This window comes from Neovison vison, chromosome 9, assembly GCF_020171115.1.
Source record: "Neovison vison isolate M4711 chromosome 9, ASM_NN_V1, whole genome shotgun sequence".
NCBI classification, from domain to species: Eukaryota; Metazoa; Chordata; class Mammalia; order Carnivora; family Mustelidae; genus Neogale; species Neogale vison.
In genome coordinates, this window is record NC_058099.1 from 99,744,337 (window position 1) to 99,866,232 (window position 121,896).

Sequence of the window (121,896 nt, forward strand, 5' to 3'; positions counted from 1 at the left end):
ACCCTGTACGAGCACTACAGCTACGTAGGCAAGCTGGAGGGCAGGCTGAAGGAGGCCCCCGAGGGCAGCACACTCACCACCGCGCTCTTCCTCGTCATCTGCAGCCTCATCGTGCTGGAGAACCTCATGGTGCTCATCGCCATCTGGAAAAACAACAAGTTCCACAATCGCATGTACTTCTTCATCGGCAACCTGGCACTCTGCGACCTGCTGGCCGGGGTCGCCTACAAGGTCAACATCCTGATGTCAGGCAGGAGGACGCTGAGCCTGTCTCCCACCGTCTGGTTCCTGCGGGAAGGCAGCATGTTCGTGGCCCTCGGCGCGTCCACGTGCAGCTTGCTGGCCATCGCCATCGAGCGGCACCTGACCATGATCAAGATGCGGCCGTATGACGCCAACAAGAAGCACCGCGTCTTCCTGCTGATCGGAATGTGCTGGCTCGTGGCCTTCTCGCTGGGCGCCTTGCCCATCCTGGGCTGGAACTGCCTGCACGACCTCGCCGACTGCTCCACCATCCTGCCCCTCTACTCCAAGAAGTACATCGCCTTCTGCATCAGTGTCTTCACGGCCATCCTGGCCACCATCGTGGTCCTGTATGCGCGCATCTACTTCCTGGTGAAGTCCAGCAGCCGCCGCGTGGCCAGCCCCCACAACTCGGAGCGCTCCATGGCACTGCTGCGGACCGTGGTCATTGTGGTGAGCGTGTTCATCGCCTGCTGGTCCCCACTCTTCATCCTCTTCCTCGTCGATGTGGCCTGCAGGGTGAGGGAGTGTGCTGTGCTCTTCAAGGCCCAGTGGTTCATCGTGCTGGCCGTGCTCAACTCGGCCATGAACCCTGTCATCTACACGCTGGCCAGCAAGGAGATGCGGCGGGCCTTCTTCCGGCTGGTGTGCACCTGCCTGGTCCGGGGCTGGGGCACCCGCTCCTCGCCTGCCCAGCCCGCCCTCGACCCCAGCAGGAGCAAATCCAGCGGCAGCAACAACAGCAACCCCTCGCCCAAGAGCAAGGAGGACCCTCCCCAGAGAGCTGCCTCACCCTGCATAACCGACAGGAACAAAACCCTGCAGAACGGGGTCCTCAGCAAGTGAGAGCAGCCGCCTCCAGGAGCGGGATCCTCGCACGCTCGTGGGACGGGGGCACTCTGCACGCAGCCACGGTCTTATTTATTGCATGCCTCACCCCGGGAGCTCCAGAGCAAGGACTCGGGAAATCTACTTGCCAATAGCCTGCGTAGCGTGGACGTCACTTAAGGGGGGGACCCGGCGACTTGCCAGCTTAGTCCACGGTAGACAGTGTGCCCTGTCTGCTTCGGCTCCAGAGTCTTCTGAATGTTCCTGGCTGCGGACGTGATCGGCTGCCTTCCCCTGAGTCCCAGTGGCCATTGTCTGCGGTGCCGGCAGAGGGAAGGTCGCGGGCCACACCGCGTATGGCGTGCCTCGCCGTACGTCACGGTGATGTTTGGGAACTTTACACTACATTGTGCACGGAGTAGATGCTGGTGTATCCGTCACATCCAGGTCACTGAGCACTGGTGTTTCAGACATCTGCCATCGGTATGTGTCACCAGCTCCCTTGGGTGAGAGCAGCGTGTGGCATGGTGTAAGGATGTGGCCGGGAACCAGGCGGAGTCCCGGTCTCCTCAACTGACCTGAGGGCTCATGTTCAGCAGGCTTGGCTTGAATTCCCAGAAATGGCTGCTCCCTGGAGGGTCTCGAGGGTGCGGGTTGGACGCAGAGAGACCGGAGAGCCAGAGAACTCCAGGGTCTGGGTCCCTGCTTCTCCTCTGTCTTCTGTCCCTGTGGAATCCTCCATCCAAAGTCTCACTAGCCAAATCATGTAGTTGTTGGGGTCCCTACAGATCCCAGAAAAGCCAGCCAGGGTTTCCCAGGAGGCTGTCCCCAGGCCCACCAGGAAGAGAACCCACATTGGAAGAGGGGACCAACAGCGTGGCCAGAAGCCAGAGGCCACGGTTTGTGTAACGTGATGGAACGTTTGTCCTGAGTGCGGAGAGCTTTACTTGCTCCTGTGTGGAGTCTGATTCTCTTTGACCGGAGAACCGAGTCCGTGGCCCCGGGTTGTCCCCGTGGAGCAGCTGGGACGGTCAGAAGCTCTCCCTGTTCCCCAGCTGAGCCCGACAGTGCCATGTCAGGAGCGCGTGTCTGGGATCCGGTGGTTTGCACGATCTTCAAGGAAATGGAGTGATGCCGTCACCCCCTCTTCAGTGTAGATTGGCCCTGCGCCCCGTTAGCAGGGAGTTGCTTCGAAGGCGTTTCTGAACGCAGCGCCTTAGACCGCTCGGCCATCCTGACACTTAGAAGGCGTTTCTGTGCATGCCTTCCCCATGGATTCCAGCAGCAGGACAAACGGACGAGGAGAACGTGCACTCGTCTGTAAAGATCTCATAACCACAGAGGTGACGTGCTCGGTTCTTGGTAGAAACAGCACAGAGCAACCTTCCAAAGGACTCCACTTGGGCAAGCCCACATCAGAGCCCCTGGGGTCTTCTGATTCGTGGGGCACTTCGACCGAGTCAAGACTCAGGAGATGTGTCGATACATTAGCTCTCGAGAAGCTGGCTCCTGCGTGCTGTCCAGTGTACGTTCCCCGATGGAGGAACATTTCCGTGGTACTGGGCAGTCTCCACGTACTGACCAGAGACTTCCCCATTTTTGTTATTGAGAGCGAAGTCCTGTCTGTCAGGAGACGCTCAGCGGCGGCCTTCGTGTTGGCTTCCTTCCGTGGTAGAGGAGGAGCTCACTGTCTCCTCCGTTCCACGTCTGGAACGCGAGCACGGGGAGAACGAGGCGGTGCTTTGGGGCACAGCCTGGGCGGTGCGTGTTCACGCAGCAGGCAAAGTGACTGCAGGGCCCCTCAGCTCTGGCTCAGAGGGCTGTGGGGGGCCCTGGGGCTCTGGTGCTAATGTTAGCGACCCTTGCTCCTTGACCCCAATTTCCCAGAGACAACACAAAACTTTGACGCAGTCTGAATGAAAAAATACGCCAAAAAGATGCAGGAAACGGTTACCTTTGATAGCGCTGCATGCGGTCTCCTGCATGCGTGTTTGTGCATGTTTGTGTGTGTTTGCATGTATGTATTATGTGTGTGCTGTTTGTGCACATGCATGTTTGTGTGTGCGAGTGTGCACTACGGTGTGAATATTCCTGTGTCCATGTGCTTGCGTGTGTGACTGTGTGTGCACATGTGTGTTTGTGTATGCATGTTTGTGTGTGTTTGCAGGTGTGTATTGTGTGTGCACAGTTTGTGTGTGCTTATGCATGTTTGTGTGTGAGTGTGCACCAGTGTGTGCATATTCCTGTGTCCGAGTGCTTCCGTGTGTTTGTATGTGTGTGCGCACCTGCGTGTTTGTGTGTGCATATTTCTGTGCGCATGTGCTTGCTCGCACGTGTGTACACATGCGTGTTTGTGTGCATGTTTGTGTGTGCATGTGTTTGCGTGTGTGTGTGTGTGTGTGTGCATGCTGTCCACCCTACGTTAGACCTGCACTCGGCATAACTCGCCTGAGGCTGATGTTCACGGAGAAATCTCGCGGCACAGCCGAGGACCACAGCCTGCAGCCGCCACCCTTGGCTCTGCCTGCCACGACCGGGCAGTGTGACCGCGAAGCCCGCCAGGAACACGGCAGCCAGGCCACCACGTGGACCCAGGCTGGGGCTGTCAGAGTGCCTGCTCTCCATGGGAAGGTTCCAAGCTCTGTTCTCGCCCCCGTGAGGCAACACAAGACCTGGAGACTTTTCACACAGCCCTTTATTGCTCAGAGTCCCAGCGACAGCCGTCTGCACGGGGAGCGGAGGAAGCGGCTATTTCTCTGCACCCCGGACCGGAGGATATAACGCGTTGGTGAAGAGCCTTCCACGGACATGTAACGAGGTGCATTTTATAGAAAATGTCTAATCGAGTGACCGAGTCCATGCTTTGAAATTGTGCCCACGAGGACAAAACCTCAACACCCAAATGTTTTTAGTATCTAAGTCAAGATATCAAACGGTCTGCTACATGGTCAGAAATGCACACAGCACTATCCCGAAATGAAGGCTCATTTTCTGATAACCAGTGAGAAGGAGACGGAGTGGCATGGCCCCCGCGGGGGTGACCCTGGGGGACACCACGTCCCTCCACTCAACCCAAAGCCACATCACGTCCTGAAGGAGTGAGGGGGGTGCGCCGAGTCAGGAGGGCCCGGAGGCTGCTGCCCTCCCCGCCGTGCTGGGGGCCTCTCCTGGGCCCCACACTGCTCAGGCAGTCCCAGCCTTCGCGGAACAGAGCTCCAAAAGCTTCAGATCGGCGCAGGAATTTACTCCCAGCATCCAGGTGCTGTCCCAGCGTCCAAACAGAAAGTGGTCAGTAGGCCACAAAACCCGGACAGAACCTTCCCAGCGACCCATGTTTGTCCCGCACATGCTAATGGGAAACAGAACACAAAATTCTCAAATAATATTTATCAATATATAGAATTTGTCATTCAAATGCTTTTTAAAAAGTAATAAATATCCTGTTATTACACATGAAGTTTACATGGAGTTCTCTCCTAGTCCTTGGATTTTAACAGACGTTTAATTCTGAATGCAAAGAAACACTCACGTACTTAATTTTTTTTACAATATTTATTCTGGAACAAGTTTTATTCAAAAGGCAAATGAACAGAGAACATTCCACTTGCAACCGACACACAGTCATTACAGAAAAAGGAAATTTGGTGTTCAGAGATGGATATGCCCCTTCTTTTCTGTGTTGATTGCTGCTTGATTCGGCTGGATAGAACATTTGGTTGTGGGAGAAAGGTCCCAGGTGAGCGTGAGCTCAGTCCGCTGTGACACACAGAACCACACATGCTCTCCCTGTGCACTGATAGAAATCAGCATGGGGGGGTGGGCGGCAACGTAATCTGGCCCTTTCTTCCATGAGAATGGTCCTCCTGGCCATCCGGGTCGGGGGGCGCTGCCAGCCTCCAGTGTCCCAACTGACAGCAGCCATTGTATGTGACGCTGCCCTGTCCCCTCTGGGGCCCCTACCCTGTCTGCCCGCTCTGACACTCCCACGCCAGCATCCCCCGGGAACCCCGGCCTCCACCGTCCTGTGGAACATGACTGCGTCGGCCATCAGGCTTGTCACATGCTCATGCCCCCTGCGTGCTTGTCCCCTACGAGGAGCCCAGCGCCGTGCCTGCCACACAGGAACCACTGCACAGAGCAGGCCAAGAGCAGGTTGGCTGGGAATGCCTAGAAGCCAGGCAGCCAGCTGTCCCCAGCACACCTGGTGGGGACAGCCTTGCCACGCCGACCCTCCTTGTCTTTCCTCTCTGGTCTCTGAGAGACGCCGCACGCTGCCGGGTAACACCCTTCTGTGTGCCTCCGTCCTCCTCCACTGTCTCCCTCCTGGCCTTGTCTTCCCTGCTGGCTTCCCTTGCCTCCCGACCCTCTGTGACTTCCTCCGGAGCCCTCCTGTCTGTTCCCATCCCTTTGCCCTCGGGCCGCACGCCCGGCAGCATCCAGGACCTCCTCCATGTGTCCGCAGATGCCAAACTCTGCACATCCGGTTCACTTTCTGCTGCCCCTGTTGGTTAAAATACCAGCACACGGGGGAGTCTCGAGGTGTGCACCGCCCAGGTGGCCCGCCTGCGCGCACACGCACACACGCACACACACACACAGGTGTGCGTCCGTCCTGACCAGTGGAGGTACATATGTGCATGCACAAGGGTGACATTCAAAGGCCTGGTAGGAAACTGCGGCTTTTCCAGCTACTACAAAATGGGCCAGTTTTTAAACTGTGCATTTGTTGCCTGCAAACTTATAAATATGTATAAACCCCATTATAAGTAAGTCGTGGCTGGCAGATGGCATTGTATGTGCCAGCGGCGAGTGCACGGAGTTCTAAACGCTTATTAATCCTCCATTTGGAAAGCCCAGAGCATGGACTCTGGGATCTGTGACATGAGGTGGTGCGAAAACAAAGTCCTAAATTAGAGGGGGGACAACCCTCAACAAGGGAGGGTCAGAGGCCAGCAGCTCACACCGCATGGCGGTCCTCAAAGTCCACACTCCCCACCAGCGTCGCTCAATTTACTAGAAATGCAAACTCTTGGTTCCTGTGCAGACCTCCTGGGGTGGGGCCCCGGGGGGCGCCTCGTTGTCCGTCCACTCCAGATCTGCTTAGCCTGGAGGCCAGTCGCCCTGCCTGGGGCCCCCCGCCCCGTGCTCAGGTGTGCATGGGGCCTGCTTTCTACGTGTGATGGGCTGCTGGGTGAACGCTGACGTGTGTCCAGCCCCATCTCCTGCTGTCCCTTGGCGCCGTTAATCTTCCACATCGCGGTGACCTGCCTGAGCGTGCCCTCGTCCTCAGCTTCCTTCCCTTCCCTGCCCCTGGGGCATCACCCAGAGAAACGACATACAGTTAGACCGCCTCAGGGTCTGCTTCTGAAGCACCCCAGAAGCACTTCCTTATCCGTGTAAGACTCCCATCTTTATGCCTTTTGTGAAAAGAATGAGCATGAAGGCAAACCCAAGGAGGAGGGAAGAGCTCTGCGCCATTTTCCACCAGGGGCTGAGCTTTATACCCAAACGGTAAAGGACCCTAATAAGTCCTGTGCTCTGCCTGAGATTCAGCCACTGACCGTCACTGCGCTCCAGCAAGTCTCCTGGGCCCAGCTCATGCACTTCTGCAGCGGCACGTCCTAGACGGCTCCCTTGCTTGCTACCCCTGCGTGGCCCTGGCATGCCCAGGTGGCAACACCTTCTCATAAAGTGGTTTTCCCAATTCATTTCTCTCAGGACAAATTTTTTGAGTTTGACTGCAGCGCCAGGTATTATCCTAAAACTCAGGACTGAGATCTGTCTGCGGCACACAATGACCTAAGCGCAGTATTTCCACAATTCCCGTCCCCTTCCTATCGGGCTGTGTCCACCCGCAGAAAGGCGCGGATGACCCGCCGGTGTGGGAACACAGCGAGGGAGCCCATTGCACCTGCGCGAGGAGCAACTGTCCTTCCTGTTTCCGTATATTCACGAGCACCCGCCTCCATGTCGCGGGAGGGGTGCGGGCGGGTGGCGCTCAGAGACACCCAGCAACAAACGTGAGGCTGTGCGGCTCTGGGGAGGCCTGTGATCTTGTGGGAATTGCTTTCACCAGGGGACTGACTCAGGGAAGGGAGGACTAGAACCTTCGTCTCTGAGGGTCACTTATGGGAAGGAACCACATATGGGAAGGAGGCATCGGACACAGCCTCCATCCCTGGACCTTGGTCTCTGTCTGCCCATCCACCCCAACACCTGAGACAGCGTCCAGCGGTGAAACGTGTGTCACAGTGACGCGGCTGCTGGGCCCCTTGGCCTCTCGAGCTGAGAACCCGGGAGTGGCAGAGTCCACACAGAGTTGGGACTGGAAATGTCTGAATGGTTGGCCGTCAGACAGTCCACGGGGCGGTTCGGCCCCAGCTGAGACCCAGCACCAGGGCTCACCAAAACCACCGATGAAAGTCCCACTCGTTCACACGTAGTGGTGTGGGTGGGAGGGGCAGTGGGTGGCATGGCTGTCGTGGGCCTGTGGGACCTGCCGTGCATGCCAGAGGCCTGGGCTGAGAAGCAGCATGTCCAGTGCCCCTGAGGCTCCAGGGGGCTGGGCACACTGAGCAGCAAATGTATCCGGGGACTTGGGGGTCCAGGAACACACAGCCTTGCCTGGCAGAGGTGTGGTCCGGGGCTGGACGAGGGGCCCCCAGGCTGGGCAGGGAGTGGCCGTCTTTGCCTGGGAATCCTGATCTCCAGGTGCAGCAGAGCCCAGAAATGTGGAGGGAGCACAGCTCTGCGCCTGCCCACTGCATGGCTTAGAGCAGCGTGAGGCGCCCCCCGTGCCTCAGTTTCTCCCCCGTGAGTGGGGCTCCCTATCATGCCTATTTCACGACCTTGAAGGCGAGCTGCGGTGACCTGTGGGGCCCCAACCCGCCTCACACAGGGGAGGGATGACCATGAGAGAATGGCAGCCATCTGCTGGCTCTCTGGCAGTACAGAGAAGCCCAGATTTCCACTGGCCTGTTGTGTTGTAAGCAATCCTGGAATCCGAACTTCAAAATACATATTTTGAATTAATATTGAAACAAAATTTGATCGCCCCCAATATTTCTAATTTTCTAAATTGATTCTCATGAAAAAAGACAGGATAGATGTTGCTTATCACCGCTGAGCGAATCACTGACTGCACAGCAGAGAGCTCTAAACCGTACTGATGATCATATCTCACATCCCCGGGAGCGTAAAGAACACAGGTCAGCTGTGCAGGGTCTCCGGGTCCCTAACCAGCCTTTCCTAGTTTGCCCTTAAATATTAGAATTTGGGGCCGGCCCTTAAGATTACTCAGCGGGCCCCGCAGGCCATCCAGAGAAGTCATTTCATCCGTTTATTACATGTGTGGACACTCGCACACAGGGCTGCGACCTCTGTGTATGTCTGCAGGGCTGCAGGCCTCCGGGGACGCCACACGAGGGGTTCCCACAGCTGCCCCCAACCAGCTGCTGCCCCAGTCCTGTTCAGCTCCCATTGCTTCTGGGTAACGTGGACTGGGTCTCCTCATGCGACTGAAACCAGAGCTGCTCCAGGAGGGGTGGGTGGCCCTACCTTAGTTCTAACCCACGGCAGAACATTCTAGATCGAAGCCACTGTCTTCTGGGACTCCTTGGACCCTCAAAGGACAAAAACTCCTAAGAAGCCTGCACACAAACCTTCGGACCTGCCCGATGTCACCCACTTGCTGCACCTCTCCTTCCATCCTGGACACACACCCACACCCTGAGAACAGAAATGGGGCTCCTTCAGAAATAGAACTTCGCAGAATTACTACTCGTCAGAATGTTTAAAATCCAGCCTTAACTCCTCATTCTTGAAGCATCAAATTTATTCCTGCCCCACTAGTAGTGTGCGGCAAGTCCCGGAGCCCTGACCCAGGGCCCCCGCGGGCTGTGGGACGGCAGGGGACGGGAGCTTGGGCCTGGCACCAGAGACAGGTGCCCACCGACAGGTGAGCCCTTCGGCTTTTAAGACGGCATCTGTTAAATCCCAAGTTAACCTCAACCAGGTGTTTTTTAAAACTAGAAACACTGTCCCCCCTGTTGGCCCCAAATGACCTGGGAAGGAATCATAGGCCCGTTCCAGGGAGCAACTGGAAAATCTGTGGCAGAGACAGCAAGCCGCACTACCAACAACCACTTGCGCAGCGAAACCTCAGTCCGACTCCCCGAACTCCCGAGTCCCCAGCCTGAGACGACGGTGAAGCGGGAGCAGCAGCCGTGCCGAGGTCTCAGGGCTGAGCACGCGCTGGCATCTGCCTCGGCCTCAGCGCGTGGCGGGGGTGACGTGCTGTCTCCCAGCGGCTACCCCGGCAGCGGCGGGCGGCGTGCGGGCTGCAAGGACGCGGAAACCAAGACGTTGCCCCCCCGCCCTCCGCACATGCTCGTTTGTCGTCACACAGATGACCATATGGGAAGCACGCGCCCGTCAAGATCTTGGTCGCGGAGGCTCGCTTTGTACCCCCATTTGGCCGTCAAACAGACCCCTGGACAACACTGGTCAAGACGGACAGCATTCCTGCGCCCAGCACCGCCCGGGAAAGCTGGGACACCCCCCACCCCTCCCCTTAGCACAGTGGCACCAGCCATCAGCACTGCGACCGCACAGGTGTGAGGCCGACGGCTGGGGGAGACGCACCACGGAGGAAGGGACGCCAGCGGCTCCAAGTGGCAGCAACCAGGACCGGCCGTTCACGGAGGGTTCTGTGCAGAGCTCAGCTGCTCTGGGGAGCCGCCTGCCTTCTTCCGCTACAGCTCCACATGGACTCCCAGCCCTCCTGCCTGCTTCTCTCCCCTATGTGGGGCTTATCAGATAAAGCTGCAGGCAACACCTTCCTAGTGGAATTTTTCAGTAGAATGGGTCAGTTGAATTAAATTTTTGCCCAGACAACTACAGTCAAACATTTTTTTCCCATTAAAAACATACAGCACAGAACGTTAGTCTTACATCTCTCTTGGTCTTAAAAAATATAAATATAGAGGGATAATTTGTACAGTGTATAGGTATGTACACCTTTAATATGCACATGAGAAAATCAGAACAAGTTTATGAAACTTGCACTTGACGGACACTTTCCTCCTGGGGCATTTGGATGAGGCTCTGAGCCCGCGGGCAGCGGCCTGAGTTTCCAGAGCCTTCATATCCATCTTCCGGGAAGAGCCAGGACTCCTGACCATCGGTGTGGGGTCAGGACAGGGTGGCTGGCCGGTCACGGAGCCTTCTCCACCGGCTGCTGGAGGCAGAGCTCGCTTCCTGCGGAGACAATGGGCAGGCTGTTCTCCAGGTGGTGGTTGATGAGGTGGCTGATGCTGTCGAAGACCTTGTCCTTTGTCCGGATCTGGGAGGGACACAGAGGGTAGGAAATCGTGACACACAGGCAGACGGGAGAGAATGCCTGTGCTCAGAACCAGCCAGACCAGGGGAACCTGAGTGGTGCCCTCCGGGGGTCCCCACACTCTCAGAGACATGTTTTTCAAGTCCCCAGTCATTGTCACTGGCCAGTCATCTGTCACCCACCTTCAGCACCTACCTAGCCCTCCGCTACCAGCCTTTTCTCTCCTGCTCCCTTGCTGTCCCTGAAGTATCTGTCTAGCGGCCCTGCACTCCCGACGGGAGGGATCCACACGGCTCTTCTGGCGCCCACCGGAGCATAAGCCTGTCTGGGTGCCGACACTGTTGACCGCATGGCTCTGGAGCCTTGGGATGCCTGCCCGCCAGGTTCTCCTGAACAATTGAACACCTGGGCTTAGGGGCATGTGTGTGGAGGGAGGTCCACCGCTTCCCTCTGCTCACTGGGCCTGAACCCTGGTTCCTGAGCTGCTACACTCCCAATGTAGACCTTGCTTGAAGAAGGTAGATACGGCCTGGCCTGGGCAGTCTCCCCGTCTTCTCTGGACAGGATCCCCCTGCAGCCGGCTCTTTTGGTGGGAGGTGGGAGACAGGGCAGAGAGCAGGTGCCTGGCTACACCTGCTGGCCCTCCAGGCCTCTGGATGGTCCTCACGATGGCACTGGGATGCCTTGGGTTCCTAGCCTCTCTCTCCAGCCTTATTGCTGGGGGCGATCAGCTTTCCCCTCCTTTCTCTCAGGGACTCTGAGGGCACTTCTATTCTCCTCCTCCTTTATCTGTCCCGGTATTCTCATTCCCACACCTAATGTGACTCTTGTCTCTCCCTCTCTACCAACCTACCGATGGGTTGTCAATCTCTGGGCCTTCAGCCCTGATCTCTTTCGCACCCCAAGTTTATACTCCAGGTGGGCCGATCAAAGCCCCCAGGCCATCAGCTCTGGGCTCTACCAACAAAGGCAAGAGCAGAAGCTTTGAAATGAGGATGTTTTCATCGCCTAGGGTCCCACTCTGAGGAGGCCTCTGTCCCCACCGGTCTCTGTAAGCACCTGAGAGGAAGGGACCCACTGGGCCACAGGGCTCCCAACTCCTGGGCATTGACCCTCACGTAGGAGGCAACCTGATGGGCACGTTCAGAAAGAAATCCTTTTGTTAGACTTTGGGGCATCTTTTCATTGAAATTCTTCAATCGTCCTAGGTTTCTTGGAATTCCCATCCCAGAAAGACCCTGGGGTGACCCAAGATGGGGGGGCTATCTTAGAGGTAAGGGGCACTAAGGACTTGAGACTTGAGCTTGAGACTACTATTGGGGTGTTGCTTTGATGTTGACTTCTTTTTCCCACTTCTTAGTGATTAATACTCATTTAAGTTCTGGGGCAACAGGGGTGAATGAGGAATTTTGACAGGAGGTGTCTGGGACAGTAGTGTCCACCTGGGCTCACATCCAAACCGCCTGAGTGCATCCAGTAAGCCCCATGCCCAGGTCAACTCCACCAGGAGCTCATGGCGGGGCTTGGCCACTAGGGCATTTCACAAAAACCCTGTGACTCCAACATGCCATCCAAGCTGAGAGCCCACTGATCAGCATCTTTGGCTGCCATAAACACACACACACACACACACATGCAAACAAAGGTACACAGAAGAGACAAGTCATATAAATTTACTGCCAAATTCTCCTAAATACTTACTGAAACTCCAGTCTGGCACCTAGCCAGAGAACTTGCAGCCTACAGAGTTGTCTGTATGGACCCCCCTGCTATGTGGTTCAGAAAGGAAGAAAGATCTGAAATCAGTAACCCAAGCTTTAATTAGGAAACTAGAGAATGAATAAAAAATTAGAGTAGAAACCAATGACATTAGGAACAAGAAATCAATAGAGACATCAATGATCTCAAAGCTGGTCCTTCAAAAAGATTAAAAAATTAATAAACCTCCAGCCATGCTAAGAAAAAAAAATGAGAGGACACAAATTACTAATATCAGAAATGAAAGAAGAGTCATTACTATGGATCTTGTGGACATTAAAAAGATAAGTATGGAATACCAGAAACAACGCTAGGCCCACATACTTGATAAACCAAATAAAAATGGACCATTTTCTTGAAAGACATCATCTCCTAAAACTCTTACAAGAAGAAATAGACTGTCTCAATAAGCCTATGTCTATTTAAAAAACAGAATCTGTCATTAATAATCTTCCAACACAGAAAGCACCAGGCCCAGATGGGTTCGCTGGTCAATTCTACCAAACACTTGAAGAATAAGTGGTACCAAGTCCTTCCAATCTCACTCAGAAGACAGAAGCACAAGGAGTACTACATAACTCACTCTTTGAGGCTGGTATTACCCTAATATCAAAAGCAGACAAAGACACTACTGGAAAAGAGAACTATAGACCAACATGTCTTATGAACACAGATGTAAGAATCCTCAACAAAACAGCAAACTGAATCTAACACTGTACAGAGAGAATTACACACCATGACAGAGCGGAATGTGTCCTAGGGGTGCAGGGCTTCTACATTCTGAAATCCATTAATGTGCTCCATCCCATCATTAAGCCTAAAGACAAAATACTGCATGATCATATCAATAGATCCAGAAAAGGCATTTTACAAAATTCAACCAATTCCTTTAAAATAAAAAACTCTCAGGAAACCAGGAATGCAGGGTGGGCTTCCTCCACTTGATAAGGACATCTACAAAAATCCTACCACTAACATCCTCCTCCATGATGAGAAACTTGAACAAGGCCAGGATGTCTGGTCTCACACTCCTTCCACCATAGTGGAAGTTCTAGATATGCAGTCAGACAAAAAAGGAAATATAAGGCCAAGATACCATTTTCAACAAATGGTGCTGGAATAGCTGGACATTCACATGCAAAAGAAAAAAAAAAGAAAGAAAAAGAGAGAGAGAGAAAAGAAAAGAAGAAGGGAAAAAAAAAAAAGGAGCCTAGACCAGACCTCACACCCTCACAGAAACTAAAAATGGATCACAGACCTAAATGTAAAAATGCAAAACTATAGAACTCCTACAAGATAACACAGGGGAAAGCCTGGATGACCAGGCATTTGGTAAAGACTTTTTAGATAGGGCATCAAAGGCCTGATTCATGAATGAAAGAAATAATCAGAGGAACTTTATTAAAATTAAAAACTTCTGCTCCACAAGTGACATAGTCAAGAGAGTGAGAAGAGAGGCCACAGACTGGGAGAAGATAATTCTCAGAATTACCTCAGAATGAGCTGGTATCCAATATATACAAAGAACTCCTCTAACACCAACAGTAAGAAAACAAACAACCAGATCTCACCAAAGAAGACGTTCAGATGGCAAATGAGCACATGGAAAGATGCTCTGCATCACGTGTCAACAGAGAAACACAAATTCAAACGAGCTACCACAAACATATCAGAATGGCCGAAATCCAGAACACCGACCACCCCACATGCTGGCGGGGATGTGCAGCAGCGGGAGCTCTCCTCACTGCTGGTGGGACTTGCCACTTTGGAAGATGATTTGGTGGCTTCTTATAAAACTAAACATGCATGAGGGGGAAGAGGCTGGTGGCTGAGGCTCGGGGGCGGGGCGAGGTGTGGGAAGGAATCCACAGGGCAGTGGGCAAGGCGGTGGGGCCTATACCTTCTGCGTTAGGCATGGTGGGTTTGAGTTGCCTGGGGAATATTTAAAGTAGGTGCCCAGCAGTTGGAAATACTGTTTAGAGATTGTACATTAACAAGTACACTCCACCAAAGATGGAATGATTATATATGTCCTCTTCCAAAAGGTCACACTGTCTCAGACAAAGCCATCTGGCAGAGATGTTTCCTGATTAAAATCTGGTTCTACTGGAAGAGCCTGCATCCTCAGACCTGCTGCCCTTTGTCTAATGTCTCAGCTTGGGCTAGATCCACCAGTAGACCCTCCACCCCCAGAGGGTCCAGCCCAAATACAACTAACTCAAGTGGGATATAGACCCATCCAGCCACACTGCCTGGCCTCCCTGAGATTTGAAATTAAGGGGAAGTTCAGGTCCTTCCTAGACCCAATGGACGCAGTGCCAAAGAGTGCCAGGCTCACATCAGCCCCCGGGGGCTGGTCACCCTTGTGGTCTTGTATGCAATTGCTTACATCCTTCCAACCAACACATTGTCCCACACAAGCACTCATTTTCCCCAACCGCAGGAGGAAAATTTAGAAACTCACAAATAACCCAACCTCCCACCTTAAGACACTAATAAAAGGAAGCACGTTAACCCTGAAGCAAGCAGGAGAAAGGACATCATAAAGATTAAAGCAGAGATAAACAGAATAAAAATATAGGAAATCAATGAAACCTAAAGCTGGTGCTTTGAAAAGACCAACAAATTTGAAAAAGTTGGAGGACTCACACCATACCTCCCGATTCCAAAACTAAGTACAAAGCTATGGTCATCAAAACAGTGCGGAATGGATATAAAGATTGGCATATAAACCAGTGGAAAAGAACAGAGGGTTTAGAAATGAACTCTGACGTATATGGTCAAGTGATTTTTGATAGCGGTGCCAGGACCATTCAATTGGAAAGGGACAATCTTTCCCACAAATGGCACTAGGAAGACTGAATGTCCATGTACGAAAGAATGAAGTACCCAGAGCTAAAGCCATATGCAAAACTTAACTCAAAATGGATCAAAGACCTAAACGTAAGACCTAATATTCTTAGAAGAAAACATGGGGGAGAAGCTTCAAGACATTGAATTTCCAATGGTTTCTTAGATTTGGTACCAAATACATAGGCAGCAAAAGAAAAGCCAGACAAATTGGGCGTCATGAAATTCATAAACTTTTGTGCATTTAAAGAACTATAGCAACAGACTAAAAAAGCAACCGACAGAATGGGAGGGATAAATTTGTGAACTGTACAACTCATCTAATAAGGGATTAATATCCAGAATATATAAAGTTCTAAAACTCAACAACAAAAACGAGCAATCTGATTAGAAAATGGGCAAAGAACCTGAACAGACATTTCTTCAAAGAAGATCTGGAAATGCTCAATAAGCACGTGACAAAATGTTCAACATCACTCATCACCAGTGAAATGCAAATCGAAACTACAGTGAGACACAACCTCACACCCGTTAGGATGGCTGCTCTCCCCAAACCAGAACAGCCAAGTGGTAGCGAGGATGAAGAGAAATTTGTACAGACTGTTGATAAAAATGGTGTGGCCACTGTAAACTGATGGCTTCTCAAAAAATATCTGTTCATGGATGATCATGTGACTCAAAACTCCACTTCTGGTTGGCTACCTGGAAAGTCGAAAGCAGAGTCTCAGAGAGATGCCTGTGTATTGTGTTAATAGCAGCGTGTTCCACAATAGTTAAACTGTGGAAGCAACACACGGGTCCATCGACGGATGAACGGGTAAGCAACATGGGGTCCGCGCACACGACGGAACCACAGGCAGGAAGGAGATCTGACACCTGTACAGCGAGGACGAGCCTGAGGACACCACGCCGAGTGAAATGGGCCAGTCACCAAAGGACCAATACTGTGTGATTCTACTCGTGAGGCCTTTAGAGGAGTCACATTCATAGAGACTGAAAGGAGAACAGTGGATGCCTTGTGCTGGGCTGGGAGGGGACAGGGAGTTACTTAATGGGGACAGAGTTTCAGTTTTGTCTGATGAGGAGCGTTCTGGAGACGGCTGGTGGGGACGGCACCATCACTACACGCACACATTCTGTCCCACTGGACTACACGCTGCCCCGGTTTTGGTGACAAATTCTATGTTATATGTATTTTCCCACAATATAAAAAAAATCTGAAAGGAAGGAAGCAAAAAAATTGACAAAGGGTTTGAATAGACATTTCTCCAAAAAGATGCATAAAAAGCCAAGAAGCACCTGAAAAGATGCTTGGCATTTTTAGTCATCAGGGAAACACAAGTCAAAGTCACGATGGTGTACCACTTCCCGCCCGCAGGGACGGCCAGACTCAAAACGCTGGTCGATGCCAAGGGCAGGAGCAGGTGCAGAGAAACGGGGGCCCTCGGGTACTGTAAGAGGGAACAGAAAATGGGGTGGCTGCTTTGAACAACCATCTGACAGTTCCTCAAGTGACAGATTATAGAGTTACACTATGACCCAAAAAACCCACTCCGAGCTAGAGATCCGAGAGAAATGGGCACATATGTCCACACAGAAGCGTGGACGTCAAGTTTGCGGCAGCATTGCTGGTACAGTCTAATGTCCGTCGGCAAACCCGTCACAAGTCAATGTGTTGTGTTCATAGGTGGAACCGTCCTCGGCCAGAGGGTGGAATGAGCGGTTGGCGCGGGCTACCTCCTGGACGAACCTGGAAAACACTACACTCAGGACAAGAGGTTAGTTGCAAAGTCTACATATTTATATGATTCTATCCAGAGGGACGTCCGTAAGGGAGAACCCGGGGAGGTAAAGGGACAGGGGCTGGGAGGCTGGCGAGGAGAGGCCAAATGCCCTCGCGTTCCTCTTGTGGGTGATAGACGTGTTCCAGGTTGCGGTGACGGGTGCACGCCGCTGTGAATAGACTGACAAGCACCGAATCGTGCACTTGAAATGGGCGTGTATGTGAACGAGGGCCCACCGAGGCTGTTTTTAACGCCTCTGTGTCTATCAGTTTATAGAAAAGCCGGGCGTCAGAGAAGCAGGGAAATGAGGCCACAGGGGGCACTACAGCCCACATCACGATGTGGGGTATTCTGTGGAAAATCTGTATCTAGTCGCTCAAACAAATCACTGGTGTCGGGGAAACAGAAGGAAAATTGGAATACGATGCACCACGTGCACCACGTTTGAATTCTGATTCCAACAAAGGTACCGTACGAAGCACGTCTTTCAGATAATCAGGGAAATCTGAACCTGTGGAGTAACCATCCTCACTTCTGTGGGCTGCAACAATGATGTTGTGTCGCTTGTGTTGGAGACGGGGACAGCAGGAAGCCTGGATCGCGATCGCTCCTCTTGCTTTCCACTGCCTCTTCTTCCCGAGTGAACGATCGGTCCAAACGCCCAGAAAGACAGGTGTCTGTGTTTCGGGTGGGGGCAGCCCCAGTGGCCCCCCACAGGAGAGCAGAGTCCAGGCCGAGTCAGGAGTGTGCCGCGAGACAGGTTTGGTGGGGCGGGGGGCGGGGTCAGAGGCAGCGGCACCCAGCGGGGCACGCTCGGGGCGGACAGGGAGCCCATGGGGAGTGGCTGGGCAGAGAAGTCGGCGTCCCCACAGGGTGAGGGCAGCGTCCGCAAGGGAAGTGGCAGCGGCTGTGGTCGGGGGACTGGGGGTTGTCGAACAGGGGAGTTAACCAGAGAGTTGAAAATACGAAGGCTGGGGGCCAGACTTCTCATTGCTGGAGAAAGGGTTGTTAAGTGTAGAAAAAGAAAAAAAGTAGGATGAGTTCTGTGATAATCAGAGTGGAATTGGAAGAATTATTGTGAATATAGGATTTCTAATGCACAGAGACACAGATATGGACCCAGATATGCACGTGTGTGTGCACCAGTCTGTCCCCCATGAACTGCAGAACCCCACACCCATGTGCAGCTCCTGGTCTCCCCGTGAAAACGAGCAGGCTGGGGTTCCTTCGGAGAAGTGGCTGAGCACGGGACCGCAGCGGGGGAAGACGGTGCCATGATACCCTTATGTATTGAGGGAAGAAGGGGCAAAAGAATGAGGCCGTGTCAGAGGGACACCGAAACCTGCTCGAAGCAGCAGGAAGCAAATAGGGCAGTCGGTATTAACCCACTAAACCACACAGGGAGCCGTGAATCCACACGGATGAAGACAAATTCATTAGCAGCATGAAGGTTTGGTTGGGAAGAAAGCATTTAGGTAGGTTCATGGTGCCTGCCCCCAAATATTTAGTAATTACAGGGAAAGGAGTGGGTCTGCTGGGGAGAAGCCGGCCCAGCGCCCCCTTCACCCAGCCTCCAGGTAAACGCTGGAGAACACCCCTTCCTGGGACAGCTGGGGGTTGGGGGGTGAAGGGGGTCTGCAGGCAGGTGGTGGCGGCGTATCGGGGTGGAGAGCTGAGGGGCAAGAGAGCCCCTCCCCCCCGGGTGAGTGGGGACTGCAGCTCAGACCAGCAAGAATCCCCATGTCATTGGTTAACTTAGCACCATCTAGTCTGCCTGAGACAAAGAGAACTTTAAAAGAACAAGGCTTTTAAAGGGGAGGGATGGCGGGGGGGATTTGTTTTCTTAATTACTCTCAGAATAAAATAAAATCCTAATAAGTGTGGGGCGTTGGACGGTTGCCGTCATTCTGTGATTTCCCGAACGCTGGCCTGTACTTTCAAATGTGCCAGTCCCCGAGGCCACGTTTGGGAAGCCCACGGCACACCAGCCACGGGGGGCAGGGGGCGCCGGTTACCCGTCCAAATGCAAGTAGGTGACCGCCCCAGTCTGCTGGCCCTTCTGGCCACAGGGACAGGGGCCTCGGGGAATATCTTAAACTCAGGAGGGCCTACTGAAGGATGGGGAGGGTGTTGTCAAGCAATGCCCGCGCCCCGGACTCCCTCTCCCAAGCTGCTCCTGCAGAGCCTGGGCCCCACCCTGCCCCGGGGGCTCAGGAGTTCCTCCCCTGCCCTCCTGGTCCCCCGAGACTCCCGCGACCCCAGGAGCCCCCGTCTTGTGCGATCAGTGTGCAGCGGGAAGGCGCGCAGGTTGGCGTACTCTGCAATAAATTTAGACTCAGAACCGTTTCGTATCCTTCTTTCTCAGAGGAATCTGTTCTGCCAAGTTTCCCCCTTTATAGTCAGGGACCAACCGATTCCCATGAAAATCAGATGAATAAATATTGAAGAGAATGTGCTCGTCATCTCTTTTGGCGTCCTAACGGCAAGGAAGCGACATTACATTTGGGATGAGGCCCTTCTCAGCTGAAGCCCTCCTCCACCGGATCAATTAAACTAGATGAGCCCACCCAGCAAAAAGCCTCCCAAAGGGACGGTTCTCAGGCAGCGTGACCTGCAGATTTCCTCAACGGCACTAGACATTTTTCCTCCAAAATTGGAGCCACGTGGACAGCACGGCCGGGTCCGTGGTGCGCTTACACACCGGCTGTCAGCTCGTGGCCACAGCCCGGCCGCTCCCTAACCTTCTCTCCCCCGTGCGCGTGTAGAGGAGAGGTCATACCTGTCTTTCCCTCATTGTCCTCTTGTCTGTAAGGACCAAGTAAATAAAGCATTAATTGTCTTCGCCCTCTGAGGCGATATAATTTAGATAAATTGTGAACCTCTCATCTTCAAAAAATACCTAAAAGTCTCAGCTACTCTCTTTATATTTTCACCGACTTGCTGGGGTATTTTTTTCAGAGAACACAGATGCCATAGCAGCCCTTGCGCAGGGAAATCGCTCTGCACAGGTTCTAAACACACACTCCCGTCAGTAGCACAGCCCCTTAGCACCATGTGGCCTCTGGGGCTGTCAGCTCTCGAGAAAGCCCCGCGCCCCTCTGTGCCTCAAACACGCACGAGGCGCCCAGCACGGTACCACGAGGATTAAGGCTGCTCCTTCACAGAGATGATGGTCCAGTGGGGAAAACCAATTAATAAGCATGTTAACAAATAAATGAGTGCCTGTTTGTGACAAGGGCTTCAGGGTCAAAATAAATCATGGCACGGAAATAGGGGCCCGCCCAGGGGTTCTGTGTGACGTGAGACGGGGAGGGAGGGTTCTCTGATCCGGAGTGAGCCTTGCTTGTTGTAAGAGGTGAACAGAACCCTCTAACGTTCACACCCCAACCAGATTAGCAGCACCAACAAAAGGCAGCAAAGACCACGAAGACTGACCTCACCTCGCAAGTGCAGCTGGAAATGTCCGAAAATTAGTGTTGGATGCCCCAACCCGGCCACGCCGTGAAGACCACGTCAGGACCAAGCAGAGCTCATGCCAGGGCGAAGCTTCAGAAAAACCTGCCTGAGCAGATCCCCACGTTCACGGACTCAAGAAAAGACCACACTATTATTCCATTATATCAGGCGATGCTGAAGAAGCATTCAATAAAATCCAGTATGACAAAAGTAATTAAGAGATGAATACGTGTGACTTACACACAAGCAGGAATAGTGTTTTGCACCTGGTTCTTGGCCGTAGCCCAAGTGACAAGCCAGTGCCTGGCCTCAGTAGCTATGCGGTCAGTGCACTTTGTGGAGTGAATGAACCAGGGAGTGCCAAGCTTTGGGCAGGTGAAGAAGAGCTACCAAAAGCTTACATCACCCTTAAGGGGACAAAGCCTCCAACAGCCCCTTTCAGTCTGGGAACAAGACAAGGGCGCCCTCTCCCGGTCACCGTCCATGGGCGCCCGGTCAGCACAGTGGGGCGGGACCATCCCGTGGGGTCGGGAGCTGGGAGGCAGGAGACGCAGCTGTTGTGCCTGCCACTGCATAACCAGTGTCCCAGAAAACCGCTGCCATCGGCAAGATTTCTGGGCACGAGATCACGCCACATTCCTCTCCTGGCAGCAGTCACTGTTGAGAAAACGTAACCAAAAACACCACGTTCAACAAGATTAAAACCAGACAATCTAGGAAGTAACCAAACAAAGGAGCACAAGAACCTCCTGGAGAGAATTTTTAAATTCTAACAGCGGGCATCTTAACGCTAAATAAGTAGACATCAGGCCATGTTCATGGACGTGATGACCGAACGCTGCACGCCGTTGGCGGTCCCCAAAACTCATCGGCAAATTCAGCGTCAGTCCTACCAGAATCCCGCGTTCTCAGTGCCTGGATAAACGGGCTCTAAAACCCGAACAAAGAGGAAAAAGGCCTGAGAACACCTACGCTAGAGAGCACAGAAAGGAGTTTCACGAGGAAGCCGTGAAACCAGGTGATAAGACTGTTTCAAAGCCACAATGACCGAGCGGCAGGGCACCGGTACCGGGGCAGGAGGTCAGCAGGACAGAGCAGGCGCGCACTCAGGACGCAACCCGACACGCCAGGCATGGGGTGTGAGCACAAGGACCGTCCGCGGGACCCATGTTGGCTCACTGCCTGCAGATCTAAACAGTGTGGGGTCCTCATCTTAGGTCATCTTCCAAGTACCTTCAGTGAGAATTAAAACATAAACGTGAAAAACAAAGCTTTCAAAGCCAAATGAAGAAAATATAGAAGAGCAGAGTATGTCTGTGACCAAAGGCGAGAAAATCCTCTAAAACTCAATACCGTGAGCCTCTTGCACAAGGGAAACTTCTATTTGGTGGAGAACATCACGGACAAAATGATCAGATGCGTGAGAACACGGGAGAGCTCTTGTGGCAGCTGCGTGGCTGAGAACCAGTGGGAGAGACCAGGGAGACGGTCAGAAGAGACGCGTGGGGGGAGGCGGGAACGTGATGTTTCCAGGAGGGACCCGGGGACATGCAGTCAAAGGACAACACAACCAGCACCGAGACGCGCTTTCCTCCCCGTCCCACCACTCAGATTCGCCACACTGGGAGGGCGACGCGGAGGAGGAGCAGGAGGAGGAGGAGGAGGAGGAGGGAATCTCGGTGCTCAGCTGCCACCCCAGTAGTCCAGCCATTCTGGAAGGAAAAGTGAGCCTCCGGTGCCACTAACTGTACCCATATCCTGTGAGCAAAAACCCCAGCCCTGGGACGTGCCCCAGAAGACCAGCGGGGCAAACACACAAGAGGATCCCTGGTGCCTTTAGCCCTTCCTGAGAGATTTCCACAAGTGACCGGCGGCCACAGAGTGGGGGACGCCCAGGAGACCAGCCAAGCAACGATTCCGCGTATGGAAAGCACCCCAGACAGATCTCGTGCCGAGGGAAAAGTGAACAAGATGAAATGGGATTTCGCTTCCCTGGGGGCAGTATCATGGTTCCAAATTTCTAAGACGCACACACAGTATGTATTTTCCCTGATGTACGTCTGTGGGGAAAATCCCCATGACCAAAGAAGGTGGGTTTGCACTACATTCCCGGGAAGGGCTGTCCAGGTGCAGGGGGGAGAGGAGGCTCAGAGCCAAGGTACAGACACCAAAAGCCATAAATTTGGTCAGGTCCCCCTCTACCAAATTAAATTAAATTGCGATCAAGGCTAGCCAAAGACTGAGGCTTCGTCCCGACCCATCAGTCAGGACAGGCAATGCCCTGAGCTACTATTTGATCATGCTACCTGCGTCTTTGTTTTCACTGGATAACAAGTTTTTAAAACAATCCTGGAATTTATTTAAAGGTTCATTTAATGTCATTACATTTATTAAACTTAACAGTTCTTGGACTGCGCCAAGATCAAGTCAATCTCTTTACTGACTGGAAGCTGGGAAGTGCAAGCAAATCCTCAGAGCTCTTCAGACTCAGCCGTGCCGCCAGGAGCGGCCACGCTCACCGTCAGGAGGCCTGACTTCCCCGAGCGGGAAAGCAAGAGGCCAGTTAATAGGGCTTTAGGTGCGGCCTCATCACGGCATGCACTCAAGGGACAGAAACTCGGTGACTCAGCTTGAGAGACATTTGAGGTAAATATTGAAAGCCCATGACCCCTGCACGTCTGTATCCACTAAGACTGTATCGGACAAGAAGACTTTCCTGGGATTTGTATTCATTTACTGTAAAGGACATCAGCGTTACAGCGTCTACCCCAGGCCCTCAGCCAACACGCGTGGGTAGTGGAGGGAAAGTGAGTCACCCAGCACAGAGAAGGGGAGTCCACTCTAAGGAGGCAGGTCGTGTCCCGCCCCGTGCTCACCGTGCCTTCCGGGTCCACGAGCAGCAGGTGCTTGGCCTGGCCATTGTGCATTCCTGTGAGGACGAAGGAGCCTGGGTTGGTGGCGCTTTTCCGGACCAGGAAGTCCCCATCGTTCTTCAGCAGCCCTTCGGCCTCCTTCCGGCTCATCTCCCCTTGGTACCAAGGCTCCCCTTCCAGCTCCTCCAGCATCTTGGCGTCTGGGGCTCTGGGGGTGACGGGGCTGATGCACTCCACGGAGGCCGCTTTGCTCAGCACAGGCCCCAAGGACTGGTTCCTGAGAGCATCTTCAAAAGGTTCTGTCAACAACAATCACCAGAAACAAGTGAACCCCCAAGAAGAGCAAATATTAAAACGCACAAAGTGATTGATGGAAATGCCAAGACAACTTCCATAAGAAACAAACCGACAAAAAATGACCGGTAATAGAAACCACAGCCCAAACTTTGGCACCTTTTTCTGACTAGTTGGGTTTCCCGAGACAGCTGGGTGCTGCGCCTTGTACCAGGGATTCAAACGCACCCTCTGTCTAACCAGTTAGAACGACTTCACTTTTGCACGCTGCCCCAGGCCACGCATTATACAGACCACCTACTGCTTCTGGAACATCGGCTAGCCTTTTAACAAATCTGCTTCCTGCTGAATGAAAACCTGCCAATGCTAACAGAAATACATGAAAAGGAAGATAATCTGCAAGGTTAGACTTAGTGCAAAACCTATACCCAGCTGTCCGATGTTTGTTTCAAAATTCTTACATCTGGCAAATTTTTAAAAGAGAAGAAAATGGACATTTTCCAGGTGCCCTTGTGTGACTTGGCCCAGGCTAGGAGCACCACCTCCCCGTGGCCTTCATTTGTGTCTGTGTGAGTGTCGGAGATGGAGCATGACCGCACGCCCTTCAGGACACACTGCCCACCGCAGGCAACAGACAACAGCAGCATGAAAAGTCCCCAAGGACATCGGATGAAACCTTGACTCTCCATTTTCAAAGGAGGTAATATGCACAAAAGCTCTCAAAAATGCCCACGGTGCCACACAGTGGCAGTGTAAGGCGTGATGACGACAACAGGACCATGCCGACACGCAGCACGAGAACGGGCACAGCTGCATCCCCAGAGTCCAACGTCATCCCTGGGATATAGTCCATCCCCACAGATGTTCAACAAATGCTCTAGGAGGAGACCAGTTGTTAGTAGAGAACGGGCAGGAGTCAGGTGAATAAATGAAACTCCCATCAGGGCATTTCGATACTTGTTACAGGGTTCACAAATCTGGGAATAAAATCAGGTTAAAACTGGTGCCAAAATTAGATTTTTTTTGTTTTTATCCTATTTTTCCTGATTACCTGGAGTAGTTGAAGGCTGTATTATAGCATTTCTACACCATCACCAACACCACCATCGCTATGAAGACCATCACCATTGTCACCATCATCACCCTCACTGTCACCATCACCATCATCATGACCATCATCAGCATCAATATCACCATCATCACTATCGCCACCATCACCACCATCACCATCACCATCACTATCACCATCACCACCATCACCACCTTCACTTGCCACCATCGTCAACATCACCACTACCATCACCACCATCATGACCACCATCATGACCATCACCACCATCACCATCACCATCGCCACCATCACCAGCACCACCATCACCATCGTCACCACGATTATCATCACCATCGCCCTCACCACCACTACCGTCAGCACCGGGAGCAGCTCCATCACCACCACCATCATTATTTAGCTCTTGTGGTTTAAGAGAACAACACAGAGTGCTGGCTTAATTCTTCCCCCAGACTTTGCGATAACAACCAGCCTCGCCAGGGCCCTTTCTTCTTCTAGTCTCCCCTTCTCTGCTTTGGGAGCAGGTGTAGAAATGGATTGACGACAAAGGATGGTTCTGGTTCTTGCTTTTCCCATCTCAAACCCTTGTCTTATCTACCTCTTCTCAGGCCTGGAGCCAGAAGTCACTGGTTAATTGACTAAAATAAACAGTGAACATTGACCATAAATACTCATACTAAACTGCCTTTGGGAGGCATCATTATAGCTGGAACAGAGGCTCAGAGAGCCTCCACTTTGCCCTGCGTCTTGGGAAAGTGGCTTCATACTTCTGAGGCTGTTCCCACATTTTTTAAGAGATGGGATTTGATTTGATGATCGTTAAGGTGCCTGCAAGCCCCAAGAGTCTCCGATTCCTCTGTCGGTGGTGATTGTTGCAAGTCAGAATGGGAATCCACTGTCTGGGAAACCAAAGTGGCTGAGAAGAAATAGACTTTTGCTGGCAGGAGGCCGCCAGACTGTGGCAGCACGCACGCACATCCTCCTGCCCACACAGCCCCCATAGAGTGCACGCCGCACCGGCAAGGCTGCCCTGACCAGCCACAGAGCCATAGTAACGGTGGCTACATGCAGGACCGTTGCAGAAATTAAATAAAGTAACGGGTGCCTAGCCTGTGGTAGACACTTGTTAAATTCTCAAGGAATTCCTCTGGCCCGTAAAAGTCTCAGGGAGCTGACAAAGCAGCATGAGGATGTAAAGCTCTTTGGGAACTCGGGAAGCTCCTTCGAAGTTCCTTAGCCACAATTCCCACTTTCATTACTGAGTTCCTGGCTGATTTATGCTCCCAGCCCGCATGATGCTGAGGGTCCACAGCATGTGTCCCCGCCCTGCTGAGGAGCTTCCTGTCACACTCCCCGTCCTGTCTGGGGGTTCACCAGGGTTGTCACCTGCGAACACAGCATGGTTACTCACGCTCCACGGGACCCTCTGTTTGGCTCCCTTGCAGACCCCAGTAAGCAGAACGGTACGTGGCCCACACGAGATGCTCAACGGAGAGGAATACGAGAGAGCAAGTGAGTGTGTGTGCGGGAGAGCGAGTGAGTGTGCGCAAGGGAAAGCGATCCAGCGTGCACGCGCCAGATGGCGGATCACTTCCTCGCGTTCGTGTTGGGCTTGGTCAACCGACTGGGGGCTCTGTGAAGCAGGGGCGTGCATGCCACACTGGCATCCTTAGCCACTGATACAGAATTTGTCCCCTTACAGCTGACCAACATTTAAGTGAAAAAACGAGTGCTTTTCGTGTGTGTATCATTTGCCTTGACACATGGGCGGCTCTTCAAGAGGAACGTCAGTTCAAAAAAGAGGGGCAATGCTCTGCCCCCGGAACTCAGGGTTGTCAGCCCCAAGCAGAGGTCAGCCAAGGTCAAAGCCTCGAAAAGCCCACTCACAACCCAGAAAAGTGCAGACAGCCATTGCTGCTCATCAGGACGCTGCTAGCAGAAAGAATGTTAATGGCACAGGTTTCAAAAAGAAGGCATCGCAGAAAGCGACCTCAGAAGACAGGACACACAGACGAATGGCAACCCACTCATGTCGAAGAGGTCCTTCCGCGGGCTGCTTTCTGCGCTGCTGCCCGACGCCGGCGTGGCCTGAGGCGGGAGGTGCTGGGCGTTCACGTACGTGGGGGCTTCTCCGGGGGCCGTGTGCGCTTTCCCCTCCGGCATGCCGTAGATATCCAGGGACCCTGCAACAAGGAAACGAGCCGTCTCTTTCTTACAACGGAAAGGGTGGTCATTGGCGAGTCTGCCTGTAAGCCGCCCCCTGCACTGCTCCCCCTAGACGAAGGCGATCCTACAGGCTGCTAGATAATTCCTCCCGTGGGTCCCCATCGGCTCAGTGCCCCTCTTTGGACCCTGTTCATCGCTGTGGTGTTCTGACCAGGACAATTTCCCAGCCTTCTTGTCAAAATGCGACGGGATGGCCTGTGAGGGTGGACACATGATCACTAGGTCCTGACCGAGACCCTAGCCCTGACCTGGGTAGGGAATTGGAGCGGGCCCAGTGGGGCCGAGGCTCCCGGGTCCCCGTATCCCCTTTACAAAGGCCGCTGACCAAGGAACAGAGCAGAAGAAACGGCCTCGTTTCAATTCCCCTGTTTTGCCTTTAAGTGTAAGTGAGTGCTTTGTACGTTGACTCCATTCTGGCAGCGCAGGAGGCCCAGGGTGGGCATGTGGCCGAGGACCCCCACCCACAGGCTGTGCCTCCAGGGGACCTCCTAGCCGGGCCAAGAGTGTGCCGAGCCCAGCCCGCCTCCCTTTGCCTCTCACCTTGCCTGACAGGTGTTTGCTGCCAGTCCTCGCCAAATGGGTCTCCTAAGTGTCTCCCCTGGTAGTAAGTTTGCTCTTTTCCTGCAAACTACAGACACATGTAAATACACAAAGAGAAGAGGCATCGTCTCCCCCTTCCCCACCTGTAAACGCCACAGTGCAGTATGAGGGACCCCAGCAGAGAGTAGGGCGCTTTCCCAGTTCCTCCCGCTTTTCCCTGCAGGCCTCACGGTGGGCGTTCGGTTTTGGGAAATAGGATTGCGTGGGTGTGAGGAAGAGGCTGCCTCGCATCAGAACTCCATGCGCGCATCCCGTTTTCATTTTCCGCCGCCATCCCTCCCTCCGCGTGGCCAAAGATGAGCCCTTAGTGCAGCGGCTTCACTCGTAAAGTAAACTTCGGGTGGCGCGCTTCTCCGCGTCGGATCACGCCGCCCACAGCCACGCACACCTGGCCAAACCCACCCCGCCCGTCTCCGTGTCACAGCTATTGACACTTGATGTCACTGTTATTTTGTCACTTTTTTAGCATCATTATTATTTGCACAAAGTAGGTGACATCAAAAAATTCTCTATAATGAAATAGAGATACTATAGCTCTAAAAAAGCAATTGCCTTACTGGCATACTGAGTTGGAGGAAAAGTCAAAGAAATGAATAAAAGAGAAGGCTCTTGAAATTCTCACTATTTTAAGGGCCCACATCCACTCTCTTTTCAGGGAACACAAAGCACCCCAGGCCTTTTAAAAGTCTTGACCTCTTTCTTCACTGAGCTCCCATAATGGGACTTGTCCCAAGATGGAGGAGACCTCAGACTCCTATCTCCAGAATCACAGTATAGTCCCAAGATACTGATTAAAACCGTAAGATGTTACAACAAATGCCTCCCCTTCTTCTCTACTTGGGGTCATCCCAGGGGAGAAAACTGGTAAATTATCCTGTCAAAGACCGGACAAAAGGCAGCCTGCCAGTTAAGTGGAGGAAGAGAAAAGGAAATAAAACTCAGGTGGCCACGACCCAGGTCGGGGTCCAGGACTTACCTGGGCTGTGTCGGGGGCATGGGGTCTGGCCTGCAGCCGCACATCCACGAAGCCCCCTGGAGGAGGTGTCTTGCTCGGGATGTTGTTGTAGTACGGGTGGTCTGAGCCGTCCCCCTCCTCTTCAGTCCACGGCTCATCCAGACTCTGCATTCTGTTAGAAGAGGATTTTCCAGAGCTTTAGCCAAAAGTTGAGCTTGTCTTCCAAATGAAATCTAATGTGAGGACCTGCTACCCCAGACAAGAGAGTTAGTGACTCTCTCCTCACTATCTAGATCTCAACCCTGAAAAGCAGATGAATGGTTTGGCCGGATACTTCAGCCTTATTTGCAGTTCAACCTTCTGGAAAATTTCAACCGTATTTGAAACAGGGAAGAACTCCTTTTTCAAAAGGACATTTAATTAGGAAAGAAAAGATTTGTAGCTAGAGATAACCAGATCCTCAAGAACATTCATTTCAATAAGTTAAAGCAAAATCAACTAAAAAGTGGAGATTTTAGTGACACAAGAAAAAATGACAGAGTGAAAATCTCTGAAAATTCTCTCTTCCATAAAACAAATAGGAAACTAGCAAAAAAATTTTTTTTCAGGGTCAACTTTTTCAGAACCCTGAAAATTAATCAGGAGTTTGCAGCAAACCTGTGTGTGTGTGTGTGTGTTTAAGCAAATAGCTATAACAACGAAATGCCACAAGAATTTTAACTTGCCCTATTCCTGTCTCCACGGTAGGCTTGAAAACCAACCGCCCACAATCAGAGTGATAACCAGCAGCCTGGCCATCATAGGAGGGGACCAAACATCACTGAGTCTCTTTCAAAGCACCCATTCCAGAGAACTTGACCTGTCTGGTCATTCCCTAAAAGACCCCATTCCAAGGCTGTCTTTATTTGACCTGATTCAGAACTTGTCCAGGGGAAAAAGTCTCTTCCCCAGTGGCTTTATAAAAAACAATTGGAGGCTAGTGTCCAACATCGTGGCTTCCTGAAACAGTGGAGAGCATTTGGTATTATAACAAACCAGTAGGTAACAAAGAGGGGGCTATTGAAAAGCTTAGAAGGAAAATCTGGGCAATAGGATGTCCATAGGGACTTTGATAAGCTTCAGTGTGTTTCTGGAAGTAAAGAAGACCACATGTTTGTGTAATACTGTATTCGAGATCTGGGTTGTGTGCCTGCTTAGGGAAAATGTGAAAAGGTCTTAGTTCTCACCTCTGGTTGAAGCCTGCATAAGCAGGAAGTAAAGGGTAAAGGAGAGTTGTCAACAGCTTGGCTGAATGTTGAAGGAGTGCCCCGATACACAAACAGCTCCTCAGCAAATATGGGGAGACTTAATGTTCCCAAGCATTGAAGGAAATCTCTCTCTAACCATTAGCTAACTAATAAGGAAAGCAAACAGAGTTGTCACTGTCATATATGACAAAGAATACAGATTTTTTACAGTGTTATCTTGGAAAAGTCATTAAAACAAACAGCCACGACAAATAGCAACAAGAAATCCTGAGGAGGTGAGCTTCTCAAAATTTGCTACTGTATTACTTAAAATTTCCAGTTTCAAAAAAATTAGAAAATACGCAAAGAAATAAGAAAGCATGACTGATGTGCAAGAAAAAAGACTATCAACAGAAACTTTTCCTGAGGAAACTAAAATTGGGGACTAATGAGACAAAGATTTTAAATTGGCTACTCTTAATATGGAATAAAAGAAATCATCAACAAAAAATAAACATGAGACTGTTGTTTCACCAAATAGGGAATATCAAAATAGAGGTAGAAGTAATTTTATAAAATAACCAAATAGAAAGGCTATAAATTAAAATGTTAATAACTGGAATAAAAAATTCAGGGGCGCCTGGGTGGCTCAGTGGGTTAAAGCCTCTGCCTTTGGCTCAGGTCATGATCCCAGGGTCCTGGGATTGAGCCCCGCATCAGGCTCTCTTTTCAGCAGGGAACCTGCTTCCTCCTCTCTCTCTGCCTGCCTCTCTGCCTACTTGTGATCTCTGTCTGCCAAATAAATAAATAAAATCTTCTAAAAAAATTCATAGAGGAGCTCAAAACAGGTGTGAACAGACTGAAGAAAGAATGACAGAACTTAAAGATAGGTCACTTGAGACTATCAAATCACAGAAACAGAAAGAAAAAAGAACTAAAGAAAATGAACAGAGCCTCAGAGACCTATGGACCCCATTAAGCAAACCAACATACACATGAGGGATTCCCAAAAGAGAAGGGATGGAAAGGGGCTGGAAGGAGACACATGAAGACTTCAGGGCCAGAAACTTGTCAAATTTAATTAAAATAATTGATTTACACATCCAAGGAGCTAAAAACAGAAAAAATACCCCAGAAAGGATAAACTTAAAAAGCTCCATACCTTAACACATCATAATCAAGCTGTTTAAAGCCAAAAAGAGTGAAACTTGAAAGCAGCGAGAGAGAGGCCACTCATCACATGCAAGAGATCCTTACTAATATTACAACTAATTTCTCTTCAGAAATAACTGAGGCCAGAAGACAATGGGATGGCATAGTCAAAATACGGAAAGAAATACTGTGTACCAAGAAATCTATATCCAGTAAAATTACCTTTTGAAAATGAAGCAAAAATTAAGACATTCCCAGATAAAAACCAAAGAAAATTCATTACAGCAGATCTTTCCTATAAGAGATACTAAAGGAGGTACTTCAGGCTGAAATCAAGCACTAAACAGAAACACATATCTATACGAGCAAACAGAGAACATCGGCAAAGTTAACTACACAGGCAAACTTAAAACACAAGATGCAAGAACTACAGGTAACTACACTAATTAGATGACCTAGACGAAATAGAAAAATTCCTACCAAGACTCAAACTACCAAAACTTACTAGGGAAGAAATAGAAAATCTAAATAGACCTGGAAAGAGACTGAATTAGTGACAATTAAAAAAAAACTCATACTCCCAAGAAAGCTCTGCATCATGGCTTCCTCGTGAATTCTATCAAACATGCAAAAAAGAGTTAACAGCAATTATTTATAACTCTTCTGAAAAATATAAAAGGAAGGAATATCTCCAAACTCAATCTATGAGACCAAAACCAGACAAAGTTATTACAAGAAAAGAAAGCTGTAGACCAATAACTGTTATGAAAATTGATGAAAAAAAATCCTTAACAAAATAAAAACTAAACCCAATAAAATATAGAAAGAACTATACACCATAACTAAGTGGGATTTATCCCAGTGATGCAAGGTTGGTTTAACATTTCAAAGTCAACTGTTGTAATATATCATATCAATAGAATAAAAAGAAATACCAAATACTTATCTCAATAGACACAGAAAAAGCATTTGACAAAATCCAACATCTTTGCATGACAAAGATACTCAATAAGAATAAAGGGACATTTTCACAATAAAGGGCATGTGAGAAGTCCATAGCTAACCAATGGTTAATGGTGACAGACTGGGTGTGGTGTTTTCTTCCTAAGGTCAGGACAGGATAAGAATGTCCCCTCTTCCTACTTCTAGTCACCCTTATACTGGAGATTCTAGCCAAGGAAATTATATAATAAGAAATTAAAAGGCACTGAAGTAAAACACAGAAGAAAACATGGGTAAAAATTTTTGTAACCTTGCATAAGGCAATTGTTTTTTTTTTTGTGCCAATTAACTTCACCATTTATTTTTTAATTTAAATATCTTATTTAATTAAATTTGTTTAACATATAGTGTATTATTAGTTTCAAAGGAAGAGTTCAGTGATACAATACCCAATGCTCATTGCATCACATGCCCGCCTTAATGCCCATCACCAAGTCATACCATCCCCCCACCTCCCCTCCATACCTTTACTTTATTTCCTAGAGTTCAGAGTCTCTTATGGTTTGTCTTCCTCTCTGTTTTTATCTTATTTTATTTCTCCTTCCCTTCCCCTATGTTCACCTGTTTTATTCTTAAATTTCACATATGAGTAAAATCATATAGCATTTTTCTTTCTCTGACATATTTCATTTAGCATAATCCTCTCTAGTTACATCCATATCACTGCAAATGACTAGATTTTATTCTTTTAGATGGCTGAGTAATATTCCTCTGTGTGCGTGCGTGTGTGTGTATCTTCTTTATCTGTCATCTGTCAATGGACATCTGGGCTCTTTTCATATTTTGGCTGTTGTGGACTAGGCAATGGTTTCTTACCCATGACACTAAAAACAAAAGCAACCGAAGAAAGAAAATAAGCAAACTGGAGTTCATCAAAATTAAAAACCTTGTACTTTAAAGGACACTCAAGAAAACAAAAGACAACACATGAAATGGGAGAAAATACTTGTTGATCATATATCTGGAAAGGGACTAGTATCCAGAATATATGAAGAACTCCTACATCAATAAATGGGCTACAGATCTGAGCAGGAATTTTTCCAAAGAAGATACAGAAATAGGGAATAAGCACATGAAAATGGCTTAATCATTGGTCATCAGGGAAATGCTAATGAAAATCACAGCCAGGGGGGCCTGGGTAGCTCAGTGGGTTGAGCCTCTGCCTTCGGCTCAGGTCATGATCCTGGGGTCCTGGGATCAAGCCCCGCATTGGGCTCTCTGCTCAGCAGGGTGCCTGCTCCCCCCTCCACCCCGCCCCGCCTGCCTCTCTGCCTACTTGTCATCTCTGTCTGTCAAATAAATAAATAAAATCTTTAAAAGTAAAAAAAAAAAAAAGAAAATCACAGTCAGGGTAAGGTAGGATAGCTGTAATCAAAATGACGTAGAGAAATTGGAGCCCTCACACTTGGCTGGGGAAAAAGTTGGCAGTTTCTCAAAGAGTTTAGCATGAAGTTACCAAGTGATCCAGCAACTGCAGCCCCTGGTGTTTACCTGGAGTGCTGAGCACTCTATCCACACGGGGACTGTCCACAGCGTCACAGCAGCATTACTCACCCGAGCTAAGGGGTGGGCCTGGACAAATGGGGACAAAATAAAGAAGGGCCATCCAAGAGGAGGTCGAGGTGTCCAGTGGAGGGTTATTTAGCCCTAAGAAGGGCTGTGCTAGTAAATTCTACAATGTGGACGGATCTGGAAAACATCCTCCTAAGTGAAGGAAGCCGCTCATGGAACTCTGTATGATTCCATTTATACAAAATGCCCCAAACTGGCAAATCCACGAAGACAGAAAGATTAGCGGTTGCCCGGGGAGAAGGGGGAGAAAGGGGAGAAAATGGAGGTGACTGGTCATGGGACTGAGATGATGGAAATGTGCTTGTATCATCTCTGAACACGTGAAGTATCACTAAATTAGATGCTTTCCAAGAGTTCTATCCAAGAGTTTTTTTTTTTTTTTAAAGATTTTATTTATTTGTCAGAGAGAGGGAGAGAGAGTGAGCACAGGCAGAAGAATGGCAGGCAGAGGCAGAGGAGGAAGCAGGCTCCCTGCGGCAAGGAGCCCGATGTGGGACTCGATCCAAGGACGCTGGGATCATGACCTGAGCCGAAGGCAGCTGCTTAACCAACTGAGCCACACAGGCGTCCCTATCCAAGAGTTTTATTTGTGTTTTATCACAAATTAATTATATATTAATTTTTAAAAGCAGAACAGGGAGCATTAGCTACATTTGAATTGTTTGTCATGGTCTTCTCTGGTTTTGTGTTGAAAATGACCTTGGATTTCCATAAGAAATATTACAGGGAAAAAAAAATCTCCCAAGGAAAATCAGACCACACCAAAAAAAATCCCCATTCATTTGAAAGAACTATTTTTGATTTCCAGCTGGAAATGGGTGCTGAATCCAAATGAGAGTCTCTCCCCCAATAATGAATACAATGAACAAGAAATAATTCACAAAAAAAGCCATCCACTCACCAGCCGCAAGAGAAGAAAGGCGAATCGTGTGCTGAAACATGTTACTGAGATATTCGGGGCAGCCTGGTGGGCCCTAACACTGGCCCACTCCCTCCACGCCCATCTGTCCATGTCTCCGCTCCAAGCCGTGTGGGCGACAGAGCTCGATGCACCAAATTCTCATACCTCTAGCTCTTACTAACCAAGTTGGAGAGACTTGGCTGGAGGGAGTGAGATGGAAACCAAGGAGCACTCCCCACCAGCAGAAGCCTCTGTGCTGCTGGTCCCTGGGATCTTGGCAGATCACGAATAAAACAAGCCAGGGGGCACCTGGGTGGCTCAGTGGGTTGGGCCTCTGCCTTCGGCTCAGGTCATGATTTCAGGGTCCTGGGATCGAGCCCCGCATCGGGCTCTCTGCTCAGCAGGGAGCCTGCTTCCCCCCTCTCTCTCTGCCTGCCTCTCTGCCTACTTGTGATCTCTCTCTCTCTCTCTGTCAAATAAATAAATAAACAAGCCAGTGCCCCCTAGAGTCAGGTCCCTGGATGGGACACAATGCCGGCTGTCCCCAGCTAGAACAAAAGTAGTGTCCCCACCTCTCCTGTGCTCTCAGACCTGTTCAGTGGATGTGACCAGTAGCTTGTCAGATGAGGTCACGTGGGTGTCAGTCGGGTCCCCTCGGTCCTGTCTGCTTTAGAAATGGTATGCCCGTACTTGTGTTTGGAGTCGAAGCCTTTCTCCACAGATAAGAGCGCATCTACTTCACTGTCTTTCCCCAAAACTTTTTCAAACTCAATATAAAAAAATTCTATAGAAAAATTCCTACCTTCGGTACCTTCCCAGAGAAGCAAGGCAACTCCCACAGGCATTTTTGTACCTATTTTTCATTTATTTATTTGACTTTGATGCAACATTTCCAAAGTACAGAAAAGCATAGTAATTAATATAAAAGATACATCTCCACCATGGAGATTAAACAAGTGTGAACATTTTGCTCTGTTTGCTTCCTTTTTTTTTTTAAAAGAAATAAAATGTGTTAAACTTACTTTGGAAGGATAGATATATCAAATTAACAGTAAAATGTGAATAGTGGAATCTGAGAGATGTTCATTGTAAAATTTTTTCTGGACGTTGGAATATTTTCACTGTGAAGTGTCAGGGAGGGACCCCGGCCAGAGTTCAGTCCCGCCCCATCACCCCATCCTGAGATGCTGTGTGATTGGTATGTAATAATCTTACACGCTTTTGTACTCTTCATACACACGCTTTTATCCATGAACTACATGCACAATTTTATTTATGGTTTTAAAACCTCCATAAATGTTTCCTTTTTCACTCCTTTTAAGATTTTTTAGGTTTATTCTGGTAATACACATATACCAATCTACTTTAATGACTACATCCCATTGTATGTAAAACTTAAAGTCGGCAGAAGAGTATGTGAACTACCAAATTTCTATTCAGCTTGTGCAGTTAATGGATAGATGGTGTGTGTAAGAACACAGTCGGCCCCGTTCGTCCGCACTCCCTGCACACAGGTGCGTCTGAATTCTGGGACGTGGAATTTACCACTTGGGAAAAATTGGGGTCTTACCAGGCATGTCCCCAACGGGTGTCTTAAAAGGCACTTCCCAGGAGATAAGAGGATGGTTTAAAATCGTCAGTCATAGGCATCTGAGTGGCTCAGTGGGTTAAGCTTCTGCCTTCGGCTCAGGTCATGGTCTCAGGGTCCTGGGATTGAGCCCCGCATCGGGCTCTCTGCTCGGCGGGGAGCCTGCTTTCCCCTCTCTCTGCCTACCTCTCTGCCTACTTGCAATCTCTCTCTCTCTCTGTCAAATAAATAAATAAAATCTTAAAAAAAAAAGTGTTAGGAAAGGGAGCAAGCTCAGAGGGAAGAGAGGAGCCTTCGTCATAACGAAGGTAAAAGTAGATGCTGCCTTCACGAGGAAGCCATAAAATAGGGCTGCAGACGTTGGAGCAAGAGTGGAAAACAAATTCAGGAGAAATAAAGTTTCATGGACGGTGAACACAGCATCAGAAGAGGCTGTCAGGAGGCAAGCCCAGTCAAGGACAGACCATCGCCATCACCCCGTCACTTTCTCTGGATGTTTTATGCTGCGCTGAACGCTCTTCTGTCCCCAGGAGCTCGGTGGTAGCTCTCCCAAGGAGAAGGTTTATTCCTCGTATTTAATCTTTCATCAGACATGAGCGTCAGGCTCTGCCATTCCCACAGAGAGAGCTGCCGAGGCTCATCCTGGCTACGGGTGTGTGTGCCCAGGGCACAGGAGGCTCTGAGTTCCCAAGCCGCCCCAGCTCAGGGCCTTGAGGTGGGGCTGCGCGTCATGGCCATGCTAACTACGACAGTGAGGACAAGGCATGTGTCACACCTGTGCCATGCAGACCCAAGGAGGAAACACACAGGACCCTCAGCTGGTTGCAGAGGAAATGGCACAAAACCTATTACAATGCATTCCTGTAACCTTGGCTACCGTCTCTATAGTTTCTAGAAAATGTTTTCCTCAACATTCATAGCATCGCCCATATGTCGGCATCCATCTGTGGGGCTCCTGAGCCGCAGCCTGGCCCCACCAGGTGCCTCCGAGCCTGGGGCCCTGTGACTCACCCTGTGTGTCCAGACCACACCCTGTGGAGGTCATTTTGTGATATTCTCCTCTCGAGTGATGTCGAGAGGAAAGTTTGTAAAATACAGAAAGGCCACTGCGAATGTGTCACAGAACTACTCACCGGTCGTGGAATGCGGGCACCTTGGAAGGACACTGCAAATATTGCTTAAAGCGGAGTTCGAAGGCCTGTCCGATGGAGCCAATGACATCCTGGGCCAGCCCGTCGCAGCACTCCAGAATGTGACATGCTGTGGACACAAGTGGCACAGGCTTTTCAGAGACACCGGGGCCACCAGGCTTGGCCACACGAGGGGTGCATGTCCCTCACGGACGGTCCCACAGCACACCTGGTCCCCATGCCACTGCTGTAAGGTACCAGCACGAGGATGCCTCTCTTAACGGCTCTGCTCCCTTAAACTAACGGTTCTATTTGTAAACACATTTTAACATTTTAAATTTCAGATGGATTGCTCTTAAGAATTTCGTAACAGTCTATAAAATACCAACTCAGAGCCCAGCAGAGAGAACCAGGGTTTGGAAGGAAACATTGATGGGTCAGAGAACCTGATCTAACAAGAAGTGAGGCCCGCCAGGGCCCCATGGCCCTGGGATTGGACCTAACCCAGCTCTAGAAGAGCGAGACCTAAGCATTGCATGGGGCAGCTGTCCCTGCACCTGCGACACCACCAAACTGTCCTCTGGCTGCACAAAGCCAGCCGGGCTCAGTGGAGCTCCACCAGACAGCTCCCGGACAGCCACTGCCAGTCCTGGGGGCCTCAGACTTCTCTTCCCCCCCTAGGCGGGAGGGGGTGCCCTGAGGACACAGGATAGCTTGAAAAGAGCGGCCTGACGGTGTAGTGGCTCCAGATCTCAGTGCAAGCCCCTGACAACGCCAGGGATGGCCAAGACGTGTGTCCCAAGGACACAGATGCTGGTTGTATTTTTATTGTTGATTATTGCGATTATTTTTTTTTATTGTTGATATTGGTTTTTATTAAACATCAACCTAGATACACAGAGCAAGGCCGTATTACGTTGCTATTGGAGGCACATGGTTGTGCCTGACGTGGTGCGAGCGCAGGTGCCCTCCCGCCCGTAAGGAGGCAGGGGCCCGGGAGGGAGGAGGGCACACCCTGGTCCCCACCTGCCCGTTTCCAGCCAAGCACGCCCACATCCGGTCTGCACCCGCTGCCAGGTCGGCACTTTGGAGATGGGTAGGCTGGGGAAGGGTCAAAACCCAGCCGCTTCCCCTCCTGAAAAGCAGAGCAGCAGCCACGGTGAAGGAAGGATGGGGTTTCTGCAGAGCCGCCGCCGGATCCACCCGAGGGTCCGTGAGTCTACACTAGTCTACCCGGCATGGAGCCGGAAGCCTGGGCGCGGCCCTCTTTAAGTTGGTTCTGGGGACATGTGCAAGGGGCAGAGCTGTGGGGGAAGATCCCTGTTGGCTAAGGGCCTGTCGGTCAGGTACGAGAGGGCGGCAGAGCCTGCTGATGCGGACCCAAGCCACGTCTCCGGGCTCCGCTCCCTCACCGCGCTCCCTGGGAGGAGCCCTGAACTAGTGAGCCCTTGCCAGGGAGCCACACCCCCCCCCCAGCCCTCCAGCCCCGTTTCCGGCCAATGCTGTTGTCTGGGGACTCTGCATCCTCCGCCTTGCTCAGTGCTCTAGATCGGGGCGCGTGCGGGCTCGAGGTCCAGCTCCCCCGCACAGATGGGGAGTGCGCTGCACCTCCTGGCCCCGGAGGCGGGCTCGCCACTCTCAGAAAGTCATCTCACACCGGTCTGACTGGCAGGCACTTCACTGCCGTGGAGCGGAGGTCAGGCTGGAAGATGGGGAGTGCCTAACCCAGGGTAACCAGAGACCTTAGAAGCAGATGGCCAGGTGCAGATGGAGACGCGCTCAGGGCAGAAGCCCCATGAAGACTGGGCGCTGGGGCCACCTGGCCACCAGCCTGGACATCCAGCCTGGCCGGGGCACCTCCAGGAGCTAGGCCAGGCCGGAAGAGTTCCCCTAGAGGCCTCGGAAGGGGCCCTTCCAGCACCTTGCTCTCGGGTCTCCTGGCCCGGGTTATGTCGTACTGAGCAGGAACCCCAGTGAACCAGTAAGGCAGCCTCTCTGGGGAGGAGCAGGCTAGTGTGGCGCCCTCCCCCAAGCACAGAGAAGCCGCGGCAAGGTCAAGAGGTGTGGGCCTCATGGCTCGGCGAGGGGTCTGGGGGGCAGTGCCCCTCGGGGGGCTCATCAGGACCACCCATACTTCCTCCTCGTCTGAACACAAAGCTTTGTGATTACCCGCCCTGTGGTTCAGAACTGAGAATCGCACTCACCTATGGGGCCCCCCAGACACCTACACTTGCAGGAGAGGAAGGCTAACTCCGTAAGATCCCGTCATCTCTGACTTGGAGGAAGGCAGGTAGCCCTGCCACACCTCTGCGGACTAACCCAGGGCCCAGGAGGCCTGATGGAAAACCACCCTCACGCACTTAGATGGGAATGCAGATTTTTACAGCCTGACTAGGTGGTGACTTGAAAGGTACCCTGTCCTATGCACCAGCAAACCTCCCTGCAAATGCCTCTAGAAGGGGCCGCCCTACATCGGGGATAAAAACGGGGAAGGAGTCTGTACGCGGATCCCCGCGGGTCGGTGCACCTGGCAGAAGCATCTCGTCCTAGGGCGCCCCGTCACGGACAGTAACCTGTTCCCTGTGGCTGTCGTGGAAACGCAAGACACGGCATGCGGGAGGGGCCGACCGGAATGCTAGGATTTCATTCACTTTGGAGTTTTAACACTAGAGAATGTATGTGTATGTGCGTAGATAAAAGTCCTGTAAAGCAAACTGGGAGCCATTAACAGGTGGTACCTGGGGTCGGGGGTGGGAGGAGAGGGGACCCCGGGCGCAGTGAGGAAGCCCCCTTTTGTACTGCTACAAACACCGGCTGTGACCTTCTTCGCGGGTTCTACGCCTGGGCTGTGGGATGACCCGTGCTCAGGGGTAGCACGGGTGCTCAGCCTGCCCCCAGGCCGCTCGCACCCATGGGTGGGGCTTGGCTTTTGCAGTTGATAGAAGGAGCGGGGTTGTGGGTGTGGAGGCAGGGTCTAGGAATAAAGGGTCTAGGAGGATGGAAAGTGCTCCCATGCCTCAGATCCCCAGTCCAGCCTGTGTCCGAGGCCCTGGCAGCCTTGCGGGCTGTGAGAGGACAGCAAGAGAGCTTCGCCCCTGAGCCCCAGGCCTGTGCAGGGCCATAGAAGCTTCGGGGATGGCGGAGTTGGCCACAGAGCTGGACCTGGAGCTGGGCAGGAGGTCAGGTGGGCTGTGGAGGGGCCCCGGGGTCACGGAGGCCGCCTGGTTCGAGGCCTGCGTGGGATCTGCGATGTGCGGTCCGGGTGCGCCACCCGCGAGCGGCTGTGTTTGAGCTCACGGTCGTCCAGGGCCTCCCAGCCCGGCCACTTAGCTGCCGCCCCGGGCTGCCCACAGACCTCCGCTGTCACTAGCAGCCCAGCGGGACGCACGGTCGCATCGGCGAAGGGTGTGGACGTGATGAGGAACACCTGGTGCCCTGCATCAGGCCGGGCCGCGTGTGAGCGGGAGACGGCGGGGCTCGGGCGCCGCTTACCTCTGCGATTAACGGGGTCCTTGGCCACGTACGCCACGTAGTCTGTTGTGTCCTGTCAAAGAGAAACGGGACACCCCGTCACTAGTCACAGCCAGACACACAAGGCACAGACCAGCTCGGGACGCAAACAGCCTGGTCAGGCGCCTTCCTCCAGCCTCGGTGGGCAAGAACCCCCGGACCTCCTGAGACCAGGAGTCTGACGCGGCACGTGCCGCCGGGGCCTGAGCTTCTCGCGCTGGTGCTGACGCTGCTGTCCGTGCCCGGCCTCCGGCAGCAGGGACTGGACGGGCACCCCGTTCTCCGTGTGCTGGACTCCCAAGGGGCTCTAACAACACTGACGTCCGAGGCCCAACTCCAGAGAAGCTGACCTAACTGCACTGGAGGACAAGAAGGTCTGAGGCTCCCTGGATTGTTCTGCTACGATGGGGGCTTGTCAGCCCTCAGCTCTGCCCAGCGGCCGTCCTCGGTCCGACCTGGCCGCGGCCTCTGTCCTGGGGCTCGTGGAAACAGACTGCGGGGCCCGCCTCAAGGTTTCTGATACTGTGGGTCTGAGGTGAGACCCCAAATGTGCATTTCTGACAAATTTCCAGCTGATGCTGGTGCTGCTGGGCCAGAGGCCACGGGGAAAGCAGGAGTTGGTGGCAAATGCCTTCGGGGGTGGATGAGATGTGACAGCTCTTTTCCTCCCAGACCAGAGCAGTAATTGAATCCTTTAAAGACGGTCCAGCACAAGAGCTCTGTGGAGTAGTCTGGCTGCTCCAGGGGACACTCAAGTCCGCGTGGCAGCACGGAGGACACTCTGGACTCAGAAGTGGGCTGGGGCCGCCACGGGGTTTTTTGGTTCTAAACCAGCTGAGGAAACATAATTCTCTTCATCCTTCAAAACAGAAAAGTCGTCCCTGCAAAAGTGACATTTGCACCATTCAAAGAAGTCTCAGGGGGGCAACTGGTAAAGGTTCACCCTTTCTGGCAGATACTTCCCAAATGTCACTGCTTCGAAGGTGCCAGCGTTAACCATGAGCTCCCGCTGAGTTCAGCATCTGACAGATTCTGTGTCGTGAGCTCTCTGTTATTTCTCTCTGTGGGCAGGACACCCCGCCTTCCCTCTCTCTGCCGTGCTCCAGGAAAATGCTCTGACGGGAGGGGTGAGGACAGAGCAAGTGAGGGCGTGCAGGGTGACGAGCCCCCACTGCAGGTGGCACCAGGTGCTGGGCCCTTGTCCGCACACCGTTTCCCAGAGTTCACAGTGAAGGCTCTCCCGGCAGCTTCTGACATGACGGGCTGCAGCCAGGGTCCCTGTGGCGTGCAGCCTACACTGTTCCATCCGCCTGCTCTGCCCACTGCCCACTGGTATATTCATAGACGGAGCTGGAAAGGATGTGGACATGGCTTCTGGTCATTTCTGTCCAGGAAGATCTGGTCAGGATCTGAATTCATCTGCAGCTCAGAGCCACAGATGCTCTTCATGGCTTCAGGGGCTAACTGTCGCAAAGGGTCCTAGGACAGCACTTGTGTTCTTAGTCTGAGATCCGTGGAACCCTGAAGCTGGGCAGGTACATTCCCCCTTGTTTGAGAAGGCATCAGAGTTTTTTTAAATTCGTGTTTTCATTTCCATGGTAATCTTAAAAATTAATACAAGAATATCCAGGACTGTCCGAATGACCACTGTGGTGTCAGTTCTGTGTGCGATGTCAGTGCCAGGGTTGTCTGTCGGGTTTCCGATATTACAGGTGCCAGGTTTGTAAAGAACTAGAGAAAAAAGAACACTCAGGCTAGATGCTTTTGCCCCAACTCGAGCAATGAATGTCACATTTACTCATAATGATGTATCACTGAAGGGCTTGCTTGAATAGAATATATTAGTGGAAGAACTGAGTCATCCAGGCGGCCGAGGTAGTGGAGAGCTGCTGACCTTGAAGGATCCTGCCCTGTGGTGGCCGGTTCCAGAGGCACGCTGAGAGCAGAGATCCAGCGTCAGCAAAACCACCCATCAGAGCAAATTAATGTAACTTTGAATGTTGTCGGCTTTATTGTGTTTATCAGTATTAAAAGTGAGCTGGATTGGGGTTTAGTGCTCAACAAGAAGTCGAAGCAGGAATCAATACTGGATTTATATTTGTGCATATTTGGGTAACAAAATCAATTTGAGTCAGCACTAGTGGCATTTGCAAGGAAATTCTTCTTTTGAAATCCTAACTCCAGTCCGAGAAACGCTGCTCTGGGGAAGGAAGGCCAGGAAAGAGCTATGACACGTGTCCCATCCCTCAGCTGGTTCGTGGTGAGCCCAGAGCAAAGCTCTCCTAATGTCAATATTGATCATTTTCTGGCACACTGTGGGGAGGGTGTGTACTGTTATTCAGAACATTTTTCTAGACATCACACAGCCACACACTGAACACCCCAGGTTCCGAGATGGGGTTTCCAGGTGCCTGTCCTGTGCCCATCCTGTCCCTGTTCCTGCTCCCCTAGACTTTCTGAGCCTGGCCGGCATTCTGACATGCCTCAGGGGCCTTGGAACACTGTTAATCACAGTAGATTAAATTATAGTGCACCTCTTGGGGCATTTGGATTAACAGCATTTTCACTATCTTATTTGATATTTCAAAATGGTGTCTCCTTACTGGGTAAACCAAAGCACAAAGTAGTAAACAGATACACACTTAGTGGCCAAACCAGGAATACAACTTGGAATTGTTAGTGTCATTCAAACGTCCACCAATTATAATGGCGACAAGCCGGTCTGGAGTGGGAACTCAAGCACAGCACGGACATGTATTTGATTGGTTACAGTGGAAAGTCACTGGGTTTCTCGTCCTCCTCGTGACATTTTCTGCATCAGAAAAAAATATTAAAATGTTATGAGTTTCTTTAAGCGTCACTGAATGCTTCCTTTTTTTTTTTTCTTTTAAATGATGAGATGATGAGGAAATACGAAAGCAGTTCACAGGCCTGTGTTCATCCTGGAGGGTAACACAGTGCTAACACAAGCCAGAGTATTTGGCTTCCAGAATTTTCCATCTCTTTGTGTCCACTTCTGATACCGGCATTAGATGAGGTTTAAGACAAGCTCTTGGAAGAATCTGTTGCCGTAGCTGTGTTCTCTTTCTTCCTCTTACTTTTCAAGCTGGGTGGCCTCCCAGATTTCAGAAACTGTGTCCTCAAGCATCATACTGGGCCAGCAGTTAGAGCACCAGTAAGTCGATCAGAGCCGATGCCGGCTCTGGGGGAGGAAGAGAGCGGGGACACCACCTCGTAGTGTTCCTGACCAAATGTAGGGAGCAAATTCCCTTGTGACCCCACCTTCTTAATGAGAGAAGCAGTACAAAAATAGAACATTCTCATCCTGCTCTCTTTCTCTCTCTGCCTCCTTCCCTGCTGGCAAAGCAAACCAGTAAGATGACAGCATTAAATTTGGGGAGAAAAATTCTAATTCCAAACATCTATGAATAAACCAGACTAAGTAAATTCACAGCCTTCCAGTTGACTTCAGATAGGAAATCAGAAGGCCCTCGAGGAGGCCCAACAGAAAAAAAGGAACGAGGCAGGACTCGCAGTCCGCAGACGGGAAACCCTGAGGACTTGGAGCCTGAGTCTGGTCCCATGAGCTCTTCAGAAAACCCTCACAAAGCCAACATTTGGAGGATTTTTGACAGCTTTGGGCTGATGAAATGAAAATTGGTGGTTGTCGAGAAAAGCTTATGGCATCAGGAGGGGGCAGCTGGCATCCCAGCTACCCTTCCCAGGCATGTGCTAAGAGGCACCCCTTGAAGCTAGGCCCCTTCTGGGGCATTCCCAGTGCGGGCACTTACCGGGTCTCCCCCTGACGCGAAGGAGATGGACTGCATGTGGTGGTTCGCAATGATCTGCCCAGAACAAGAAACGAGACACGTGGTCAGCACCTGGCCCACAGCTCTGGTCATCGGCTCCCCTGTAGTGGGCTTTTCCCAACACAGCTGCTGCTGGTCCAGCCACTCAGCCAGAACCAGGTCACGTGTGTCTGACGGCAGCCCTCAAGGGAGGAAGGAGGGATGCCCACTTCACCGATGGGGAGCCTGAGGCCCAGGGGTGACAGCGGACCGTGGGGTCTCTGACCCCCACACCGAGACACATGCACGGTGCAGTGTCTGTCTTCAGAGACCCGCTCGGCCTGCCGCCCAGACCCGCAGTAAGCAGAGGGGAACCTGTCACCTGCTTGAATCCCACATGTGTACAAATCAGACAGCCTGCGTCAAACGTGGGACCGTCTCGGGCATTCCAGGAATCAGTGGGATCAATTGAAAGGCCAGGGAGGATATTCCAAATAAATGTTAAACTGGGACATCCCCATTAGCATCGTCAATGGCAGCTCGCGGTGGGATTCAGGACACACTGAGTAAATTAGAAGCTGCCCTAAATTGAAAAAGCTACGTAAGTTTTCCCTGCTGTTCTTATCACTATTTTTATCATTTTGAAGACAATGTAATGACCCTGAAGTAAATTCCTGGGGTGGAAAGAGTGGCCCTGCCCCCACCCCGGCACTGCCAGCGTTCTCTCTGTATGGCTCCCCGCAGCACGCAGGGGGAAATTACAGAGGCGACACCCCACCATCCCGGGGGCCTCCCCGCCACACTCCTATAACTCTCGAACCAAGACGATGACTGCGCTGAGAGAAAATCAGACAGTTTAAAATGCCTCCGTGGGCTGTTGGCACTTGCAAAACCGCTTGGGATCTAGAAAGACCTGAGCAGATAACTGGATAGAAACAAGGAGGCTGGGCCCGGATCCCCGGCAGAGCCCCCTTGGTCTAACCCCCTGCAGCCGCGTGCAGCCTTCCGGAACCCTCATGCCTCTAGTCCCCCGCAGGAGCCCCCAGGACGGCAGCGACCAGCAGCAATCCCCAAGAGAGGATAAACTTCTAAAAGGTGTTGATTTTTGCGTATTTAGTTTTTGCTCACGAGGCAGCTCTCATACTGGGGTTTGGAATTGACATGGATGTTAGGACTCAGGAAGAAAGGGAAATCGTTTTTGGTCGCCACGATGCCTGACCGTTACTGTGTGGCTGTTCTCAGCCCTTGGGGTGAGACGCAAATTAAACGGAGAGCAACAGCTCTGGAGGTGTGAACCGCGAGCGGTTCTTCCATCCTCGTGGGGTTCTGGAGCTTCTCCTCTCTGAGCGCTCTGCAGAGGGGAGCGCTGGGCCCTTTCATGGCCGCTCTGCACGGGGCGGGGAGCACCCAGTGAGGCCAGCCCGCGTGTACTCGGCCACGGGAGAGCCAGGGGATGTGGCTGGGACACGCCAACCATCCTGGGCCACGGTCCTGTCGTCTGGGAGGGTGCCCCCCTCTTCTGAGCCCAGCCCCACACCATCCTCCACAGACAGTGACCCTGACCTAGCCAACCAGCCCCCATCCTTTCTGCTCTTCCTCAGTCTGCTTTTTTACGGGGAGGGCTGAGGGAGAAGAGGGGACTAGGAGGCATGTCCCACAGCACTGAGGGCATGGCCTGAGCATCCCTAGAAACTTGGGAGCAGCCATGCACCGTGGAAGCGTGAATAGGGACGCGTGGTTCAGGGCCGAGGGGACCCTCCTTCCTCTGCTGCTGTGCAGAGCAAGGGCCTCTGCAGCCTGGGTCGCAGGTGCTCAGCCCCGAGACAGCCCCAGAGAAAGGCAGAGCCTGTGGAACCCTCTTAGCCCACCACTAAATGACAGTCATCCCAGCGGTCGGTGGACCAGTGTGAAAGACGGTGATTATCTCTAGGGCGGGCGGGAGAGGCGTCAAAACAAAGCCCAGACGTTGCCTCTCGTTTCTATGCTGGATCTAGAATTTATCTCAACACCTCTGGTGCGGGGCAGACGAATAAATGAAGCTGGGGAGCTGGGGGCGGGGCGTCAAGCGCCCACACACCTGTTTGGAATCGGGCGTCCGCAGGTTCAGGCTGGCGGTCGATACAGTCAGCGAGATGCTCATCCCCGCAAACTGGAGGTTGGTCTTGCCCAGGATGCTGGACAGCATTTTACTGGGAGGCTGTGAAATCAAACAGTGGGGTTTTAGGTTTTGATTCCGGTCGTCGAGGCCTCTCTTGATTCCTGTGGGCCACACCTCCAAACCTCTACCCTCTGCCCCCTCGATGCTCAGAGGCTCGGGAAGGAGACGGTGCCATGCACGAGCTGGGGTGGGGAGGGGACCCACACCGATGCACGAGTTCTGCAGCGCGCAGCAGGCAGCAGTAACTGCTCCAGCGCACACACCAGGATGAAAACCCTCGTGGGATATCGGTGCAGGTGGACGCGTCTCCTGTCCCTCCCGAGCCTGGGGGATGTGCCACAGACCAGCGCCTGCAGCTGTGAGGCCCAGAAATCGATGTCGTCCACCGGGAGTTAAAGGACTTGGGCCAGAGCAGGAGGGCCCAGCGCAGGGGGTGAAGAGCGTCCTGGGGAGTCTCGAGATGGCTCCCTGCTGTGGGATGTGGGGCACAAGCCCACTGGCCGGAACTTCCTCCAGGCCAGAGCTCACAAGAGGCAGAATCTGCTGGGCCCACAGTCAGCACAAAGACGGGCCACCTGACTCAGCTTAAGTGACGGTCCTTTGCACGGGCCTGAGGGATGGCGTCTTCCCACCACGCCCCTTCCCCTAGGCACTGCCAACACTGGCCTCCCGTCCAGGGCCCACGGACCCTCCTTCCCTCTGATTAGCATGTGTCCTCTTCTGATACCCCAGTTAACGCTAGTCCTTCACCAGGCACACCCTGCTTTTTGATCTCCCGACAGAGCTGTTTGAAAATAGAGACACCCCCGCCCCCAATTCTGATTAAGTCACACCAGTGGTGCCTTACTTCCACCACCTTCGCGGGGCTCTGAGAGGGGAGCTTCCCCAGCCCGGCCCTCAGGCTCCCTCCCAGTGACTGTATGTGAGGTTCACGATCCAGAGTTCTCCGCCCAAAAGCCTGCTGCCCTGTGGCTTCACTGATGTCCCCAAGCCAGGAAGACAAAACCCATCCGCAGCCCGGGGAGTCGTGGGGGCAAACACGCCAACCGCCTGCAAACCTCAGCCTCAGGACAGGCTTGGAGACAGCAGAGAGGCTCCCCGGATGGAGTGTAGGTGTAGACGGGCCCGACGGTGGGTGCGTGGTTGGCACCTGCTAGACTGCTACCCGGGGGTTATTCTGAGCTTTCTCTTCACCCACTTCTTTCTCTGCTGGTCTAACCACCTCGGAGTGGAAGGGTCGAGTGACCTGGGCTTGAGCTCAGCCGACCACCTACGCACACTGTGTGCCTCTGTTTATGCCATCTGTAACACGGGGATATCCATGTGTTCTGGGCAATACCAGCTAACGAGAGACAACACTTACGTTTGCAGGAATTTTATAAGCTGGGCTTTAAAAGCAGCTGCTGTGAAAAACTAATTTCTGTAAACTTACAATGAAATAAGTTGCATATGAAAAACAAAAACCAGTACTCAAAACTCGTCACATTCTGGCTGTTTCTGCTACATTATCGGTCATCTATGCTGTTCTGGCCATTCGCGTCTACCGCCTGGGCTCCAGGTGGGACCCATGCGGTGCACTCTGACATTCGCGTCCACCGCGAATGCCGTGGACCCGTGCATCGTTGAGCTCTGGCATTCGTGTCTACGGCCCCTGGACACCAGGTGGGACCCGTGCATCCATGTGAGGCAGCACGTCTTCAGGGATGTCACGTTAGAGCTTGAAATTGGCCAGGCAGGGTACATATGCCATGGAAACTGGCAAACACTACTTCTGGTGCTTCTTACGCAGCGCCAAGAGCCGCTGGCTTCATCTACCAGCACAGCACAGGCATCTACCACAAAAGCCGCTCTAGTGAAGTGAATTCAGGTCCATAAACACTTAGAGCAGCTTGGGCCCTGTCTCACGCGACTGCTCTCCTCACTCTCTGCAGATCTAGGCCCACAGCGTGCAACTGGGGTGCTGACTTGGGTCGGCCAGTGACACCCAAGGGCATGGCAGGGGACCCCAAGTTCTTGTGTTTAGAAGTGCCAAGAGCCAGGCGGTGAAAGGGGGCCCTGCTGGGTGGAGTGTGACTAACGGTGTCGCGCAGGGAGAAGACACGGGGCACAGTACCTTTCTCTTCCTGAAGGCTCCTTTGGCGCCAGGGACAGCTTCACACACACGGCTGATGGCTTCCCTTAAGGAGGCAGAAGGAGAGCCATTTGTCACGTTAATCAGGATTCTGTGACCCAGAGACCACATGTGCACGTCCCCAGGGAAAACATCTGCTGTGCATCCGGCATAGACAGTAGCCCCCCGCCCTGCAGGGGTCGCCCAGTTCCCCTCGAATGAAAAGGTCATTTTGAACCTCTGACGGGGAGCACCCGTGCCCTTCCTGGTGCTGGGGACGCATCCTGACAGTGTAACAAGTACTGAGGCCACACCCCTCTGTTGTACGTTTGGTTAGGATTCCAGCTAATAAACCGGTACCCGGACATGCGGCCTCCTGGTGTTCCCTTCAAGGCCACGGTCCTGGCCCAGACCTGACCAAGCACTGCAATGGGTCAGCATCGTTCCAACGTGGCTGAGGGAGGGGAGGCGCTCCAGTGTGACACAGCTGGGTCAGACATGGGGTCTGTGCAGGGCAGCTCCCCCAAGCATGCGTTTATTGAGCAGCTACTACGTGCTGGGCACTCCCCTGAGGAATGGAGGCAAGGAGACTCTTCAGTATAGGGGCCATGATGGGAGGCCCGGGTGTCCCGGGGCAAGACACCCTGATAAGTGGGGAGCAGAGGAATGCGCCACCTGGAGACTGCTCCGGTCCAGATGCTGGAGGTGGGGGACGGGTGCCACAGTAGGGAGGACGAGGCTGGTGGCAGGTGCTTTCGTGAAAGCAAGCAGGTCTCTCTCTGAGCTGGCCTCAGTGGGGAGTGACAGAGACAGACCAGAGGTGGCTCTGAAGTCAGGAGCCCAGAAAGGAGCTGGGTTACTGTGAACCCCTCACCTTGCTCGTGGGAAAAGGACAAAATAGTAAGAGAACTCAGAAAGAAGTAAACAGGGATCTGAACACACCAAATGACAAGATAACGGGTCCTCAGAAACATTCTGCAAGCTTTCAACGCTACATACTTCTTGAAATTATTTTCTACCATCTAGAAAAAGAATTGCCACCACAAGACAATGGTTTTAAGAGAAATCTGCCCTTGTTAAATTAGGTAGGAGACTCAGGTAAGCCTCATCTTTGCCGCTAAATTCACTGCAGGGGTGGGGAAAGACTATTCTAGAAGTTCAGATGCCATAAAGACTGGAGAGTGAATCACCGAGACTCAGAAAAAGTTCATTTAAAAGGAATGAGTGTTTCTGATGCTTATGCTTAGTCATTTATTTTGTAATAACGTTCCAACTGTGGTTCTATCGAAATGATCACCCAAGTACCTTCTAAAAGTAAATTCCTGTTGAAGAAGGTCAAGCTGTCTCTTTAGAGGACTACATAAACCCCAGCATCTATATTTTATCTGTTTAATTAAAAAAAAAAAAGTTCACCGCATCTCTGCACTGTGCTTATTACATCAAGTGACAGACTTGGCTAAGCCAAGCAGCCAAGTCTCTGATGGTCTCAGCAGGCCAGAAAGACATCAGCGGCAGGAAGCTTCCCGTAAGTCTCTCCTTAAATATCCATAATAAGCTTCGGAGCTCTTTCCTGATCCGCCAACGTGGACAATGAGAGAAAGAAATCAGCCTTGGGTGGCAGTTTCCCAAGAGGATAACTGTCAAGCGTCTAACCTGTGTGACATCCGTGTCTGAGCTGGCGGGCCACGAAGCTTGGGCCACAGGCCTCCCTCCCGCCTGTGCACAGCTTCTGAGAGAGGTGGGAACCACCCGTGGACATAAGAATGGGCTGGGGAGAGACACAAATAATAAACCAATCTGTCGAGCAAATCCTCGCACAGAGTCAGCCAGCATTCCAGGGCATTCAGAGACTCAATCTTTTGTCCTTAAGATGTTCAAATTTCAGAAATTCCAGAAACTTCTCTGAGCTCTGAAGTCGAAAGGATTCCCTTGCGGGTTTTAGAAGCCTCCAACATGCTTGCAAATCAGGCTGCTCTTGAGAACAATGTCCTCCGTCCATCACCGACACACACTTGCTCCTAACGCTCGTGTGCGAAACTGCGCGCGTCGGAACGGTCTGAGCGCCCAGGCCGGTGGCGTCCGTTTCCGCTCGAGAAAGGGGCGTGATGTGATGGAGGAACTGCAGTCCTTCGGTGCCGGCCCCCTCAGAGGTCTGACCGCGGAGCCACGATTCTCCTCATCCCTCCTTGTGTGTCTGCGTGTGGTCCTGACTCAGCCTGTTCACTTAGCCATAGTCACTTGGCTCTGCGCAAGTCGCCGCATCCTGGCTCGATTCTCAGCTGGCAAGAACAGGCGCTCCCCGTCACTGATCACAGAGATTGCGCCCCGACCCCACCTCGGTGAGCCACGACCTCGAGCCACGACCTCAGAGCTCAGCTAGCAGGGACCTCTGGCAGCTGTGCGGTCTCCGGGAAGCAGCTGGCGCCTCGCTCCGTCGCGGCCCCACACCGGCCCCGTCAGCATGAAGCGCTCATCCCAGCCCGCCGCGTCCTCATGTCGCGACTGCTGGGATTTGAGAACTGGGTCCTTCGACTCACGAAGCACCGCTTCGTCCCCATTCATCCATCTCGTGCTGCCCACTTACCCCTCCCCTCACACACATTCTAGAATAAAATCATAAATATCGATCGATCGATGGATAGATGTCCCAAGTGGTGATTTTGCCGTAACAGGGTCATACTCCAGCCGGCGGAGGGGCAACAAACACACGTGATGGCAAAGTGCGTCCCTTCCACGAAGAAACGTGACGGGAGCAGAACGTGCCACCCCACGCAGGCCACACAGGCCACGCTGGCATCGGGGTTACTCTGCCCTGAACGCTGCCAAGAAGCAGCAGTGCAAGAAACAGCTCTGCTCTTCCCTGCATTTGCCTAAAAGCCGGACATAAATTTGTGGAGATAGCCCCTCTGTCCACAGACATAAATTTGTGGAGATCGCCCCCACTCTGTCCACGGGAAGGACGTGCTCGTGCCATGGGACGGCCTCTCTCCTTCCCTTCCTACCCCTCAGAGCCCAGGGGGTGGTCAGCGTGTCCGCCCCGAAGCCACGAGACACAGGTGGGCAATGTCACAGAGCCAGACACCAGCCACGTGGCGAGGACGGAGCCAGGAAGCTGCCCGCCAGGGTCAAGGGGCAGAAAGACTGGCTTCTGCTCGGTGCCATCTACAGGCAAAGGGAGCCCCATTCCCGGCGCCTGCTGCCCAGACGTCCAGGTATAACCAAACCATCCGGCACGCGCCGAGTCCCATGGTAATCTCAGCCATCAAAAATGCTTCAGACTCAACTCCTAAAAAGCAGTTTCACTGGAAAGGGTTGAAACCACCTAAGTCTTCCCAACGGTAAGTCTGTCGCAGGAGTAAGGACGCTGCGCGTTGGAAGAGCGTGCCGCTCTCGAGACGTCAGCGGGGTGCCAAAGCGACCTTGCCAATGGCTCGTGGCGGCGCGGACTCCCCGCCCTCAGGGCCCCGGCGTGCCCAGCGGCTGGGTCTGCCCCCGCGCGTGCGGACAGCAGTTGCAGACCAGTACTTGCTGGCGGTTACGCCGGGCAAGCTCAACAGGTCCTGTAAGTCCCCGTAGAACAGGGGTCCTTCATCAGGCTGCCCAGTACCCCCAGAATGAAAGATGAAGCCCTGAGAAGGACGGGACGGGCGGACCCGCGAGCAAAACCCGCCAGCGGCACGACCGAAGCCGGTATGCCCTTCAGTTAAAGGAACTAAGGTCTCAGGGAGCGGCTTTGACAGATGAAGGGCTTCCTGTAGTCTCACGAATGCCTTCCCCGAATCTTCTCACCGTGGGGTTACATGGGTCCCCCACGTCCAACCCAACTGCTTTGCGACGCCGGTGAACCAAGTCCAGTGACAGAAGGGCACGGCGGCTGTTCTTTTAGGCAGACGTGACTTTATAAAGGAGTCGTGTCCTCAGGTTGGGTCCGTGGCTACGCTGCCCTGCAGGCCCAAGGGCGCCCCTGCCCTCGGGCCGTCACCAGCCGCCTGACTGGAGAAAAATCCACAGACTTGGGGACACCCAGCCGTATCGACCCCTGCTGCCAGATTTCAGGAACCACTTGCCCGTTTGGAGAAATGTTTTTGGAGATCAAACCCCACAAGCGTATGGAGCCCAATTCCCTTGAAATCCGCTTCCGGCTAGCCTGGCAGGAATACTGGGGACACGAGCAAACCTGACCCCAAAGTCTCTGGCCCTTTGGATACACATACCGAACCAGCAGGGGCACCCTGCCATGCCCCGTCCCTGTGCTCTTGACCCATGGCCTCATTGAATCCACACACAACTGGAAGGTGGGGCCATTCACACTGGTGTTACAGTTGGGGAAATGGAGGCAGGCGAGCGAAGCCATACGCCCTAGAGCATGCAACCAGCAAGTGCCTCCCTCGGAGCCCTGACAGTGGGACCCGGAGACCACAAACCCACAGCTACAAAGTCCGGCCACGTGGAGTTCTTCTGAACGCCAGCCCGTGGACCTCCAGGTGCCTTTCGACCTGCTCCCCGGCAAGGCCACGCGTGATGGACTTAGAATCCCATGATCCTCGCAGAATCACGAGAGCTTCGATGCCCTAGATGCCGTTATAATCCACCGGGAGCTCAAGGGGTGAGGGCCAGAAATCAGAATCTGTCCCGGGGAATAAAGCAGCTACGTGAACCCATGCTCCATGGCCAAAGGAGAAGGCCACGGGTGCGCCTGATGATGTGCTGGACTCTAGCCTAGCCATGCGGCATGGGAGTTGGCGGACAACAGAGGGCGCTCCTGTTCATGTGTCAGGTGACCTGCAGGGACACAGCCATGGGGAGCAGCAGGAAGCAGGGCTGCACCTGCTTGCCTGCTCAGGGCAGGCCTCCCTCCTGGTCCCCCGAACCACCGCCTCCACCAAACACCGGCCTCCTCTTGGTCTCAAATGTTCCCGTGTCTGTACAAGGGTGGCTACATCATTACCTGGCGGTGCCTGTCCTGCCCTGCTTGCCAGAGCCCAGGAGACGGAAGGCCATCCCCGTGAAGTCTTCACCTTGAGCTCCTGCAGCTGGACGGGTGCAGGTCTGAGGGCTGCTGCGACCACCAGGCACAGGTCATAGGAGGACGCCAAATGCAGCCCTGGTCAGCAGTCACGTGCCAGCTGGACCTGGCCTCTGAGATTGTTTGCTATACATTATGAAGTTTGGCATCTTAAAAAAAAACAAAACCTTCCTGGCTGGGGGGAAAGGCCCCTCCTGGACTGGCCAATTCTCAGCCAAGGGCCAGCCCCGGGCATGCCTGCAATGTGCAAACCAATGCACCCAGAGCCAAACCTCCTCTCTAGCCCGTTTGCCCACCCAGGACACAGCATTCCTCTCCTTGATCTGCCCCAGGGCCAGAGGCCCGGCAGCTGGGGACACTGCGTCATTCGCTCAGAGCCTGGCTGAGATGATCTGTGCTGCCCTGCCCTTCCCACGAAACTGCATAAAGCTATGGCTTTGGCTCTCTCCTCTGCCTCCTGCCCATCCTGGCCCTTCCTGTGGCCCCATGTCAGGGTTGTCCCTCCTGTCTCAGGGACATGGGAAGATACTCGACTGTGTTTTCCTGGGCTTCTCCTGTGTCAGTGCTGGGGGTCGTACCTGACTGACCATCACGTAAAAACAAAGAACAAGGCCTCATGGGTTTCCATGGAGTTGTAGGAACAACAAAAAGTCTGATCCTTCCATGATTAACTATGTGGGGAACATTCCTGAAATATTTCCATTAAGTCTTAAGGGGGAAAAGTCTTTGTCACTTTCCCCAGGCTCCAGATCCTGGGTTTGCCGGGAATGGAAGCTCTCTTTCCCGGGAGCTGGGACAGAGGGGGACACGACTGGGGTTCATTTCTCCTTGTCTGTGGCCAACAAGGACCATGTCTTCAGACTCCATCTCCCAGCTGGGACGAGGGTGTTCCCAGGACAAGCAGGGCACAGTGGGATGGGGGTGCATCAAATCACTCGTGTCTGGACCTCTAAAGAGATGAGATCAGAAAAATGTCACTGAAGCAGGGACAAGGGGGATTCTGACCTACATCACACACTGTGACTTTTGGCATTAGAAGGTGATTTGGGGTTGTTGTTGTTGGTTTTTTTTTTTCTTTTGGTTTGTTAGGGTTTTTTTTTTTTTTTTTTTTTGCATGCCTCATGTATTACATTCCTGTGGACTCATTAAAATGCACCCCAGCCTTTAGGCTTTGGTTCTCACAGATCAAAGCTGGAAATGATAAATCCGGAACTTAGGTGACTATTTGCCTTACGAGTGACTATGCTCAGGGCATCAGACATTCAGCGCCTGCCCGGAGGTGTGGCACAAGTTCCAGGTTGTAAGGTTTGGCAAGTGTTGGAAAATCCCATCACTCGGACGTCTCATCAGGGCCCGTGTTTTCTTCCAACTTGCGAAGCTGAGAGGTCTTTGATCACAGCACCAAGTAGCTCTCTCCTTCTGACTCCCACTAAGAGAAGGTTTGAAGGACCAGGTGCGAGAGGCCGCCAGGCAGCAGGCTGGGGTGGAGGGGATCTGGGGGCCGATGCTCTCTGCTCTGATCAGCTTCCCATGAAGCTTTCCCAGGAACACAAGCCTGAGGAAGGAAGGGAACGCAGAACCTACTGGCCGAAGACACACACTTTCCAAAACAGGGATGCACGGCTCTGTCAGCCCTCAAGGTTGTTAGTGACAGAAATGCGTGAGTCCCGGCACCATCTGGGCCAGCGAGGGACAGACACAGGTTTCTTTGCCGATAGGACCCTGTGGATCCCTGCGCTGAAGGAGATTGACAGGTGGAGGTTAGGGTGCACGGGTGAATTCTGCCCCCCGCCACCCCGGCTGCGTGAGGCACGCTTCCATGGGCTGAGGGCCAGGCGAGGTCATCCAGGAGCCCGTGGAGTCTCACATTCACGGTGCCTGGCAGGGGCCAAAGGAGCATGCCTGTCCCTGTCGCTGTCATCAGTATTCACGACAAAGCTCCAAGAACACATCGTCCTTCAGGACCGAGAGGAGCTTGGACCGATGGACGCGCGCGAACTGGTCCTAAAACTAATTATACGATTGGCCCCGAACGTGGGGGAGTGGCATGGGTCCACTTGTATGTGGATTTTCAAAAATAAATGCGGTACAGTCCCGTGAGTGTATCCTCTCTTCTTCATGATCGTTCCAATGACATTTTCCCTTCTCTAGCTTACTCTAGTCTAAGAATATGGCATATGATATATATAACATATGAAATATGTGTTAATTGACTGTTGATGTTTTTGGTAAGGCTTCCAGTCAACAGGCTATTAGCAGTTATGTTTCTGAGAAATCAAATGTTGTACGTGGGTTTTTAACCGAGTGGAGGGTCAGTGCCCCAAGCCCTGTGTTGTTCGAGGTCAGCTGTCTGTACGTAATCACATACATGTGCCCATGTGCACATATAGACAGAGAGCGTCAGAGACACAGAGAAGGACATATGTAAAGTCCCGGCAGCCTGTTCTGGCTCCAAACACGACGCACGTTCACAGTGACCATAATCGGATTCGTTTGCAGACATATGGTCCCTAGAAACATATGGTCTCTAGAAAACCACGGGAAAATAAGTAGACCCGTGTGTAAGCATGAGCTACTGAGGAGTCCACTCTCAGATCGTACGGACATCTTAGTCTTAGTCTCCCGCGCCGAGATGACGCGAAGGGCGGCTGGGGTGGCCGGTCCCCTCCGGCACGTGGGTCTTCTGTGCACACGCCCCTCCACGCACGCAGACACACGTGCACGCATCCAGTGGGCCCAGACATTCTTGTCTGAGGTGCACAGATCCTCAGGAAGTCAATGATGAAGCAGAAACGAATTTTCCTCTTTTCCAGTTGAGGAGACTTGGATCCATGTAACAGGAACTCGGTTGTCAGCACGGCCGATGCCAGACGCTCTTTCCAGAAAGAAGGAAACTGTGTCTCCCTCCTCACCTCGGCAGGATTTCCCCGCCCTGGCCCCTCATGTCCAGAGAACCGGGTGCAGGTACCCCAAGACGGAGCAGAGCAGAACACTCTCGACAGCAAATGGCACTCGTGCCTCGTGGCTACGTGGGGTCCCAGCTGGTTCCCCTCCTGATCGTGGGGGGCTGTCCCAGCCAGCTCCCCACTAAGGGCAGCTGGAGGTCAGGGGGGCCCCTGGAGTACGGAGTCGGGCCACACCCCACACTCCTGCCACTTCCGGGGGTGCGCCTAGTCACCACGCTATTAATAACAATCGTAAATTATTATACACACTAACTCTGGAAGACAAGGGATGTGAAATTTAAAAAGCCAAAGAACAAAGCCCTAGGAATAAGCACTCCGTGACTCAATGGGCTTCTCTTCAAAACTGCGTTGAATGTCAGGCAAAGAGCTACAGGGCCATCAGGGAAAGGAGGCGGTTGGACAGAGCTGGCACCGCAGCACACCTGGCCGGGAGAAGCATGGGCAGGGCAGGGTACGGAGAACCACAGACTTTGGGGTCAGGGACCCCAGGGAGGGGCTGGCACTGGGCTCCTGCAGGCTCCCACCCAAGTCCTGCAGGAAGGACCTTGCAGGGAAAGAGCCCATCTGCAAGGAAGAGAGAAAAGTCTGTTTCGACCATTCCTCATTGAACATTGCACTCATCAAACCCCTTGGGGCGCCTGGGTGGCTCAGTCGGTTAAGCATCTGCCTTCGGCTCAGGTCATGATCCCAGATTTCGGGGATCGAGTCCCTCATTGGGCTTCGTGCTCAGTGGGGAGTCTGCTTCTCCCTCTCCTTCTGCTGCTCCCCATTCTCCTGCCCTCTCTCTCTCAGTTAAATAAATAAAATCTTTTCAAAAAAATCGTACCCCTCGTGTGGGCCGCATGCGCACTTGGAGTATTTACTGAGATAAGACGCACCTCCCTTTCCTCATCACAGTCTGCTCATCACAGACGGTCCGTCAGGAGACCTTCTGTCCGTATCTACCTGCTTCCATGAAGAGGTGAGAACAGAGCCCTCGGACTGCAGAACAGGAGGGGCCCCCGCGAAGCCCAGGAGCCACTGGTCAGCCTTCGGAGAATGTGTCTGTCAGTCAGTGGGGTCACAGGTGTCCTCGATGGGAAGGCAGAGCCAGAGGGGGCGCCTGGGGCCAGAGGGCAGCGTCCGGGCTCACAAAGACAGACTCTGCAGTGTAGGCGGGCAGCTTGCACATGCACACACACGCACACACACACACGCACACGGACATGCACAGGTCATGAAGAGCCAGCACCCCTAGGACAGGGACAGCTGACCTGTCTTCTTGCCCCTCAACGACCTGAGCCACTTCCCCCGAGATGTAGGAGCCGCTCTTCCCATTCAGAAAAAAATAAGTAACTAAGATAAAAGGAGTTCAGTTTGGAGAAGGTACGTAAGACCTCCCAGAGCCACACAGTAGTTCGAGGAGTCAACATCGGAATTAGATCCTCCGGGGTCTGGAGCCAGGCTTTCCTGGGCTTGAGTGCCCTTTGAGGCTCATGCAATGCACACAGTGGCCCAGGGCCGCACTGCCCTCAGCTCCCCCATAAGCAAGCCAGCGTGCACCCCCAGGCTCTCCCAGGAATGAGGGGTGCCTTTCGGCAGGACCCCAACCCAGAGGTCCGGGCAGCACAGTCCCGTAGGCCCGGCTGCCTGGCCCAGTTTCAACACCATGGGGATTCGGGGCTGGGACTGTGGCCATCTTCTCCCACAGCAAGCATCCAAATACAAAAAGTAAAGAAATGCAAGTATCAGAAGACCGTCTGCATCGTCCCCCCACGAGGAGCTCCTCAAGACGGGAAAACGTCTGGAATCAACGCGCTCTACTTTAAATCTTTCATTGTAATACAGAACAGTCCCAGCACACCTGGACGTCGATAAGGAAATAGAGAGGAACCCAATAGAGAGTGGACAAGTGGTGTCACCGGGGAGGTCATTACAGAGGAGATGAGACCAGCCGGCAAATGTCAGGGACGAGGTGCCAGACACTGAAAAATCGGCAGTAACAGCTTTTGACCATAAAACTGGGGACGGCACATGACGTGAAGGCCCAGCGCAGCGGCCCTGAGAAGAAGGGGCCACTCGTGCTGGTGGGAACGTCAGCCACGGTCAAGGTGGGCGCCCTGGGGGACCGCGCCTGGGAACGGAGGCCTGCAGGTCCTCGAGGCAGAGCTCTGTCAGCCAAGCCACCAGGACCGGACGGGTGCCCGGGTCGGCGCTCGGGCTTCGGACGCGCAGCTGCCACAGGATGAGTGAGACCCAAAGCTCCCGACCTGCCCATGAGGAAGGACACCGGGGAGTGATGGGAGGGTGGGTGCCTGTGAGTGTGTGTGTGTGTGTGTGTGTGTTTGCGGGGTGTGTGGGCATGCGTGCATTTGTGGGAGGGGATGCGTGACACGTGTGTGTGTGATGTGTGCTGTGCGTGTCTGTGTGAACGCAGAGAGACGAGCCGCCTGTCCCCGCACCGTGAGTGGGTGGGTAGAACAGGGAGAGACTTTCTTTTTTGTCCTATACGTCTCCCTTGTACAGTTTGTTACAAGAATACCGTTTTGATAACGTTTTTTAAAAGGAAAAGTATTTTTAAAATAGAACAAGAAACAAGTCCATATTGTCACACGCATCATTAAGTCGCTCCGCTCTACTGCCGAGGACATTTATAGCACGCACAGAGCGGAACGCGCGCCTTCTCTCCCGGCGGGATGGGGCCCGGCTGCCTCTGCCTGGGGGCAGGGGACGGCGCTGCTGGGGCGCGGACGTCGGCGGCATGTTGTCAGGTGCGGCTGTACGCGCGCGGAGACTTAGCTTTGTGAGAGCCCGTCCAGCTGCATCCCACCGGCCCACGGTCACACATGCGGCACAGGTGGCCCTCCTGGCACTGATCTGCGCGAAGTTAGGACGGCCGCGGGCGGCCGTGGGCACAAGGGAAGTGGAGGGGAGGGAAGGTTCTGTCTGCTTTGCGGTGCTAATTAGTGCTTCTGCACAACTGCCCACAGTCATCCCAGGGCGCACGTACACGTCGCTGGATTTTACTTATGAAATCAGCAGCGACGCCAGGGAAGGTATAGTCCCATCACAATTTTTTAACGAGGCAAGAAGCATAGCCTACCGTCTGCCCAGCAGGGCACCCCGGGGGGCCATGTCCGGGAGAAGCGCGCACACGCGGTCCCCAGAAGACACGTGCAAGAGTGAGCGTGCTCTCGCCCTCACCGGGCGCCCCCGAGCAGGGAAGAACACGCTAGTGCGGCAGCGCGAGCATGAGTGACCGTCGCAGACAAAAGGACGAGGGAGGGGGAAGGCGGGCCCAGGGTACATCGCAAGCCCCATTACGCGTAGTTCAAGGCAGGCGCCGGGGGCCACGGGGTGCATTCGGGACCCGCTCTGAGTCCTGCACTGGCTGAGGCCAGCGGGTGGTGCCGACGCCTGAGAGCCAGGTCTCGTCCGCCGATGCCGGCTACGGATGAGAGGCGCGGTCGGACGAGAACAAGGATTTCGCCAAACGTACAAAACGGCACCCGCTCTTAGCGGGCATGACGTGATTCTTGAGTCCCGAGAACCGGGACGCCATTACTCGCGCGTGTCCTGGATTTGGGGAGCCGGGAGGAGATGGTGAAGCCGGCCCCACCCCAGCACCCCTCCGCGAGGTCTGCGCTCGACGCGGCCCCCCACCCCCGACGTGGGGGCCTGGGTTCCTCCGCATCACCACGAGGAGAATCCACGGGGCGGGGTAACCTGGAGTGCGCTTGTCCACCCCACACGCAGTTCCGTTACTCGGGGAGCCCGAGGACTCACGAGGACCTGTGGGCGCAAAGGAAGAGCCCGGAACTCGGCGAAAGCGCGCTCGGAAACGTGAAGGAGAACTGCCCCTTCTCTTTCCGCGTACTTTTGTTTCCTGACGTTTCTCCAGGGACGATGCGATGTTTGTAATGACACAGAACCGAGTTTGGGGGCATGCAGGTTAGGGGTGTGCCGTGGTTTTGGCCTGGAGACACCGGGCAAAGTCTGAAGACTCCGGTCGTCACAAGGTCGAGGGCGCATCGAGCGGGTGGAGCTCCGCAGGGGAGCTGCTGGATGCCCCAAACTGCCCGGGGGAGCCCCCAGCACGGAGCGCGGCCTGGCCCTGGACGGCAGGGACGCCGAGGCCGAGGAGCCCTGGCCGGGAGCTCGGGTTTCCTCTGTGCAGGGCGCTGGCCGCTGGGACCCAGCTCCCGCGCCAGCAGCATCGACGGCAGTGAGGGAGGCACCATTCACACTGGAGAAAGGTGTCCCCGGAAGGAAGGCTGCGGGGACAGCCCCACCTTCACCGCCAGCTGCTTGTCCTGCAGGCCCCAGGGGTCCACAAGGGCTGTGGTCCCAGCAGCAGGGAGGGTCAGCTGCTACTGTGGGCGCCTCCTCACGGGGGTCCAGAAACCAGATCCCTGGAGCGACCTGCCGGCTCCCTTCCCCCTCACCCAGAGAGAGGGACCCGGGCTCTGGACAGGGTGCCTGTGGGACAAGGGGTCTGGCAGTCACCTGTGCGAGGCTGGGGCCTGAGGAGGGGAAGAGGCTTTGCCCCACAGAAGAAAGCACCACGAGGACATTGCACGGGCCGGCAGGGTTCAGGGCAGCCTCCTGGCACAGGCCCCCACCCCAACCCCGGTGGAATGGGACAGCTAGGGTCAGAAGATCCACCAGAGGGGGCTCTGCAGAACCGGGGTCCTGAGCAGACGCCCCAGGGCAAGGACACCTGCCCACCCCTCTGGGCACCTGCAGGCATCCAACAGAGAAGGCTCACTGCCTTAGGACACCAGCCACTGAGCACGACCTCTGAAGGCAGGTCAGGCCCACTGCTCAGCAACACGTCTCTCTCGTATTTCAGTGCATTTGAGTAAATGAGAGCAGCCTACAGGTTGGCTCGTGGAATTGTCTCTCCAGCGCTGAAAGGCTTTCCTTCAGCAGCAGTTATAAATTGCTAATTCTGACATGATCCGCGTCTTCACTCTTCCAGGTGGCAAGCAGTAAGTAAGGACTTGAAGAGAAAGGACATTATGCCACCATGTCCCCCTCAAAGAAAGCCGTGTTTTCTACCAAAAATGGCCCTCATGCTGCTCACCACAGGCAGCCGCGCAAAGTTTCCCAGAAAAGGCCCCGGGGGCAGAAAGGAAGGAGAAATGATTTAATAACACCTTTCCCACACAGACTTTGTCTCACTAATCACATCCTCTGGGCCGCCACTATTAACAATCTGCTTTTTCTGATGCTTCATTTTAGCCATTTCCCCAGACTCCTGCAAGCTTAAGATTTCGACAAACATTGGTTGACCGCCAACCATGTGCTGGGCCATGAGCTTCTGGGGGCCCTGCTGGGAGTCCCGTTGCCTCGGCGGGCTCTGACAATGCCTCACCCAGACCTCATCCAGGAAACAAACCTTGTGTTTATTTTTTTTTTTTCAAATTTACGTATTTATTCGAGAGAGGAGAGCCCACGCACGAGAGCACAGTGGAGAGGGCGTCAGGAGATGGAGAGAGAAACTCAGGCAGACTCCATGCTGAACAAGGAGCCGGATGTGGGGCTTGATCTCCCAACCCTGAGACCACACCTGAGCTGAAAGCAAGGGTCAGACACTTAACTAGCTGTGCCACCCAGGCATCTTTGCTTTTTATTTGTTTTTAAAGATTTTATTTATTTATTGAGAGAGGAGAGAGAGAGAGAGAGAGAGAGAGAGAAAATGTGAGTAGGGGGAGGGGCAGAGGGACAAGCAGACTCCCTGCGGAGTGGGAAACCCAAACTGGGGCTCAATCTCAAGACCCCAAGTTCATGACCTGAGCCAAAGTCAGATGCTTAACCAGTTGAGCCACCCAGGCGCCCCAAACCCTGTGTTTAGAAGGCAGTGGGGTTCAATCCCCTGCCCCACCAGATTCAGACACCTTAGACTTCGTTATAATGACCAAAAAATATGAATAGATTTGATGATGGGAAAATGCTTATGATTCTAAGGGAGGATCCATGAATATAAGTTTTTATATACAGTCTGAACATCGTTATATAAAGAATGCATAGGAAAAAACCCTAACTGAACCATGTCAAAAGTGACATCACGGCTACTGAGACAGGTGACATCATAGGATGAGAAGGACACAATCCCTATACTGTCAGAAATACATGACCCAAAGGCAACAGACAAATTGAAATTGAGGGAAATTCTACAAAAAAGTCCACTTTTTATAAATGTCAAGACAACGGAAGGTTGGGCATTTGTGCCGGTGGAAGGGAGTCCAGAGCCGTGACAACTAGATACAATGGGTGATTCTGGCTGGAGCAGTCTCTTGATATCAAACCAGACAAGGACACTGCGAGAAAATTACAGGCCAGTGTCCCTGGTGAACACAGATGCAAAAGTCCTCAACGAAACAACAGCAAACCCTACTACAGTATGCTAGAAGGATCGTTCACCTGGTCAAATGGGATTTATTCCAGGGACGCAAGGGTGGTCTGCAAATCAAGCACTGTGACACTCCCCGGCTAATGAAGGACAAAAACCACACAATCATCTTGGTCACTTCAGAAGACTCATTGGACAGAATTCAACATATATTCCTGGTAGGAACTCTCAGCAAACTGGGTGTACAGGGAAGTACCTTAGCATAATTCAGGACATACGGGACAAGCCTGACATCACACTCAGTGGGGAAGACCTACAGCTTTTCCTCTAAGGTCAGGAGCAAGATGGGGATGTCCACTGCCCCACCTCGATTCAATGTGCTGTTGCTTTTTCAAAACTGTTTTGGCTACTCTAGGCTCTTGACTGTTCTACGTACATTGAAGAACCAGCGCATTCGTTTCTACAAAAAGGTTAGTGGGACTTTGATGAGAATTGCATTAAATGTATAGATCAGGGGAGTTTTTTGTTGTTGTTTTTTTTAAAAGATTTTATTTATTTATTTGACAGACAGAGATCACAAGTAGGCAGAGGCAGGCAGAGAGAGCGGGGGAAGCAGGCTCCTCTCTGAGCAGAGAGCCCGATGCGGGGCTCAATCCTAGGACCCTGGGATCATGACCTGAGCCAAAGGCAGAGGCTTTAACTCACGGAGCCACCCAGGCGCCCCTAGATCCGTTTTTAAAGACTACATTTTTACAACACTGAGTTTTCTAACCTGAAAATACAATATTTAGTAGTTTGTTGTATATAAATCTCACATTTTCTTAAAATTAACACTGAAACAGTGTGGAGGTTCCTCAAAAAATTAAAAATAGAGCTACCCTATGACCTAGCAATTGCACTACTGGATATTTACCCCAAAGATACAGATGTAGTGAAAAGAAGGGGCACATGCACCCCCATGTTCATAGCAGCAATGGCCACAATAGCCAAACTGTGGAAGGAGCCGAGATGTCCTTCAACAGATGAATGGATAAAGAAGATGTGGTCCATATACACAATGGAATATTACGCAGCCATCAGAAAGGATGAATACCCAGCTTTTGCATCAACATGGACGGGACTGGAGGAAATTATGCTGAGTGAAATAAGTCAAGCAGAGAGAGTCAGTTATCATATGGTTTCACTTACTTGTGGAGCACAAGGAAGAGCATAGAGGACATTAGGAGACGGAAGGGAAAATTGAAGGAGGGAATCGGGGTGGGGGACAAACCATGAGAGACTGTGGACTCTGGGAAATAAACTGAGGGTTTCAGAGGGGAGGGGGTGGGGGAATGGGTGAGTCTGGTGATGGATGATAATAAGGAGGGCATGGATTGCATGGAGCATTGGGTGTTCTTTTTTTTTTTTTAAACATTTTTTTAAAGATTTATTTATTGGACAGAGAGGGATCACAAGTAGGCAGAGAGGCAGGCAGGGGTGGGGGGAAGCAGGCTTCCTGCTGACCAGAGAGCCCGATGCGGGGCTCAATCTCAGGACCCTGAGATCATGACCTGAGCCGAAGGCAGAGGCTTAACCCACTGAGCCACCCAGGCACTCCGGAGCACTGGGTGTTCTATGCAAACAATGAATCATGGAACGCGACATCAAAAGCTAATGATGTACTGTATGGTGACTAACATAACACAACTAAAAAAATTAACACTAATTCGTGTTTTTATGCTATTCTATATGGTCCTTTAAAAATTTCATTTTGCAATTGATTTCTGCAACCCCACTTATTAGTTCTAGAAGCTTTTATGTAGATTCTTCAGGATTTTCTGTATAGATGGCCATCTCACATGTAAATAGAGACCATTTCATTTCTTTCTGTCCAATTTGTATGGCTTTTACATTGTTCTTATCTTAGCGCACAAAGATCTCGAGTACAGTGTTAACTAAGGGCTGCTAACAATGGTGTTGGCTGTAGGGTTCTGTGGATTCCGCTTATCAGATTACGGGAGCGTCCTTCTACTCCTAGTGTGTTGAGAATTTTCATCATAAACGTATATTGAATTTTGTCAAAACCTTTTCTTCATACATTAAGATTTCCATATTTTTTCCTCAGTCTGCTGATAAGGAGAATGACATTGATTAAATTGTTAATGTTGAGCCAACCTTGCAGTCTTCAGATAACCCTCCAGCATGTGATGTATTATTATCTTCTTGATAAATTGCTGGTCCAATTTGCTACCGCACTGTCCGGGTTCTCTGTCTATTTCACAAGGTTTTTTTTTTTTTTTTTTTTTTCTTTTCATGCCTTTGTCTGATTTTAGTATCAGATAATGCTGGCTTCCTAGAATGAACTGGGAAGTTTCCCTTCCGTTTTCAGGAAAAGACTGTGAAGAGTAGGTGTTATTTCTTCCCAAATGTCTGGTGGATTCCACCAGTGGAACCATGTGGCTCTAGGGCTTCTCCATGGGGAGTTTCGCTTGTTTGTTTTTATGATGATTTTAATTTCATTAATAGACAAAGGTTTATTTAGGTTATTTTTTTCCCTTAAGCCACTCTGGTTGTTCTAACTTTCAAGGAATTTATCCATTTCCTCTAAGTTATTCAATTTATTGGCATCAAGTTGTTCACGGTATTTTGTTATTATCCTCCAGTGCAGTAGTATCTGTGGGAATGTCCCCTCCTTCATTCCTTCTGTTGGTGATCCAAACTTTCTCCCTTCCCACGACTCATCTAATAGTTTATCAATTTTAGTGTTTTTTTTTAAACCACCTTTTGGTTTTGAATGTTTTCTCTATTCTTTTTCTGATTCCAATTTCATTGATTCCCAGTGCTCTTGAAATGGCCTAAAGAACAGTGAAACTTAGAGAAAACACAGCAATGATTCTGAGTCAAGAAATGGTTCACGATATTCAGACTCTGAGTTGGAAAAAAGTTTTAGGGATACCTTTTTCGTATTGTTTATATTTTCCTTTTAACAGATGTCCAAGGGTTATGGTGATAGAAATCTGTGCCTTCAAAAATGCAAAATAGCTTTTTCAATATATATAGAAATTGATATGATTTTCAATACATATAAAAATTGAAAGCATTGTGTCATATTTTAATAGGCAGTGCTTTTCTTTTAATGCCTTCAAAATAATGAGTGTTTTTTTTTCTTTTTACAGGAAACAGTATTTTGGAGTGGATGGAATATGGTCTATGTCTTCAGATGTCTACTACAATGTCTAGTGAGGTAAGAGCAATTCAGACCATGTGGTCTTACAGCTCAGGGCAAAAGTGGGTGCTCCCGTAACTGGATGCTTGGCCTTGAGGCAGGCACCAGGGCCAGGAGAATGAGGAGCAGCAGGTCAGCCTGGTTCTGCAAAGGAAGCCTGATGGGGCATCCTGAGAGGTATATTCGGGAAGGTAGCTGGGGTGGGTCAGGCAGAAAGCTGGCTGTGAGATTAAGAATTTTCCATTGTTGGGACGCCTGGGTGGCGCAGTTGGTTAAACGACTGCCTCCGGCTCAGGGCGTGATCCTGGAGTCCCGAGATCGAGTCCCACATCAGGCTCCCAGCTCCATGGGGAGTCTGCTTCGCTCTCTGACCTTCTCCTCGCTCATTCTCTCTCTCACTGTCTCTCTCTCTCAAATAAATAAAATAAAATCTTAAAAAAAAAAAAAAAGCGCACATGCTTTAAAAAAAAAAAAAGAATTTTCCATTGTGGGGCACCTGGGGGGCTCAGTCATTAAGAGTCTGCCTTCAGCCCCCAGGGTCCTGGGGTCAAGCCCCGCACAGGGCTCCCTGCTGAGTGGGGAGTCTGCTTCTCGCTCTCCCTCTGCCTTCTGCTCCCCCTACTTGTGCTGTCTGTCAAATAAACAAAATCTTTAAGAAAAAATCTTTCATTAGATTCTGCAGGTAATGGATAAACAATGAAGGTTAGTGGGGAGTCGTACGTCCCAGGCAGACTAACCCATGAGCAGGTGCCCAGGGAACTGAGGGAGGCTGCCCAGGGAGAGCCAGTAGGCACTAGTGTCCGAGCGAGGGAGGAAGGTCAGGTGGAACAGTCCTGGCTTCTACTCTGGGAGAAGACGCGGGCTGTAGTCACCGCAAGCACTCCAGGAGATGTGAGCTGGGCCCAACGGTCCAGGAGACGGTCCTGTTCTCACGGTGGTGGGAGGCGAGAACAGGAGCAGAGAGCCGATCCTTGGGACCTGGAACCGTGCCCAGCAAGACTCAGGTCTGTCTGGCCACTCTCGGCGCAGGACTCAGAAGATTCAGGGGTGTGGACACAGGTCTGTGGCTTATGCACCCAGATGACTTAAGGCAATGAGATGGCCAACCTGGACAGAATATCATGAACGTGAAAACCTCGTCGATATCCGCCAACACGTCTCAAGCTCTTCTGTGCACCAGACGGCACGTTAGGTGCTTTTCAGATATTAACTCAATCACTTCTCGACCCTTTGAAGGAGGCACCATAATGATTCCCGTTTTAAAGATGGAGAAACAGAGACGCAACATATTTAAGTCACTTCCACAGCTGCCCAGCTGGAAAGTGGTTTAGTGCACACAGAAGCCCAGATCATCTGTCTCCAGAACCTACAACACGAGACCGTTCTCTTACGAGGGCAAGGAGATCTTTACGGAAGGATATATTGGGCGGGGGGGGCAAGTGAACTCCGAGAAAGAGACAGAAAAGGAGCAATTGGAGAGGTACTTCCTGACACAAATGTGCTTCTGGCAGGAGGATTATAAATACGCACCAGGCCAGATGGTCCCTGAGGAGAGTATGGAGTGAATGCCATACACTCCTCTCTATTTAAACCATGCTAAGCCACCAAGTCAACTATGCTCTCCATTTTTAAAATTTCTGGATGAGTGGGATCACTTGAAAAAAAAAGATAAATGGACTCATTTTCAAAGCTGTGGTTTCATAGATGGGAGTTGCAAATGGTTGGGAAGTTATAGATAGATCTCTGGAGCTCTGCTTCTCCAAGGGCGGTACCTGGCCCGGGGGCAGCAGCATCCCCTGGAGACTTGTTGCAAATGCAAATTCTCAGCCCCCACTCCAGACCTGCTGAATCGGAAACTCTGGGGGTGGGGCCCAGCCATCTGCCCGAAAATGCCGTCCACGTGACTTCAGCGGATGCCCACGTTTCAGAAGGAGGGCTCCAGAAAATAAGGCGATCTATGCTGTGCAGCCAGTCTCCGCAGCCCCACCCCGGGTCGAGCACGGATGGAACACAGACCATCCCTGCGGCCCCTCTGCCTAGCCTGCTGGGTTCTGAAAGGAATCAGACTCCAGGGGCGCCCAGGTCAGGTGGGGGGCCCTCCTCGTGGTGCAATATGGTAGAGGAAACACAAAGGTCCTCCATGCCTGCTGCCTTCACCCAGATCTTGGCAGGGTCGTGGGCACCCGGGTCTCCCCCCACCGCACCACGGCAGAATCCCACGGGAGGGCATCTTGACCATTAAGAAAGCTCCTGTGTCCTCAGCACGCCAAGAGTGATGTGCCTACCATGCAGAAGGTTCTAGCAGGAGCCGGCTTAGTAGGCTGCCAAAGAGGTAAATTAACAAACCAACAAATCCTGAGACTTCGCACAAAGCTCTATGAAGTCCTCACCTGCTTTGCTGACACCCGCAGACACGGCATCTAACCTTTCTGTGCATTCCGGAGACACCGGGGCTCACCCCAGCCACCTGCCCTTCCTTGCCACGCGTCCTGCGAGAGCCTGGCTCACCCGCACGGCCCAGCTGCCCCCGAGCCTCCCGGCCACCAGCCAGCCTCTGGCCGGATGTGCCCATGCCCGCGGGTGGTGACCACAGCGGAACGTGTGCCCGTGCTCTGTAGCCGCTTACCAGAGCGTTAGGACCGCAAGGACGGCCTGACGTGCTGTTAGCCAGGCCTCGAGAGGAAAGGGAACGCCGGGACATGGAAGGACGTCTGGGTTGTCCAGGTGGGGAGGAAATGAGAGCCAGGCCGGTTTATGCAGGTCTTCAGGGCAAGAAGAGGAAGACACCTGTCCCGGGACGTCCTGGAGACAACGATGCGCGGCTCTCCGTCCACCTCCCCCCGCCTTCCCAGCCCATCCACCCAGCTCGCCCTTCCTCACCTCCTCTGTCCCACCCCACCCCACCTCGCCCCATCCCATCCCCCAATCGCTTCAAGCTAGCTGAGGGGGTTAGAGCCTCTCTTCTCTAAACCTGCCCCATTACATTTTTGGTTATGAACATTTTTATTACATTTCCTCCTGTTATTTGGAGAAAGTTCACGGCAGTCACTGGAGCACAGGATGGACTGAGGGAGTGGAGGGGGACAGAGCCCCGTTTGCAAGTCCACGTTGCCTCCAAACGGACGCCCGTACTCACGACTCCGGACCCTGAGCTCCGGCTCCCGTCCCCTGAGCCTGCTCAGGCCACCGTTCCACGGCGGCCAGTAGGGGCATCTGGAACCCGCAGTGCTCCCCCTCTCCAGTGGCATCTTGGGGGCCCGCCCGGCAGTCGTGTGCTTCCCAAAAGACGCACCTGTCCCCGTCCCTCGTCCCTCGACGGGGCTGCAGCCCTGTGGGGACACGCTGTCTGGGGCCGCCGCTGTGGCTCAGGTCTCCGCGCCACTTGCCAGCTTGTGCGGTCTCAGTCTGGGAGAACTTTCCAGTCCCGTGTCCTCACGTCTGGGAGCGCACAGCCCGCCCCAGGGCTCCTGAGCAAAGCCTCGCACAAGAGGCCACTCAGGTCGCTCACCAACACTTGACAGTGCTCACCCTTTCACTGACAAAAGCGGCAAGGGTTCGTCGTGATGACGGGCTTTTCCCTGCGCTTCGTACTCAAAATCCAAACGGCGGCCAGACACGGGCCGTGACTGACACACGGTTGTTAGACGAACGAATGACACACTCATTGCAAGGCCGGGAAGGCACTAAGTACTCAGTACGAGAGCCGTGATTGGTATTATTACCAATTATTATTAGTAGCTGGCAAAGCAGGGACACGATAAAATATTAGACAATATCGGCTCAAGTGAAAATAAAGACACATTATTAAATATTTCACCCTTTTCAGTAACTTAACAGTTTTCTCTTCAGCTAGAAAAAATACCCTGGATTGAACTGATATTGATAATTAGTAATAATATCAATGAGCAAACAATGTTACAGACTGATCATTGTATCAATTATAGTTACAATAATTACACTATCAGTGTTACTATCACACAGAAAATCAGAGAGAGGAACCTGAGCCCAGAGAGGTAACAAGTGGATGGGACCCAGAGCTCGGCTGGTGCCCAGGGTCCCTCGACTCCCCCACGGGATTAGGAGCTTCATTGGGCATATGTAGGTTTCTACTAGGAGGGGTCAGGACAGGACAGCTGCTCAGAGGGGGCCACAACTGAAAAGTCCGATTCAGAATGGACAGGACAGGAACCGTCATCTTGACGCCCCCGAGCCCACTCTGGGGTCCATGGCCGGTGCCTGTGACCCTGTCCGGCTGCCTCAGGGGCCCACTCTGGCACGGGCTGCTCTGACAGAGGCTCCTGCTGCATCCTCAGCCTGGCCAGGGTTCGGGGGGGGGGGGAGTTGTGTGCCTCTGTCTCTGCCCAGGACAATCCTCAGTTTCACTTAACTTGGTGGGAGGCAGTTGGTGGGAAATGGCACCAGTGTCCCCATCCCTCTGGGAGGAGGCCTGCCAGTGATGGGGCCTCTGTCAGTGACCCTCTTCACTGCTCATCACCCAGGCCTATGAAAGCAATGGCCTCCCTCCTATGCTTCCTAAAAATCTATTGGCTTAAATGCTCCCTCCTCCGGGAAGCCTTCCTAGACTTGCTCAGGCCCTGGGGATGCTCTCCCAAGTGTCTGTGGTACTTCTGAAGGCTTGCACTGAACGCCTGTAGGACTGCCTTGTGACTCTGGGCCTCTCTTGGGGTGTGGCCTGCTAAGCAGCTGTGCCCAGTACTTTCTCACACCCGGAAGCTGATGCAGGAGACATGGGCATGGAGTTACCCTAGGGGGTGAGGGAGAAGGACTCAGCTGTGCTCCAGAGCCGGGGGGGGGGGGCTTGCACACGGGGAGCTGGTGTTGTCAGAGGAACTTCTCAACTGGAAAACCACCAGCTCCCTCCCCACCAGGCCTCACCCCAGGGGCACAGGGCTGCTAGAGGCTGGGCCTGTGACACGTGTTCAGAACACGTAAATTTAGAATGAAGCAGTAAGGCTAGAGTCACAAGGGAGTGGCTCTGAGTTCCCCGAATACGCAGGGACGGGTGGGCAGGCTGTCACACCCGCCGTCGCCTTTCTATTTCTGGCAGTCAGCTCGCCCCGGGCCGAGCGCTGCAGATCTGCTCCTCTTCCACGCGCCGAACTCCAGTCGACAGCAGAGGCGTCCGTTCAGTGGCGAGAAAGGAGCCCAGGAGAGCCACCATCCAGCGTTCTAACGGAGAAGCTGGGGCAGCACCCAGGCGCCCAAGCAGAACCCAGCCTTGCTCACCGTGTCCCACGCCACGTGCCAACGCACCCATCCTAACACCGCTGGTAGAGCGGATTTGCAAACACAGGACCTTCCGAATTCCTTCCTCGGGGTTTGCAAAGGGAGAAGCAACAGAAGCAAGCCCCGCCCACCACCATTCTCAGACTGAGCAGAGCCCACCACCCCGGGCTCTCCATCGTCCTACCGGAGGTGGGGGGTGATGCGATCAGAGCGTCAGTCCCTGGACCGCAGGCGGCTCCCCCAGTGGCCGGCAGCCCCACGCCTTCCTCTGTGTCCATCTCCGGCCACGGCAGCCGCTCAGAGCCCGATATCACATTAGCAGGTGCAGCCTTGCCCCACACCGCGCAGTGCGCTTGCTCTGATCCCCGACCGAGCTCATGAGGAAGTGCCCGAGCCGCGCAGCCACGCTGGAGGCATGATGGGACAGGCTCGGGGCAGGTGGCTTGCAGGAGTCCAGCAGGGGCGCAGTCTCAGGAAGGCCTCGGGCACACGGATGATGGACGATGGGCGTGGGTTCACCCTGGACTTGGTTCTTTGAGGGCACGTAGAGAACGCTGGAGCCGGAAGTGCCTGGAGAAGCCGGCGCTGCCTGGCCTCCCCGGTCGACCGGGAGACGGGTTGGCGGCGGGGGGACAGCGGGGAGGACAGAGTCTCGAGGCCAGGCTGCGGGCCTCGGGCTTGCCTTTTGGGTCACTACCAATTGGCCCCTCCATGTACAGGGTGGGTGAGAGACCAGTCCGCAAGCCAGGCGGCATCCTCCACTATCACAAGCCCCCACGATCAGAGCGCCAGGTCCCCAGGGCCTCTGACCCCAGTCATCAAGTCACCAGGGTGAGTCCACTACTCTGTTCCGACTCAAGCCCCTGCAGCCACCGACGGCCTGCCCAGCACGTTCAGACCCAACCACGTGGTCACACTCCCGACCACAGTCCACGCGTGAAACCTCAGACAGAAGAGATGACAACGTCACAGCGTTCCCACCAGCAGGCTGACAGCCAGTCCCGCGTTCACTACCCTCTGACCCGCGCGGACAATGTGAGGAGTGCGTGGCCGGCCCACACTCATGTGCTGGAAGAGAACAAAAGGGGAATAACTTCCTGAAAGACAGTTACCCAAAGCTTACCCAAGCTTTGATTTTGATTTTCACATTAAAGGGGCCTTATGCATGTTTCTAGAGAATTTTCCAGAAATGGTGATTCTGGAGCAGAATGGTGGGTGCACACGCCACGGGGCATGCTAGGGAGCCGATCACATCCATGCAGTGGTACTGGAGAAGGTCTGGTCCTGACCAGGGTCTTTGGGGCCCATGGAAACTACAGCAGCTCTTAAAACAAAGGAAGCAAAATCACAAAACCAGATTGCACTGCCGACTCCGCAATTCGGAAGAATGAGTTTATTTCAGGACCTACACGATGCATTGACCGTCCACAGGAGCACACCAGGAAGAGTGGCACAGGCACACGTGGCTGCTGACGGGACCGTCATCTGGCAAGTCCAAGCAGTGCAGAAGGTCAGCCGGAGTCATTTAAAGCCAACACGGATGGCTGGAGAAGGGCCACCTCGCTGAGAACTCTGGGCTTAAGTGGTATGTCTTTATAGCCTTCCAGGTCCTAAAAATGGCTTAAGATGACTCCCAATAATAGATAAAACTTAACACGATAAATAGCATAAAAATGAGCAGAGGAGGAAATCCAAGGAAAGAGGGAAAATACACGCTGGTCTAGCAGCCAGAGGCACGTGGAGAGCCTCGCATCACTGTGCACGGGGCGCCCGAAGGGCAGAGACCACGCTCTCCCCCAGGTCCTCCCCACCTGACGTGGCTCTTCCCGCCATAACCCAGCTCAGCCCTCCACACCCTCCCCCTGCAACAGAGGAGAACCATCTGGAGAGGACGTCTCAGGGAGGCGAACAGCGTGGTCCACTCAGGAGGTCGTCTGACCCCCGGGTCCAGGCCGGGCAGCTACTCTCGGGAGCACTGTTGGCCACCGTCACCTGGTTTGGAAATCCAGCTCGGTCCTCCCTGCTTGCGACTCTCCCCCCGACCCCCTGCCCATCTCCCTGGGTGATGCCAGCCGGAGACCCTCCCTCACACCCCTCCCCCAGGCTGAGCCGCCCGCTCTGTGGGCCCCGTCCCGTGGGCATCAGATCTCCCACCACCACCACCGAGGTGGGCATCGTGCTTGCGTCCTGCTCACGGGTGTGCAAGCTGAGCCCAAGCTTGCACAGGTGGAAAATGACAGAGCGGGGCCCCACACGTGGGACGTCCCTCCACGCGTGGGCGGCCTCCGGGCTGCTGTGCCGCAGGTGTCCTGGTGCGAGGTGATTCACCGCGATCACCACAGCTAAGTATATAGTGGCCGGCAGCTTGCGGCCTGCTTGCGGAGTTATCCACTCGGAAGCGGCTGGCAGTCCACAGGCGGCTCTGTGGAGAGCGTGACAGTCAGCCTGAACTCAGACCCAACACTCGATTGACCCCCACAGAAGGACACGTGGTTAGCCTCCAAGAGACACTTACATCTACAGCTTGTACCCTCTACCAGAGGAGTAGGGGCTGGTCACTTGCTCACAGAAATACATATTTTTATGAACGGTGTGGCCGGGGAGCCCTTGGAAACATGTCTTTCCAGAGCCTGTTGACGACACCCTAATCACGTCTATACCCACCTCCCATTTCCCGCAACCTTCAGCATAGACAGCAAGTGCCGCTGGGGCTCGGCCAGCACTGGGAGGTGGCCTCGGCCTCAGCCCTCTGCCCGGCGCCCCCCAGTGCTGCGCAGTCTTCTCCTGGAGCTTTGCAAAGGCTTCTCTCTGACCTTGACGAGTCACGACCTTGATGTTTCCTAGGCATGGACTGCAGCTATCCCCTAAAATAAGGACCGTGCCACGTGATCGAAACAAGGCAAGAAGCAAAAAGCATCGTGGAGACAACCACAGAGAGTTTTCAAAAAGCCTAACCAAGCCAGAACTCAACACCAAGTCTCCTGAGCCCCAGAACCGCGCCTCCCTCCCCCCCAGCCCATTACACTGCCTGCCTTTGCGGAAGCCTGAATGGAACGCGGGGGGGGGGGGGGACACGCACACCTAGACCTCCACATCCACCGGGGTCTGCCCCGCAGCTTCCTGCTACGGTGTTAACTGTTGCTCCGGGACCCTGACGGAGGGAGCACCAGGATAGTTCCCGTCCCCCCCCACCCCTGCTCCCCAGGCCTGTGCCTGTCACACGCCCCTCTGTCGCTTGCCTATGCACCTTTCTCCCCGGAGCAGGGGCCCGGCAATGTGGGATGGCCCACGTGGGCCAGCACGTGCCCAGCTGGCACAAACCCTTCGATGGATACACCAGGAGAACTGAAATGGAAGGAAGCCGTCGCAGAAGTGAAAGGAGCTGTTAAGGGAATTCAGCAGAAAAATCCGACGATTCTCTTTCATGAAACCACCAGCACACACGAGATGGCCAACAGTCCCGTGGTCCCCGCACCCACACACGGGCCCAGCGCTCTGCCCGCCGGCGCCACTGGTCCTGCCACCGCATCCGGAGGATCAAGCACTGGCTCCGTAACCTCCTGCTTCTCTTCCGAAGCCTCTGTTCAGAACACCGTTCCTGTGCCTTGGCGACTTCCATAAACCACCCTGTACCGACCAGCGGAGGCAGATTCTTCCCTCAGTGCGGGTTAAAACGTTGGTGCGTTCCCACCCTGCATGCCTGGATTTGCTTCAGAGGGGACAGAAACATCACTTCTTCTAAGCATGGATTTCTTCGGTGAGGAGGACATGCCACGGCGATGTTTACCACAGTCAAAGTATGTACAATATTTAGCCGCTAATGACGACAAATAATGGCTTCCTCAAGTTCGGTCATTAGTTTTTGGCTTACTAACCCAAAGATATGCACTAGACTGATGGAAATGCCGTGAGTAGGAGGCGTATTCTGAGGTCACTATTTAGACCAAGTAATTCCACAAGCACCAAAGTGAGCGAAGCTTGTGGCCCAAAGCAATGGGCTCTTTCACGAACCCCTCCTGGCTTTCCAGTTCTCCTCTTCCAGGTGACCTGAAATGGGCGTTTTTCTAAAGGTTTAAGCTCTACATGTCTACGATTTTATTAAAAACAGTGCTTAACTATGGAACTGGCCCTCGAGGAGTTTAGAATCTAGTTGACAGCGGAGGACCTCTGTACACCTGCTCAATGTCACTGACCCCGCAAACAACCGGCTGCTTCTGAAATTACTACCGCCACGAACATCTCTGCCTGGAATCATGCATTTTATTCTCTGTGCAGCTCTCTCCTGACACCTTCATTTTTCTCTTTAGAAAGAAATAGCCCAGTTCAGTACATTTTGAAATATCAATCTGGTTTAAGAGTTTCAAGTATAAAGAAACGTTCACAAGCTCTACACGTGTCTGCAGCTCCGTTATAAGGACAGCTTTGGAAGTGGGAACATCCCCAAGGTTCTTAAGCCTGAGGTGCACCTCACAGATGTGGGCAAACACATGGAAATCCTGAATCCACCGGGCTCTGACCCCCTGTCAGGGTCACCAGCGCTCAAGGGGCAGACTCTCCTTCTGGAAATTTCTAGGCTGCTAATGCTGCAATCATTCCCTCCTTTAGTAAGATCACAGGAGTGCGTGCTCAAGAGGGCTTACCTGGTAATCTGTGTTCTTGTGCTGAAGTCAAGAGACCTCATTGAGCGCAGAACTTCAATGCAGCCCAAGTACTGCAAGGGAAAAAAACATAATCATGAGCCTGGGGGGCAAGACAAAAAGACAGCTCCTAGCCACATCAAGGGCATTCCTGGAAGCTGTGCATGCTTCTTAAATCACATTTTAACTTTATGTGCCTCTCGAGGCTTTGTTCTCTTTCTGGAAAAGCAATAACTCACATCCATGAGAAAGTATCCTTGAATCCTACAGGCCGCCAGACTTGACTTTCCCAAGATCCTTGAGTATTTGCATTTTATTCAGAAACATATTTTTCAAAAACTTCTGTTGAAGTATAATGTGTACCATTAAGTGCAGAAATCTTAAGTGCATAAATCCATTATTGCCTAAACACGTCCCAGAGTGTGACCACCCCAACATCCAGACCTCGTATTTCTAGTCCTTTACAAGGGTCTAGAGGGTTATAATTTCTGAAGAAAGAATGAAAACACTCTAATACCAACATGTTGACCAATATTAGACTTCATTATTTAACCAATATATTTTGGGTTTTGTCAACAAACTATATATCTATGACCTTCCTAGTTGCTTTATTTTGGTTTACCAGAAAGCCCTCTTCTGCATTATGTAACACAAACTTTCAGAAGTTTCAATTTACACATCTAAATTTGTAGCCAAATCTTTAATCCGTTTCACACATGTAAGCGTGTGTGTGTCTGTAAATGTGCGGACATAACGAGAGCTGTACATAAACAACTAGACGGTGGAGATACAATATTTGTGTGCCAGAGCCCTTGGGAATTTGAAGGACAGATGTTTTATACCAATGCCTTTAAATTCAGACTTCGCAGGAAGAGGCCTCATGGTGTAGTACAGAAAAGACTGCATTTGAATTATTCAGAAAACTGGAATTGGAGCCTGACTCTGTCATATCTAGTTATGTAACTTGGAGCAAAGCTTCAAAATTCTCTGAACGGAAGCCTCTGTACCCATACAACGTGACTATGCCTCCAGGCCTCGTGCCGCCACGTGACACCACAACCACCACATCGCACAGTTGCTGGAACACCACCACCACCGCCACGGCCACAGCCATGTGGATACAATGAACAACATCATGGAGACACACAAAGCAGATGGCCACTGGCACGGCGGAGTCTCGTGACTACAGTGACCAACATCACAGCCTTCCGTGCCTGCCAAGACGAACGTCTCAGGACCACACGGCTCCTAGCACCACGGTCACACAGTCACACAAATCCCACATCCACCGTCAAAGAGTTCCATGAATGACCCACTGATCATCCTCCATGATGCTGCGAGTCCCGTGAGAAGCGGGAACAACGCTGCAGGGTTGGGGGGCCGGTGCCGCTGCTAGTACGGCTGTGCAGATGCCATCACCACCACGGCAGGGGTACGTGACTACCACTGCCGCTGTCACTTGGATATGTGAAGACCTCAACCCTCTTTGCAGAGTTATGGGATTGCCACATCCATCCCCGTCCCAGCATGGTGATCACAGCAATGTCCCAGAGCTACGTGAATACCACCACCACCACCATTACGAAGTGAAGTAATGAGAATGACTGAAGTGGCAGAATGGTGTCAACACCACCCGCGCTGCTGCTCAAAGATCTGTGAACACATCACCCCCACCACACAGAGTCACACAATTACTCACCCACAACTATAGACATAGAGGACTACCCCACGACCACCATCACGGATGTGACTATGACAAGAACCACTGCAGATACCTGATGAGTATGCCGCCCATCAGAGAGCTGTTGAGTACCACAGCCAGTGTTGTCGTTATGTGAACACAACTGCCGCTTTGCAGAGAAGTGGGAGTACCGTGAACATCAGAGGTATGTGAGTCCACGGGCAAGACCGCAGTGCTGCTGAAGGGATCACAGCCATCATGCAGAACTGTCTGCATACGACCTCCAGTCTCACAGCTGCATGCTACCACGACTGAAGCTGCAGAGCTGTGTGAAGACCAAATCCTCCAGCACTGCAGCGTTACACGAACGCCATGATGAGCATCACCGAGTCTGATGGATAACACTCCTGGCTGTGCATCAGTGGACGTATCCCCACGTCACCACTGCAGTTATGGAAACATGGCACCGCCACCACTGTAGACTATGCGAATACCACCAACACCACAAATACCCCACAGGCACCACTATAGTTAATTAAACACACCACCAAGAGCATCTTGGTTTCGTGGGAAGGTGATCAAAAGAATTGAAGAGGTCTGTGAATACTGTCACCGACTTCAGAGTTATGTGACTATAACCAACAGCCTCGCAATTATGGGGATACCATGACCACCAACAGAGGGTTATGTGGAGGTCACAGCAGCCCTGAAAAATTATGGGAACACTGTGACCACCCTTTCCGAGTTCTGTGAAGACCATGAGTGACTCTGCAGAGGTATAGGATTGGCACAGCCAATACCATCTTGGAGCTATGTGAAGATCACCACTATGGCCGTGTGGAATTTCCAGAATACCATGAGCACCATGGCAGAGCTAGGCAAATACCACCACATGGCCATCCCACAGACACGTGGACACCACAACTATTGTCACAACCGCCACCTTGTGAATACCATGACCACAAACCAGGAGACCTATGTGACTGTCCTGACCAAAGTCACAGATCTACACGAATACCACCACCTTGCAGGGATGCACTAATGCCAACACAGCATCATCACAGATTTGTGTAGACACCATGACCAAGTCACGGGGTTGTCTGAATTACACCATCAGCACTGTCACAAGATACATGACTGGCACCATCAGTTTTGCTCAGTCATGCCAATGCTATGACAAATGCTGCAGGGTGGTAGGAACACCATAATGAGCTTCGCAGACCATGTGAACACAACCTCCAGCAACATTGCAAGGTCATGGGGAGACAAAATCTCCGTCACATAGTTATTTGACTACCACCTCTGCCACCATCCTGCTGGCATGAGAACACCATGACCAACCACACAGAGTCAGCAGAACCACACCAGCAACAACATCATAGAGTCACAGAAATGCGACTACCACAGTTGAAGATGATGTGCACGGAAACACCAGCACCATGCCAAGGCTATGTGGATCCATGACCAACTCATAGAGCTAGAGCTACATGAAGAGAGAACCAACGATGCAATTATGGGAGTACTACCATCAACACAGCCAAAGAGTTGTGCAACTACCAGCACCAACAAAATACGGTTATGGAGACACCATGACCAACACGACCAACTATGTGACTGACATGACCAATACCACAGTGACATCTGAATGTCATCACCATCACACCACTGCAGGAATGGAATATCAGGACCACCATAGCAGGCTTCTGTGACTACCACGACGAACTTCACAGTCGTGTGGGCACCACCACCCGGAAGGAGAATTACACCACCAGTGCTGCAGAGTTATGTGGATACCACCATGGCACGACACGATGATGTCCACACCATGACAAATGTGCACACCTCCACCAGCAGCACAGTCGTGTGGAGGCCACAATGTCAGAGAATTATGTGAACACCAGCGAAACCATCATAGCTCCATAGGTATCACCACCAACAATACGGAATTCTGTGAGCACCATGACCGGCACACTTACTTGACTACCACAGCCACCTCTGCAGTAGTGTGTAAACTGACTTCTCAGAGCTCCGTAGGTACCTCCATCCCCACCAGCCATGTCGTTACCCTCACCGCTGTCAGAGTTGTGTGAATATAGCCACCACTGCCATCCCAGAGTGACATGAAGGCCACGACGAACTCCAGGGAGTCACATGATGACCACCACCACCACCCTTGAGAGTTAGGTGAGTGCCTCCACTAGCATCACGGACCTGGGTCATGCCCCCAATGTCTGCCTTAATTTGCCCCCTTACCATCAATGTGTCAGCAAGCTTATTTCTATCCTTCATAACGCTGTATAGCACCGATCTCTGTATCTTTGACTCTCACGGGCGAAAGTACTTCCTTTCTTTTTTAATTTGGATTTCCCTGATATCTGTAAGGATATGTGATTTTTCTCACATGTGTGTTGGCCATTTTCACTCCCTTTTCTCTGAGCTGTTGTTATCTTTGGCCCAGTCTCCTATTCTTTACGGGTTTATCTTTTCCTTATCTTTTTCTTGTAGATTAATGGGATGATAATCTCTCATTCAATCATTTTTCTTTTGATGGTTTCTACATTTTACCTGACATAAGTTGTTACTACAGGAACACTGTAGTAATTCCTGTCATCATATGCCTGTCATGTTCTGTATGGCTCGGGAGGGAGCTGTGTTGCTCAAGAAGGTCTTGATATTCTCCTAAATTGTACTTAACAATATTTATTTATCACTTACCTATGCATTCACTTCTTTACATGTTTTTGAAAATTCATTTATTTGAGGGGGCATGCACACATGCAAGGGGGAAGGGGCAGAAGGAGAGAGAATCCTCAAGCAGACTCCCCACTGAGTGCAGAGCCCGACACAGGGCTCAATCTCACGACCCTGAGATCATGACTTGAGCCAAAGACTTTGTGGTCTTTATGACATATGTCCCGTGCTTTTCTTCTCCAATGTATTCCAAGGCACTTTTTTTTAAAAATTTAGTTACAATTAGGGATAACATTTTGGATTTTTGCCATTGCACGTCTATCTGGCTTTCACCAGCAGAGAGAAAGTTATTAATTTAGGGTGTACATAGAAAATTCAATCATTAGGCCCAAGAAATGTACAAAGAACTATGGAAACTGGACAATGGGACCCAGAAAACATCCCAGTGGGGCTAGAAGACATACAAAAGAAACTGTAAAGTGTTGGAGATTGGATCCAAAGGTTCCTGCACCTGCCTCATACAAAGTCCAAGAAAAGGAAAGAGAGGAGAAGAAATATTCAAGAACAAAGAGAATAGAATGTTGAGTGTTGGACGAAACAGGAGTATCTATATTTTCAAGGCACTCAGAAATATGAAAAGACCCACTTGTGGACGTATGGCAGCTCAGTTTCAGGACAAAAGGACCCAGAGAGAAACATCGTACAAACATTCTGTGAGGGGAAGGGAAACAGGTTCCTCACGGAGCAAGTTCTCTTGCACACCCAGTACAAGAAGATGAACACCACCATTGGAAGTCTGAAGAACAGCGGTATGCAGCCAAGAATCTTAGATCCACCCAAACTGGCATTCAGGTGGGAGGACAAAGCGAGGACTCAGAACGTTAACCACCCACAGATGCTTCCCCGAAAGAATTATTCCAGAAGAACAATGAATACAAAAAACAGGAGGACGTGGGCTAGGAGAAAAATAATAAGGAATGAATCAACAGAAGTCACAGGTACGCCTGGTGCTTCATCATTACTGACACATAAGTTTAAATATTTTTTTTACAGTGACAGGGAGCTCCATCTCAGAAGACCCCCAAATCGGCTGGCCAGGGCAGACAGAAAACAGATCCTGGAGCTGGGGAAGCATGAGCAGGGGAAACATGCAGCTTGGAAGGGATTCACGGCAGCAGCGAAAGCAACGTACAATTACATGCATGTAAAAAGGCTGTAAACTGGTAAAAAATAAGAATAGGATGACTGAACTCCAGACTGCTAGAGAATAGAATAGAAGGAGGAAGCAAATAAAAGCAGTCAAGCCAGCAGAAAGAAGGGGAGAGCCAGAAATACACAAAAGACTCGGGGAAAACAGAAGTCAAAACAGGAACGGGTCCAAACATCTCAGTAATCATAATTATCCTGAGTCGATCAAACCCAGTGGTTTAAAGTCAGAGCTTTCACCCAAGTTAAGAACAAGATATGTTACAGGGAGTGAGTGACAACGACAAGGTTGACAAGAAGGAACAGATTCTCGACCAGGCAAAGGCCAGCACAAGGACCAGAGATCTAAGGGGGTCATTGTCTTGTTTACAAGTGTAGGAAACACAACATGAATTAAGTTTGAGAACTGTGCAAGGTCATCTCTGCTCAGCAGTGAGCCTGCTTCCCCCTCTCTCTCTGCCTCTGCCTACTTGTGGTCTCTCTCTCTCTCTGTCAAATAAATAAATAAAATTAAAAACAAAAAAACAAAAACAGTGCAAGATCGAATTGAAAAAAACCTTGAATGAAGGACAAATAAGTAAAAGAAGACCAGCATCTGTGGAAAGATATATTATGGTATTTGGACTTATGAAAATTGATCATTTTTGTTAGAAAAGACATGTGATGAAATACCATGGAAAGACAAGTGAAAGATTAAGAAAAATGCAATCAATTGAGCAGGGAAAAAAATTAATGATCAGGCTACTCCACGAGGTTCTGTGAGTCATTACATGAGCCCATCAACTCAAGAGAAAACAATGGGCAAGAAAACAAATGGGAAATCCAGAGGAAGACAGACAGCTGGCCAACATGCCCCCATAAAGACTAGTATCAGAGTAGTTAAAATAAACCCAAACAGAGAGATCATTTTTCACCCAGCTGAGTGGTCAGCTGGGTGAGGAAGCAGGAAAAAGGGCTCTCCCTCATGCTCTCCTAATTTGGTGAAAACTTTTTGGAAGACTGTCTGGAAGTGTCTGTGGAGATGCGAAACGTGGTTCCCTTTGACCCAGCGACATCATTTGTAGAACTTTATTCATGTGTAAGTGCGTGAAATTGTACGTACAAAACATTCATTGCTTCACTGCCTGCATTGTGACGATGTGAACCCCCTTCTCGAATGTTCATCCATAAACTCTTGGCTAAACATTTTGGACACATCCGAACTATAATTCCAAATTCGGCCATTTTTAAATGATTGAAGCTGAGAGTCTCCAGGAGACAGTCACTTCCTTCACATTGTACTGGTTGAAGTAAGGCACAGGGTCACCCCAGATTCGAGGGGAGGGGCTCAGTTCTCAGTTCTCTGGAGACAGGAGAGCAGAGACAAAGAGGGAGCAAGTGCTCCACGAGGGGCCATGGGTAGGAGGCCCTACCTCTGGTGCTTCTGCCTTGTTTGAACTTTTTATAACAAGAACATAACCATCTATTCCTTGTACAATTACAGAATGATGAAAAACTTTAAATACTTTCTTCCCAGAAGAAAAGACCACGCTTATAAACACGGACCTCCATGCTATGATGCAGACTTGGTCACAAGGCCCCCCTGGAAATCTGGACACTCTAACTCCAGGGAGCTGGGACCTCCGTCCACAGCCCTCTGGGGTGTCACCTCGCTCAGGTGTGCTGGAGGAAGGGAGGCACTCAGTGAAACCAGCCACGCCTCTCAGATGGGCCTCCTGAATTCCATCCCTGGCCTCAGCTACAAGTCAAGGATGGGTGTGGGATCCCAGCCAGGCCAGCAAGTCATAGTCCCAGGGGTCTGGCAGGAACTGTCTGCACCTTCTACCATCCAGGAGTGACAAGGTCCAACGCAGCTTCTGAGAACCAACAATTGACGGGAACTGCTCCTGAGCCACCAGACCTTCGGAGACTACATTAAGTCTTGGGTTGTGTCTGAATAGGGCAGCAATCTGAATCCAAAGCCCCATGTTGGTCCAGCTGGTGGATGGAGCCTGGAGGAGAGAGGGCGGTGATGGTGGGGAACAGAAGGATGGAGCCTCTTGTCTCCTTTGGGCGAGGACACTGATTGCCCACATCAGAGCTAGCGTTAGAGAAATGCTGGCAGGTCAAGTTGTGCATTTTGTTTCAAGGTAATTTCGAGGGACAGATGCACTGAGGAAAGGTGACTCCTGTCTTGAGCAGCAGGATAAATGCACATGCTGGTCCAAGTGAGGATGGGGGCAAACTCTTGGGGAACTGTGAGGTGTTCTCTCCGTGCCGAACGTGTGCTTCCCCGTGACCCAGCACCTCCACCACGAGGGAGATGAGCCACGTGCCCGCCAAACAAATGTGCGAACATACTCACGGTAGCTCTGTTCGTGAGACCCAGCCCTGGAGGGACAACCAGGGACCCATCCGTGGCGTGATGAATCAATGAACAGCAATAGAGTCCCACGAGGCAGTGGTGACACAGCAATGAGGACAGAAGAGTCACCACCACAGGCCACAGCTCTCTCCGGCCGTGTCACTCCCGTGGCAACCGCAGACCGAGCCCCAACGCGTGCCTGACCCTCGTCCAGGATCCAGTAGGACACCGGCCGACAGGGTCCGTGACCAAGGATCCATTCTAGTCAGGAAAGCAGGTGAATCATTGTGAAGAAACCGCTGGTCTGTTGTTCCCTTGCCATTTGGGCTTCACATGCCATATCCCCACCCACGCTCCGGCCACACCAAGCTTTTCATGCCTCCCACGGTCTGTGTCTACATATGCGATTTCTCCTGCCTGCAAACTCTTCTCCCTCCCACCCCTCTCCTCCCCTCCTCGAACCCTGCCGATCCCTAATGACCCCCCCGAAGATCAGACACTGAGAATCGCGTTCCTGATCCCGTGAGCACACGGCCCATGTTCTGCGCCCATGGAACCCGGCTGTGGCCACAGTGCCTCCTCACCATTTGACCACGTCACCGCGCTTGGTGCAGACAGTGTAAGAAAGCCTTGTTGTCGGGACTCAAAACCGAGAAACGTAAAACCTTTCACCCCTCCTTTCTTGTCAGTTCCCTAAGACCACAGCTCACCTCCAAAACGCCCTGTGCCCTGTGCTATGGTCCACATACCGAGGGCTCCAACACCCACTCACACAGTGTTCCCCAGAGCACTCTGTGGGCTACATCTTTATCCCTGTCCACTTTCCTAATGCCTCACGCGTAATGGGTACAAAATAAATGTTTGCTGACCACATTCATCAAGGGCTAACCAAGTTAGAGTTACTTTCCACATCCCCCCAGTATTCAGAAGCAGATGGCTTACAATACTTCATTCGCTCCTGCAAGAATCTTGTGAACCGTAATTTCCTATTAATTTTTTTATTTCACCTGTTAGCACCAGTCCGTGCTGGCTTGTGGTGCGTAATGTATTTGAACGTTCTGTTTCTGGACTTAGGACGTCGGACCGTGCTGCGGCCTCCCCCCAGCTGAATTAGTCTGAGTTACTGCTCGAGGGTGTGCATGGGCAGGTGAGGAGCAGTGACAGAGAAATGGGGGATACTCTTCCCAGCCTCCCGGCATCCCAGCCTGCCCAGAAAGAGGGAAGTAAAAGTACATTATGTTTGCAACAAGGAAGTCTGTACTTATCTCCAAAAAAAAGTTTAAAAAATGTTTTTTCAGGGAAAAGAAACATAGACTCTAACCCTACTTCTATAACCTTCAACATCTGCTCTCAGGTCACCCCGGTGCCCATTTCCCCATCTAGAGCAGAATCCTGCAAACACTGCAGGGAACCTTCCGTTGGGGCTACCAGCATATTCCCTAAAAAATCAGTAAGTCGACATTTTCCCACTTGAATCACATGCTTCAAGTTTCCCAACGATTCCTTATCATTTTAAGATGAATATACAGTCTACGACGTGATCCTAAATCTGAACGTTGACTGGCATGTGGCCTCAGAAGCCAAGTATAAAATAATCACACAATTCAACATGTATTTGGTGTTTTACTGCCAAGCATGAGACGACAGTTGCTGGTCTGGCAAACGACAAAGCCCCAAAGAACGTATCTGTGCCTGTTGCTGGAAGGTCAGGCCAGAGTGGACTTCGGACACACACAGTCGTGGGTTACAGACCCACTTCAGGGCTGACCACCTGCATGCACCTCAGCAAATCCCTGGACGTTTCTGAGTCCCCATTTCTCCCTCTGCGGATGGGATGACCATGAGAAATACACACGATGGAATGGGTTTTAAGCAAGCAGGATTACGCCTCGGGTCCCCAACACAAGCCCTAGACTCCGTCATCCAAAGACTGACTCTTCACCCACAGCACGGTTCTGTAATAAGCATCTCCAGTCACTTTTCCTAAAGCTTGCACCAACGGGCACATCCGCTCTCAGGGTGTGAGGGCGTCTTTCCCCTCTGTCCTTGCCAACTCGGCAGGATGCCGTGGCGGGTGACTGATTCTCATTTTGTTATTTATCTGAATATCATTATTTTTACAATGAAATTTACCACTTCAGAAATGAGATTTTACTGACAGTTCAATGCCGCGTCTCTTTCGTCTGATCCAGGGCAACGATGAGGGGCACAGTCAGAACAGGGACCCTTCCCCCTGGGCCCCTGTCAATGGGCTACCTTCCTCCCTCTGCATCCAGACAACTGCCACTTGCATTCGGACCTCACATCCTCACCAAGTCCCTTACCCCTGGCTTGTTTTATTTAGCATGACTACAATTTTTTGTGATGATGTTTTATTGATATATAATTCATGTGCCATCAGAATTCATCCTTTTGAACTGATCAATCTTGTCATTTTTAGGAGATTCACAATACGATCCAACCACAATGACTGTTCCATTCTGGAACACCATCATCACCCTAAAAAGAAGGCTGGATAGGCCCATTGGCAGTCATCCCCACCCCCAGCTCCTGGCAACCCCCAACCCACTTCCTGTCTCTGCGGAGTTGGTGGTTCTGGACAGCGTAAGCGGAATCACGTGGTATGTGCATGCCTTTTTGGATCTGGCCTCCTCACTCGTCACAATGTTGCAAGGTCCAACGTGCTGTAGCAGGTGTCAGCATTTAACTTCTTTTTATAGCTGAATACTAATCCATTATATGGACAGACCACATTCCGTGTCTCTGTCCCAGCTGGTGGACACCTGAGTTCTTTCCAGGTTGGGCAGTACAAGCGAGGCTGCCGGGGACATCCACAGAGGGGTCTTAGTGTGAACATATGTTCTCAGTTGTCTCGGGCATGCCCCCGCGAATGGAATAGTGGGTCACGTGGTAGCTCTGTTTACCCTTTTCAGGAGCAGCTGCAGTGTTCTATATCCCTGTCACCGGTGGAGGAGTGCCAATTACCGACACCCCTATCATTGCCTGTCGTTTTTATTTTAGCTGACCCAGTGGGCGTGAGGTGGGACGTCGCAGTGGTTTCAATTTGCAATTCCCCGATGACGCTAAGCATCTTTCACATGTTCATGGGCCATCTGTACGTCTTTTTCAGAGAGATGTCTATTCCAGTCCTTTGCTTATTTTTCAATTGGGTTATTTTTGTTTTTATTGTTGAGTTGAAATAGTTCTTTATGTAATCTGGGTGCCCGTTCCTCATCAGACACACGACTTGCAAATATTTTCTCCCATTCTGAGGTTGCCTTTTTACCTTCTTGGTGGTGTCCTTGGAGGCACAAAAGTTTTTCATCTTGATGAAGTTCAAGTATCTATTTTTGTTGTTGTTGTCTGTGCTTTTGGGGTCATATTTAAGAAACCACTGCCTGATTGAAAGTCACAAATATTTACCCTTGTGTGTTTTCTATGTGTTTTAAGGTTTTAGCTCTTACAATTAGGCCTTTGATCCATTTGGAAATCACTTTTTTATATGATGTGAGAAAGTTCCAACTTCATTCTTTTCCATGTACACATCTAGTTGTCCCACACACCCCATCTACTAAAAAGATGGTTCTCTGTTGCGTGGCCTTGGTATGCTTGTCAAATATCAACTGAACAAAAATGCATGAGCTTGCTTCTGGTCTCTCAGTTCTGTCTCATTGTTCTAGGTGTCTGTACTTAGGCCAGTAACATATTTCTTTAAATCAGAAAATATGAGTTCTCTAATTTTGTTTTTCTTCATCAAGTAGGTTTTGTACATTTGGGGCATTGATGCATTTTATAAATTACCTGATTTGTGGCTTTGTTAAGTCTCTATTTGATTAGTTTATTTGTTTCATCTCTGACTTCTTCACCAGAACATAAGCTGTAGGACAACAGAGACGACATCTCTTTTTTAATTTCCAAATGTGCCTAAGGACCTCTACAGGGCCTGACATATAATATAAACTCAGTGCAATCTGTTGACTAAATGAATGAATGATTAAATACTCAACTTTTATAACGATAAATAGGAACAACGTAAATACTCAAAAACTAGGACAATGTTTAAGTTGTAAAAATCAATGGGACAGAATGTCATGCAACTATTAAAAGCCATGCCTTCCAATAAGATTTAATGATTTGGAGAATCACTGAGCCTGACCTCAATTTTGCATAAATGAAAATAAAGGACAGGGAAAAGTCATGGGAATTTCAGTAGAAGTCATCATGGAAGACTGCGATTACAGTTGATTTTAATTTCTTCTTTTGCTTTTCTCTATTTTCAACAATTAGCATGTGTCGCTCCCATAAAAGAAAGCTAAGTACGGGTAACCAGAAGCATCTGTGGGCATCCAGCTGTGCATGGATGTCTGGATTGGCAGTCAGAACGATTCCCCTGCTGGGATTTTGCTGCTCATGAGGCCGACCCCTAGTGCCTTGAATAGTTTCAGAGTCCATCATGGAATCAGGGTCGAGGCCATGGGGTATCGAATCAGTGTCGACCTCTGCCCGGGTCCCATCCATGACATGGTGACGCCTCACTCAGCACCCTGTGAGGACCCAAGGCCAGGGCGAACTGTAAACTTCACCTCTTCCAAATCCCCAGTGGGGCCAGTACGTCTGGGCACGTGCAGGCACTACCGTCCACCCAATCAGAGTTCAAATGTCATCAACTGACAGAGAGCGTGGCAACTTCAGATTCAAGGGAAATTCTGTCCACCATAGCTATTGAATGATCGAGGTTCCAGAGTGACTCATTTTGGGACACTTATTTGTTTGACTATTTATATATATTTGAGAAGAGGCTAACTCTAGATTTTACTAATTTGCCCAATCTACTTTACATAGGGTTATAGATCATTAAAGGTATATACTTAGAAAATTTCCTACAAAAGTAACCTTCAATTTGCTAAAAAGTTATTATTCACACTAAAGGAATGGCCCTACCTAACAGCCCCAATTTGACCATTATTGTTAAGTATTTTTTTCATTTAACAGGTCAGGGACATAAACTAATCAATGGTAGCAGAGGTCAGGATACCGGCCCCTACCGTTGACTGGCTGGGGAATGAGGGAGCCCAGCGGGGCCTGGGAATAGTCAGGTGTCTGCGTGGGTGTCACATACGTATTTATGTGCTCACCGAGCTGAACATTTAAGGTTGCATGGTTTACTACACACGGACCAAAAAAAATTGAAAGGAAAAAAAAAAAGATCATTGCTTTTAAGAGAGCCGTTGAAGTTATTTTACAAAAATAATGCTCATCTTTTTCTGATAAATAATGTACGTTCATTCTACAAAACTTTGGAAAATACTAGCAGCATCAAAAAATAAAAATCGTTTCTCATCTACTCTGCGGAACAACTTGGCATGATGATAGATGCTGCTCAGAGCCCTGTGACAGCTCAGCTCTGCTTGCTGGCTTCTAGGGTGGCTGACAAGCTCTCTACCAACGCCGGTCAGCTTGGACCCCAAGGCTCGGGCTGTGGCCGCACAGACCCGCCCACCCCGACCATGTCTGGGGCCACCATGCAGGCTGCTTCCTCCCAAAGGCTGCCCGGCAGCTGCGGGTTACTACTAGTCATTCACTCCCCTCTAAGAGAAGCCCGTGCAGGCCTCTGCTGTGGCCCAAGGACCATCTGCAAAGGCTGTGAAGCTGAGAGCCCGAGGCAGGGGCCAGGAAGACCACCGGTGCCCTCTGCCATCCCCCCAGCCGTATCTCCACACCTGCCCGTGGAGCAGGTTCCCCGACGTCAGGAGGCAGGCTGACCGGTCGCATGACAGGACAGAACTCTCTCTCCAATGAAGGAGTCACCGACCTCGCTCATGCAAGAAGGCAGAGGTCGGCCCTGACCCCCGAAGCACTGGTGAGCTGAGGCCTGGGATCAAGGACGAGGGCTACGGGGGCCAGACAGCCGGCGTTCTTGGCCAGACCTGCTGCCATCTGTCCCTCTGCCATCGGGGCTGTGCCCTGCCCCATGTCACATGAGGGACCAGAGGCTCAGAGGTGCCCTGGGGAAGGAGAAGGCGAAGATTCGGGCGAAGCCGTCCTCCCACCCAACGGCCAGGGGCACCCTGGACGAGCCACATGCTCGCGTGGCGGGCACAGGGCCATGTGGGCGGGTGCCGCAGGACAGCCAAAGTGGACACGTGGGCTGGCCACTAAACCAGGGGACGACCGGCCTTCAGCTTGCCCGTCTTCTTTGTGAGGGTTCCTCCCAGAAAGGGAGGAAGCTGGCCACTTGGGTTCAGCCAACCCTGCATCCAAGCTTCCTTCTCTTTCCATCTTTCATCTCACGGAGAAAATTATACTAACACAAGTGCCATCCAGGCTCTCATCAAAGGAGCCAGGAAGCCTTTGTGAGTGCTGGCTGGTGGCGTGTGTCATCCGTCTTCTCACGTATGGCAAGGACGCTGAGTCAGAGGGAGGAAGGGCGACCGGGGCTCGGTTAAAAGGAAACCACTGTGCTCCATTTCATCTGAAAATCACAGCAGTGCAAGAGGCCGCATCTGGTCTTCAAAGTCAACGGAGGCGAGGGGAGCAGTAGTCCAGAAGCACACACCAGTGCCGCCGCGAGAGCTGCATCACAGCGGACGTGCAAAGGACGCAGGGCAGACTGGCCCTCTCTATTCAGGTGTGTCCCCATTTACCCCCATGTACCACTGTCGTCCCCACTCGGGTCACTGAACTAGCTGCTTGGTCTGAGAAAGTGCCATCTGTCCCTTTGAGCATCACTTTTCCTCACTCCTCCTTCTCCCCAAAACAAGCTGGCCTGGGCCCCAGTCCTGGGCCTCTGTTGGACAGGAACACATGTTGCACCACAGGCCCTTTGCACGGAGCCAGCTGGACGCTCCTCGCCCCGAGGAAGCAGCCCTGGGCTGTGCCTGCGCTGGAGAGCCCTGGGGCTTGCCGGGAGCCGTGGCAGGACCTGCGAGGCAGCCCCCATCCTATTCCCACCACGCCGATCTCTGTCTTCTCTCTTCATCGCTGTCCGCCTCGCCGGGTTCATCCATCTCATCCATTTCTTCCATTGATTTTCTGTTTTTCATTTCATTGATTTCTGCCTTTTCCTTTGTGATTTCCTTCCTGCTGCTTTCTTGCCGTATACTTTCTTCTTTTTTGGCGTCTTGAGAAACACACTTGGGTTGTTGATGGGAGAGATGTTCTCTTCTCCCGTGCAAGCATCTGGTACCGTGTGCGTCCCTCCCCGCTCTGTTTCAGCGCACCTCGCGTACTTCGATATGTGGTGCCTTCATGTTCATTCAGTTCTGGGTATTTTTAAATTTCCTTTGAAATGTCTCCTTTGTCCTCTGTTATTTATAGGCATGATGCCTAATTTCCAAGTGTTTGGAGATTTTCCCGTTGTCTTCCTTCATGAATTTCTAATTTGAATCCATGCTGGATCTCGGTCATTTTGCTCAGGGTCGTTCTCCGGCTCTAGCTATGGTCTGTCTCGGCGGCGGCAGCATGGACACCTGATAACACGCTTCCTCTGGCGGGCTTCACCGAGCATCTATGCGTGGCCTCTGGCTCCCGCGTTTGAGTGTCTCTCGGTCCTGTATCCCCTGCTGATTCTCTGCGCAGAGCCCGGCAGCGGCTCCGGACGGGCTGTTGGAGGCTCCCATCGGCACTGTGCTAGTCCCTGTCTCGAAGTGGGCGGGGGTGACACACATCATGGCTCGTGCTCTCCGCTCGCCTGACCGCCCCTCATGAAGATCCCTTCTAGTCAACCGCGGCAGGACTCTCCCGTCTGTCTTCAGTGGCTGCACGTGGCCATAGGGTACGGACGCATCAGCGCTCACTGCCCACCCCACCCCCACCCATCTGTGACGGGACATTCACTTGGCGGGACAGGTGGCCTCATCCCCAGGGACCACTGCACCGGCCTTCTCCGTTGCAGTTCTGAGCCCTGATGGCAGAGGCTATGGCTTGAGGCCCAGAGGAGTCCAACCAGCGGCCTGTAGCGGGCAGTGGGCAGGGAGGGTGGGAGGCAGAGGAAAGTGAGCACTGAGCCTTTCAATAAAAGGAAGTGTGACTCTGAAAAACATGAATAATGCTGCTTGGAGATCACAAGGAACCGGCCGTAAGGAAAGTCCTACCCCCTTCTTTGGATCTCAGGCAAAGACGAACTCACTCTCCATTGTGTCACCGTATGACCCAAGGCCCAGATTCTCCTCAGGACAGGGCAAAACTCTAAAAATAGCTTGAACAGCCGTCCCAGCAGGTTCCTTCTATGGGCGGAGTCTTACATGAAGTCTACAGCTGGGATATGAGCAGATCAGGGAAGCCAAGAAACAGTGAGGTCCTCGGAGGAAGAAATGTTAGAGAAATGGAGGAAGGGACACATACCCTCGGGGTCCTTGCCCGATGTGGAAGGAGATCCCCCAGCAAACGCCAGCAACCAGCCAAGGGCCAGCAGCGCAAGGGCCTCTCCAGCAGATGGGGAGCTTCCCGACTCCAAGGCACCGCAGCCCGAGCCCCAACACATGGCGGCTGATGTCTCACTTCCTTCTGACCTGGGCCACCCCAGCGGACCCTGTTCCTGGGCAAACGCCAGGCCTGCTCCCACCTCCAGTGGGTATCCTGTTCTGCCTCCCCCTCCTGGAGCATCCATCAGCCCCTAACCGCCCAGACCCGCCAGTCTCCCAGGACAGGCCCCCACCCCTGCGGGAAGCCTTCCTACCCGCTCCACGTTTGCTCCGCCCTCCCCAGGCGACAGCAGCTTGCTGGCAGGAACCTGTCTCTGTGTTTCCAATGGAGCATCGTCTCCCGCTCAATGGGATCGTGTACTCCTTTGGGAAAATAGTCCTGAACCTCCTTGACAACCTGCAATGCCTTCACAGTGCATTAATGGCACCCTCGAAACATTTCCTGCATCCACTGCCCCCCGCCCCCACACCAGTCTTTTTCATAAATCTGGTGCTTTCTTTGGAGGAAGGGGCACCAGGAAGTGTTCAGGAGGTCAGCTTTCTGTGTGGAAATGTCCTGGTGAAATCTGGCTCTACAATATTTGACTTCATAATGACCACTCACGGCTCTCATTAAGGCTGATCCTCTCAACGAAAGCTTCCCATAATTAGCTTCAAAGAGAACTCGTGGGCCTGCTAATTGTGCTTGCCATCTACGGGACAGCCTGGAAGGACCCTGGCTGGGCCACGCAGACATGCCTGTTCACAGAAAGAGTAGTTATTGAGCCATTTTTTTAAATAGAAGAGAGTTCAAAATGTTCCTCTTTGGAGTTACATTCTTAATAGCCAAGTGCATGTAATAGGCCCAAGGTCACCCCCTAACCAGTCCCCTCTGCTCTGTCCAGTTCCCCTCTGGCCCTCGGCTGCCTCTCTCCCTCTGTCTCTGCCACTGTCTGCCTACCTGAGGCTCTGTCCCCAGGTGCGTCTTGGAAAGAGCTGACGGACCACCTTCCCCATAGCTCCTGGCCTCATGGAACATGGAACCCACTTAAGGAGTGACGTCCGCCCTGGAGGGCAGGGACCATTTGATTTCTGTCGGCTTCTCAAGGGTCCCAGTGGTCGGCACCTGCCAGGGATGGAGGTGAAGAACACAAAGGCCAACACACAGAGCCCGGGACCCCCACGGAGAGATTCCCAGCTCACAGAGCTTGATTAGAATGAAGGCCAAGATGGGGAGAATGTGAGCGAAGGCCAGAGGTGCATCTGGTCTGGGGGGTCCAGCTGTTTCCTGTGGCCCCAGTGATGGGGCTCAGGGGACAAGAGAGAGGGCCAAACCATGAACATCTGTGTCTCTTGCCAAGCAGCAGGACGGACTTCTGTCTGCACAGCTCAGCAGCAGAGATGCCAAGACACGTATGTTACAGAGATAAGTGATTTGCCACATTAACAGAAAAAGGTGAAAAATACCTATTTATTTCACTAAATGCTGAAAAAACCTTGGTAAAATTCAACAACTATTTCAGTTTTGAAAACTAGGATTACAGAAAACTAGGTTACAGAAAATATTTCTTAATGTGAGTTCCACCCATCACGGTGCTGGGAGGTGCAGCCTGGGGACATTGGTGGCAGGTGAAGCCACACAGCCACAGCGCGGTTTGTGGGGTTTTGACCTCAACTAAAGATCAGTCCCTGTGTGAGGCTCACCCACCCAGAGACCGCCCCTGCGCTCAGTGCCTCGTCGTGAAGACATGCCATATCCACCCCATACTGGATATCTTCTATGCTAAAAGTCAAATTTCTCTTTGTTCTTTGCTCCAGAAACATGCCCACCTGGCCATTGCTTTCCACGTCAGCTGAAACCATCTCACTTCTGAATTAAGTAATTCTATATGATTTCATGGGTCCTTGACGATGTCCCTTGAACATGCTGGGTCCTCACCGCACGTCCTCTGAACCCACGAAACATCCCGGGTAGCAGCGCTGTGCACTCTGGCCCCCCCAGCAGCACGGTCTGAACACCACAGAGCAGGCCCCTCTCTGCCAGCCCGGGGAGCAGGAGCTGTCCTGCTGTGACACCCGCCCTGACACCTGGCTGCCCCCTTCCGTGATACCCGCCGTGACACCCACTGTGACACGGGACTACCCACCTGCTGTGCCACCTGCCATGATACCCGCCGTGACACCCGCCACCTCCAGAGCCATGCCACCCTGTGGGGCTGAGGCACTGCACCCACATGAGGGGCTATGGGCTTTGCACATGCTTTGGGGCGAGCCTATTGGCTGGAAAGCCCACCTCTCTCCTCGGTTTGCACGTTCACTGCCCACGTTCTCCGCTACCAGGACTTTGTTTAAAAAACACGTATTGAGGGGCGCCTGGTGGCTCAGTGGGTTAAAGCCTCTGCCTTCGGCTCGGGTCATGATCTCGGGGTCCTGGGATCAAGCCCCGCATCGGGCTCTCTGCTCAGTGGGGAGCCTGCTTCCCTTCCTCTCTCTCTGCCTGCCTCTCTGCCTGCTTGTGATTTGTCTATCAAATAAATAAATTAAAAAACAACAACAAAAAAAACCCCACGTATTGTGCATTCCTCACCAGTAAGACACAATCAAAGATAAGCTTACACTTTTCAGGATTGAAGTATGATCAGTAGCTTATCTTCCCCAAAATAATTTTCTCTTAACACGAATATGAAAAAATGAATGAGATAATCAGTTATTTCTGGAAATATGACATTTAGTATTTTCTAACAAGAAAGAAAATCATCCCTGTCCAAAGTTATCATAAGTATCATGTGTATGTTTGTGTGCATGTGTGTGTAGGCACACATGTGTGTCTCTGTCTGTGGTATGTGTGCAGAGTGAGTGTGCTGTATAGGGCACACCCATTTAACACACGTGCTATACTGTGTCACATAAAAATAGAGATGATACACTTTCCAGATTAAACTAATAATTTTGTCTATTAATCTCAAAAGAATTCCTTAAACTTTTTCAAACCATTTAGATAATATTTACATGTAAGCCACCCATATTACGAGATTTAAAAAAAAAATTCTTACTCCGTATCAAGGAACAATTTTGTTCATCTAGAACGAAGACGGAATTCAATCAATCCCACCATGATAACATCTCCCACCGTGATAATGTCTCATGGCTATACTTAAAACAAGTTTGCGATGACCTTTGCTTATGGTGTCACGGGAATGCAGCGCTAAAACACGGGACATTTAAAGTATTCTTTTAAATGATTGTTATTTATTTATTTATTTGACAGAGAGACAGTGAGAGAGAACACAAGCAGGGGGAGTGGGAGAGGGAGAAGCAGGCTTCCCACTGAGCAGGAAGCCCGAGGACCCCAGGATCATGACGAAGGCAGAGACTTAATGACTGAGCCACCCTGGCGCCCCTATTTAAGGCATTTTTAACGACACTGAGGCAAGTGGAAAAAATACCAATTTAGAATAATTTTTAGAGTAAGTGCCGTTTATGAAGGCCATCTATAAAGAGCAATAGAACATTTATAAATAAAATGAATAATTTATACCACCCCAAATATCATCAGATTCACAAATGGGAGAAACAAAATAATTCTTAAAGGAGTTGTTGTAAAAACAAGGCTTCATTCCAGAAGAAAAACAGCCCACAGTATCAGGAGGAAAGTCTGCAGCTCTGCTTGTTAGAGTGTCCTTCAAAGAGCCCCTAACAGAGACCGCGGTGAGAGCAGACGGCAACCTGCAGACGTGCAAAGGGACCACCACGGTATTTGGCAGCGGGTCACCGTTCCTGTCTGTGTTGAGAGCGACCAGTGAGAACCCCAGCTCACCGCTCCTCACTCGGATCCCAATTCTTGCCCTGGGCACTGGAGTCGGCCCTGAATGCGGTCACCTCCTTGCCTGTTTCAAGCATGTGGCATAATGTGCTCTAAAAAGGAGCCCTTCTCCTGGGGACCCTGGGTAAGCAGTGTGCCCCCAGGCAGCCCCACAGTTACTGCCGCCCACCAGGCGGGTCAGAGTTGAACCTCAAGGCCATGCCAGCCTTCAGATGGCTCTCCTACCTTGGCTAGTGGCCTGTCCATGCCTGCCTCTCCTTCCAAAGCGGTTCACTCTGCAGGCCTGTGCGCGGAGCACCCCAACATCACCCTCGGAACCTGTCAAAGACCAGCAGCAGCCACCATGGATGCCCAGCGGTAGTCGGCTTGGACTCTGAGGCCAAGGACGTTAAGGTGGGCAGAGTGTAATCAACACAACTTCTATCCACTTCCATGTCCAGATGTGGTTTTGAGATGGAATTGTCCTGAGAATATTCATTGGGTTTTTTTGCGGCTGTTTTACCAAAAGTGAAAACCAAGGGTCAAGCACACCTAGTGTGTAAAGGACAGGCAGACCTGGGTAGGGAGAGATGGGTAGGGGGCTACGGGACCAGGCTCCCAGTAATCCCCGATGTGGAGAAATGCCAGAGACAAGGGAACATAAGGAGACCCCCTTGTTGGTCTTAAATGTCATAGAGAAGACATTTTCATGATAGCTCCAAGCTGACCACTGAAAGTAACCAAAAGAGACTGGTGTTAGCAGTGGTGACCTCAAGAAGACTTAAGTTCCCTGGTCAATTTGCTGTGAAAGACCAGCCCTAAAAGCCCACAGTGGCCATGCCTTTGGGACCTCCTCACTAGAGAGAGCTTTTTTCTTTCCTTCTGGTTCTCACCTTCACTTCATAAACTTTCACTTCTCTACCCTTCTACATCCACGAGATTCAGCCTTGGGCTCCGTGAGACGGGAGCGTGCACCACACAACGCTAGGAGGGTACAGAAGTCCTGCCAGCGAGGCCTCCTGATGCCCATCCAGCTCTGCAGTCTGCATCTGGGGGAGCCCAGGGTCCTGGACGTGTCAGCGGCAGACTCGCTGGGGGCACGCAGGACGAGTGAGAGCCCCTGAGCTCAGAATTCTGCTGCTCGGGAGCGTCTGGTCTATGAACTTCACACCCTTCACTAATGAAGACGACAACCTGCTGTTGGAACACTGATGTTTCCTAGGTCAGCAGCCCCACCCCCAGACTCCCTCACAGTTTCCACTCCCGTCTAAGCAGATGGAGTGGAAATATTTTTCAATAAAAATCGTGCAGACAGCATCCTCGGAGTGCCATAGCAGGTATGTCTACGAGGGGGATATCCTGTAATTACACAGCATATGGGTTTTCCAAAAAATAGGAAAACATGGGGGGGGTCCTTAATTTAGAAATAAATTTAAATCCAAGACAATCATGAGTTCTTCCCCAAACCCTCAGCCTTCAGATTGACAGCTGCGGGGCAGGCATGTAATAAACATTGCCTCTTTCTCTCTACCAGTGAGAAAAAAGCCAGGATACTGATAAAATTCTTCGAAGATCGGCAAGCAATACCGAGTTAAGAGGTTTTTTCCCGCTTTTGTGATTTTTCCAGAGAGTAAGTCCATGATGTTCAACTCAACACAGGCAACGCAGAAATGTGCCCCAGCAGAGCACCGTGGGATCATGGGAATCAAGTGTGCGCACGGGACATTGTCCTTAGCGTCCGACCCCCATGCTGTGTGCTTCCAAAGTTCTCTGGGGAAGCCTGAGCTGATGTCCCCGCGACCACGGTTCACGGCACTGAGCACTAAGCAGGCACGCTAGGTGCCCTCGGGCACTGCCACCATTTACTGGGGGCACGATCGTGTGATTTCCCACCCCCTCAAACGCAGAGGCTCAGGCCAACCAGCTTCGGCCCACGGGAGCTCTGCTGTGGCCGGGTTCACAACCTCACACCAGCAGGTTGGCCTCGCAGCCCCGACTCGCTCGCTCGGCTGCAAAGCCAACCACAACTGACCTTTGGAGCGAGTCGCTCCTCAAAAAGCAACAGCAAAGCCCTAAGCCAAGGGAATGATTTTATTTTTTTAAAGGAAAACTTTAAAGGCATAAGTTTAAGAATTCTCTCTCCGTTTGAAAACTACCTCCTATGTTCAACATGACAGGCATAGAGAGAGAGCTTTGCCAAGGTCTGTCTATTTTAAAGGTAGGCTCTTTTTCTGGTGCTTTTTTGTGTTTCTTTTGTTTGTTTGTTTCAGACAGGAGTCCTGCTGGCCCACTGGAAGTCATCTACTCCACCATGGTTTCGCCTCAACGTTCTCAGGATTTTTTGCTTGATTCTTTTTTCGTTTTTATTTTGGCTCCTGGTTATATAATTTTAAGAAGGACCACAAGGAGAATATTCACTTTCTTTTATCATAAACTCAAGCAGGCATGCATATTTCATGCCGATCTCCATCCCTTCTGTAAAGCAAATTGGTCCATTTCAGAAGGGAAGATGAAGACTCAGAAAGCAGCCTCAAACGGGTAACAAGCCCCGTTTCTGCACCGGGGACCACATTCCTTTGTCAGGTCTATTTAGACAGTTAAAGATAACCCACAGCTAACCTCTTCCTCTAATAATTTGGGCTCCAAACGGCCAAGATGCAACATTTCACCCGAGGCTGGGTCTGCTGAATATCTGAACGGAGTCCATGGCTGATGTGTGGAGGCTAGACACCCTGGCAGGCTTCTCCGCGCTTGACGACACACCGGGGACAGTGTGTGGGTCTCACCGCTTTTTAAACGCATAGCCCTGCCTTGGAGTGACCTGACAAAGGAGAGACTCCCAGCCCTTGCCTCGGTCTGGCAGATGTCTGCCTGGCCACAGGGCGCAGGGACAGCTCACGACTACCCATGAGGCAGGAAGACATGACTGAGAGGCAGGCCCGAGGACGGGGGCTGGGTGCTGGCTCTTTCAGCATCCCAAAATATTTGTACAAGGGAGGAATTTTATGGACCACATTGGGCATGATTGTATAATTCTTTGTGTTGGAGGAAAAACCTCCTTTCCAGCCAGCAGCTCCAGGCCCCATGCTTTTAGCCTATTTAAAGGGAAGGCTACAGCCCCAGGGAAAAACAGTCCCAAATTCTCTTCTACTGCTGTGAACCAAAAACCCTTAGGTATGGAAGGAATGGCAGACACACCGGAGAAAACGTTGCTGGGTAGGAAAGCACTACCCACTTACATAAAGCAAGGCAGCCTTTGGCCTGCACTGCTAGGAGCTGCGGGAACCGAACCACCCACCCTGCCTCCTGGAGCAGACACAGCAAAAGTAGTGACACCCACTGCGTTTCTCAGGACAGGGCTATGCGGTCCTTCCAAGTGTGTTCACTGTATGGGCCTGATGCCCACTTCCCCGGGACAGGGGCCCCTGCCCAGAGGGCCAATGGCCGGACACATGGCACAGCCAGTGGCCAGGGAAGTGGAGCCAAGGAGAAAGCAGGCCAGAGTGAGGTCACCCACGGCAAAGCTTCTCTCCACGGCGCGCAGCGGGCGCGTTGGCAGAACCCCGGCCCCGCGGCCCCGCGAGCAGGCCAAGAAGGAGCGCTCGCCTCCCAGCCTCCGCGGCGACCCACCCTGCGGCCCGCGCCCGCACCCACCTTGACGACGTAGGTGACTCCGGCCCCCAGCACCTGGTCGCTGGCGTGCGGGGCGCGCGGCGGCGGCTGGTCGCCGGGCCGGCCCTTCCTGGCGGCGCGCATGGCCGGGGCGCCGGGGCCGGGGGGCGCGCTGCCGTCCGGGGCGGCCAGGCTGGGCGCGCTGCAGCTGCCCGAGAGCCGCGCGCCCGCCCGCGCCCTGGCCGCCGAGCGCCCGCGGAGGCCCGAGCTGGAGAGTTTCAGGTGGGACACCTTGTGGAGCAGGTGGCCCAGGCTGCCCGGCCCATCGTCGGGCGCCCGGCGCAGCGCGTCTCCGGACACCAGGTAGGGGGCCGCCGCCGGGGCCGCGCGCGCCGCCGAGACCTTGCCGCCGCCGCTCACCGACAGGTTGTGCAGAAGGTCGTCGACCGATGTCACCGAGTCATTCCTGAAGCGGTTGTACTTGGTGCGTGGAAGCATGCCCCTCCGTGGGCTGGCCGCATCCGCCCGGGCGCTGCAGGGGCGAGCGCGGCGGCCCGGCGGGACGCGGCGGCCGGGACAGCGGGGGACAGCGGCGCCGCCTCCCCGCTAGCGGCCCGCGCCGCCGCGGCCGCGCAGCCCCGGCCCCGCGCTCGGCTGCGGAGGGCGGCACGCTCGCGCCGCTCCAGGCATCGCTTCCGAAGGGGAGCGCCCAGCGGCTAGGGCTGCGCACAGCGAGAGCGTGACTCACTCCAGAGGAGACCCTTCTCAACAAAGGCCCGGGGAGCGCTGCAAATCACTTCCTGTAGCGCACACACGCGCACACACACACGCGCGCGCACACACACACACACACACACACGAAAGAAAGAAAGAAAAAGAAAGAAAAAAATGCATACACCCACTGACTGCACACTAGAGCCAATCAATTCTCAAACTGCCTTTTCTACCTTCCCAGAGATTCCCTTCCGACCTTTGGTTGCTCGCCTCCCCATCCCCCGACTCAGCATCTGTGCCAGAGGTCAGTCCGGTCCCTTCGGACGGTCAGATGAACTTTCTGAAACCCCTTCTTCTCTGCTAAGGCTTCCTGTCCCCCGCTCAGCCCTCCGTGGGGGCCCCTGAGTGTCTGACAGCCATGAGTTAAAATGTGACGAAGCCTTTTTAAGAATAAGATCTTCAGCGGATCCTCATGAATTCTGATTTGGAAAGCACCAGCAATTGGTGAATAGCCAAAAAAGAAAAATGAACAGAAAAGAAAAGAATATTTACTCCCAGGTGAACGTAAAATACCAATTTCCTGGGTTTTTCTTTTTTCAAGTCAGCAGAGCAGCCATGACAAGTGTCTTTGTAGCAATGCAGCTCCTCCAAAAAAAAAAAAAAAAAAAAAAAATAGAAGAAGAAGAAGAAAAGAAAAAAGAAAGAAAGAAAGAAAGGTCTGCACAGAGCTGGTGAGGATGTGTCCCCTGCTAAGGACAACAGCCTTCCTCAGTCAGGGCTGGGTTGAAACCTGCTTCCAGAAAAGAAGAGGACCTCTCTGAGGAATGGTAGCTGGCTCCAGACATCCATTCCAAAAAGGGGGCTGGGCTTGAAGCTTTATCCCAATTGAATGTGCTCGAGGTCTGGAAAAATGCCTACCAAACGTACAAATACATTTCAATGTCCCTTCTGTTGCTGCCTTGCAACCCTGCATGAAGGAAGGAAAAAAATGCAGCTGCTCTGGTTACACAGAAAATCCGTTTCGGGAGTCAGGCTCCGCTTCGAGGGAGAGGCGAAGGCCTCCTTCCTCTCAGCGAGGACAACGGGGCGTTGGCGGCCCCCAGAAGGTCAGCGGAGACTCAAACCCTCTGAGCCCTTGCACTCGGGGCTCTGCCGGTCTCCGCCATGCTTGGAGATAACCCACCAGACACAGAGAAACCACCCTGTGCAAATTGCCACGCAACTCTGTGCAAGCAAATAAATTTAGCTCCAGCACCCTGCCTTCTCCCACCCACGACTAGGCGTGTGCCCCCGGAGGCACCAAACCCAGCAGAACTTTATGGCCCAGGTGCCCGGAGGGCGTCTCCTGGCCGGCAGGTGAGGCCAGCGGCCTGGATGCAGGAGCGCAGGGCCGCGGCGGCTCCCCTCCCCGGGCGCAGGCTCTCATTCTCGCCCTTCCCCTTGCTCGCTTAGCAACAGCAAGTGCACACCCCATCCACGATGGTAATGGTGAGCGGAACTCCCCCCAGATCTGAAGCAAAAACGCCCTATCATTCCCAAACCCCGCTCTTCATTAGAAGCAGACAAAAACAGCAAAATGTGAATGAGAGGCTGTTTGTGTGAATGGAAGGGCTAGCAGCGAGCCAGCGATTCTGTGAATGAAGCCGGGCCCTGCGAGCCGGTGCCAGGCAATCCCCTGGCTCCAGCGGCCTCAGCCAATGAGCAGCCGCCCTGATGACTCATTGAAGAAGGCTTGCTCAATAGTGGAAGATTCCATTTCAATCAAAGGCGGGATCTTTATTCCAACGGCAGTGTGGGAAAAAAAAAAAAAGCCAGCCTGATTACAAAATGCATGGAGGAAGGCAGGACTGTCATGGACAGCAGAAAAACTAGTTTTTCACGAAAATTCAAGAACCGTTGTTCAGCTCCCAGTGTGAACAGGACGGCCTCTGTTGGAGGTGAGCTGTGCCCCCAAACTTTCATTCAGCAGTTCATTTACAAGCAAGAAACAACCATGAATGTGCTACTCGGTTCAGCATTTATCATGAATGTACAGGAAACGCACATTCAAACCCTAGGCATCTCGCCCTCGATTCTGTTTGTGAAAGGATCATCGAACACATGTGCACGTTCTGAGTCTCCAAAGAAGGGGGAAAAAAATCCAAATCTCCATGGTTAACCCTTTAGCCAACAGGAGATTTTTTTATTCCTTTTATTATGACGAGCCAAGTGGAGAGAAATTGGCCATTTTAAAATATCACAGTAATAGAAATGTACTGCATGTGAGAAGATCTGTAATCAAAGAGGCTAGTTAATATTCCAGGGATGCAGTAGAACGGTAAGACCTCACTTTCCCGGAAGACGATGGGGGCGGGGGTTGGGGGAGCATGGAGACAGAAACTGTAAGCCGAGCAGGAAACCCACACTCTACCTCCCAGGCCATGCCCGGCGCCCTCACCCAGGCTGGTCCTGCGTACTCTCAGGTTATAATGGTGTAGAAATCGAAGACCGATGAGATTTTCATTGTTTGGCAGCACAGAAGGAAAGCGAAGGAAGGAAACCACTCTAAAATCAGCCTTCAACCTCAAGAATGCCTGAGGTCACCGACAGTAGCTTTTCCAGAATACTGTGGTTTCCCTTTTTAAAATCTATTCACTTAAAGGTGTATTGTTTTTCTATTGCTGTCATAATCCCAAGATCAGTGGTTTAAAATGGTGTTTTATCTGCCAGTGCTGCAGGCAGAAATCCAGCATGGGTCACCCGGGGTAGAGTCCAGGGTGGACGGCAGTGAGTTCCTTCTGGAATTTCTAGGGGAGAACCCCTCTCCTCGCCTTTCCTGCATCTAGAGGCTGCCTTTACCTGCCTGAAGTTGGCTCATGAGCTGGGCCCCGAGGACGGTGGCTTTGTTCCCGAGAAGCTTTCATCCTACCTGGAGAGGCAGAAAATCTGACATTCGCACAATAACCCGGTACACTACGCAACAACTTAAATGTATGGGATACGAACCTTGCGCAATGGAGCCTGCTGACCTTGGCCACAGGATGTCAGGGGGGCACCTCAGCAGGGGTGAGGGATTTCTGTGATCTTCCAGGTACATGGGGGCGAAGAGACAACTCCGGAAGAGGGGCTGTCTGGGGAACAGCCCAAGGCCTGCGCAGCTCAGCGTTTCCAGAACCTATGTAGATGGTCGGATGGGGGCAATGTTGGGAGGCCAGGCCGCTGAGATAGCTGGACGTGGAGGGTGTGTCTATAACCCGTGTCTCCCTCATGATGTGGGATTGGAGGCTGCATGGTGTGGGCAGGTTTGTATTGTATGTGGACACCTTGAACAGTAACACAGGGTGCTCTGGGGAGTTGAGAGGGTGGCAGATAACAGCACAGGTGAAACATGATGGGGTCTCGAAGGAAGGCAAGGGCAGTGCCATGGAAAGGAGTGGGTGGGCCCAAGATACGGTGAGAAGGTTGAATAAGCAGATGGGGCAAGTGAACAGGTCAGCTTGTCTGGAGGCGGAGATGAGGTAGAGCCTGGAGTAGCAGGAGCTCCATGGGAAGCAGGGAAGGCCACAGGACTGGGCCGAGGGAGAGGTGGGCCTGCAGAGCCCCCTCCCGGCTTCCTCAGTCCTCACTCATCCTCACTCAGCAGCCACCAGAGCGTGGCCGTCCAGCCAAGTCCTTCTGTAGCTGAGCTCCTGGGGGAGGGGGCCATGGAGACCTCCTGTCTCCCCACACCCCTGTGGCAGGGAGGAGGACTGCTGGGGAAGAGTCTGGGCAGAGTCCTCTTCATCTCCCAGGGAGAGGGATACAGAGCAAAGGCCATGCTTCTGACTGGACGGTGAGGCTGAGTGTGTCTCACCCATTGGAACACAGAGTGCAGGTGGAGGAAGGAAGGTGAGGGCTGGGTTCTGGGTGCGTGGGAGTGGCACGTCCGTGGACAGCTGCCCCGTGCTGAGGAGTGGAACTTGAAGGCCATTGGCTTGCAGGTCATGCTGAGCTCTTTGGTTACTGGTGCACACTTAGGAAGGAAGAGGGACGAAGGGGGAGCCCAAGGAAAAGACAGGCTTCCAGGGCGGGAGCTGAGAAAATGTGACCAGGAGTTGGAGGCATGTGTGGAAGCCTGCTTGGATGGACCCATCCAGCCAACCATGTCTTAGCTCGGCTGCTATGACAAAATGCTATAGACCGGGCAGCTTTAACGACATTTATTCCTCCCAGTTCTGGGGGCTGGAAGTCCAAGGTGAAGGCTCCAGCAGGCTGGGTGTCCGAGAGAGCCCACTCCTGGTTCCTGGAGGGCTTCTCAGATGTCCTCACACGTGGCTGATGGGGTAGGGGGCTCTCAGAGGTGCTTTTAGAAAGGCACTAACCCCATTCCGGGACTCCGCCCTCAAGACCCACTCACCTGCCAAAGACCCCATTGCCTCACACCATCATATTGGGGGCTAGGTTTCAATACGAATTGGGGGGTGGAGGGAACCACACTGGTTTCAGGAGATGATCGGTGGTGGTTATCATGAGCGCTGTCGCAGCCGTAAGTGCTTAGAGCATCCCGTACTGGGCCATGAACACCTGTCGTGCCCCTCAGCTCCCATGGTCCCTGAGATTGTACTTAGATCCTGTTCTGCACAGAGAGAATCCAGGGATCAGAGGGGTTTATGAAGCAAGCCAGGGCCACACAGGGTTAGGAAATGGCCCAGCTGCCTGACTCCAAATCCACGCGTATGGCCAGAACCTCACCCAGTTCAGAGAGCTCGGGTCAGGTATGCATTGAGAACCATGACACTTCAGCAAGGAGAATGAAGGGGCTACCACTTAGGTCACAGGATTTTGTCATACACATGAAAGATGAGAAAATAGATGGAAAAAAAAATCGTGCTTTCCAGAAGGCAGAGTGAAATACAAGGGAAGATCTGAGGCCATGGCTAGAGGTGTAGCATGGAGTGTAGAGCAGGAGATGGAAGGAGAGGTGCATTTAGGGGAGAACAGAATGGGAAAGATGAACATTTAGGGAAGGGGGAAGGCCAGGAGGGTGGGCAGAACTATCACCCCAGAGGGGATAGGTTAGAGAGGGGGGACCTGGGGCCCTGATCATCGGGGTTGAGTAGGAGACAGGGATTCTAAGGAAGAGACCTGGGTAAGCAGGCACTTCCAGGGCTGGGGCTGAGGGAGTCCAAAGGGCGGTGACACACCAGGGATTCCTTACGTCCACCTTACTGTCTCACTAAGGGTTCTTACCACTCCCACCTATGGTGCTGATGGAGGACAGTGAAATCTCCGGAGCCAGTGGAATTCCAGCTAGGATTTTGGAGGAGAGCTGACGGGAAGGCAGAACCAGTGATGGGAGGGAGTGGAGAGGAAATGCCCCATCTTGTCTCTCACTCTCCCATCTCCTGTAGGTGCCTTCTCTTTGCCAAACCCACAGGAAGCCAGAGTGCAGGAGCCCGGCAATGGCAAGCTGGGCGGGGCAAGAAGAGCTGGATCCCAGATAACTCTCTCCGTGGCCACGGTAAGCAGTCAGAAGTTCTTTATGCCTGACTTGGATGCTGTCCCTGGTTTTCAGTACAACATGGGAAAGTGAAGTTTGTACTTAACACATGAGAAGGGTTCATTCCGGTTGAGGGGATTTGAGTTGAGTGGTAACAGAGGATGCCACCAACCATGAGGAAGAGGACCGTGTCACTGCAGGCAGTGTGTGCCCCCCCAACTCTGCGGTGCCCCTCAGGGCAGAGGGCTGGTTTTCTCTGATAGCGTACATCTGCCTACACATCAGCTGGGAACAAAGTGAATTACTGGCTGGAGACTCATCCAAGGACGCAGGTGGGGGAGGGAGGGCAAGAGGACAGCAGACCAACAGGGGTGGGCAGGAGGCTGGAGAGAGGAAGGACAGAGATGCAAGTGGCCACCGAAGGAGAAGCAAGTGCAAGCCCAGGGGTCTTGAAGGCCTGGGGAGGCAGCAGCCCGGTTTCTTGGGGATGCACATCCCAGGGAAGTGGATGGAAACAGAAAGTCCCTGGTGGTGCCCCTGAGGCATGCGTGGGGAGAGGAAGCAGCCCCACCAGAGGGTCTGGGTGGGGTGTGTCTCAGCTTCACTAAAGCCAGAGGTTGGGGGTCGTCCTGTGCGGAGGCTGGAAACAGGAGGGAGGTTATTGCTGATGACGATGTGGGAAAGGGTGGACAGCTGGACACTAGGGAAAGGAAGAACAGGGCACGGAACAGAGGGGAAGAGAAGCAAACCACATCTAGAACTAACTAGTAGACGCATTGGGTGTCAGAGCCGGGGGAGGGCCCCCAAGGTGGCAGATGTGCTCTCTGCAGGGACCCTCAGGTGCACACCCTTCACCTGCTGGATGTAGGGATGTTTGGGTGGGAGATTACTCTGTAACAGTTCCCCCAGGTGGAAACCCAGTGCCCAAATCGTTAAACCCCACAGTTCAGCACTACGGACAGTTCCCTGAGCATGGCTGGAGCTCCCGTTCCAGAGGCTGTGGCCGCTCCAGGTAGGGCTCTCTCAAGTGCTCTCTCTTCACTTCTGAGCCCAAATGTTGTCCCTCCCTCCAGAGGCTGCTCCAGCCGCCCACACCCATGTGAGCAGTGGGGGGAGGGCCGCTTGCTGCATCCTCAGTGGACACGACTCCACTGCCCCTTGCCCAGCAAGCCTTGGGCTGAGAACCCTTTATGTAGAGGTCTGTCCAGTCCTGATGAGCCTGTCCTGTAGATCCTACTCTTGCCCCATTTGACAGGTGAGGATCGTGAAACGGGGAGAGGTTGAGTGACTTCACAGGGTGACCCAGCTAGTGGGAGGCAAGCAGGGAAGCCAGCCTGACCTCAACACTCACAAACACAACCCCACAACAAGGCGGGGGTTCCTCATTCCAGCCCTGCCACTGCTCAGTCCCTCTCTGTGGGAGGAGCGCAGGAACACAACTACCACCTCCGTGCACTGTTGCCATGGTGACCAGGCAGCAAACCACAAGTCCGTGCTGGGCCAGCACGAGGTGTTTTATTACTGGCGAGGTAAGGCAGGTCACCGTCGACTGCACACACAGAGAGGGGAAGAAGCAAACTTCTCCTTTGGTGGGAAAGTGGTGGAAGTGCTGGCCCAGTGCGGGGAAGATGGAGCAGGGAGGGGATGGCGTCAGTGCACGCTGAGGACAGACCCAGCAGAAAACAAACTGCTTCTCACTTCCCAGAGAGGAGTCTGAGGGCCGAGCCTCAGGGAAGGAGGGAGAGAGAGGCTGCCGGGACTGGCCCTCGAGGGGTAGCTGGGCAGGCTCCACTAAAATATGCGAGAGCCTCACTTCACTTGGAGAATAAACTGTGGCTTTTCCTGAAGAATTAATTCATTCAGAAGAATTTCAGTGGATTCTGTATTCCCATCAATTCCTCGACCCATGTGCATGTCAAGTTTTACGTAGAAATTATCTTGTGCCTGTGTTTCCTCAAAAGAATGTATTCTTATTTTTATTCTTTTGAGATTTTATTTATTTATTTGAGAGAGAGAGAGAGTGAAAGAGCGAGCAAAAGCGGGATTAGATGCAGAGGAGAGGGAAGGGACTGCCCCCTGAGTCGGGGTGCCCGACATGGGACTGGATCCCAGGACCTGAGCTGAAGGCAGATGCTTAACTGACTAAGCCACTCAGACGCCCAAAAGAATGTATTTTTAGAGACGTCTCATTTTATTGTATGATCTCCACATCTCATGCATCTCATGGTTGAATGATGTTCCGTGAAGTTGAGATGTGATTCCCTCGGCTCCCCATTGGTGGACTCTGGTTTTTCCAGTGTATGAATGTTGTGATGGTGCCATGACGGGAGCCTTTGGCCCTCCAGCTCCTTCTGTTTCCCTGAATTGGTTCCCAGTAGAAGTTACAAGGGAACACAGACTTCTGAGCTCTTGACTGGTGTGGCCCGACCTCCTGGGGACCCCCGATGGGTTTTCACTGCCGGCCGCCATCAGTTGGAGCACACCAGGCTCACGGCAGCCTCGCCAGACTTGGGCTTCGGTACTCTGTAAATGGCTCCTTGAGCATTGGGACCGAGATGGGTGGAGAGTGTGCCAGACTTCGGCCTTCAGTCTGACTGGCTGTTCCCCGCCCAGGTGGTGAGATTTGCGCAGCCCTTGATGGGGGTGGTCGGCCTGCGCCCGGAGCCTGAGCACACAGGGCCCACACCTCTCCCTCGGCGGCTCACTTGGGGCCTCAGACTCATCCTTCATGGCTCACATGATCATTTTGGCTATTTGTTTTTGAAGATTTTATTTATTTATTTGAGAGAGACAGAGTGAGAGAACATGAGAGGGCAAGTCAGAGAGAGAGGCAGACTCCCCACGGAGCTGGGAGCCTGATGTGGGTGGGACTCGATCCCAGGATCCCAGGATGCCAGGATGCCAGGACCATGATCTGAGCCGAAGGCAGTAGCTCAACCAACTGAGCCACCAGGCACCCCTCATTTTGGCTATTTTTAACTTGGGTTTTTTTTTTTCTGCCAGTCTCTGTGTGTGTTTACCATCTTAGCTGTTTTCAAAAATATTTGAGCAGATATAAACTTACATACGATATTAGTTACATTGTGTTATGTAATTATTTATGTACTATCTGCTATATTAAGCGTTGTGATTTACACATAATTATGTTACTAACATACTTAGATGGCTATCATTGCTATAACATCGGTATGGATTAGTCATAAGCGCTCATCCCTTCCCATGGACACGTGCTGTTTACACATAACTACAAACCCGTACTTGTAGTACGTTTGTGTATCTTAATTATATGTATTACTGCTCTTTCACAGGGATGCATTATGTCGTGATTTGTACATAATTAGATATACTGACAATACATCCAGTCTGTGTCAGTGCCATAGTTTTGCATATAGATTCTATGTATTGCTTCTTCTTCATGTGGAGACACAGTGACCACACATGGACATCGATATGAAGACAGCTAGAACCCCAGATGGCCTCCACTGTCTCAAGGCTGAGAAGCAAATGGACACCAGTGGCCACACCGTGTCGGTCTAGGAGTCTCAGACTTGAGGATACTCTGGTAGACTTGTCACCACACAGAGAGCTGGTGTCACCACCCAGAGTTTCTGCTCCGGTGAGTGAGGGACAGCTCCCAGGGGACCTCAGTGCTGCCCTGTCAGGAGAGAGCTGTGTCACAGGAAGGGACAGATGAGGGAGAGCATGTTCGTGGGGTAGGTGGGGTGGTAGTCTAGCTGGGTTCCAGCATGACGGACATCCGGTGGAGATGCCGTGGAGGCAGCTGTGGGTGTGAGTCTGGGTATGGAAAGGTTTGGAAAGAACGAATGGAGGAAAGTCAGGACACTTCGATGCCATTAAAGCCACAGTACCAATGAGGTCAACATGGGGGTGAGATGTCTAAGGAAGGAAACTGGTTTCACAATCAAATCTTGGGTCAAAACTAATGCTGGGTGGTTTGAGAGACAAACAGAGCAGGAGAGGCCAGTGGGACCAGAAGAGTACACACAGCAACAAGAACAGAATCCCACGGGGCGCCTGGGTGGCTCAGTGGGTTAAGCCTCTGCCTTCGGCTCAGGTCATGATCTCAGGGTCCTGGGATCGAGTCCCGCATCGGGCTCTCTGCTCAGTGGGGAGCCTGCTTCCTCCTCTCTCTCTGCTTGTCTCTCTGCCTACTTGTGATCTCTGTCTGTAAATAAATAAATAAAATCTTAAAAAAAAAAAAGGAACAGAATCCCACAATTGTAAACACAATGGAATGTACTGCTCTGGAAACAAAGGGAGGGACAGATTTCAAAGAGAGACGGGCAGACATTGTCCAACGGAGCCAATGCAGGAAAGACAGAGGGATCTTCTCATTGCAACAGAATTGTTTCAACAGGGGATTGTGACTGAGACACAACTCTGCACAAAGGAAAGGATCAAAGAATATTTACTAAGTACATGGACTGACGACATAAATTCTACCTCAAGAACTCAGTCTCAAAATAAAAGAGAATTCAGCATTTTTCCACCACGACACCCACCCCCCGGATATTCTTTACCTGGGGCAAATGAAAAACAGACTTATTTATAAAAAAAAAAAAAGACACAAGCATAAATTTTGGCAATATCTTCATTCATATAGAATACTAGAACAAACACAAATGTCCGTTATAAAGAGAATGGATATTTTGTGATATATTCTTACAAGGACAAATTATTCAGCTCTAAAAAACAGGATGAACCACTCATTCATCTAAAACCATGTGGGTCTCAAAAACATTTCTTTGAGCAAGAGACAGACATCGAAGCTCACAGTGTGACTTGCCTCATTGTCAAAACATTCAACCGCCGCAAATTAGAGGTGTTTTGTCAGCCCTAAAACAGGCTGCCAAAGTCCTCAACAGCCAAACTATAGAAAGAGCCCAGATGTCCTTCAACAGATGAATGGATAAAGAAGATGTGTTGTAGACATACAATGGAATATTATTCAGCCATCAAAAAGAATGAAATCTTGCCAGTTGCAGTGACGTGTTTGAATCTAGAGGATACTATGCTTAACGAAATAAGTCAATCAGAGAAAGACAAATGCCATATGACCTCACTCATATGTGGAATTACAGAAACAAAACAGATGAACATAGAGGGAGGGATGGAAAAATAAAATAAGATGAAATTGGAGAGAGAGGCAAACCTTAAGAGACTCTTAACTCCAGAAAACAAACAGGGCTGCTGGAGGGGAGGTGGGTGGGGGATGGGGTAACTGAGGGATGGGCATTAAGGAGGGGACATGATCGAATGAGTCCCGGGCGTTACATGCAACTGATGAATCACTAAATTCTACCACAGGACTAAAAACAAAAACAAAAACAAACAAAAAGCAGGTTGCTGGTGCCCAGGTTGGTAGCACTTTAACTGAAATCCTACTGAGGCCTCTTTTCTGGGTTAATGAATCTAGTTTGTATATTGATAGAGCTTTTGGAAAATGTAGAGTCACACATTTCAAAAATTGGTCAAGTCATACACTTAAGCACAGGTTTTCACTATACTTTCATTTTGTGTTGATGCGCAGACATAGACGAAGAGGTGAAGAATGCTCTCCACACAGTAATGGGATGAACACATTTTATTTATAGATCTCTGCACACCGCCAGCCAGATGACTGACCTATTGGTGATGCCAGTTGCCGATTGGATTCCGGAAGGATGTTGGGTGTCTTGTGGGGTTCCCCAACGACCGTGCAGAGCCTGTGCCGGGCAGTGCCATGGAGGGGCTGCCTTCCTCTGTGGAGCATGGCTTCGGGATGTCCCGTGGGCAGCTGGGAGAGGAGGCAGTGGAGTTACTGCCCAGTGACTGTCTCTATAGCTCACTTTGCACAGTCTCCCATGGGAGCCTAGGGAGTGTCTGCCTGTCACGGGCTTATTGATGGGTCTTTTATTTATGCTCAGACTCATTCAGTCCGTTAGAAGTGAGCTTTATGTAAGATGTGAAAAGCATCTTGTGAAGCCCTGGCTGCAAGGGTCACGGAGAGATGCCAACTCATCGACAAGCTTTGTGCAGCCAAGAAGGAGCACGCCGCGGCTGGGATGTCTCTAAGGAATGCCCGAAAAGGGCCACTCAATGCACCCAGCCTTGCAGATGCTTACAGAAGGGAGGTGAGGGCCGCCTCGTTGCTGCAGAAATTAACTTCTGTGGCTTGAGAACAGAACGAAGAGGAGTCCAACGCTCCCAGCCAGAGATGGTGAAAGATGCCAGAAGTGTGAAGTCCCTGGAAGAAGAGGCTCTGAGAACCGCCACACCACAGGGAGCTTTTCCTAACCTGCCTAGAGGCCAGGAGCCAAGCCCTGGCAGTCCTTTCCCCTGGAGCAGCCCTGTTCCCTCCCCTCCACTCTGGCCTCCCAGCTGCCAGGCTGCCTTGGCCACGCCCACCCCCACCTGACCTTCCCGGAGCCCAGTGGGTCTACAGGGGAGCCCCTCCCTGAGCGGGCATTCCTGGAGCTCCGCGTGCTGGGCTTGGCCATCAGCTCCTCTGTGGACCGCTTCTCCAGATCTAAAGAATATTAGACTTCAGGACATGCCAAGAAATGGGAGACCTTCTTTATATTCACAGAATGTTCAGATTCTCTCCTATTTGCAATGAGAGAAAAGTACTGAAGAGACGAATCGTTTACCGAATTTGAGTCATTAAACCACATTTCTCAAAGCAGTTTTGGTAAATATTATTTCTATATTAATCTTACAAGTGAAGCATTTACATTTTGTTCTCCATGTAAATATTGCATTATAATTTGGAAATATACACAGCTTATCGATAAGGACGTTTAGCTGGCAATAGCAATATTTTCTCTAGAGTGGAATTCCCCACAGTCATGAGCTGCTAGTCAAAGCAACTTTTTGCCTGAGTGTGTATCATTGAAAAAGAAAATATAATTGATCTCTTTTGAGGTGGTGTTAAGTGGTACACTCGGAAAGAAAATTTTATATTTTAATATTTATGCTCTAATGCAACAATGGCAAATTTTTAAAAATAAATTGGATACTTTACAGATTGCTTGCTTTCCCCGCAAGAATGCTGCAGTAAGGTTCTCTGGTCAAGAAGAAACCCAGGTGGACAATTTTGGGGAACCTGCATTTTGCTGCCTCTCACCGCTCTCTCCCTTACCAGCTAACGCTGCCCTGGAAAGCCAGGGGAAAAGCTTCTCCCATGCAGGTAAGCCTGAGCCCTACGGTTCGTGTCATCATTGCCATCATGATCCCAGGGTAAGGATCTGAGCCGCCATAGAGTCTAAGAAGCCCCAGCAGCTCTTCCTTGTGTAAGATTGTCCTGGAATCTGGGTCCTCACTGACCCGGAGGCTGGGGGTCAGGAGTGGTGCCTGGAAGCCAGACAAGGACCAGGGCAGAGATGCTGGGGTCAGGGGCTGAACCACATGCCCGCTACTGGTCACAGGTCAGGGACAGGAGGCCACATCCCTTCTGGGCCCAAGAGCTCAGGGTGGGAGCCTGCAGCAAGGCCCAGGGGGAGGGATCCGCAGAGGGGAGGTCCCAACTCCACAAGCCCCAGAGCAAGAGTGGAACGCTTCCGGCAAGGACAGACTCTTTGTTCCATCTCAGTACCAGACCGGGAGCTGGTGGGGAGCAAGAGAAGAGGGTCTGCTCAGCTTCGTCGTGGAGACAGGATCCATCCAAGAGGCGGGGCAAAGAAACGGCTTGGAGGGTCAGGCTCTGCAGAGAGAAGAAAACATTACCCCCCAAAATCTATTAAAAATATCCTCCAAAGGATAAGGTTTGCATCTGTGAAATAAGACAAAATCCCAAGAAAGGAAGGGGAGAAGGGGGTGGAGGGGACCCCCACTGCTGCTGAGGTGTGGGAAGTAGGAAGAGGAAGAGTGGGCTGCCATGCCTCCCCATGTGCCTTCCAGAGCTGTGTGTCCACGGAAATTCTGCCCACAGGTTTGTAGATCGAGTGTCAGAATCAGAAGCCCCACCAGGAAAAACATGTATGCTCTCCGAGGCCTCTGATTTTGAGACTTTTGTGACCCCATGGTCCTGCCAAGAGGACCCGGCTGCAATAGTGGGCCTCCAGGGATGGACGCAAGTAGCCCACAGGGTGAAATTTCTCGGGACTGTCCGTCTGCACCGTGGGCGTCCAGCAGGGTGGATGGCTGGTTTTCAGAGTACCCGGTACGAAGTGGTTCTGCCAGTCACCAGCTTGGCTCATCTTTGGGCCACTCCTGGGGCAGCCTGCGTGGCGCCAGCCCATCCTCAGCGCCTGTCCATTGTCGTTGGCTGGGGCAGCAGGGCACACAGCTTTCTCGCACGGAAGTGCTAGCTGGCGGGACTGCAAGCCGGTGCAGCCTGTGCTGGGTGGTTTCCGACAAGGTTACCCGCGGCTTCCACGCCCACCCAGCAAGCCCACTCCCCGAAATCCAGCCCAGAGAAATGAAGCTGTACGTTCACAGATGTTCACAGCATCGTTATTCTCAACAGCCGAGCAGCGGATATTTAGCAAAGGAAAGGATCTGCAGATTTCACAGAAGAGAGAATTACTGCCAGGTTTCCAAATGGGGCACACTGTGCGTTGAGCTTCCTCCGAAGAGTCGTGCGCATGACATTAAGTTTTGCAATGAAAGCTTAGGGCAATTGTCAATAAGGAAGGTCAGTCAAGGGCAGTGACCCTGAGAATCATCGGGGTGGGGTGCCGGAGCCCACCAGTGTGGAGTGACATTCACGAAGGTATGAAGGTGACAGAAGCGATTCGCTGCCCAATCAGCACTGCTGCCATATACCAATATGCTACGACCTACCATAAAGTCGCTTTTACGAATCTGTTCAAATCCTGTATCGTGGGGCGCCTGGGTGGCTCAGGTCATGATCCCAGGGTCCTGGGATTGAGCCCCTGAGTGTAAACATCTCAGAATTACAAACCGATTCTCTTTGTCTTTCCTCACGTGTTTCATGAAACCAGCAAAGCTTGTTTCGGGAAGGTGGTGAGCCCTCCCCAAAGGGGCCGAGGGTGGGACTGGAGGGGATGAGCCCCCTCAGAACAGCGAATGTCGGCGGCCCTTCGCCCCTCACCCCTGCCCCTGCCCCCGCTGGGGAGCACGGTTTCCAGCAGAAGCGAGAGCTGGTCCCATGACTGAAGGCACCTGCTGTTTGGTTCTCTGCTCCAATGACCCAGTAGGAAGTTCACACCCATTAGGACAGCCATTATAAAAAAAATATATATTTAAAGAGGAAAATTACAAGGTGGGTGAGGACGTCGAGCAGCTGGAACCCTCATGCGTTGCTGGGGAGCCATAAGTTGGTTCCTCAAAAATTAAGTTCCTCGGGGCGCCTGGGTGGCTCAGTGGGTTAAAGCCTCTGCCTTCGGCTCAGGTCATGATCCCAGGGTCCTGAGATCGAGCCCCACATTGGGCTCTCTGCTCAGCGTGGAGCCTGCTTCCTCCTTCTCTCTCTCTGCCTGCCTCTCAGCCTACTTGTAATTTCTGCCTGTCAAATAAATAAATAAAATCTTTAAAAAAAAAATTAAGTTCCTCAAAAAATTAGGCAGAATTTACCATGATGGTCCCACAACTGCCCCACTGGGTATATACGCCCCGAAGACTGGCACGGATGTCTGTAGGCCCCACTTCAGGGCAGCATGGTTCGCTCTGACCAGAGGGTCGAAGCAGCGCACGTGTGCGTCCGGGGAGAGACGGGCAAAGGGAGCTGGTGTACCTGGAGGATGGAAGGAGCTGTGTACCCGGAGGATGGAAGATGATGCAGCTCAAGAAGGAGGGCGCTCTGGCTCCTGCTGGACACGGACGGGGCTTGTGGGCACTGTGCGAAGTGAAGGAAGCCACCACAAGACGGCCAATCTCCCGTAACCCCGCCTGCATGCGGTCCCTAGAGGAGTCACATGCCTAGAGACAGAGAGCGGAGCGGTGGGTGCCAGGGGCTAGGGCGAGAGCAGGGTGAGGACCTCGTTTTAATGGGTGAGGAGCTATGTTTGGGACGGTAAGAATGTTCTGGACATGGATGGTGCCGAGGGATGCACGCGGTAAGCGTGGGGCAAGAGGAGATGCGGCCTGAGCACTCTGTTGCTGGCAGTGGCTCAGGTGGTTTCCGCCCTAAGACGTCCACGGCCACGCCGCCTGCTGCCGGAAGTCTTCAAAGAGAAAGGAACCCAGGCTCTTATTAGTGCAGGGACAGCTCGGCACTACCTGATCTGCGGGGCTCTCTCGCAGGCCTTGGTCTCCTTATTTTGTATTCGGAGGTCTGTATTCTGATGACAGGGCCCGTGGAAGCTCCCGGAAACCCGGGGACATGGCACCCTCAGCCTCCCATGGGCCTACAACTCAGGATCCACCGCCAGTCAGCTGTGCGCTGGTTAATGCCGTGAGCAAAACCCCACACACCCCAGACCCCTGGAAGAGGGAAGATGTTGATCCAGTTGTATTTTCTGCACAGACAGTAAATGACGCCATTATTACAGGTGTTTACCTTGTACCTGCTTTACTCACGACGGTCTTCAGATAAGGTATTGGTCCTAAGGTCCTCTGCCTTAGAAAAATCTGGACATTTGTACATCAAAATAGATGAAAACCACAAGTCAATAAGGAAGCAGTGCAGGCCCCGGCATGGCAGAAGCAAGGAACGCGCCTCCCCGGGGCAGGGCCTTCGGAAGTTAACATGGTAGCCAGTGTCGGTTTTAGAACAGTGTTTCCATACTGAACGCGCTCATTAATTTCTCCATGGAGTCCCGTCTTCTTCCAGTTAAGAGGTGACCTCTCTGCGTGTCAGGTAGCCTGCACGGTTTCTGCTGGGGTGCACTTCTCAGCGGAGGGGCTGAGCGTTTTTTGCTCTGTAGGTTGGATGCCCGTCTCCTGAACACTGTCCCGACCACAGTCACTAGACCGAAAACAACGCAAACGCCTAAAAATAAAGACTTCAAGGAAAAATGCCAAACCTTGGTGATGAGTCTTTCTCAGAGGCGAGATTTCTGGGGAATCTATTTGTCTCTGTGCTTTTCTGTAATTTTGTTCCTATAATTTCTAACAGTTTTATGAGGAACGCAGATCTGTCTTGCACCAGAATAAAAGGCTACTTTTTAAAACAAAAGTCAGGTTCTCACTACAAAGAATCGTAGAGAATGATTTAGTAGTTCTGATTCAGAGAAGCACATAATGTGTTCTAAATAGAAACAACATCTCTCACGGCAGCCCTAGAAATTTCCCCAAAATCAGACATGCAGAAGGCTCAGTACTGGTTACACTGGTGATACGCTACAACCCAAATAAATGGTAATTCATTATAAATAATGTTGGACAAAAGCATGAATGGCTCATGAACATTCAGTTAACATGAATTCAGGTCAAATCTGTAATGACCCTGTTATTAAAACAGGTTTCGTCCATACCCTTTCTGCCTCTCACGTACACAGGCCCCTCCGTAGCATTTTCACGTGTGGACAAATATCTAAATGCATATGAAATTCCGTATCCTAAAACAAATAATTGGCCACCAAGTGCCTCCCAAACATGGCTTTTAAAATGCAATATTATTACAATTTAATATAGCAAACATTTATGCTGAATTCTTTGGATGCAAGACTTGTCACAAACATGCTTTGAAAAGGAAAATGAAAAAAAAAAGTCGTGGCGCATTCATTTCTTAAACACACTGAGAACTACTGTAATTATTTCAATGAGAAATTCCTGCAAACTCCTCCAGCTCCTGCTTGCCTCTCTCCGCAAGTTACAATGTGTTTCCATAGCAACCCAGTTGCTAAGGGGGACCCGTGAGCATCAGTGAGTTATCTGCACTTTGAGATGCTGTTAGTCTGAGCAGTGGGGCTGGCTGGAATATTGAGATTTAATTTAGGGCCATTTCCCTCCTCTCCTCACAAAGAATTGGGCAGAAACTGTTAGCGATCTTCCCCATGGGAGGGAAAAGGGCAGATACTTCCTAGGGTCGCCTCTGAGCTTCTGTGCCCTCTGGATCGCATTGGCCTTCCTTTTCACCACCCTCCTGTGACTTAAACCACAGAATTCTAAGAAAAAACAATAATAGCAATTACCAGCATTACCAAATGCCACACGAGGTTGGTTTTGTTGAGTGTTTATAAATGCCCAATATAAACCAAACAGAAGTTGTAGGAAATAAACATCATTTTGAATCAATAATCTGAAGGGTTTTAAACATTAAATATTTAGAAAGCCCCAAATGAAGCAAATCAAAATATTTTTGAAGTTTCCTTTTCCATGTCTGTGAAATCATATTCTGGCAGATTGTAACATTTCATCAGAATCCTGATTGGAATCCAGAATCTTCCATCAAGCCAATTTGGATAGACTGTTTTCTTTGTGGGGGATACGTTTTATTGTTGCAAGTGATAATGCCTTGGAGGGGTCCAAGTCTCTCGATTCCCTTTTCTTCTGCTCTTGAGCTCTGCATGTGGAAGGAGGACCTTTCTGATGGCACAAGGAGGCTGCCTTTGGCTGAAACAGGGCTTGAGGACCTCGCGCAGCTCGGGGCCCCGCCAGAGCTGGGTCCCTTGTTCCACTCAGACGTCGTCTCAGGACACACACTGGACCTGATAAGCTCATCCTTCACGAAGGAAGAGAACCAGGTACACATGACATCGAACAGCCTGTTCCCTTCTAATTCACAGCCTGTTGTTCCCTTTTAATTCCAGCTCCCCATTTTCCAGCTGAGGACACCCGGCTCAGCGCGGCAGAGGACGCGTCCACACGCGGAGCTGCCGTGCATGGGGCAGGCGCGGGACCTTGGTCCTCTGGTTCCAGCTGGCACTTGGAGAGAGGCAAGTGACACAGACACTGGTTAGCAGGTTAAGACGCGCTGGTCATTCTACAGTTCCTTGTTCGTTATTCTGTTTCCAAACTTCCTTTTATTTTACTTAAACATAGTAATCGTAGTGACTCCGTAGCCTGTGTCTAAAAATTCCAGTGTCTGAAGACTTCGGGGACCTATTTCTGTCCACTATTGCTGCCGGTTCCCGCCCAAGGTAGCTTCTTTCTCTCCATGCACTCTGGCTGAGGACTGCCCCCCTTCTTTCCCTAACTTCAAGTGGGAGAGTGTTCCGATATTCAGGATAGGGTTTCGGTTTCTCCAGAGAGGATGTGAGTTTTTTCCCACAAGTTTCCCGGGAGCGCCATCAGAGACCTTGTCAAAAAGAAATTCCAGGCGTTTTAGGTCATCCCACTGTGACTTCAAGCTGAATGTCGATGCGGACACTGGCTTGTGGTTCAAATGTCTGGGGAGGTTTTTTCCTCGTGGAAGGGAATGCAGGCCATTCTCTTTGTATTCACCAAGTGTTAGCGAGGCTTTGCTCCCACGCAGCCCCTGCATGGATGGGGATGGAGCCGGCTTTCAGGATCCCAGCTCCCCGTGGGAGGCTCTCTTATTAGCCCTTACACCTGGTCCAGCAAACGCCCGCAAGAAGAGAGCTGGGTTCAGTAAGCAGTTTCCCTCTTCGGAGTCCTCATGTCAACTCCCTCTTCAACTTACAATTCCTGGCTTTGTGTTGTCAACCAGAGACTCCAGAACAACAGAGCCAAGAGGTATGCATATACCGTATATATACAGATATGCAACAGACCTAGCTAGGCAGGTACAGAGAAACGCCCTGTAAGGAAGGCACCATGCAGTCCTGGGGGCTGGCGATCTGAAGGCTGTAGGAAATGCTGGAAACTCAGAGGAAGTTGACGCTGCAGTCTTAAAGCAGAATTCTTCCTTTGCAGGAAATATGTTTCTGCTCTTAAGGCCATCAACTAATTGGAGGAGGCCCACCCATGTCATCAAAGGTAATGTCCATTACTCAAAGTCAACCAACTGTAAATGTTAATCATATCTGCAAAATACCTTCATAGCAGCTTCTAGAGTAGGGGTTACCAAACATCTGTGCACCACAGCTTCATCAGGCTGAGATAAAATTCATCACACTGTTTGCAGATCATTGGTTGATTTAAGAATATGTTATTATTAATCATTACTCTACGTTGTTTTCACTGACAAAGTCAGGAAGACTTCCCAGTCTACCATGTTATCAGAGCGGTCCGTCTTCTTCTGTACCCCGGGGGTTGACAAGTTGTCCTTCTCAGCCCCAGCGGCCCGCATCTGTCCGTGCACACCCATGAGCTGAATGTGCCGTTGTCGTCATCACAACAAGGTGCAAACCATCTCGCTCGATTATTTCTCACGACCGAATGTTGTGACGGTGCTTAACTGGCTGAGGGCTTCATGCAGGGGGTCAGAATGGACCTGCCCCGCCTGGGTCTGCCACCCTCCCTATCCCATCTGTCCCAGGCTTGCCCACCTGCTGCCTCCAGCTGAGAGCAAAGACAGCCGGCCGCACGTCTAGGCTGGCGCTGTTTACAGTAACGGCGTCCAGGGACAAGACTGGAGCCCTGCCCCCCCCACCGTCCCTGAGAAGAAGCCGCGTGTCCCCTCCAGTCTCTGGCTGCTCCCTGGCGGGGAGCACGGGGCTGGCCACGGACGCCCCCTGCCCTCTATCACCGCTTTCAGAAGGAAGGTCGGCAGGTGCACCCACCCCAGTTAGGACACGAAATCCGGGACATTGAAAATGCACTCCGCTACGGCACCTTCATCGCCAAGGACGTCTCCCAGAGCAGATAAACCCTGGAGCACGCAGACACCGGCGAAACTACCAACGTGTACGATGCTTTAGTGACTGCAGAATGACTTGGATTATGTGGCATTAGGATCATACGTTACGAGGAGAGTGAGGACTATAATCAACGGAGGTTAAGAAGGTGTCCTGCAATTAGAAAGAAAAGCTTCCCTTGCTTTAATAGCACACATTTCTGCTGCGCTTGGGCAAGAGGCTTCATTTCTATTAAGAGTCTCCCTGTAGTTTTTCTAGAAGGCCTCCCTGAAACAGTCTGCAGGGATCGATGGGCTGGGACATGGATGCATGGTGGGATACCATTTCCCACCCACTTTGCAAGTGCAACGAAAGGTCCCTCTCTTGCCCAGAAAGGACCCCGTGTGGAGCCAACACTCATGGGCGTACGTTCGAGCGTAGCAGCAGAAACATGGCATGGGACATGCCGTCCTCAGCCCACTCGGTTACCAGGAGCCCCCGTGACTCACACTTTGCCCTCTGTCCCTCTCCAGAGTGTGGATGTGGCAGCATGTCTGGGGAGGCCCCCCGGCAGTTTGGGGGTGCACCCTGGTACTGAGGACCTTAGGAGGGCCTGCGACCTTTGGGGATTCTCTGGGCCGTGCGGCAGCAGACCCACTGTTCTCCCCAGAAATCTGCCAGGTACCCTGAATTACATGGCCCTGCGGCTTCCTTGTCTGCAAGAACTAATACCCCTTCGAGGGGCTGGTTCATGGCCTGGTTGTAAGAAGGCAGCATAGGGAGAGTGGCCCCAGGGGCAAATGTTACTGTGACCACCATTAGACGAACAGAACGGACAGATTGGTGGGTAGGTGAGCTATTTCCCTTCCCCAGCTGGGATGCTGCCCATCCTGGTACAGAGGGCGCTGGTGCCTCCTGGTTTTCCCGGGTACCTGGGAGGATCAGGGACAGTCGTCACGGTTCCCCCCCCCCCCGGCATATTGGACTTGATGACACGCAGTGACCCACCAGCCTGCAGCCCCCACAGTGAATGTCCTGTTGCGGTTCAGTTTTAGAAAAGATATTAGCTCCGGGGCCACACCCCTCACCGTTCCAGTCCGCCGGCCTCATTGCCCACCTGGCCGGGTCTGGGATGACGGCTGTGACCGTGTGACCCTTGAAGGCGCTGCCCCCGCATGTCCATCATTTCTTGCTCACCACGGCGTCTGCGTGTCTGTTTCGTGACACCTCCAACACTCTCGCAGGAAGCAGTTTAATGTGTCGAATCCCTTCCAGGGATGCGCGACAAGAAGCTTGAGAAACGATTGTTGATGGGAGGCCCCATCAGCACGAAGCTCGTGTTTGCTTTCGCTTTCTGCTACCTCCCTTGGAAGTGTTTTGAATCTTCCTCATTTGGAAGCTGCTTCCACTCTTTGCGCCACTCGGTTCCGTTCTTAGCCTCCTCAACTGCTCCTGTTCTGAATTTGCTTCCTGTTTTCAGAAGAAGAAAGTGTCTGCGGAACAGTGTGGTGATGCTCCTAACCAGAGTCTGTGACCCATGGCACCTTCGTCAGCAAAACCCTTTTCCCGGGAC

At 51.9% G+C, this 121,896-nt stretch overlaps 2 protein-coding genes across 2 annotated transcripts in view; one reads left to right on the plus strand and one right to left on the minus strand.

Moving 5' to 3' along the window:
• The window catches only part of S1PR3 (sphingosine-1-phosphate receptor 3), a 1,515-nt gene extending 162 nt beyond the window's left edge, over nucleotides 1–1,353 (plus strand). Inside the window, exon 1 of the mRNA XM_044264351.1 lies at nucleotides 1–1,353. This exon is cut by the window's left edge and continues 162 nt beyond it. Within this exon, the coding sequence (XP_044120286.1) occupies nucleotides 1–1,089 (1,089 nt within the window). The 3' untranslated portion in view covers nucleotides 1,090–1,353.
• An 8,723-nt stretch (nucleotides 1,354–10,076) lies between these two features.
• SHC3 (SHC adaptor protein 3) lies at nucleotides 10,077–100,064 on the minus strand. The gene is made up of 12 exons (XM_044266085.1): nucleotides 99,609–100,064; nucleotides 75,832–75,902; nucleotides 48,417–48,480; nucleotides 46,223–46,342; nucleotides 44,149–44,202; nucleotides 40,340–40,391; nucleotides 36,851–36,977; nucleotides 28,298–28,448; nucleotides 27,262–27,349; nucleotides 26,523–26,678; nucleotides 23,136–23,431; nucleotides 10,077–10,414 (listed from the first exon to the last, which is right to left on the minus strand). The coding sequence occupies exons 1-12, from the start codon at nucleotides 100,062–100,064 to the stop codon at nucleotides 10,286–10,288; spliced, it is 1,764 nt and encodes a 587-aa protein (XP_044122020.1). The 3' UTR covers nucleotides 10,077–10,285.
• Between the last annotated feature and the right edge of the window lie 21,832 nt (nucleotides 100,065–121,896).

Bases quoted from the DNA above. Each gene is read 5' to 3' on its own strand.
- SHC3 (XM_044266085.1), bottom strand. From the start codon at position 100,064: ATGCTTCCACGCACCAAGTACAACCGCTTCAGGAATGACTCGGTGACA. The intron at 36,978-40,339 runs GTAAGCGGCGCC...TTGTGTCCACAG, and splicing joins GGACCCCGTTAATCGCAGAG to CATGTCACATTCTGGAGTGC. The intron at 28,449-36,850 runs GTGAGTAGTTCT...CTCTTCTAACAG, and splicing joins GTGCCCGCATTCCACGACCG to AATGCAGAGTCTGGATGAGC.